Source organism: Dama dama, chromosome 1 (assembly GCF_033118175.1).
Source record: "Dama dama isolate Ldn47 chromosome 1, ASM3311817v1, whole genome shotgun sequence".
NCBI classification, from domain to species: Eukaryota; Metazoa; Chordata; class Mammalia; order Artiodactyla; family Cervidae; genus Dama; species Dama dama.
The window spans coordinates 78471913-78616091 of NC_083681.1; the positions used below are offsets into that span (position 1 = coordinate 78471913).

Consider the following 144179-nt stretch of genomic DNA (forward strand, 5'->3'; position numbering starts at 1 on the left):
AGATAGATGATAGATAAATAGATACATATATACATATATAGATGTATAGATACAGACAAGAAATACAATAGATAACAGACATAGATAGGACAAAAAAAAGTTAAGACATAAATTTGAGGGCTACATATATAAACTATTATTGTGCTGTTCTTATAAACTTTCTGTAATTTCTATCTAGTCATTTATATAATTGCAATTACATAGTGACATGTATGGAGAAGGCAATGGCACCCCACTCCAATACTCTTGCCTGGAAAATCCCATGGACAGAGGAGCCTGGTGGGCTGCAGTCCATGGGGTCGCTACCAGTCGGACACGACTGAGCGACTTCACTTTCCCTTTTCACTTTCATGCATTGGAGAAGGAAAGGGCAACCCACTCCAGTGTTCTTGCCTGGAGAATCCCTGGGACGGCGGGGCCTGGTGGGCTGCCGTCTATGGGGTCGCACAGAGTCGGACAGAACTGAAGCGACTTAGCAGCAGCAGCAGCAGTGACATGTATAAATTAAATTTAATAATATGACAATACATATGCCAATTATATAATAAATTATGATGCAATTAAATACTATCCATTGTAAAATTTTAAAACCAGAATTCAGAAAATCTATAGAACTTGCTACTCCAACACAGAGTTCCATACAGTTCTATGCACAGTTGATATAGGCTGAAACAGTTGACACGCTTGACACATTTTAGACAGCTGTATAAATAAGAAAACTATCATAGATTGCAGTGAGACATATTTGTATTTCTGTGAAGAAACATATAAGACATATAATAAGTAGGTAGAAAGATAGACGATAGATAGAATCTCTGTATTAAATTTCCTTATGGTATATAAAAAGGGCTAGTTTGGGCAAATAATTCAACTTATCTGAAAGTTTATTTTCATACACAAAACCAATACAATTACAGGATTGTTGGGTGGGAAAATGAGGATTAAATAATTAAATGCCTTTATGTTACCTGGAAATCAAGTACATATTGGTTTAAATATATATATATATATATTTATTAAATTATATATATATATTTATATATATAATGGAGTCAATATCTTAGCTCAAAGAGATCTTATTTATGTATGTAAATTCATCTGCACTGTGGCATACCTTATTTGTCAAGGCAATATGATTAACAGGTGAGGATTATATAATGTACAATGGAATACATACAATTTACTCCAAGTCTTGCCCTTTCTGCAGAAATAATATTGGGCCATCAGAGTGCTTGGATTTTTTTATCTTCTAAATTTTTTAGTTATTTTAGTAAAATATGAATAAAACTTTATTTTGATATATATTTTCTTAAAATATTAATTTGACCCAAGGGGCATATTCACTATAATGGACTTCTACTAATTTGTAAGAATTCAAATGTACTTTGTTATGCAAGAACCCAGCGTAAAATGAGGAAATTTGAGCAAATTGGAAGAAAGAGAAGTCATTAGCATTGTTTTCATATCTTGAATATCATAACTTGCTTTGAATAAAGAGATGCTATACTTTACAAGGGTGCCGGAAAAAAAAAAAAAAGGGTGCCGGGAGCCGGCACGCGAGATCCCACCCATGACAAGGTCATGAGGAAGAAAACCTGACGGGCAAGGCGGATCAGGTTTTCTGGGATTCCGAAAAGCTGCCCAAGGCGCTCACCTTAAAGATGATATCTGTCGTTCTGGTGCTTGCTTCATTAGACTACTCCCTAATTTCTGTGACACAGGCAGAAGGCCTTCCCCGATCTCTTCCCAAATAAGAATCAATTTAGAACTTTAACCAATAAGTTTCCCGGGTGGTGGTATTTTATGAGATTATCCAGGGTGAAAAGAGGGTTTTAATTTAAACTCCTTTGCTGGTATTTTAGTTTGTTTGGCAAATGCGTCTATGCCCTTGGTGCTAATATGCATGATTGCTTATAATACCCTAATCATAAAACAGCATCAAGAACCTGATCACATAAAGGCCCTAATAGGCACAGAGCCCTTCGGGGGTGAGGAAGCCCTATTAGAGAACATAAAAATATTATTCTAAAAGTGGTTATAATTAAAGATTTAGAAAAATAAGAGATTACAATTGTTAATTTTAACCAGGAATGCTAAACAGGGGCTGCCTCACTGGAGCTGCAGAGTCTTTGTGTGGTAAACCTTTTAGATAAATTTAACTGATAACTTCTGCAAAAGGACTGACCTTTGTGTTCATTAAAGAATAGATTACAGGAAACAGCTTTGCATTCACCTAGGTCATAAAATGTCAGTAGGCCCCAAGTCCAGAAGATAAAGCACAAGACCCTCATAAACAAAGAAGTATGCAGAAAACACCCTGGTTTGGTGAAGAACAAGCTGATGTAATGTTAAACTATCTTCCCCTTAGAAATGTACTCATTTAGGGTATAAATGTCACGGTAAAAAATAAAGCATTGCCAGACTCTGCCAGACCCTGCAAACACCCCCGTCTGGTCATTCTCTCTCTCTCTCTCTCTCTCTCTCTCTCTCCTCCTCGCAGACTTGGCCCTATCAAGGCTGGTCTCACGTGTCTTCTCTCTCTCTCTCTCGCCGATGCCATTCATTCTGAGGGTATCCCCTGGATCCTGCCGAGGCTGGACCCCGACAAGGGGACTTCCCCGGTGCCTCAGTGTTAAAGAATTTGCCTGCCAATGCAGGAGACATGAGTTCAATCCATGGGTCAGGAAGATCCCATGGAAAGGAAATGGCAACATACTCCAGTATTCTTGCCTGGAAAATCCCATGGACAGAGAAGCCTGGCAGGCTACAGTCCATGGGGTCACAGTCACCTGGAACTTAGCAACTGAGCACAATGCATCACAGTATGATAAAAAAATGTTCAAAGTCCCTATATTGCATAATAATGTACTAGAGTGATGGGATAAAATACACTATAGAATTGTTATACATGGATCCTTGCATATCATTGCAAAATTTACATCTTACGCCAAAGAAATTCCTTCAAACTATAATACAAAACATAATTATTTTTATATCATTAAATAAAAATATATCTGAAGGTCCCTAATAATAAACACATCAAGAATATACCAGTGTAAGAAGTGGATGGCAGATTAAGGTAGATAATTATTAAATTTAAAATATTGTGAGCCTGAATATTTCTTTAAAGAAATAGAAATGATACAGGTTGAAATAAAAATTACAGTGACAGTAATCTCTAAAGGATCTCTATAAGAAAAGGAATAAAAGCACAATTTTATAACATTACATGTAAAAATGATTACATGAAATCTGCATTTAATTCACTCAAAATACTGCTTACAATTTTATGACCTCCTAATCACCAATCTTACCTTGATGCATACACTTTTCTTATATCAGAAATACTGAAATGTGCATCACTAGAGAATAATTTTAGAAAAATATCTTCAATATATTTAATAAGAAGCACGCCAGGCCTCCCTGTCCATCACAAACTCCCAGACAGGACTGAGCGACTGAGCTAAACTGAACTGAATATGAAACTTGTTTTTGTTTCTTTGCTTTGTTTTGTAAATATGAAACAGTGAGAAAATACAAACTTAGCAAATTTCGATTTTCCTGTAAATATGAGAAAAGATAGAAGTGTTTTTGCTTTTCTCTCATGCTTTAGCATTTTACAAAAACCAAATAGTTTTCTCAGAGTTTAATATCTTTGTTGAATACCAATTTATTTTTTTAAAGCTATACCTCATGGGATAATTATATATTTTCTGTCAGATCTCACTTGAAATCAAAGAACATGTTGATCATTGTACCATTACCATAAAACTAGCTACTTGAAAGTCTCTTAATATGCAAATAATGTTTTCTATGTCTCAGTGTGAGGTGGGAATTCCGTTTTGCCTCATCAAGGGATCTGGAAAGAATTATACTTTTACATGTATTTAAATAATCATTAAGTATTAAATTATGTTGAGGGGAGGTCACAAAAAAGCACCTGGAGCACTAACTAACTAAGAATTCAGAAGGAGTTAAAAAAGAAAGACAAGACCCCAGTTTCTGAATTTTCCCAGTTTCTAAAAATTCACATCTCTTTTGTTATGTATCATTTGCTCTCTACTTTGCCCTCCATTAGAGATATCATTGTTTATACAAAACAAATATCATGGTAATGTTTCAAAGATGCTTTTCAGCATTTTGCCTGTCATCCTATGGACTAGCATTCAACAAATTATTATGAAGAGACAAGAAGAGAGGTCCTATTCCTGCTCAGGAATTATGGAGTAGAGAAAACAAAACGGTATCAGAAATGGTCTCATTTTGCTTGGGCTTTGCCATTGAGCTAAACTGTAACTTTGAATATGTCACTGAAACATTGTTGATATTGAAAATGAGGCATCACATGCGATATCCTGTCATTTTACCTGTAAAAGCATTTCTCATGATTCTCACCTGTATTTCTGACATGGCTAAATGAGAAGAATTTATGGATTTCTTTCACTTTTTGAGATTCTCCCTGAGGAGATGCCAAGCAATTTGTTGATTATCCCTAAAGTATTGAGAGCAAAACAGCATGTCTAGAGATTGTCTTTTAATTGTCTGGGACATTTTTCTTTCCTTCCTTACTTCCTGACTTCCTTCCTCCCACCCCCCCTTCCTTCTTTGCATATATATACATACATTTATATATCTTTTTAATCTTGGTTGACTTTCCTTTTGTAGCACACAAGACTCTTGATTAAATCTTGCATCTCTAGGGCATGCAAACCGAGAGTCAGTATTTCCACAGGTTCTTCTCAAATGTGTGACTGTGGAGAAATTTTCAACATTGTTTTATTACAGTATTTAATATATTTAGGAAATTAAAATAATACATTATGCTAATATGAGATGTTTCTTCCTTGATTTGTTGCCCATGTGATTGTTTTTACTTACCTCTCAGAGACAGAAATTAGTTACTTACTGTTACTTCTTATTTCTGGAGAAGGAAATGGCAACCCACTCCAGTATTCTTGCCTGGAGAATTCCATGGACAGAAGAACCTGGTTGTCTACAGTTTATGGGGTCACAAAGAGTTAGACACGACTGAGTGACTAAGCTCACCACAGCACTTCTTATTTCGTAGTGAGTGTCTGTCACAAGGCTGTTTACAACTTCTGTTTTTTTCTTTTTCTTCACTGCATAAACTACTGTTTTAGTTATTACAGTCTGTTACCCCATTCCAATAAACACCTGTGTCATCACAAGCTCCCTGTGCCTGCCTTTAATAACCACACCTCTTTCCTCCTCTGCCACCATTCCCAACCCTTGGCCATCACTAATCTTTTCCATTGCTACACTTTTTCATATAGAAAATCGGGATTGGAATTTTCTCTCAACATAAATCTCTTGAGATTCTTTGGCACTTTTGTGTGTATAGATCATCTGTTCCCTACATTGTTGAGTAGTATTCCATGATATTGATGATAATTTGTTTAAACATTCACTTATGGAAAGACTTATGGGTTCTTTCCACTTTTCTACTATGATAAATACAGCTACCATGAACTCTCACTTAAAAGTGATTGCATTTTTGGTGTTGAAAGTTCTCCTCTACTCTTATAGGTTCTTTTGACCTCAAATAGATGGACATTTCTGCTATTTCTGGGCTTTGACCACCACACAAAAATAAATAAATGAATCAATAGCTCAAGGGGAAGAAAAATGTCTTCTTTACACAGTGGCTTTTGCCTGGATTAATAATTAGATTGACAAAAGACTAACAGGACCAAATCAAATATATTTTATTTAGTACATTTAGATTGTACATGTAGATGGGAGTCATCACCAGACTAATTAAGATCCAAGAAATGGGTAGGCTTAATTGCTTATATGGGCTTCACAAGTGGCCTAGTGGTAAAGAATCTGCCTGCCAATGCAAAAGACAGAAGAGAATTGGGTTTGATTCCTGGGTTGGAGTAGGAAATGGCAACTTACTGCAGTATTCTTTCCTGGAAAATTCCATGGATAGAGGACCCTGGTGGGCTAGTCTATAGGGTCACAAAGAGTCAGACACAACTGAGCAAATGATCACACAAATGTTTATATAGCTAGGCTGAGCCAAAAGCAGCAATTGTATACAAGTCACTAAATATAAATGGGAAAACTAAAGACAAAGGAACTTAATTCTGAATATTCATTAAAAAGGACTGATGTTGAAGTTGAAGCTTCAATACTTTGGCCATCTGATACAAAAAGCCAACTCATTGGAAAAGATCTTAATGCTGGGAAAGATTAAGGGCAGGAGGAGAAGAGGGTGACAGAGGAGGAGATGGTTTGATGGCATCACTGACTCAGTGGACATGAACAAACTCCAAGAGACAGTGAAGGACAGGGAAGCCTGACGTGCTGCAGTTCATGGGTCATAAAGAGTCAAACATGACTTAGTGACTGAAGAACAACATTTAAAATGAAAAAAAAAAAAAAAATTTAGCAAACTTTGTAAATCTCTACATATTTTGTTCTCTTTCTGGTTCATCTTTTGAGGGACTATACAATGCACAGCAAGATTTATTTTAGAAATGGGATATTGGGATATATATAGTCATAGTTTATTTTTCTCAAATCCAGATATTAGATTCTTGTACTTTTTTCTGTTATAAAAGTCACACTTATTCACTGAAGATAATTTAGAAATGTACATATCCAAAAATATTAATTTAAACATTTTCATGTTCTCAGAAGCTATCAATATGTAATCATCATTTTACTGTATCTTTGTCCAACATACATTTTCCAAAAACCAAAATTTTTCCGCATTTATATTTGGAATATTTATATTCAGTACATATTTTTCTTAGTAATTAAAAAAAATCAACTATATAAATTCTTTACATTTTACCTCACTTGAAAAAGTACCTACAATTATTTCCTATTCCAATAAACTATTTAAATTTGAATTTGATTGACTACATAAAGAATTTAATCCATGATGGTGAAAAAAAATATTCAATCTATGATGCAAATAAAGTTTCATGAGTGTTAAAAATACTAAATATAACCAAAGAAAGTGGAAATTTAGAAGGATTAGGAGAGTTCACAAGACATAATATTTATATAGTGGTACTTATCTTACTACACTTTCACTAGAAACATACTATAGAACAAATCATGGAATTACCTTCTTTTGCTTCTTATAAGAAGAATTATCAAATTGATCTTAATAAAATATATCATAAGCTTTTATGAACCAATATTGAGGAAAGTCACCCCATGAAAGAGACAGTAAGCCTAATTCAGTATAGAATAGATCACTTATGTAAAGATGTACAAATATTAAACAAGAAATATTCTTGATCTTCCCAGAGGTCAGTAAGTGCAACAATCTTATGAAACAAAGGTCCATATAGTCAAAGCTATAGATTTTCCAGTAGTCATGTACAGATGTAAGAGTTGTACCATAAAGAAGGCTGAGAGCTGAAGAATTGATGCTTTCCTATTACAGTGCTGGAGAAGACTCTTGAGAGTCTCTTGGAGTGGAAGAATATCAGAGTCAATCCTAAAGGAAATCAACCCTAAATATTCATTGGAAGCACTGATGCTGAAGCTAAAGCTCCATAATTTGGCCCCTTAAAGGGAAGAGCAATCTCATTGGAAAAGACCCTGATGCTGGGAACGATTGAGGGCAAGAGGAGAAAAGGGTGGCAGAGAATGAGGTGGTTAGTTAATATCGATGACTCAAAGGGTATGAGTCTGCTCAAACTCAGGGAGATGGCAGAGGACAGGGAAGCTTGAAATGCAGCAGTCCATTGGATCCCAAAGAGTCGGACATGACTTACCAGCTGAACAACAACATTAAACAAAAAGAAGCAGTTAGGAATCAGAATCTCCAAAAGTTTTAAATACAAAGTCGAAAGTGTCCATGGGAGACCTCAAGAGATTTATTTTTTCTGCATCACTGAGATATAATTGGCTTACAGCATTGTGGAAGTTTGTGGTGTACAATATGTTATCTGATACGCTTACACACTGCAGCATGATTACAGCTTAGCATGAGGTAATACCTCCATCAGTGGAAGGAGAGGGGAGTGGCAGAGGATAAGATGATTACATAGCATCACTGACTGAATGGACATGAATTTGAGCAAACTCCAGGATTCCCTAGTGGCTCAGTGGGAAAGAATCTGCCTGCCAATGCAGGAGATGAGGGCTCAATCCCTGGGTCAGGAAGATCTCCTGGAGAAGGAAGTGGCAACCCACTCCAGTATTCTTGCCCGGGGAATCCCATGCAGTGGAGCCTGACTGGCTACAGTCCATGGGGTCTCAAATAGTCGGACATGACTTACCAACTAAACAACAAAGATGGGATATAGTGGCAAACAGAGAAGCCTAGAGTGCTGCGATTTATGGGGTTGCAAAGACTTGAACGTGACTTAGCGATTGAACACCACCAACAACAATACCTCCATCATATTACCGTTTCTTTTGTGATGAAAGCATTTAAATATTGCTCTCTTAACCTTCAGGCATACAGTAGAGATTGCTAACTATAATCAAGGAAATTGATCTTGATTGGAATGTCCACTGGTACAGAGAACGAACTGGTTGAAATAAAACATTGTGCTGATTTTGTGGGTTACTGAACTGCAAAATGTGCTGAGTTAATGGGCTTTCTAGGGCTCATGTATGAGAGTAACTTCATGGATGAGAACAGATCAGGACTCTAACCTCCTCCATGCAGTATGGAAACACCTGGGAAAGTTCAGATAATTCCTGAGGTCAAATCATTGCGCTACACTGAGCCTCCTTGAAACCACAGTAAGTTTAATTTTTGTGTTGTGTTCTCAGTCACGTCCAATTCTTTGTGACCCCATGGAGTGTAGCCCACCGGGCTCCTCTGTCCATGGAATTTTCCGGCAAGAATACTGGAGTGGGTTGCCATGTCCTTTTCCAGGGAAGTTTAATTTTTCATATGCCTTCGAAGTGTATGGGGGTTCAAACAGATAGATGTTCTTACACAAAAACATATGCACATGCCCAAATACACACATAGTCATGGGGAAGTTTATTCTAGTAGTTAAGAATGTATGGCAAAACCAATACAATATTGTAAAGTAATTAGCCTCCAATTAAAATAAATAAATTTATATTAAAGAAAAAGAAAAGCAATAATATTTAAAGTCACCTTTTATATCTACTATTCTTCCTTTCTCACACACAGCATACCCACTCTCCTTACCTGCTTGAATACTCTGTAGTGTCCTCATCAATTTTCCTGTATAATAACATTTATTTAATTATATTTATGATTAATCTCTCATATTCAAATAAGGCAGATATTTTCTTGCTTTGTGTGCTAGTGTAAGTACAGACCATTAGAGTGCTACTGACACATAAAAAGCAATCTCTAAAAGTACATTGAACTTTTTCTGTTTTGCATATAGGGTTATCGTTACCATATTTCTAAATTCCATATATATGTGTTAGTATGCTGCAATGTTCTTTATCTTTCTGGCTTACTTCACTCTGTATAATGGGCTCCAGTCATCCATCTCATTAGAACTGATTCAAATGAATTCTTTTTAACAGCTTAGTAATATTCCATGGTGTATATGTACCACAGCTTCCTTATCCATTCATCTGCTGATGGGCATCTAGGTTGCTTCCATGTCCTGGCTATTATAAACAGTGCTGCGATGAACATTGGGGTGCACGTGTCTCTTTCAGATCTGGTTTCCTCAGTGTGTATGCCCAGAAGTGGGATTGCTGGGTCATATGGCAGTTCTATTTCCAGTTTTTTAAGAAATCTCCACACTGTTTTCCATAGTGGCTGTACTAGTTTGCATTCCCACCAACAGTATAAGAGGGTTCTCTTTTCTCCACACCCTCTCCAGCATTTATTGCTTGTAGCCTTTTGGATAGCAGCCATCCTGACTGGCGTGTAATGGTACCTCATTGTGGTTTTGATTTGCATAGACTTTTGGACTCTGTGGGAGAAGACGAGGGTGGGATGTTTCGAGAGAACAGCATGTATATTATCTATAGTGAAACAGATCACCAGCCCAGGTGGGATACATGAGACAAGTGCTCAGGCCTGGTGCACTGGGAAGACCCAGAGGAATCGGGTGGAGAGGGAGGTGGGAAGGGGGATCGGGATGGGGAATACATGTAACTCCATGGCTGATTCATGTCAATGTATGACAAAACCCACTGAAATGTTGTGAAGTAATTAGCCTCCAACTAATAAAAATAAATGGAAAAAAAAAAAAAAGTACATTGAACTTCTTTGTGTTCACTATTCCATTTAAAGACACATAGAGAATCTAAAGGACAGGAATCTAAAGGAAGCCCAGAATCTAAAGGATAGTAATTGTACGTAGGCTTTAACAGGAACTGTTACAAAGCTTATTCCACACCTTTTGTAGTGCATATTTTACATCTTTGTTCCTCAAACTGTAGATCAAGGGATTTAACATGGGGATCACAAGGGTATAAAATATAGATGCCACTTTATCAGTATCAAAGGAGTGTCTAGACTCTGGTTGCGCATACATAAATATCAAAGCCCCAAAGAACACGGTGACCACTGTCAGGTGGGATCCACAGGTCGAAAAAGCCTTGTGCCTGCCTTCAGCAGAGCTCATCCTGAGAATGGCTACAAGGATGAGCAGGTAAGACATAAGAATCATTGGAAGGGAGAGGATCACATTAACACCTGCGAAGATCAGAATGATCAGTTCAATTTCTTGCGTATTTGAACAGAGCAAGGATATCAAGGGGAGACAGTCACAGTAGAAGTGTTTGATGACATTGTAGCCACAGAAGGATAAATTAAAAATCTTTACAGTGATTATAAGAGACACGAATGTGCTATAGAGGTAGGGGATTGCCACCAGCACCCGGCACACCCTTCGTGACATGATGACCGTGTAGAGCAGGGGGTGACAGATGGCCACATAGCGGTCACAGGACATTGCGGCCAGAATAAAAAGTTCACTAATCATGAACATGATGAAGAAAGCCAGCTGGGTGGCACACAAATAATAGGAGATTGAATTTTGACTCACAATAAAACTTGCCAACATTTTGGGTCCTACAGCTGTTGAATAGCCAAGATCAGTAAGAGCCAGGTGTCTGAGAAAGAAGTACATGGGTGTCTGCAGCCTGGGGTCCACCTTAGTGAGGATGACCATGCCCAAGTTGCCCACCACTGAGGTCACGTAGATGATGAGGAAGAGCCCAAACAGTGGAGCCTGCAGCTCAGGGCGGTCTGTGATTCCCGTGAGGATGAATTCATTTGGCACAGTAAGATTTTGTGTTTTCATGCAGTTTTATCAGGATATGTATTCTGGGTGGAGACATCAAGCATAGTAAGCAGATTTCATGTATTATCACCTGGCAGATTTTTCATATGTGAAGCTTGTATAGGTAAAATACATCCTAACTTCCCAAAACAGGATATTTTAAAAAATCCCATATCCTATGTATAATAATACGCATAAATAAAGATAGAGACAGAGTCTGAGATATTCATTAGTTCTCAAATAGGAGTTATTTTGCTAAGCAAATAACTGTCAACATCTGAAAGGCATATTGGTTATTGCAGCTGGAAGGTGAGTAGTACGTGCATATAATGGTCTGTGGTCAGTTATGTTTCTAAACATCTCATGACACCCCTTATCAGTCCAAAATCTCAGTAGTGCTAAAGCTGGAAAACAAGAAAGGTATAGATGGTATACGTAGACATAAATACAGAGATAGATAAATATCCTCTGTCCATGGATTTCTCCAGACAAGAATACAGGAGTGGATTGCCATGCCCTCTCCAGGGGATCTTCCTGACCCAGGGATTGAACCTGCGTCTCTTATGTCTCCTGCCTTGGCAGGCAGATTCTTTACCACTAGGGCCACCTGGGAAGCCCCATATAAATATATAGATACACATATAGGTGTGGATACCTATAGATACATACATAAAGATACAAAAATGTATGCATAGAAGTACATTAGAAATGAAATAAAATTAAAAGTGTGATTCATATATAAATTTATACATATATAAACTTATATGATACATATTTAAAGTTTTCTACTAGTCATTTATGTAATTGCAACCACATTGTGATATTTATAAATTATACTTGATAATATCACTTAATCATATCTCTTAATACATATAAGAATTGTATTATTCAATTATGTGAGAATTATGATAAAAATGTAAAGCCATAAATTCCAAAATGTAAAGAACACAGTGGGCTTCCCCAGTGGCTCAGATGGTAAAGATTCTGCCTGCTACGAGGGAGACCTGGGATTGATCCCTGGGTTGGGAGGATCCCCTGAAGAAAACGGCTACCCAATCCAGTATTCTCGCCTGGAGATTTCCATGGACAGAGGAGCCTGGTGGGCTACGGTCCATGGGGTCGCAAAGATTTGGACGTTTTCACTTCACTTTCATAGAACCTGTTACTTCAACGCATAGTCCTCAAAATCCTTTGTTCAGGTGATACAGACTGAAATAGTTAACAGACAACAAATATTGGACAGTTGTATAAATAAGAAAAATATAATAGATTACAGTGAGAATTACCCCTCTATAAAAGTATGTGAGGCATGTATGTATATAGATATGCTGCTGCTAAGTCACATCAGTCGGGTCCGACCCTGTGCGACCCCATAGACGGCAGCCCAGCAGGCCCCGCCATCCCTGGGATTCTCCAGGCAAGAACACTGGAGTGGGTTGCCATGTCCTTCTCTAATGCATGAAAGTGAAAAGTGAAAGTGAAGTCGTTCAGTCGTGTCCGACTCTTCACAACCTCATGGACTATAGCCTACTAGGCTCCTCCATCCATGGGATTTTCCAGGCAAGAGTACTGGAGTGGGTTGCCATTTCCTTCTCCAGTAAATATATATAATCTCTGCTATATTTTCTGTTATATACAAATGATTACTTTGGGCAAATAATTTATCTGAAAATATTTATTTTCTTATGCAAAACTGATATTTCTTTACAGGGTGGTTGGGAGAGAAAAATGAAGATTTAGGGATTCAATATGTCTAGGCTTACCTGGAAATCAGATAAAAAACAAATATATATATATATATATATATATATATATATGTATTACATGGTGGCAATAACTTAGCTCAAAGAGAGTTTCTTTATATATTTGTGTGTCAGTTCTTCTGTACTGTGACATTGTCTTATTTGTCAAGGCTGTGATGTAATGATCAATAGGTGAGGACTAGGTCAAGTAGAATGGAGCACATTTAACTTACTCCAAGCCCTTCACTATTCCCTTCTGCAGGACTAAAATTGGACCTCTGAAGTCCATAAAGTGGGTTCTTTATGTTCTAGTTTTATTTATTATGTTAGCAAAAATGAAAGTTCATTATGATGCAAATTTTCCTAAAACATAATCTTTCCCTAGGAACATTTTCACTACAATTGGCATATATTAATTTGTATGTAACAATTCAAATAAACATTGTCATGCAAGAACCCAGGAGAGTGCGAGGAGATCTAAGCAAATGGAAAGAAAGAGTAGCCATTGGCATTTTTTTTGCATAATGAAGACTCATTAAAAACTCCCTTTTGAAAAGAAGATGCTGTGCTTTAAAAAAAAAAAAAAGTGTAAGGTTGCTATGTCACACAATGCTACGCGTTGTTTAGTCACTAACTCCTTTCTGACTCTTTGTGACCCCATGGACTGTATTCTGCCAGGCTCCTCTGTCCCTGAGGTTTCCCAGGCAAGATTAGTGGAGTGGGTTGCCATTTACTGACCCAGGGATCGATCCTGCATTGACAGGTGCATTCTTTACCACTGAGCCTCCATGGAAGCCCCACACAATACTGCAGACGTGAATAAAATACATTAAATAGATATACATGGATTAAGGCTGTTACTTAACATTTTTTGTATTTTAAGGTCACAAAACTCCACCAAATGATAATGTAACACAAAACACAAATCAACATTTTATAAAATCAAATAAAAATGTATCTGAATATGATAACAATAAACATAATATGAATATACCAGAATAAGAGGTGGGCTTCCCTGGTGGTTCAGACAATAAACAAACTGTCTGCAATGCAGGAGACCTGCATTCAATCCCTGGGTTGGGACGATCCCTTGGAGAATGGAATGGATACCCACTCCAGTCTTTTTTCCTGGAGAATTTCATGGACAGAAGAACCAGCGGGCTATAGTCCATGGGGTCTCAAAGAGTCAGATACATCTAAAGAACCAACTCACAAGAGTAGGAGCTAAATGGCAGATCAAGGTAAGAGGATTATTAGGTGCAAAATATTGTCAACATAAACACCTCCTTTAAAAAATATAAATAACACTGGTTACAATAAATTATCAGTGACTGCAGTCTCTGAGTGGTCTGTAAGAAAATTAATTGAAAAATTTATAACATTAAATATAACAGTATTTACATGAAATTAGCATTTTGCTCACTTAAAATATTGTTTACAATTTTAAGACCTCCTGATAGCCTACCTGGACTTGATGCAAACAATTTTCTAATATCAGAAACATGAAACATATATCACTCAACAGTTACTGTAGAGGATTATCTTCAATAAATGTAATGAGAAGTAGTATAAAACTTATTTTCCTGTCTTTGTTTTGCAATTATGAAAAGCTAAAAAAAAATCAGACTTTGTAAATTCCAATTTTTCTGTAAAGGTAAGAAATGATAGAAGTTTTTTTGGTTGTTTTGTCACAAACTTTACCATTCTATGGATAGACCCAAATAGCTATCTCATAGTTTAACATTTTTTTTAAATCCCAATTGTCAATTTTTTAAAACTGTGCTCTGTGAGATAATTTTATCTAATTTGCGGTCAGATTCCACTTGAAATTGAAGGACACGCTGAAAATTGCACCATTGCCATAAAACTAGGTGCTTAAAAGCCTGCTAATAACCAAATAGCAATTTCCACATCTCATTGTAAGGAGGAAATGCTCTTTTGTCTCATCAAGGGATCCAGAAATAATTATATTTATATACTGATGTACATAATCATTAAATATTAAACGATATTGAAACAGTCACCAAAAAACACCCAGAGCACTAAATGAATAAGAATTTAGAAGAACATCATCACAATAAGAGACTGAATACATGGGGCTTCTTAATTTTGCCAGTTTCTAAATATTCATGTATTTTTGGCAGTGGTGGTGTTTCAGTTGCTAAAGCCTGTCTGACTCTTGTAACCCCTGGACTGCAGCCCGCCAGGCTTATCTGTCCACGGGGTTTCTCTGGCAAAAATGCTGCCATGCGTTGCCATTTCTTTCTCCAGGGGATCTTCCTGACCCAGGGAAGGAACCAGGGTTGTTGCAGGCAGATTCTTTACCAGCTGGGCCACCACGGAAGCCCTCAAGCATCTTTAGTTTTGCTTTATTTACTCTTGGTTTTGCCTTCCACTGGAGATACCGTTATTTATATAAATGGGCAGCGCGATGATGTTTCAGAAATGCTTTTCAGGGATTATTCTGTAAATATGTGAATATTTTCAAACAATTAATATGAAAAGACAGAAGAGGCGTCCTATTCCTGAGAGAACTGAATCAGAAATGGTTCATTTTGCTCAGGCTTTGCCAGTGAGTTAATGTGAAACCTTGAATTTGTCTCTGAAACGCTGTCAGCATATTGGAAACAAGGCATCACATGAAATACTCTGTCATTTTACCTGTAATGAAGTCTCTGTCCTGACTCCCTCATGTGGCTCTCACATGGCTAAGTGGAACAATTTATGGATCTCGTTCACCTTTTGATACTCTCCCTGAGGAGATGTCAAAGAATTTGCTGATCATCCCTAAAGTCCTGAGACCACAACAAAATATCTGGAGATTGTCTTTTCAGTTTTCTAGGGCAATTATTTCTTTCCTCTTTATTCTTTCCTACCTTTTTTTTTTTTTTTTTTTTAAACTCTTGGTTAACTTTCCTTTTGTAGTATACAAGTCTCTTAATTAAACCTATCTCTAGACCAGGCCCATTAAGTCTGCAAGTCCACAGTGGTCTTCTCAAATGAATGATGGTATAGAAATGTTTAAACATTGTCCTATTTCATTATTGAAAAATAGGGAATTAAAGATGGGCTTCTTAGGTGGTTCAGTGGTAAAGAATCCGCTTACCTAGCAGGAGACACAGGTTCTATTCCTGGGTCAGAAAGAGCCCCTGGAGAAGGAAATGATAACCCACTCCAGAATTCTTGCCTGCAAAATCTCATGGACAGAGGAACCTGGTGGGCTACAATCCATGGGGTCTGAAACAGTTGGACACAGCTGAGGGACTGAGCACATATGCATGCTATGAACTCTTCACCAGACCTAGATCCTAGATATAGATTTCCCCCTATTGTTTTATCTAAATATTTTATTTGTGGCTGTTATTTAGTTGCTAAGTCATGTCCAACTCTGTTGTGAACCCATGGACCGTAGCCTGCCAGTATCCTCTGTCCATGGGATTCTCCAGGCAAGAATACTGAGTGGATTGCCATTTTCTTCTCCAGGGGATCTTCCCAACCTGGTGTCTCCTTCACTACAGGCAGTTTCTTTACTACTGAGCCACCAGGGAAGCCCTAAATATTTCATAGTTTAGCATTCTACAGTTAAGTTGTTCTTCATTTTGAGCTAATTATTATACTAGGTCAATATTATTTATTTGTTTGCTTAGTTTTTCCTCTATATCCCTAATTACCTCTGCACAATGATTTTAAAAGGGTACACCCCTTCTTTTGAATTATCTTTGCAACTTTATGAAAAATTAGTTGGACTATTTATAAAAATCTATTTCTGTGTTGTCTATTATGTTCCATTAATTTATATGTTTGTGTTTCTACCAATATAAAAATCTTGATTATTTGGTTATATAATTAATCCTAACATGCAGGAGTGTTTTTTCCTAGTTATACTAAATTTTAAAATGTGTTTTCATTTATGTTCTGCCCTTAACCTTTCAATAAAATACAGTATAAAATCACCTCTGAACTAAATCTTGCTGAGATTTTATTTAGGTTTGCATTAAATCTATGGATCAATTTGGGAAGAATTTTATCTTAAGTATATGGATCTGAGCTAAATATAGCTACTAAATTATTCAAGTCTCCTTTGATTTTTAAAATTGAGATTTGTACTTTTCAGCATACAGATCCTGTGCAGACTTTGTTAGTTTCTATGTACATTTTCATTAGCTATGAAGTGATTATAATTGGTCTTATTTTATTAATACCTATATATATATAAATATTTTTATATAATGTTTGTTAATCATATATCTTGTCTTCTTTGTGAACTCATGTTTTCCAGATTGTTTTACTTTCCATAGTTTTGTGGAGATTATCTATTAGAAAGCCTATCTTTTGCAAATAGGGATGTTTTCATTTCTTTCTTTGAAATTTCTATAAATTTTATTAGTGTTCTTTTTCTTTTTCTTTTTTTTCTTACTCTTGGACACTACTGAAGCAGTTAACAGTTTCACTTTCACTTTCCTGGGAATATAAAAGCAATAATTTCAATGAGCCCAGTCTCTTGCACATTTCCATTCATAAAAAGATGCTAATTTATCAATTTGAGATGTCTGTTTTTTCTTTAATTTAACAATAATCTGGTAATCTGATGATGTTCCAACTACCCATGTTTTGGTTTAAGTGTCTAGGATAGGATTTTTTAGAACGTTGACTCTAAATTTGAATGTAATCCAATGAGGTATGTGATTTGTTTGAACCTTCACTGCTTTATCTCAGCAATCAATTTTGTACTGAAAGCTCATTGCAGGTCAAATGCAATATGAAAGTAACACCTAAAGACAAAGTTGAAATATTCAAACTCATGTTTTAAGAATATATATCCAATTTAGCATATAAGTGATTGCACTCATTGAGTATTTAAGAATCATACTTTATTTATTCACCCTTTTTTTTGCTTAGTCACCTAGTGGTTTCCCACTCTTTGCAACCTCATGGACTGTAGTCTGTCAGACTCCTCTGTCCATGAGATTTTCCAGGCAAGATTGTTGGAGTGGGTTGCCATTTTCTTCTCCAGGGGATCGTCTGGACCCAGAGATTGAACCCAGGTCTCCTGCATTGGCAGGAGGATTCTTTACCACTGAGGCACCTGGGAAGGCCCAAGCCTTTTTATTAACTCAAAAGTACTAATAATAGGCCTTTGTATGGCATTTGTATGGGTTTCTCTGATGACTCAGTGGTAAAGAACCCACCTGCTAATGCAAAGGTGCAGGTTCAATCCCTGGGTCGGGAAGATCTCCTAGAGAAAGAAATGGCAACCCACTCCAGTATTCTTGCCTGGGAAATCCCATTAACAGAAGGAGCTTGACAGGCTATAGTCTATGGGGTCATAAAGAGCCAACACACTTAGTGACTAAGCAATGATGACGTGGCTTATCTATGGAAGCAGGAGACATTCTAGAAGAAGGCAGAATGTGCAGCTTCCTCCCCCAAGGTCCAGAGCTCCTTCCAAAGATAGCCTAAGAAAGCAAAGTCCTTTGTGTGCCTCCAGCTGTGACAACAGGTAGGCAATACTGGGACTGGATTTTTCCAGAACTGGATATTTTCCAGCAATGAAGATAAAAGTGACAAAGTTCTCTTATGAATGGGAACTTGTTCTTAAGGTTAACTCCCCTGAGAACTGGTATGGCTGGACAAGGGAATGCTGCCTCTCACTTCATGACTCTGGCCCCAGTCAGCTGGCTTGCCTTGATACAAGTTTGATAACCATCATCTTCAGCCAGCAGAAACCAGAGGGAATGCCGCCACTGGCTACAAGGTCTCAGGACAGAAACAAGATGAAAGGAGAACTTGAAAGTCTATGCTTTCTCCACAAAATGGCTTTTTTTCTGTTTTTCTCTTTTGCTTATGGAACATTTATTGTTCATATACACATGAATCTATTTCTGATCTATCAGTATCTTTTCATTGATATATATTACCAATTTTTATATCAAGAGCAGACTTTAAAAAAATAACTGTAGCTTTGGAATAAGACTGGATATCATTACTATTTGTCTTAATGTTAATATTGCAAGTTTATTCCTCTTTTTAAAGTTAGTTCAGCTATTCTAGATCTTTTGCTCTGTATGGTTTGATTTTAGCTCCTTTATGTATTTTGGTTTCAGCTTCTCAATTCCTATCAAAAAAGAATTTCTGCTTAAATTTTAATTGTGTTTGATTTGAGAAATTGTGATATTTACCTAATATTGAATAAATCAGTAAATAAATATGGTAAGACCTCATTTGTTTATGCCTCCATTAATATCTTTCAGGAATATTTTTTAATTTTTACCATACAGGCTTGCATATTTTGTATATATCTTTAAGCATTTCATAATTATGATGAATTTATATCAGGTATTTAACAATTTAACAAGGCTTTCCAGTAGTCATTTATGGATGTGAGAGTTGGACCATAAAGAGCCTAAGAATTAAAAAAAAAAAAAAAAAGCCTAAGAATTGATGCCTCTGCACTGTGGTGTTAGAGAAGACTCCTGAGAATCCCTTGGACTGCAAGGAGATCAAACTAGTCCATCCTAAAGGAAATCAACCCTGAATATTCACTAGAAGGACTGATGCTGAAGATGAAACTCCAAAACTCTGGCCAGCTGATGTGAAGGGCCAACTCATTGGAAAAGACCCTGATGCTTGGAAAAATTGAAGGCAGAAGGAGAAGAGGGTTACAGAGGATAAGATGGTTGGATGGCATCACCAATTCAATGGACATGAGGTTGGCAAACTCCAGGAGATGATGAGGAGGAAATGGCCTGGCGTCCTGCGGTCCATAGGGTCGCGAAGAGTCAGACACGATTTGTCGACTGAACAAAAATAACATTTAACAATTCCATTTCTAATTTTTCATTTGTAGGATATAGAAATAAAAATTACTGTGTGTACTGATCTCTCTTTGAAACATCCTAAATTCACCTTTTAATTCAATGCTTTTTTTTATAGTTTATATTTCCACCTGTACAATCTCATCATGTACTAAAAAACACAGTTTAAATTCCTTCTTTCCAATATGGACTGTTTTTTTTTTTCTTTGCCATATTGAATACCACCTCCATTAAAATATCAATATCATGGGAAAGATAAGTCCTACTTGCCTTTTTCTTGATTTAGTGAAAATGTTTTTGAGTTTTTAAGGATAATGAACAAAGAACAGTGCAGTCTCTATATGATGTAAACACAATTTCATAAATGTTAAAAATAAAAAATTAAACAAAAAAGTGACAATTTAGAATACATGCAAATCCATGGCTGATTCATGTCAATGTATGACAAAAACCACTACAATATTGTAAAGCAATTAGCCTCCAACTAATAAAAATAAATGGAAAAAAAAAGAAGAAGATATTTGCACACATATTATATATATAACAAATTGTTAGATATCTTATTACATTCTTCTTAGAAATATTGACCAAATCATGGAATTTTGTCTTGTGTTTGCTACAAAGAGATGATCAAATCATGGCAGTCAAACAATAAAATAAAAATTATAGAATATAATAAAACATATTACAATACAATATATAATATAGTACACATATATGCATACATATATAGTAAAAGAGTTTTTACACACTCTTATGAACCAATACTGAAGAAGGTTATCCCATAACAGACGCACAAAGCTAGTTCAGCATAGAGTAGACCTCTTATGCAAAAGTACAAAAATAATTAAAACACAAATTTTAAATAAGCAATATTTTTGTTTTTCAGACAGATAAGGAAATGTAACTATCTTGTTTGATCAAAAAGCAGATAGGAATCAAGATCCCAATAAAATATAAAAATATAACTCAAAGCTTTGCAAACTCTCAAGAAATTTACCTTTTTTCCCTCTGGGTTTGTTGTGACATAATTGACAGTTAATATGGTGTAAATTTAAAGTCTACAACATGTTGATATGATGCATTTATATAGTTGAATATGGCCACAATTTAGCACTAGTTAACATTTTCATGTTACATGATTACCATTCCTTTTTCTGAGGTGAAAATACTTAAGGCCCACTCTCTTAGTGACTTTCAAGTATAGAATATTGTTAAACACAATTAAGAAAATTTATCTGGTTCAGAGAATACTTTGGCCACCTGATGCGAAGAACGGACTCATTGGAAAAGACCCTCTTGCTGGGAAAGATTGAAGGCGGGAGGAGCAGGGGACGACAGAGCATGAGGTTGTTGGATGGCATCACTGGCTTGATGGGCATGAGCTTGAGCAACCTCTGGGAGCTGGTGAGGGACAGGGAAGCCTGGTGTGGTGTAGCCCACGGGGTAGCGAAGAGTTGGACATGACTGAGCGACTGAACTTGAATTTACAGAGAAACGGTCTGATTTACATAAATAAGATGTTGTGAGTTACTGAATTGCTAAATGTGCTGAGTCTAAGGACTTTCTAGGGCTCATGTATAAAAGCAACTTCACTGATCAGAGCAGAGCAGGATCCTAATATCTTCCCTGTGATAAGGGAGCATCTGTATCAATTGAGATGAATGATGAATTCAAATCACTGTACTACACTGAGCCTCCTAGAAACCACCATAAGTTTAATTTTAATGCATGCCTTAGAAAAGTACAGCGAATAAAAAACAGAAGTGTGTGCATACATAAAACCACATGTACATGCACAAACACATGTAGACACTAGGAAATTTATTCTAATAGTTGTGAATAATAATAATTCTTTGAATTCTTTTGTATATGCTATTGTTCCTCATTTGACTCTCTTTACTTGCCCTTACAGAGTCCTAACTCATTCTAAGGTATGGTGCTATTTACTTAATTATATTTGTAATTCATCCCTTCCCCTCGGGAAATGCAGATATTTTCCCCCTCTGGGTGCTAATGTATATATAGCACATAGAAGTATGACTAGCCCTTAGAAGGCAATTTCTAAATATGTGTTGAACATTTCCATACTTTTTATTATTTTTAGAGACACACAGAGAACATCTTGAAGCCCATCACCTAGAGTATAGGATTTATATTGTACAAAAGCCTGAAGAGAAAGAATTGCGTAGTCTTTTCCACATCCTTTGTAGGGCATGTTTTACATCTTTGTTCCTAAAACTGTAAATCAAGGGATTTAGCATAGGGGTAATGAGAGTGTAAAATATAGATGCCATTTTATCTGTGTCAAATGAATGGTTGGACTCTGGCTGCACATACATGAATATTAAAGCCCCGTAGAACACTGTGACTACTGTCAGGTGAGACCCACAGGTAGAAAAAGCCTTGTGCCTGCCTTCAGCAGAGCTCATCTTGAGAATGGATGCAAGAATAAGAAGGTAAGACACAAGAACTATCAGAAGAGAGAAAATCAAATTAAAACCTGCTGAGATAAGAATAATCAGTCCAATTTCATTTGCATTTGAGCAGAGCAAAGATAACAAGGGGAGACTGTCACAGTAGAAGTGTCTGATGACATTATAGCCACAGAATGATGAGTCAAATATCTTTACAGCGATAAGAAGAGACTCAAACATGCTATAGAGATACGGCATTGCCACCAGCACCTGGCATACCCTTTGCGACATGACCACTGGGTAAAGCAGAGGGTTACAGATGGCCACATAGCGGTCATAGGACATTGCTGCCAGAATGAAAAGCTCACTAATAATGAACACAAGAAAGAAAGTGAGCTGTGTAGCACAAAAGTAATAGGAGATTTCATTTTGATCCACCACAAAATTTACTAACATTTTCGGGCCCACGGTTGTTGAATAACCAAGATCAGTGAAAGCCAGGTGCCTGAGAAAGAAGTACATGGGTGTCTGCAGCTGGGAGTCCACCTTAGTGAGGATGACCATGCCCAAGTTGCCCACCACGGAGATCACGTAGATGATGAGGAAGAGCCCAAAGAGTGGAGCCTGCAGCTCAGGGCTCTCTGTGATCCCCATGAGGATGAATTCACTCAGCACTGTTCCATTCTGTGTTTCCATCCAGGTTTATGAGGAAACCTGTTCTGGGTAGACACAGCAGCAGAGTCAATAGATTTTGTGTAAAATATCCTCTTAGATGGGCTAGTATGCAGAACTGGTAAGTAAGATAAATTTAAATTTCCAGTTTAGAATATTTAAAAGTAAGTCCACCTGCCACACATTAAAATATACATAAATAGAGACAGAAGGAAATACGAAGGTAGATCAGCTATTCTCTATTAGAGTGACTTTGCTCCCCCAAGAATATTTTTCCACTGTCTGGAGACATTTTGGCTCTCATAACTGACAGTTGAAATGCTATTGGATTCCAATGTTTATATGTCAGTTAAAGAGCTCAATATCTTAACATATCAAATATGCAAACTGTAACAATATTGAGCCAGTAGTCACAATAGTATCTGGGCTGACAAGCACTATAGTATAGGTATAGAAACATAGAAAACTAGACAAAATAATAATAATAATAATAATAAATAAAAAAAGAAACACAGAGAACTAGACAGAGATATGCAAATATAGATAACAAAGCAAAACAGAGAAGTTAAACAATCATAAAACTTTAGGTATTATGGATAATTATTGCACTATTCCTTAAAGTTCTATTTTTATTCTTTATAAGATATAACCACATGATGGCATTTTAAAAATTCATCAGTCTTAGGATATAGTTCAGTTCAGTTCAGTTGCTCAGTTGTGTCTGACTCTTTGTGACCCTATGGACTGCAACACTCCAGGCTTTCCTATCCATCACCAACTCCCAGAGTTTACTCAAACTCATGTCCATTGAGTCGGTGATGCCATCCAACCATCTCATCCTCTGTCGTCCCCTTCTCCTCCCGACTTCAGTCTTTCCCAGCATCAGGGTCTTTTCAAATGAGGCAGTTCTTTGCATCAGGTGGCCAAAGTATTGGCATTTCAGCTTCAACATCAGTCCTTCCAATGAATATTCAGGAGTGATTTCCTTTAGGATGGACTGGTTGGATCTCCTTGCAGTCCAAGGGACTCTCAAGGGTCTTCTCCAACATCACAGTTCAAAAGCATCAATTCTTTGGCACTCAGCTTTCTTTATAGTCCAATTCTCACATCCATACAAGACTACTGGACAAACCATAGCCTTGACCAGGTGGACCTTTGTTGGCAAAGTAGTGTCTCTGCTTTTTAATATGCTGTCTAGAATATAATGCATATACTAATGATACAATAAATTTTCAATCCAAAAATTCCCAACATTCATATAACACACTACTCAAAACATAGTCTGTGAAAGATATTTTTCCTTCAGATGGTACTGATTCAAATTTAGCACACCTGACAGGCATGAATAAGTGTATGAATAAGAAATGCATAATGGACCACAGTGGGAATTAAATTTGTTTACATGGTGAATCATACTAGGACATACCTGACTATTATAGGACATGTATGTCCATGTATAGGACATACATGCATGTAAATACAGTTTCTGCAATGCCTTCATTTATGGTGAGAAGAGGGCAGCAGAGGATGAGATGGCTAGATAGCATCACCAACTCAATGAACATGAATTTGAGCCAACTCCAAGAGACAGGGAAAGATAGGTAGGCATAGCATGCTGCAGTCCATGGGGTCACAAAGAGTCAGACAGGATTTAGCGACTGAACAACAACTACTAAGGGTTAATCTGGGGCAATAGTGTGGATTATCTAAAACTCTTTATGACCATGTGTAATGGAAAACAGTGTGCACAGTTTTGGGGAAAGATTCATGAAGAGTCAATAATTCAGTGAGTCTATCTTACCTGGAAATAGTTCTCGAATGTCAAATACATAGTTTTGTGGGGTTTTTTAATGTTTATGTGTTGCTAATAGTGATAGTAACTTACCTGAAAGAGATTTTCTTCCTCATATAAACATATTCTCTGGACTGTGGTTTTATGCCTCTGTCAGGGCTATAGTGATGGGTAAGTGAGGAGCGGGTCAAGTAGGATGTAATACATGTGATTTATTTCAGTTCCCACCTCACCCCCATCCCATAACTAAATGTAGATTCTATGTCATAGAATTAAGGTGGAACTTGGCAAATGTCGCTGAAATATTGTGGATATTGGTAGCATACTGTACCACATGAAATATTATTTTTACCTGTAATGAAGTTTCTGTGTTGACTCCTTCCTGTATTTCTTACACGGCTGTGAGAACAATATATGGATTCCCTCACCTTTGAGACTCTCCCTGAGGAGATGTCAAGCAATTTGTTGATTAGCCCTAATGCCTAGGAGAACACAACAAAATGTCTGGAGGTCTTTCAATAATCGCCGAGGACAATTTATGTTCACCAGTGAGTAAGTTTAGTACTTATTTAACTCCTATTTTTCACTCTTAGTTAACTTCCCACTTTTAGCACATGGGGCTCTTCATTCAAATGTTGTATTAATACATTTAGGAAAGGCCCATTTCCACAATGGTCTCCTCAAAGGGGCGACATGGTAGAGAAATGTCAAAATTCTTTTTTAATGTATCATTTTTTTAAAAAAATTAAAAGGAGTTAACATTACACATTAGGTAAATGTGGCCTGTTATTTCCTTGATTTAGTTGGTTTTGCTGCTTTTCTTCACTTCTGAGGCAGACATTACTTGCTCATTTTTCTCATTTCATAGTTAGTTGCCATCTTTGACTAGTTACAACTTCTTTGATTTTTTTCCCCTTAATGGCATATTGCAGCATTTCATTTACTTCATTCTGGCCAATTCCAGTTCCTATTCTAATTTTCTTTCCCATCTAGGAACATTTTATACTATGAGCTCAGTATGTCTTAGAATGTGTTCAGATCTTTGATTTCTTTAACCAGCATACTTTTCAACATACACATCCTGCACATTTTCTGAGTTTCTTACTATTTCATTACCCTTTGTATTGTAAATGGCATATGTATATGTATATGTATATATACACATGCATGTGTACATAATCAGTTGTTTCAGTTGTATCTGACAATTTTTGACCATATGGATTGTAGCCCACCTCTGTCCATGGGATTTTCCTGGTGAGAATACTGGAGTGGGTTGCTGTCTCCTCCAGGGGATCTTCCGAACCCAGTGATCAAACCCATGTTTCCTGTGTCTCCTACATTGCAGGCAAATTCTTTACCATTGCACCTGGGAAGTCACATATATGCATATTTTTGGTTCTTGCTTGTTATATATTATATCAATATATTCATATATATAATATATGCATTGACAAGATATTTGCTTGTTGAGTTTGCATCCTTTTATCTTGCTGAACTCACAGTTGTGAGGGGATTCCTGAACTCACATTTATAACAGGGTTCCTTGAGGTTTTCTGTGAGAAAACATGTCATTTGTAGTTATGAGAGAATCTAATTTCTTTGTTTTTCCCACATTGTATGCCTTGTATGACATCTTTTGTTAATTCCTGAGATTTCTTGTTTGATCTGCTTTGTGCAACTATACATGAATCTTCATTTTAGAATTTTTTTGCAACTAAATTTTAGATTATCTGATCTTTTGAGTCTGTCATCCTTTACTATGCTTAATAATTTTGAGAGTCATTGTATTTTTGTGTGTACCAATAATTTATTACTCTTTATAGCAGTATGGAATTCACTTGTCACGATTTACTTATTCATCCTCAGTGTAGAAACATTTAGATGGTTCCCAGGGTCTGGCTAATATAAATAAAGCTTCTATAGACATTTGCATACAAAGAAATCTGCTGTCCTTTTTCTTGGGTAAGTACAAGGCAGTGGAATGGATAAATATTATGTCAGAGGTGAGATATGTTTAAAGTTTTAAGACAATTTTTTTTTGGTATTTTTATTGGAGAATACTTTACTTACAATGCTGTGTTAGTTTTAGGTGTATAGCAAAGTGATTCAGTCATAGGTAAACATTTATATTTTTTTCATCTTCTTTTCCCTTAAAGGCTATTACAAAACATTGAGTATAGTTTTCTGTACTATGCAATAGGTACTTATGGCTGTCTATTTTATACATAGTCATGTGTTTATGTCAATCCCAGACTCCTAAACTACCCTCTTTTTCCCCACTCAGGTAGCCATTAGTTTATCTTCTATGTCCGAGGGCCTATCTCCATTCTTTATACAGTTTCATCCACATCACTTCTTTTCATATTCCACATATAAGTGATATCATACAACATTTGTCTTTCTCAGCCTGGCTTATTTTATTGAGTATGATTGTCTCTAGATCCATCCATGTTGTTTCAAATGCCATTATTTCATTCACTGATACTGATTTTTATGGCTGAGTACTATTCCATTCTGTAAATATACCACATTTTTTATCTGTCATGTCCAATAGTTTGTGACCCCATGGACTGCAGCACGCCAGGCCTCCCTGTCCATCACCAACTCCTGGAGCTTGCTCAAACTCATGTCCATCGAGTCAGTGGTGCCATCCAACCATCTCATCCTCTGTCGTCCCCTTCTCCTCCTGCTTTCCCAGCATCAGGGTCTTTTCCAATGAGTCAGCTCTTTTCATCAGGTGGCCAAAGCATTGGAGCTTCAGCTTCAGCATCAGTCCTTCCAGTCAATATTCAGGACTGATTTCCTTGGGCTTCCCGAGGAAACCAGCTCATGCTTCCCTTGTGGTTCACCTGATAAATAATCCACCTGCATTGCAAGAGACCTGGGTTTGATCCCCGGGTTGGGAAGATCCTCTGAAGAAGAGAAAGGCTACCCACCCTAGTATTCTGGCCTAGAGAATTCCATGGGCTATATAAAAGTATATCCCAATATAAATGAGCAGAAGATCTAAATAGACTTTTCTCTAAAAAGATATACAGATAGCCAATGGGCACATAAAATCATGCTCAACTTTGCTAATTATTATAGAAACACAAATCAAAATAGAATGAGATACCATCTTACATACAGTCATCATCAAAATCTCTACAAACAATAAATGCTGAAGAGGGTGTGGAGAAAAGGGAACCCTTCCACATTGTTGATAGAAATGAAATTGGTATGGCCAACATAACAAACAGTATGGAGGTTCCTCAAAAAACTAAAAATAGAGCTCCTGTATGTTGCTGAAGAAAAAAGTGAATCTTAAATGGATTTAAAATATTTATACCATTTTATTTTCTACTAACAATGTATAAGTTTAGGTTCCTCCAAATACTCACAAACTACTGTGTATTCTATTTGACATATAGTGTTATCTATTTGAAATCTAAATTAAAAGTATTCAATATGTAATGACACTGAGCTTCTTTTTATGGTATGTAGCACTTCCTGATTTTTACATTTTTATATTCTATGGAAAGTAGTATATTTTCTGATATATTATGTATCAACTTAATAATGTGATTAAGTTTTAAATGAATGAAAAATATAAAAATCTGTAACTCAGTATTTTTGTTTGTTTGTTTATAATCTGAAGGATAATCAAAGGTACTCAAACATGTATTCTAGGAGTGGGATATCAGGTTATGTTTATTCACAGTTTATCTTTTCAAATACATGTACTGTTTGCATTCCTGTGTATTTCTGCTCATTATACATAATCTCAGATGTACATATTTTTATGTTTATATATGAATAGATGAGATATACATATACATTTATTAATAATTTAAATGACCTATAAAGTATAAATAATAATTATTCTCACTTGATTATTCTTATAAATTATTTTTATTCAAATTTGATTTTTAGCATTGATTATTTTAAATCCTGATGATGTACATAGAAAACAGTCCAATATCTCTATGATGTAAATAAATCTATTGAATGTTAAAAAGTAATTGAAATAAGCAAAAAGGAAATTAGGAAAGTTAAAGAGAGTTATGTAATAAGTATGTTCAAAAGACATGGCAGATTTATAGATTACAGAATATTACACTACACTTTCACTAGAACTATCACCATTCAAATCATAGAATCATCTCATGCTGCTTTCTCCAAGCAGGATCACCAAATGCATAGAGTCAAACAATGTATCTTAATCAAAACATGATACACATTTTAACCAAATTTGTGGCAAGTGAGCCAAAGGAAAGAGAGGGGAGACTCCTATTTGTCATAGAGTAGACTTCATACTGCGGTCCATGGGGTCGCACAGAGTCGGCACGACTGAGCGACTTCACTTTCCCTTTTCACTTTCATACATTGGAGAAGAAAATGGAAACCCACTCCAGTGTTCTTCCCTGGAGAATCCCAGGGATGGTGGAGCCTGGTGGGCTGCCGTCCATGGGGTCGCACAGAGTCGGACACGACTGAAGTGACTTAGCAGCGGCAGCAGCAGCAACAGACTTCATTATAAGGAGACAAAAACAACTAGAATATTGCTCATTTATTAATATGTTCAGAGCACTCAGAAGTTTAACGGGTGCACAGAAGTCAATCTCTAAATGTATGTTGAAATCATTTATCCTTGCATTTCCCTCTGAGAAAACTTATAAAAAATTTCAATGTTCATAGCCTAATTCAAGGAGCCACACAGCAAAATGAACTTAAGAAAAGATATTACATAGTTTTTCCCATAGTCTATGAACAGCATATTTTACATCTTTGTTCCTCAAGCTGTAGATCAAGGGATTTAACATGGGGGTGATCAGCGTGTAAAATATAAATGCTCTTCACCAGCATCAAAGGAATGGCTGCACTCTGGTTGAACATACGTAAATATCAAAGTCCCATAGAACACTGTAACCGCAGTCAAGTGGGATCCACATGTAGAGAAAGCCCTGTGCCTTCCTTCATCAGAGTTCATCCTGAGAATAACTGTAAGAATAAGCAGGTCAGCCACAAGAACTATTAGCAGGGATGAAGTTAAATTAAAACCTGCAAGGATCAGAATAATCAGTTCAATTTCATGTGTATTTGAACAAAACAAAGATATCAAAAGGAGACAGTCACAGTAGAAATGTCTGATTACATTGTAGCCACAGAAGGATAAATTAAAATTTTTTATAGTGATTAGAAGAGACACAAATGTGCTATAGACATAGGCGATTGCCACCAGCATCCCGCACGCCCTTTTTGACCTGATAACTGTATAGAGAAGAGGGTGACAGATGGCCACATAGCGGTCATAGGACATTGCTGCCAGAATAAAAAGCTCACTAATAATGAACATAATGCAGAAAGCTCCCTGATGGCACAAAAGTTGTAGAAGGTTTTATTTTGATCCACAAGAAAATTTACCAACATTTTGGGTCCCACAGTTGTTGAATAACTGAGATCAGTAAGGGCCAGGTGTCTGAGAAGGAAGCACATGGGTGTCTGCAGCCTGGGGTCCACCTCAGGGAGGATGGCCATGCCCAAGCTGCCCACTGCTGAGGTCACGTAGATGACGAGGAAGAGCCCGAACAGTGGAGCCTGCAGCTCGGGGTGGTCTGTGAGTCCCATGAGGATGAATTTGCTCAGCACTGTTTGATTGAGCTTTTCCATCAAGGTTTACCAGAAAACCTATTCTGGATAAAGACATCAGCATAGTCAGTAGCTGTCATACAGTATCATCTGGTAGTGTTTAGCACACAAAACTAATATAAATATGATAAATTTGAATTTCTAGTTTGGGGTATTTTAAAATGATCCTAACTGCTACAGTAAATATATATAGAAATGATAGATACATGATAGATAATCAGTGATGATAGAAATAGGGTTGGCAATAGAAATAAATCAGTAGTTTTTCAACTGTTGAAGATCTGTTCTCCAAATAACTTTGATAGTCTTTTGAGAAATTTGTTTGCAGTAATTGCAGATATTGGAGGGAGGCTACTGCTGGCCTCCAATGGTTAGAGTCCAGTGATGCTACTGGACTCAGCATCCCAACACCAGAAACAAAAATTTACCAAACACAAAATATCAATAGGGTCAAGATTCACAAAGACTTCTATAGACAGATACAAATAGATACAAAGATATAGGAGGTAAAAATTAAAAAGAAAATAGTAACTATTTTATATGTTAATTTTGCAGATGATTATTAAAATTTTAGGATGTCATTTATATAATGATAACATAATTGGGGATTCCAGGTGGCTCAGTTAAAAAGAATCTTTCTGCTAATGCAAGAGACCTAGTTCGATCTTTGGGTTGGGAAGAACTCCTGGAGAAGAAAATGGTAACCGCCTCTAGTATTTTTGCCTGGTAAATCCTGAGGACAGAGGAGCCTGGTAGGGTGACAGCCCATGCAGTTGCAAAAGGTTCAGACATGACAGTGACTAAAAACCAGCAATAACATAATTACATTATCAAACTACAGCCCCTGATGGCTCAGACAGTAGAGAATCTACCTACAATGTGGAAGACCTAAGTTCAATCCCTGGGTCAGGAAGGTTCCAAGGAGAAGGAAATGGTTCCTCATTCTAGTATTCTTGCCTGGAGAATTCCATGGACAGAGGCTACAGTCTATGGGGCCGCAGAGTCAGACACAACTGAACGACTAACACTAACTAACTTAACATATGTTAGTCACATAATAAAAACTAAACCCAAATTTTAATAATCTATGGAAACATTCAAACAGTTTATAGTAAAAGTCTTGGGAGACCCTTTGTGAATGCAGATGGTGCAGGATGAAGCAATTAACACTTTTGATATAGGACTTAAGCCTTCAAAGGAAAACTCTAACAGATTGTAGTAGAAATTACTTGTATATATCCTGGGAAATACTCCAGGAAATAGATATATATAGATAGAGTCGGCTGTACATACAATTGTGGTATATGTAAAGGAATGCTTTGAAAAAAATTATATAACTAATCCTACTTTATGTTTCCATACTGGAAAAAATCAACTCTTCCTTTTTTTGCAGAATTTCTGGGAAGATAAATGAGAAATGTTTCAGCGTGTCAATAGTATTTGGAAATATGCCTCAAATATCATGTATTTAGTGTGTTCTTAGTGTGTTTATTTGGAGATCAATTATCTGATTATTATTTTTAAGACTATCCATTTTGAGAAAAAATATATGTATTTGTTTCAGATTCCCCTGGAAACTGAACATGTTATATATCATAATACCACCATAAACCTGAACACTTAAAAAATTCCTAAACACCAAAAAATTGTTTTTCATGTCAATGTAAGGTAGAAATACCCATTTTTGCTTTTAAAATATCAAAAAAATCAAATTTACAGATTTTTAAAATTTTGTATTAATTCCCTGGTAGCTCAGCTGGTAAAGAATCCACCTGCAATGCCGGAGACCCTGGTTTGATTCCTGGGTCAGGAAGATCCACTAGAGAAGGAATAGGCTACCCCCTCCAGTATTCTTGGGCTTCCCTAGGGGTTCAGCTGGTAAAGAATTCACCTGCAATGCAGGAGACTTGGGTTTGATCCCTGGGTTGGGAAGATACCCTGGAGAAGGGATAGGCTACCCACTCCAGTACTCTGGCCTCGAGAATTCCATGGACTGTATAGTCCATGGAGTTGCAAAGAGTCAGACATGACTGAGCGACTTTCATTATTAATATTTCTGAGAAGAAAATAAGGAAAACGTTAGAGGCCAAGACTGACGAAAATTTAGCTAGAAGCTAACCACTTGCAGCTTCATGATTCTGCCATGATTTTCATTTTTATTCTTAATCCTTTAGTTAGGCTTCTTGTGTTACACTTTTCATTTCTTATTTGCATAACTAAGCATTTATAAAAGCATAAATATTACAAAAACAACATGGCACTGATGTTTCAAAGATGCTCATTTGTGTTTGTGAAAATATTTGTATAATTAGTTTGAAGAAAAAGTTTTGAGGTCCTATTCTGCTTATATATTAACAATAGCAAGGTGTACACAGAATTAAATCAGAAATCCTTTTATTTTGCTGTGGTTTATCATAGAATAAAAGTATTTTCTTGTTAATATCTTCAGAATTATTAATAAAATATGACACTACATGAGCTATACTGCTTACCTGTCATGAAACCTCTGTCTTGGCTTCCTCATGTGCTTCACGACATGCATCGTAAGAACAATTTATGGATTCTTTTCCATCCTCTGAGACTCTCCCTGAGGAGATTCCAAGCAATTTCTTGATTGCCTCTGAAGCATTTGAAAGCTTAATAGAAACAAAGGAGTGGGTATTTTTATTAATGGTCCAGGACAATTTATGTGCAACAATGAGTTAGAATATTTACAGGTATTTTTGTGTTCCATTTTACTTTTTACTCTTGATTAATTTTCTTCTTCACATGATGCTAAAGTTTATTTTCTGTGTTTATGTAGCAAGACTATGCTACCCACTTGTTTAATAAAATATCGGTCAAGGTGTCACTTTTTTAGATGTGATAAACTGAGCAGCAGATTTTGAGTACAGCTGATTTCCTTTCAGAATATGGTGAGACTCTTTCAATCAAGAGTGAGGCAACCCAAAGGAAAAGGAAGTTTGTTTTCAGATTGCCACAAAAAAGTCTGCCTCAGTTTCCTGCATTTGTCCTCAGCATCAGCTAGTGCTGTCTGCCAGCCTGGCCCACAAATTTCTGCCTTACCAGCTCCCATTATAACATTGTACACTTTCTTAAATACATCTATTTATCTATCTATCATATATCTATATTATGTTCCCTGGAATACCCTAATACAACCATATAGGAATTTGGATTAATATATTTCATCCATGAGACAAACCTGTCGGTATTCCTTTAGCTCTGCAATAGTCTCTCTAGTTAGATGACAAAAAGCTGTGCTGAATTACTGTTCTATGGGATTTTTTTAAATGTTTAAATGAAATAAAAAGAATAAATTTTGTATATATATGAAGAATTTTATATATATAGTCTTTCCTTTTTTTAACTCTATGGAGGGAAATTAGTTGCTCTCATTTCTCACTCCCACTTCACACTGAGTCATCATCTATCTGTTTTGGACTTCTCTTGCACTGTATTTGTCTTTGTACTTGGTGACTGCAGTCATGTCCGACTCTTTGAAACCCTATGGACTGTAGCCAGACGCCTCTGTCCATGGGATTCTCCAGGCAAGAGTACTGGAGTGGACTTGCCTTTAGCACATTTCAATATTTCTTGCTTCTCCATCATGTCCAATATACTCTCCAGCTCTTCTTGTCTACCTTGACATATGTTTTGATGTGTCTCACGTAATCCATATATTCTATAAGAATGTAACCTGTTAATGAGCTGTAAATGTGCATTGTTGAATATAATTCAGTACTTATTTGTGGTTTATCTATGCTGTAACTTTTCGCTATTTATTAAGCTAAAATTCATGGATTTTTTCTTTATGGCCAATTAATCTACAACCAAGTAGGAAATAACTCTGTAATGGAGAAAAGATGGTCTCTTCAATAAATGATGGTGGGGAAAATGGGCAACTATGTGTAAAAGAATTAACTTAGAATATTCTCTATGGCTATACACAGTAGATTAAAGGTCAAAATGTAAGACCAGATACTATAAAACCCTTAGAAGAACATATAGGCAGAGCACTCTTTGATTTAAACCGCAGCAATATCTTTTTCAATCCATCTCCTAGAGTTATGGAAACATAGACTACTCTTTCTTATCCCACATTGTCCTAGGTAGCCTTAAACTTGATGTTTAAACATTTTTATGTTGAAGTAATTATAGGATCACAAGAAGGTTTCAAAAAGACAGCACAGAGTCTTCTGTCCATTTTAGTTCTAGTGGTAACAACTTGCATAAAACAGTACAATTTCGTAACCATGAAATTATCAATGTACAATCCACTGAATTTGTTCAGACTTCACCAGACTTGCACATGCTAATTTGTGTATCTTCATTTATATAATCACATGCCCTCCTCAATGTTGTCATATATGTATAGTTGTATAACCACACCATAGTCAGCACACAGACTTACTTCATCACATGAATATCGCTCATGTCATTTCTTCATAGCCACACCCATTCTCTCCTCTAATTCTTGTCTTTAACCTAAATGCTAAGCAGTTTTTCATCACTATAATTTTAAATTTAATTTTTTACACATGGTATTTTAATTTTAATTTTTACACATGGTAATCTTTACCAATAGGTTGTGTTCACTCAGCATAATTTTCTTGAAGTCTATTCAGGCTTTCAGTATATCAATGCCTGTTCCTTTATCAGGGCTGAATATTATTACATGATGATACACCTTATTCATTCATTGAAAGACATGTGGCTTGTTTTCAGTATTAAACTATGTGAAGTGAGTAAGTTTACCAATCATTCAGTTTGTCTTTGGTTTTGTTACTCGGCATTTTGTACTTTTCAGTATACTGATCTCGTTTATGTATTTATTTATTTGTTTGTGTTGCCAAAACATTTCCTTTTGCTTGGGTAATTTACATGTCTTCTTAGTTTCTACTCAATTATTTCATTATATTAATACTGGGGAGATTTAAATGCCATGTATGTAAGTTGATTTTTTAATGTGAAATATATTCTTTTCTCATTATGCATTATTGTTTCCATATTTTGCTAGAATCAGTTTGATACAATTTTGTTTAGAATTTTTGAATATATGTTAAGACTGATACTATTATTTTTTTCCTAAAATAACTTCTCTTTCACTTTTATAACAGGAAAGCTTTCCAAGTAGAGTTAGGAAATGTAGCTTCTCTTTAGTTTTCTGAAAGAATTAGAAGCTATTTGTTTACTTCTTTAGCCCTAAACAATATGTAGAATTTTGCAATCAAGGCACCTGAATCAGATTCTGGAGTGGAGTTATGTTAACAGAAATTTCTGCTTGAGATCATCTTAGTTCTTGACTTTTTAATAGTGTGTCTTAGTGTCCAAACACATCAATATATATATTTAAATTATATCCTTTCATATCGTTCTGGCCTTAAGCACAAATTGCTATTTCAAGAAATATTGGTGTTGGTAAAGTTTCCTTGTAATTTCCTTTTTATCTAATTTTATTTATTTTTAAAAATATTATTGTATTATGCATTAAATTATATTGACATCAAAAATGCCCATTCTAATTTTTCATTTGTGTACAAACTGCTATTTTTCAATGTTTGTATTCTATGAAAAATTAGCCAACTTCCTTAAATAACTGATATGTCTACTGAATATAACAAAGTAGCATAAAATAAACAAAATATATGGGATATTATGTATGCTTAGTCACAGTTGATTTTTAAAATTCAGATATTAGAGACTGTATCTTTCTTCATTATGAAAGTTATAGCGTTAGTTGCTCCATCCTGTCTGACTCTTTGTGACCCCATGAACCATAACCCGTCAGGCTCCTCTATCCATGGGATTCTCCAGGCAAGAATACTGGAGTGGATTACTGTTCCCTTCTCCAGAGGATTTTCCTGACCCAGGACTTGAACGCAGGTCTGCTGCATTGCAGGCAGATTCTTTACCATCTGAGCTACAGGGAAGATCATGAAAGTTATAACTATTCACTTAAGATGTTTTTGGGAGAATATATAAACAAAATATAAAATTAAGCATTTTAATAATCTCAATAGCCACCACTATCTCATGTTACTTTACTGTATTTCTGTCAACATAATTTCCTAGAAACAAATATTTTTATTTTACTTATATGTGTATTGTTCATACTTTTTTCCTAATTAAAAATCAACTGTAAAAACTTTTGGTAATATTTATTTTATATGTGTGTGTGTGTTAGTTGCTTAGTCATGTCCAACTCTTTGCAACCCCATAGACTCTAGCCCACCAGACCCCTCCATCCATGGAATTCTCCAGGCAAGAACACTGGAGTGGGTTGCCATTTCCTTCTCCAAAAGGAACTATAGAAAGAAAGAAAGTGAAGTCGCTCAGTCGTGTCCAACTCTTTGCGACTCCATGGACTGTAGCCTACCAGGTTCCTCCATCCACGGAATTTTAGAGGCAAGAGTACTGGAGTGGGTTGCCAAGTCCTTCTCCATATTTTTATATGACATTATACATATTTCCTTGATGCTAGGTATGATTGAAGGAAAAAAGGAAAAGAAGATGAGAAAGTGGTGGATGAGATGATTAGGTGGCATCTCTGACTCAATGGACATGAGTTCAAGCAAAATCTGGGAGATAGCAGAGGACGTAGGAGTCTGGTATTCTGCAGTCCACGGGGTTGCAAAGAGTTGGACATAACTTAGCAACTGAACAGCAAAAACAGCATACACATAATTATTTTATTTCAATGAATGTTGTTTATTGAAATTTAATTGACCACATAGAAAATTCTACTTCTTGGTTGGTGAATAAAGAAGTGAGTCTAGTCCTTCCTTGATGTAACGAAAAAGTCTTGAATGTTAAAAATACTAAAAGTAAACAAAAAATGGGGGATTTAGTGACAGTTTGAAGGAAGTTAGTCCAGATATCATAAGATATATATCAATTGCTACATTTCACATTACATATTCACCATAAGTGCAGCATAGACAAAATCATGAAACTGCCTCTTTTTTACTTCTTAAAAGAGGGACTGAGTTTGCTTTTAACACATCTTGTGGAAGAACATGAAGACCGAAATGAAGTGAATGTGCTAACACTAAACGCACACGTGTACACAAACACAAACAGATACTTTAGAGTTTACTCTGAAGACTGACTATCCTAAAAGTCGTTTCATTCTCCTTTTGTACCTACTGTTCTTCACCACTCCTGCATAGCTTACTCTCCTTGACTGCTCTTATGGTCTATTGTGTCCTAACTCATTCCACTGTACTCTAAAATTGATTTCATATTTTGCTTATGTTTCATCTCTTATCAAAGATGGCAAATATTTTTCCTGTTTTTTCTTATACTAATAAATTTATAACACATAGAAATGTGAATGGCACATAGAAGTTATTCTCTAAATATCTAAACTCTTGTGCTTGTTTTCCCCCTTTGCAAACACAAAAAATGAGGTATAAAGTCCTTAACCTAATTTGTAGAAATCACATTGACACTGATCATTACGAAAAGATGCTAAATAGTTTTCTCCACATCTTCTGTAGTGCATATTTTACATCTTTGTTTCTTAAGCTATAAATCAAAGGATTCAACATGGGAATAACAAGAGTGTAGAATATAGACGCCACTTTATCAGTGTCAAAGGAATGACTGGACTTGGGTTTCACATACATAAATGTCAAAGTGCCATAGAACACGGTGACCACTGTCAGGTGGGATCCACAGGTGGAAAAAGCCTTCCGCCTACCTTCCGCAGATTTCATCCTGAGAATAGCTGCAAGGATGAGCAGGTAAGACACAAGAACTATTGTAAGGGTGAAAATCAAATTAAAAGCTGAGAAAATCATTATCATGAGTTCAATCTCATGTGTGTCTGAGCAAAGCAAAGATAACAAGGGGAAATTGTCACAGTAGAAATGATTGATGATATTATAGCCACAGAAGAATGAACTAAAAAGCTTTATGGTGATCAACAGAGACACAAATGTGCTATAGACATAAGGAATTGCCACCAGCACTTTACACACCCTTTGTGACATGATGACTGTGTAGAGCAGAGGGTTACAAATGGCCACATAGCGATCATAAGACATTGTCGCCAGAATAAAAAGTTCATTAATAATGAACATGATGAAGAAACCCATCTGTGTAGCACACAAATAATAGGAGATTTTATTCTGATCCACAACAAAATTTAACAACATTTTGGGTCCTACGGCTGTTGAATAACCGAGATCAGTAAGAGCCAGGTGCCTAAGAAAGAAGTACATGGGTGTCTGTAGCCTGGAGTCCACCTTAGTGAGGATGACCATGCCCAAGTTGCCCACCACGGAGATCACGTAGATGATGAGGAAGAGCCCAAACAGTGGAGCCTGCAGCTCGGGGCAGTCTGTGATTCCCATGAGGATGAATTCACTCAGCACGGTTCTGTTGTGTTCTTCCATTTTATCAAAAAACATATGCTGGATAGAGACCTCAGAATAGTAAATAGTGTTATGTTTTAAATCCTGGTGATTTTTTTAGCATTCAAAGTTAATATAAATATAATAAATTGAATTTTAAATTCTATTAAAATGACTGCCTCCTGGAAGTAAAGCATACATTTATAGAAATGAAAATGGTTACAGAGATAGCAGTACCGTTGGAGAGAGGGCTAAGTTTGTCATTTTCCAATGGGAAAAATGAGTTCCCCAAAGAGCATTCAATAATATCTTGAGACATTTTGATTGTCACCAATGGAGGAAGCGTGCTGCTGGCTTCAAATGATTATAGTCCAGTGAGACTTGTAAATATGATACTGTATTATGGTAGCCCCCAACCAGAAACAATTATGATGCTTCCCTTGTGGCTCAGATGGTAAAGAATCTGCCAGCAATGCAGCAGGCCTGGGTTCAATCCCTGAGTCAGGAAGATCTCCTGGAGAAGGGAATGGCTACCCACTCCAGTATTCTTGTCTGGAGAATTCCATAAACGGAGGAGCCTGGTGGTTAGAGTCCATGGGATCACAAAGGGCCTACCGACAGATACTTTCACTTTTACAGGCTCTCCTGGTAGCTCAGATGATAAACAATCTGCCTGCAATGCAGGAGACCCTGGTTCAATTCCTGGATTGGAAAAATCCCTGGAGAAGGTATAGATGAACCACTCCACTTTTCTTGGGCTTCCCTGGTGGTTCAAATGGTAAAGAATCCGCTTGCAATTCAGGAGACCTGGGTTTGATCCCTGGGTTGGGAAGATTCCTTGGAGAAGGGAACAGCTACCCATTCCAGTATTTTGGCCTGGAGAATTCCATGAACAGAGGATCTTGGCAAGCTACAGTCCATGGGGTTGCAAAGAGTTGGACACAACTGTGCAACTTTCCCTTCACTCAAATGCCAAATGGCTATTTTTGGCAAACATTGACACATGTGTAGTTATATATAGATTGACATAAAAGTAGATAAAGGAAGCAGAAAGGAAAAGTACTGACATAACCTTTATTACTTGACAACTTTTTTTATTATATATTATATGCTCTCAATTCTGTAACTATAAAACTTAATTCGTAAGCTTTCTCAGATGCAAGCATGCTCTCATATGTACAATCGTGTCAGTTGGTTCAGGTGTCTGGCACACATTACAATGCCCCTGCATCCATGCAGCTGTGATTCTTTTGTACTTTACTGTACAGCAGTTTGTACTGTAAGACAGCATCTTTATTTCTATCCCAGGATATCCGGAAGCAAGTGTACAAACAATGGTGATGGGTGCTATAAACCTATTACAGCTCAGTACCAGATAGTCAATTGCATTAGTTGGGGACCTAGGGTAACTTTGCTGATGAAAAGAGAAAGTGTTAGCTCCTCAGTCCTGTCTGACTCTTTGTGACCCCGTGGACTGTGGTCCACAGTCTCCTCTGTTCATGGGATTCTCCAGGCAGGAACACTGGAATGAACTGCCATTCCCTTCTCCAGGGGATCTTCCAGACCCAGGGATCAAACCCCGGTCTCCTGCATTACAGGCAGGTTCTTTACCATCTGAGACACAAGGAACCCTGCAGACAAATCAAACGCGCAAACATGCTCTAGGAAGGAAACCCGTTATTATGTAGAGGATTTACTGTAATTATAATTATACTTGCATAATTACAATCATATAGTATAACATAGTTATGTATGAATTACATACATTTTTAAAATCCTATTTACAATTGTGTGTGGACACATTTAGTAGCCCTTGTATTCAAGCATATTTATGTGAAAGACCTTATGTCTACTGATAGTACAAGATGAAATGATTAATACTCGACTAATATTAGACAGAGGTGTAAATGTAAAGAAATTCTATCAGAACATATTAGACATTTGTTTTCATATAAGGAATTTTCTAAGAAATATACATAGGTTGATATAATCTCTGTTATTCCTATATTTTGGTATATACAAAGGAATAATTTGGCAAGTGTAAATTTTGTGAATACCTTTATATACATCAGCAAAATCAACTGTTTCTTGCAGGGTTGCTGTGAAGACAATCAAAAATAAAATATTTCAAGATATTCATGGTACCTGAAATATCCTCAAAATCAATTACATAGGAATTTTTGTTGTTTGTTTTCAACTTCTTAGTAGAGACAACAGTTTATCATGATTATCATGATGATGAATTGGCTGAATACCTGTGTTCAGGTAACAGGTCCCAGTGTACATCACTGTGACCCAACTCTCTGACCACAAGTGGACCATCACTTCTTTTGAATAATTTATGGACTACCTTACCTCATATATGCAATGTATACTTACCTGAAATTTAGCACATTTCTTCTATGTTTTCAATATAGCTAGTGAGAGGGTAACAGGAAGGAAGGCCAGGGGTCTCCAAATGGACGAAATAGGCTGCAAGTGTCAGACATTTTTCTCTCTTTTAAGTGGCAGGAGGAAAGAAACTATCGATATTTTTTTCCTTCTCTATATGAATTGAAAAGAAGGTTTCTCTTAAAATGTTGTGTTGCCAGGACACCTGGTTTCACCTGAAGCTAACTATTCTCAAACCTTGAGTTAACCGATACATTTTTTCTTATGGAAATGTTTGTCTTAAGCTATGTTAATGTGCCCCAGACTCTGACTTCAAGTTCCCCCAAATGGCTCAGAACCTACTTGACAAACCAGTATGTTATACTCAGGTATTGTTCCCCTAATCTATGTAAACAAAACTATTTGTATGGTAATCTGCCCTTCTATAAGATTCAAGTCAATCATTTTATGGCCTGGGATGAATTACCTGGTGCCATTCTGAGTTTTAAGACATTCCTTTCATTTCTTTAACAGACTGCTAGTGACTATATAACATCCAGCTGAAGACGATGCCTGCCCCCTTCTGATGCCTGTGTCAGAAGCTTCCTCTATCTCCTTTATATCTTAATAAAACTTTATTACACAAAAGCTCTGAGCGATCCTGCCTTTTCTCTGGCCCCGGGTTGAATTCATCTCCTCCGGAGGCCAAGAATCCTGGCGTCTTATCATTCAGCAAGAACCTTTCATCTTAGGGGCTCGTCCGGGATCCTTCAGGACAAGAGGGGAGCTAACAATTCCAGCCTCACTCCTTTGAACTGTGTCCTGAAAAACTGGGATAGATTTGATGCCCAGGACTTAAATAAGACACACCTGGTCTTCCTATGTGATACTGCATGGCCGCGGTACCCACTGGAAGAAGGTGAAAGGTGACCAGTTGGAGGGTCTCTTAAGTATAATACTGTTTTATAATTAGACCAGTTCTGTAGAAAACGAGGGAAAAGTGATCTTAAAAGATAGATTTCTCACTCAGTCTGCTCCAGATATTCGCCGTAAGTTATAAAAATGGGCATATGGATCAAATCTGTCTTTAGGTAATCTGTTACAACTGGCTCAGACAGTCTATTATGGTAGGGAATATGAGGAAAAGAAAGAAAGGCAGAGAAAGACAAAGGAACAGGCAGAAGCCTACTCAATGACTATGAAAACCGTCTTTAAGCAGCCTGAGAGAAATGCCCAGAGAGACCCAGGTGAAAAGGGATGGGCTTGCTATTGCTGTGGAAAGGAGGGGCACCTCAAGCGGGATTGCCCTCAGGCATCTAAGCCGCCCCCAGCTCCTTGTCGGGTCTGCAAAGGACCACACTGGAGGAGAGACTGCCCCCAGAGGCGTAGGTTTCAGGGGTCTGACTCTCAAGACAATCAGAACTGAAGGTGCCCAGGGGTCCCCACACAAGCCCCCGTCCTAATTACACGTGAGGAACCCCGGGTATTGATAACGGTGGGAGGCCAATCCGTCGATTTCCTTTTAGATACTGGGGCAACTTACTCCGTGCTTACTGAAGCCCCTGGCCCACTTTCTTCCCGATCCGCTTCCGTAATGGGACTGTCTGGATGAGCCAAAAGGTATTCTTTCAGTTATTCTCTATCTTGCAACTGGGATTCTGAGCTATTTTCACATGACTTTCTGATCCTGCCAGAATCCCCCTCACCCCTTTTGGGGAGGGATATACTGAGCAAGGTCCATGCCTCCGTTTTCATGAATATGGAGCCCTCCCTTTCTCTCCCTTTAGTTGAACAAAATGTGAATCCTAGAGTATGGGCTGATGGAAAATCCGTGGGTCGAGCACAAAATGCTATTCCTGTGGTTGTCAAGCTCAAAGACCCGCACTTATTTCCACATAAGAAGCAGTATCCACTGAAACCTGAGGCTAGGGAAGGGTTAAAACCCATCATTGAGAATTTAAAGGAGCAGAGACTATTAATTCCCTGTAACAGTCCATGCAACATTCCTGTTTTGGGTATAAAGAAATCAAATGGTAAATGGAGACTAGTCCAAGATTTACAAATAATAAATGAGGCTGTGGTTCCTTTACACCCCGTGGTGCCTAATCCTTATACTCTATTGTCTGAAATTCCTGAACGAGCCAAATATTTTTGAGTAATTGATTTAAAAGATGCCTTCTATTCAGTGCCTTTGGCAGAGAAAAATCAATTTCTATTTGCCTTTGAAGACCCCACGCAGCCAGCTTCTCAGTTAACCTGGACAGTTTTGCCCCAGGGATTTCGTGACAGTCCTCACTTATTTGGATAAAGTTTGTCACTGGATCTACAAAACTTTAATAGCTCTGAAGCGGTAGTGTTACAATATGTAGATGATATTTTGCTCTGTGCTGAGATAGAGGAAGCTTGTTCATGAGCCTCAGAAGATTTCTTAAACTTTCTGGCAGGCTGCGGTTACAAGGCATCAAGAGAGAAGGCTCAGCTTTGTCAACAAGCTGTTAGATATCTGGGCCTAATCATCTCAGAAGGGAATGGGGCCATAGGCCCTGAGAGAATTAAACCTATACTAAACCATCCCCTACCTATGACTTTAAGACAATTGAGAGGATTTTTGGGAATCACAGGCTACTGTCATATTTGGATTCCGTGTTATGGGGAACTTTCCCAGCCTTTATATAAACTTATAATTGAAACTCAGCAGGCCCAAACCAACAAACTGGTTTGGTCTCCACATAATCAAAAGGATTTAAGGTTCTTCAGACTGCTCTCCTGCAAGCTCCCACTTTGAGCTTTCCCACAGGGTCAAAATTTAATTTGTTTGTCACTGAAAGAAAAGGTATGGCCTTGGGAGTTTTGACACAACCAGCAACCTATTGCTTATATAAGCAAAGAATTAGATGTAATTTCATGCAATTTCACTGCCTAAGAGTAATTGAGGTAGCGGCTTTATTAGCACCTGAAGCTTTAAATGGCAGAGAGTGAAGAGGAACTGAAAAGCCTCTTGATGAAAGTGAAAGAGGAGAGTGAAAAAGTTGGCTTAAAGCTCAACATTCAGAAAACTAAGATCATGGCATCTGGTCCCATCACCGCATGGGAAATAGATGGGGAGACAGTGGAAACAGTGTCAGACTTTATTTTGGGGGGCTCCAAAATCACTGTGCATGGTGACTGCAGCCATGAAATTAAAAGACACTTACTCCTTGGAAGGAAAGTTATGATGAACCTAGACAGCATATTGAAGAGTAGAGATATTACTTTGCCAACATAGGTCCATCTGGTCAAGGCTATGGTTTTTCCAGTGGTCATGTATGGATGTGAGAGTTGGACTGTGAAGAAAGCTGAGCGCCGAAAAATTGATGGTTTTGAACTATGGTGTTGGAGAAGACTCTTGAGAGTCCCTTGGACTGCAAGGAGATCCAACCAGTCCTTCCTAAAGGAGATAAGTCCTAGGTGTTCACTGGAAGGATTGATGCTGAAGCTGAAACTCCAATACTTTGGCCACCTCATGCGAAGAGTTGACTCATTGGAAAAGACCCTGATGCTGGCAGGGATTGGGGGCAGGAGGGGAAGGGGATGACAGAGGATGAGATGGCTGGATGGCATCACCGACTCGATGGGCATGAGTTTGAGTAAACTCCAGGAGTTGGTGATGGCCAGGGAAACCTGGCGTGCTGCGATTCATGGGGTTGCAAAGAGTCGGACAGGACTGAGCGACTGAACTGAACTGAACTGAACTGAACTGAAGCTTTAAAAATAATTAATGGATGAAACCTTACTGTACTGACTTCTCATGATGTAAGTGGAATCTTAAATTCTAAGGTTCGTATTTGGGTGACAGACAGTAGACTTCTTAAATATCAGTCATTTTTGTTAAAAGGACCAGCAACTAAGCTTAAAGTTTTTGGAAATTTAAATCCTGCCACTTTCCTTTCTGAGAAGAAAAGTGATACACCTGATCACGATTGTTCCCAATTCCTAACTTTAATCTCTGCAGCTAGGGGAAGGTCTAATGGATACCCCATTAGATAATCTTGACACGGAAATATTTACAGATGGCAGTTCTTTTGTTCGGGATGGAAAGCGTAAAGCAGGTTATGCCATGGTGACTGCTGAACAGGTTTTAGACGCAAAATCTACCCCCCCAGGGAACCAGTGCCCAGTTGGCGGAGCTTGTGGCTCTGGCCCGAGCTCTAGAGTTAAGCAAAGGGCAGCGAGTAAATATCTACACTGATTCTAAGTATGCTTATTTGACTTTGCATGCTCATGCTGCAATACGGAAAGAAAGGAAGTTTAAAACAGCAACAGGAGGACCTATTAAGCACTTCAGAGAGATTGAGAGACTTGTAACTGCTAACCCTAGAGAATTAACTAGTTATGTAACTCAACTCTCAGCTTTTCAACAGGCGTTAACAGAACGCCGGGAGACGACTCCTGACCCAGCCTCTGAATCCAGCAAGCCTCTATTTGAGCCAGGAACCGAGGTCCTCATAAAAATATTGGGGTCTGGGGGCCCATCCCTCGAGCCCCTCTGGGAAGGCCCTTACCAGGATATTCTTTCTTCTCCCACAGCTGTCAAAGTCCCAGGAATTGATTCGTGGGTGCATCACACTCGAGTCAAGAGGTGGCACCCTGACCAGAATTAAGTGATGTCATTTTATGTCTTTACTTTCTGTGCTCTGACTTCGTACTTTTCAGATGGGCCTGATAATCTATGTGCGCCTACTTCTGTTGACTCCAGAAATCCTGAGTCTGCCGTTTGATCCTCAAGACAATGCCTTCCTGTCCTGAGCTCACTCCTATGCTGCATTCCACAACTGGTCTGACTGCAGGGTCTGCGGAGCACTCCCCTCTTCATCAGTGGAAAGCATTCCATGGTGGACATCTCCACTTCAAGAAAAGGACTTTCTCCAAGTCTGCGAATACCTTCGACAACAATCACATGTGATGCCTCTTCTTCGTCTGACGACATCTAACAACCCTAAAATGGACTGGTGTAACACTTTGTACCTTAACTATAGACATAACGTGACTTTTAATTTTGATTATACATTGTCTCGGTTTAATGACTATTTTGCTGCACATAAGACAAATAGGTCTAGATCTGACGGCTTTTTACCTGACGTTTATCAAATATGGGATGAGGTTATATGGTTAACTCCTGAAAAAGGACGTCTAATATCTACTGCCCCTATATGCTGGGAACAAACAGGGTCTTCCCCAAAAGTTAGCCAACAACTTAATTACAATGATTGGAAACAACTGGGATTTTTGCCTCAGGAAATATGTAACGTAATCATTCCCGTGTTTTCCAACCCCAGTTCAGGACCTCCCTTTGTCTGGCCAGGCACTAATTGGGACTGGATATCTCAGTCACGCTGGCTTGCTCCAAATGGGACTTATTGGATATGTGGCTCTTACCTATGGCTTGGCTTCCGCCTGGCTGGATAGGGAGATGCACCCTGGGTCTAGCCTTTACTCACGGCTTTATATTTTCAGAGCTTCCAGAGAAGCCTGCTAATTTACCCCACCTTAAACCTCGGTGGGCGAGGTCTGTATTTCACTGGTGTGATTATTTGGCTGCAGTGTTTGTCCCCTCTTTGGGAACTACAGATGTTATGCTACGAGTGGATGCTTGGACTAATTTTACTCAACAGGCATTACAAGATTCTCAAAAAGCTATTTAGCTCTTAATGCTGAACAAGCACAAATTAGAAAGGTGGTTTTACAAAACAGATTGGCTTTAGATATTCTGACAGCTATGCAAGAAGGAACTTGTGCCATCATTCATACTCAATGCTGCACATAGATACCTGATATGAGCACTAATGTTACTCATTTTACTAAACACATGAACAAGATGATTGGGGCCATGGATACTCCTGAAGCCTCAATCGCCTCACTTTGGGAGATGTTAACTAGTTCCCCATGGTGGAAAACTATCTTAACTACAATAATTCTGATTGTTTTGTTTTTGCTCTTTGCTCCCTGCATCTGTAACTGTGTAACTGGATTTGTTTCTAGTCGCATGAAAGCTTTTAAGTTACAAATGGTTGCTCAAACTCCTGCTATCACTGCAGCTTCTTCTGACTACTATTTGGGGCCCCTGGATCAGACATCCTCACTATGAGGATTAGGAGAATATGTTGCCTCGCCAATTTAGGGACAACACTCCTTGTCAGCTCGGAAGCAGTTATGGAATGAGAACGACGCCCCTTTTCCCTAGGCAACATAATTCTCCTAAAAGAAAAGGGGGGAATGAGAGGGTAGCAGGCAGGAAGGCCAGGGGTCTCCAAATGGAGGAAAGAGGCTGCAAGTGCTGGACATTTTTATCTCTCTTAAGCACAGGAGGAAACAAACTAGCGATATTTTTTCTTCTCTATACAAATTGAAAAGAAGGTTTCTCTTAAAATGCTGTGTTACCATGACACCTGGTTTCACCTGAAGCTAACTATTCTCAAACCTTGAGTTAACCAATACATTTTTTCTTATGGAAATGTTTGTCTTAAGCTATGTTAATGTGCCCCAGACTCTGTCTTCAAGTTCTGCCAAATGGCTTAGAACCTACTTGACAAACCAGGATGTTATACTCAGATATTGTTCCCCTAATCTATGTAAATAAAACTATTTGTATAGCAATCTGCCCTTCTACAAGATTCAAGTCAATTGTCTTACAGCCTGGGATGAATTACCTGGTGCCATTCTGAGTTTTAAGACATTCCTTTCTTTCATTAACAGACTGCGCATGACTGTATAACATCCAGCTGAAGACTAGCAGGGCGTGCTCTCTGCCCGCTTCTGATGCCTCTGTCAGAGGCTTTCTCTATCTCCTTTATACTTTAATGAAACTTTATTACACAAAAGCTCTGAGCGATCCAGCCTTGTCTCTGGCCCCGGATTGAATTCGTCTCTTCTGGAGGCCAAGAATCCTGGCGTCTTATCGTTCAGCAACAACCTTTCACTAGCATATTCCACGTTGTGTGTAACATGTAATATATATTTTGTCAAGAAGGAACCAAAGATATTGTAAGGAAATTGAGCAAATTGAGAGAAAATGATGTCACTGGAATTTGTTTTATATAATGAAATTTTATAAACATTATTTTGGATAAACACATTTTCTACCTTATATAAAAAATAAGTTTTAAATCACTATATTACACAATAGTATACTGGCAAAATAAAATGCATGTATGTGTTAGTTGCTCAGCCATGTCTGACTCTGCAACCCTGTGGACTGGAATCCACCAGGCTTTTCTGTCTGTGGGACTCAAGGCAAGGATCCTGGAGTGGTTTACCATGCCCTTCTCCAGGGTATCTTCCAGACGCAGGGGTCAAACCCAGGCCTCCCACATTGCTGGTAGATTCTCTATTATCTAAGCAACCAGGGTCTACCCTTTCATATATACTCCTTGCTGCCCCATGAACTGTAGCCCATCAGGCTCCTTCGTCATGTAATTTCCTAATTATAAACAAAATAGTGGTGTCAGGAGTTTCTGAATTTTAATAATTCAAAAAAATATTTTATTAAAAAATAAAAATATTTTATAATGTTAAATTATAAATATATTTATAGGAAATAAACACATCTCAAATAAATCTTGTGTACAAGGCTGTGAGCTTCTGATACCATGTCCTTGTGTACATTAATTTCTTATGTCAGAAATACTGAGCTACACTTAATTTTTTTATTTAATGAAAGAAGGCATATATATCTTGTTTAGGTGCAATTTTGAAAGGCTAAGGAATAAATAATTACACTGGCAAGTGCTGATTTTCCTTTAAGATAATTAAGGACTTATTCTTATAATAAGAAAAGCTTATTCTTAACAGCATCAGAATTGTATGAAAAGCATCACATTACTTTTTCACATTTGCTATCTGTGTTGATTATCTGATGATTCGTTTTTGAAATCATGGTCTGTGAAAATTATGTGTTTTCTGTCTGATTCCAGTGGAAACATGCTGTACATTATATCATCACCATAACATTAGGCAGTCAAAGTCCCCTAGGCTCCAAAATTAATTTTCACATCTCAATGCAAGGGGGAAATCCCCATTTTTCTCATCAAAAGATCAGGAAAAAAAATTATGTATTAATTTAAATGTTCATTAAATATACAATTTTTGAGAGGAGACTAAGAAACACTCAGAATCAATAACTAAAGATTTGGAAAGACAATAACCTGAAAATTGACTACTTGCCACTTAATAATTCCATATATATATATATATGTATATATAATTTCTTACTCTTTAGACTGTCTTATCTCTCAGTTTTGTTCTTTCTTATTTGAATTGTTGTGCTGAAAAGGCTTTTAAGAGTCCCTTGGACTGAATGGAAATCAAACCAATCAACCCTAAAGGAAACAAACCCTGAATATTCAATGGAAGGACTGATGCTGAATCTGAAACAACACCTTGGCCACCTGATGCAAAGAGCTGACTCATTGCAAAAGATGCTGATGCTGGGAAAGACTGAAGGCAAAAGAAGAGGGTGGCAGAGTATGAGATAGCTGACTAGTATCACCATCTCAATGGACATGAATGTGAGCAAACTCCAGGAGACAGTTAAGGACAGAGAAGCCTTACATGCTGCAGTCCATGGGATCGCAAACAGTTGGATACAACTTAGCAACTGAAGAACAAATACATATATTGAAGTCTTGATATAAAACATAAATATTACATAAACATTGTGGCACTGATGTTTCAAAGGTTGTCATCAGCACCGGTGAAAATATTTGTACATTAATCTAAATAAAAAGGGGAGCAGTCCTGTTCTTCTTGTGCATTATCAATAACAGGATGCACACAGAAGTCAACCAGAAATCTTGGTATTTTGATATGCTTGGTTATAGAATAAGTGCCCTACAGTGAATTACCAAACTACTTGGATATGGGTAAAATATGATACCACATGAAGTATACTATTTGCTTACCTGTCACAAAAGTTGTGTCTTGATTCCTCCATGTGTTTCAGAATATGCGTAGTGAGAGCAATTTACAGAAACTTTTTCACTCTCTGTGTCTCTCCCTGAGGAGATGCTAAGCAATTTTGTGATTGTCCCTGAGGCATTGGAAACCTTAATGGAAACTAGGGAGTAGATGTGTTTATTACTAGTCCAGAATAATTTGTATTCCCCCAAAATGAGAAAGATTTAGTTGTGTGTTTTTCATTCTATATTTACTCTTAGTTCACGTCCTATTGATTCTGTTTCTCTGGTGTACTCTGATCCCACCAGATAGGGATCAGGTATAATGCATTTTACCTATACAGCAAGCCTGTCAGTATTCCCTTCAATCTGTAATGGTCTCCTCAAGTGGGTGATGCAAAGGGGATCTTTTGTGTCTTGTTGTGTTACATAAAATATGTAAATAAACTAAAAATAATAGTACATTGTGCATGTGTAAAATATTTTCTTTCATATTTCTTTCATCTTATTTTTTAATACAGGGGATTCTTCTTTTAATTGGTGTGCTGTGCTTAGTCACTTCAGATATGCAGATGACACCACCCTTATGGCAGAAAGTAAAGAGGAACTAAAGAGCCTCTTGATGAAAGCAAGAGAGGAGAGTGAAAAAGTTGGCTTAAAACTTAGCATTCAGAAAACTAAGGTCATGACATCTGGTCCCATCACTTCATGGCAAATAGATGGGGAAACAATGGAAACAGTGAGAGACTTTCTTTATTGGGGCTCTAAAATCACTGCAGATGGTGACTTCAGTCATTAAATTAAAAGACACTTGCTCCTTGGAAGAAAAGTTATGATCAACCTAGACAGCTTATTAAAAAGCAGAGACATTCCTCTGCTGACAAATGTCCATCTAGTTAAAGCTACGGTTTTTCCATTAGTCATGTATGTATGTGAGAGTTGGACTATAAAGAAAGCTGAGCGCTGAAGAATTGATGCTTTTGAACTGTGGTGTTGGAGAAGTCTCTTGAGAGTCCCTTGAACTGCAAGGAGATCCAACCAATCCATCCTAAAGGAAACCAGTCCTGAATATTCATTGGAAAGACTGATGCTGAAAACTCCAATAGTTTGGCCCCCTGATGCGAAGAACTAACTCATTTGAAAGACCCTGATTCTGGGAAAGATTGAAAGCAGGAGGAAAAGGGGATGAAGAGGATGAGATGGATGGATGGCATCACGGATTCAATGCATATGAGTTTGAGTAAACCCAGGAGTTGCCGATGGACAGGGAGGCCTTGCTTGCTGCAGTGCATGGGGTCGCAAAGAGATGGAGATGACTGAACAACTGCTCTGAACTGTATCTATAGAATATCTGCTGAAACTTCATGGACTTTGCAGTAAATCTATAGATCACTTTAGAGAGAACTAGGAGTTTTAACACATTTAGTCTTCCAAGTCTAAACTAAATATGTTTAACATCTCATTTTGATCATCTTTCATTTTGCTAATCACTATAATGGGTGAATTTAATTCTGATGATCATTATATCTACTACTGTGGGCAGGAATCCCTTAGAAAAAATGGAGTAGCCATCATGGTCAACAAAAGTGTCCGAAATGCAGTACTTAGATGCAATCTCAAAAATGACAGAATGATCTCTGTTCGTTTCCAAGGCAAACCATTCAATATCATGGTAATCCAAACCTATGCCCCAACCAGTAACACTGAAAAAGGTGAAGTTGAATGGTTCTATGAAGACATACAAGAGCTTTTAGAACTAACACCCCAAAAATATGTCATTTTCATTATAGGGGACTGGAATGCAAAGGTCGGAAGTCAAGAAACACCTGGAGTAAAGTTGGCCGTGGAGTATGGAATGAAGCAGGGCAAAGGCTAATAGAGTTTTGCCAAGAGAACACACTGGTCATAACAAACACCCTCTTCCAATGAGGAGAGAAGACTCTACACATGGACATCACCAGATGGCCAACACCAAAATCAGACTGATTATATTCTTTGCAGCCAAAGATGGAGAAGCTCTATACAGTCAGCAAAAACAAGACCAGGAGCTGACTGTGGCTCAGATCATGAACTCATTATTGCCAAATTCAGACTTAAACTGAAGAGAGTAGATATAACCACTAGACCATTTAGGTATGACCTAAATCAAATCCCTTATGACTATACATTGGAAGTGAGAAATAGATTTAAGGGATTAGATCTGACAGACAGAATGCCTGATGAACTATGGACAGAGGTTCGTGACACTGTACAGGAGACAGGGATCAAGACCATCCCCATGGAAAAGAAATGCAAGGCATAAAGGTTGTCTGAGGAGGCCTTACAAATAGCTGTGAAAAGAAGAGAAGAGAAAAGCAAAGGAGAAAAGGAAAGATATTCTGATTTGAAAGCAGAGTTCCAAAGAATAGCCAGGAGAGATAAGAAAGACGTCCTCAGTGATCAATGCAAAGAAGAGGAAAACAACAGAATGGGAAAGACTAGAGATCTCTTCGAGAAAATTAGAGATACCAAAGGAACATTTCATGCAAAGATGGGCTCAATAAAAGACAGAAATGGTATGGACCTAACAGAAGCAGAAGAAGAGGTGGCATGAATACACAGAAGTGTACAAAAAAGATCTTCACGACCCAGACAATCACAGTGGTGTGATCACTCACCTAGAGCCAGACATCCTGGAACGTGAAGCCAAGTGGGTCTTAGAAACCATCACTATGAACAAAGCTAAGTGGATGTGATGGAATTCCAGTTGAGCTATTTCAAATCCTGAAAGATGATGCTGTGAAAGTGCTGCACTCAATATGCCAGCAAATTTGGAAAACTCAGCAGTGGCCACAAGACTGGAAAAGGTCAGTTTTCATTCCGATGCCTGAGAAAGACAATGCCAAAAAATGCTCAAACTACCGCACAATTGCACTCATCTCACACACTAGTAAAATAATACTCAAAATTCTCCTAGCCAGGCTTCAGCAATACATGAACTGTGAACTTCCAGATATTCAAACTGGCTTTAGAAAAGGCAGAGGAACCAGAAATCAAATTGCCAACATCCGCTGGATCATCGAAAAAGCAAGAGAGTTCCAGAGAAACATCTATTTCTGCTTTATTGACTATGCCAAAGCTTCTGACTGTGTGGATCACAATAAACTTTGGAAAATACTGAAAGAAATGGGAATACTAGACCACCTGGCCTGCCTCTTGAGGAAACTGTATGCAGGTCAGGAAGCAAGAGTTAGAACTGGACATGGAACAACAGACTGTTTCCAAATAGGAAAAGGAGTACATCAAGGCTGTATATGGTCACCCTGCTTATTTAACTTATATGCAAAGTACATCATGAGAAACGCTGGGCTGGAAGAAGCACAAGCTGGAATCAAGATTGCCGGGAGAAATATCAATAACCTCAGATATGCAGATGACACCACCCTTATGGCAGAAAGTAAAGAGGAACTAAAAAGCCTCTTGATGAAAGTGAAAGAAGAGAGCGAAAAAGTTGGCTTAAAGCTTAACGTTCAGAAAACTAAGATCATGGCATCTGGTCCCATCACTTCTTGGGGAATAGATGGGGAGACAGTGGAAACAGTGGCAGACTTTATATTTTTGGGCTCCAAAATCATTGCAGATGGTGATTGCAGCCATGAAATTAAAAGACGCTTAGTCTTTGGAAGGAAAGTTATGACCAACCTAGATAGCATATTAAAAAGCAGAGACATTACTTTGCCAACCAAGCTCTGTCTGGTCAAGGCTATGGTTTTTCCAGTGGTCATGTATGGATGTGAGAGTTGGCCTGTGAAGAAAGCTGAGCACCAAAAAATTGATGCTTTTGAACTGTGGTGTGGAGAAGACTCCTGAGAGTCCCTTGGACTGCCAGGAGACCCAGCCAGTTCATCCTAAGGGAAATCAGTCCTGGGTGTTTATTGGAAGGACTGATGTTGAAGCTGAAACTCCAATCCTTTGGCCACCTGATGAGAAGAGTTGACTCATTGGAAAAGACCCTGATGCTGCTAAAGATAGGGGACAGGAGGAGAAGGGGACGACAGAGGATGAGATGGCTGGATGTCATCACTGACTCGCTGGACTTGGGTTTGAGTAAATTCCGGGAGTTGGTGATGGACAGGGAGGCCTGGCGTGCTCCGATTCATGGGGTCGCAAAGCGTCAGAGATGGTTGAGTGACTGAACTGAACTGAAGTGAACTGATTTTGTACTTTTCAGTATACAGAACTTCTTAATTTTTTTCTTAGATTCACAAAAGTATTTCACTACACTTGGGTGATTTCCATATTTTCTTAGTTTTTACCTAAGTATTTCATTGTACTTGAGGTGAATTAAGTGGTATGTGTGTAAACATTTTTTAATATTAAATGTATGATACTTTTCAGGGATAAGCTAGTCACTGATGTATTATTATTTATATATTTTGCTAGATTAAATTTGTTAAATTTTTGTTTAGAATATTTGAATATCTATTAAGATTTTTTAAATTTTTTCCCTTAATACCTTTGCCTGCTTTTCATACCATTGGAAAGCTTTGCTGAAAAAGTTGGAAAATGCAATATTTTTTGTTTTCTGAAAGAAAAGAAGAAAATCAGTTACCTCTTTTCCTTCAATATCAAGCAGAACACCCTAGTCATTGCACATGAACCTGGTTTGGGATTTGAGGGAGTTATTTTTAATATAAATTTCTATTTGAGATAATCTTTTTCTGCAATTTGTTGTAAAGTGTTTCTTAGTGTACATAAATAAATACATACATACATTTATATATATGTTTAAATTACAGCTCATATTTCTGAATTAAAACTCAGATTGCTGTTTCAAATACAATAGTTCTCTTGTTAAATCTCATTTTTATTTATTATTTTAATATTGTAGTGATCTTTTAAAATCAATTTTGTATTATGTATTATATATTATTGATGTTCAAAATAGTCTAATTATTCATTCATGCACCAACTCCTGTTTTTTCAAGTATCCATATATTCTATTAAAAACTGGAAAACTTCCTTAAATAAATTGTGTGTGTGCTATGTCTCTTGTTCGAGTCTTTGCCACCTGTGGACCGCAGCCCGCCAGGCTCCTCTGTCCACGGGGTTTTCCAGGCAAGAATACAAAAGCGGTTTGCCATGCCCACCTCCAGGGGATCTTCCTGACTCAGGGATTGAACCCGTGTCTCTAACCTGCATTGATCGGTGGGTTCTTTACCGTTAGCACTACCTGGGAAGCCCAAATAAAGTATTCATTCATACAATAATGAAATAGAGAGTAATTTATAGGATGAATAAAATAGAAACATCTGTGAATCTGAATATATTTTTTGCCCTTTTGTACATCATTTCAAGGGGACTATCATGTGAAGCACACTAAGATTGATTTTAGAAAACGTATACAGCATTATGTTTACTCATGATTTTTTTCAATTCCTTATATTAGAAACTTCTCTTTATCATAAAAGTTGCAATTATTTGCTAAAGATATTTTGGGAAGAACATAAAAGCAAATTTATTAAATTAAGCATATTAGTAATCTCAGCAGCCATAAATAGCTAAAATTAACATTTCTCAGGATCACTAACATAATTTTCTAGGAAGATAGTTTATGTTTATAAATACATATTTCTTAGCTATATTATTTTTCATAATTAAAAAATCAACTATAAAAGCTTATTAGTAATATTTACTTTTACATGATAATATAATATAATTTTAATCCAAATGAATTTTGTTTATTCAAATTCATTTGACTTGATGAAAAAATTTTAATAGTTTTAAAAAAAAATTTAATATTTATTTACTTTTGGCTATCCTGGTTGTTTGTTGCTGCATGCAGGCTTTCCGTAGTTGCAGCAGGTGGGGCCTTCTGCTTTTGTGAAGCACAGGCTCTAGGTATGCTGGCTTCAGCAGTTGTGGCAAAAGGGCTTATTTCATCCAGAGTATAAGGGACCTTCCACGACCAGGGATTGAACCTGTGTCCCTAGCATTGGCAGGCAGGTTCTTAGTCACTGGACCATCAGAGAAGGCCTGATCACATGCAAAACTTTAGTCCTTGACAGTAGCTGAAGAAAAGAATCTAGATTCTCTCTGATGTAAATAAAGCACCATTAATGTTAAAAAATACTACAAGTAAACAGAAACATGGAGGAATTTATGGTAGTTTATAGTTAGTCCAGATATCATAGCATGTACATCAATTGTTACCTGTCACACTATACTTTCACTAGAAATGCAGCATAGACCAAGTCATGGGAGGGCCGCTGTTTATTTCTCAGAAGAGGAACCATCAAATCAATGCAGTGAGATCATGCATCCTTATCACATCTAATACACACTCAGTCAAATCCGAGGAAGCAGCAGCATGAAAGGGAAGCAGCAAATAATTTATCATACAGTGGGCCTCTTATACAAATATAGTTTGCATATGACCCTCATATGGTCAATTTGCAAAATGACCCTTAAACAAAAATTATTTAAAATCATTTTTGTCTTTAAGAAATCGGTCTTAACTGACATATTCACAAGTGTAGACAAAAAGACTGAATAAGACAAAAACAGATACTGTGCTGATCTTCTGAGCTGCTGAAATGCCATGATGGTTGAGTGAATAGGTTCTGTAGAACTCATATGTGATAATAATAGAACTGAGGAGAAAAAAACAGGACCCTGAGATCCCCGTGTGGAAGGAAGGTGTTTGAGCAAATTCACATGACTGTTGAGTTTGAGTCATCCCACTCCAAGGAGCTTGCTTGAAACCACAAATAAGTTTGCTATTAACATGAACCATGAAAATGTATGAACGATAAATCACAACAAATGTTAATAAACAAAACCCCACACACGTACACAAGCAAAGGTAAATAAGTAAAACAGAAAGGAAAAGAAATAATATACACTTTAGCTTCTTTATGGGTGGGGACATTTAGAAGCCCTCACTTTAAAACATACTTATGTGAAAGACTTTATGTCTACTGAATGCACAGGATGAAATGATGAATACACTTGCCTAATACTGGAAAGAGATCTGAAGTTAAAGAAATTAAAGAAATTCTATCAGATCATGTTAAACATAATTGGCTTTCATAACAGGAAACATTTTGAGAAGTGTGCATAGGTGGTATAATCTGTTATATGTGCATTTTTGGTACATACAAAGCATTACTTTGGCAAATATAAACGACCTTAATCTCTATGCATGCGTGCCTGCTCAGTCACTTGAGTTCTGTCTGACTCTTCCCGACCCCACGCGTCTTGGCTCACCAACCATCTCTGTCCACAGGGCTATCCAAGCAGGAATCCTGGAGTGGGTTGCCATGCCCTCCTCCAGGGGATTGAACGCTTGTCTCTTGCAGTGCAGGTGGAGTTTTTACCACTGAGCCATTGGTGAAGCCCCTAATCTCTTTATATCCATCAGTGAAATCAACTATTTCTTGCAAGTTTGTTGGGAAGATAATCAATAATGAAATCTTTCAGTATATTCATGGAACCTGGAAATGTCTTCATATGTCAGCTAAATTAGATTTTCCTGTTATTTATTCTTCATTTCTTAATACAGACAGCAAGTTACCTAAAACAGATTACTTTTACACATGTACATGCAAATTCTTTTAGGGTGACTAAATTTTTTTCAGGGGTATGATGATGAATAGATACCATGTTTCCAGGTAAGAGTCCTCCGGGCCCCCACCATGACCCAACTTGATGCCTACAAGGGGCGTAGAATCAGTGTTATATTGCAAATCATCAAACAATCTGGATATTGATAAAATACGGCACCACACAAAATATACTATGTTTACTTGTAATGAAAACTCTGTCTTGGCTTTCTCATGTGCTTCATAAAATACATATTGTGAATAATTTATGAATTATTTTCTGCCCTTTGAGACTCTCCTTAAGGAGATACCAAGCAATTTCTTGATCATCCCTGAAGCATTTGAAATCTTAACAGAAACAAGGGAGGAGATGTGGCTATTAGTAGTCTTGAGCAATTTGTGTTTCCCAATAGCCTGGTCAGATTTATTTGTGTGCATTTCATTTTCCTTTTCCTCATACTTGAATTTCATTTTCCTTTTCCTCATACTTGCTGCTGCTAAGTCGCGTCAGTTGTGTCCAACTCTGTGCGACCCCATAGACAGCAGCCCATACTTAGGTTCATATTAATTCTGTTCCTATGCTTCACCCTAATACAATCTCATAAGGATTTGGATTAAGATATATTTTATCCATAGTACAAGCCCTTCGGTGTTCCTGTAGCTCTGCAGTGATCTCCTTAAGTGGATGACATAATGGAGATGTATTAAATCATTGCCTTATTTAAAATGTTTAAATACATTAAACATAATAATATGATGTGTCTAGATAAGATAGTGTTTCCTTTTTTTCTTTTCTTTTTAAAACTCTAGGGAGAGGAATTAGCTACTTCTATTTTACATTCTCATTCCATACTGCATCATCATCATTTTATTACAGAATTGTCTTTCATTTGCTTTGTTTTCATTACATTTCAATGTAATAAAACATTCAATTCAACATTTTCACTATCACATGCAATACCCATTCTCATTTTTCTCTCTCAATTCACAGATTCTACTGTGCTTCACTTAAGCCTTGCATGATCAGTATGTTTTGCAATATTGCCATGTTTTGTGCACATATGTTTTACTATGTCTACATATTATTGAGCAGTAAAATTGCATTTTTGAATATAATTTGCTAATTATTTGTCATATACCATGATGTGACTTTTTTTTCTTCTTAATTCATTACAGTAAAAAATACATGGAGAAAGTCATGGATCTTTTCTTTATTAACACATATGTTGTTTTTCCTTATCCTCAGCTATCATGAATACTACTACAACATATAGGCCAATAAAAAGCCTCGTGTTTGACATGTTATTATGTTGTGAACAAATTCCACATGATACACACATCACATATCTGCCTCTGTGAGTGTTCCTGTGTAGACAGAGATAGAGACAGGACTTTTGAGTTTTTATGCCAGGCTGATTTGAGAGTCCATACCACAGATCATGGGAGAAGTGCTTGCATTTTTCAAATGCCTAATTTTTAACAAAATATCACAGGACATCACAAAGAAACACACAAAAAGATCACAAAGAAACAAGGAAAATAGATCAATTCAAACAAACATAACTCTCCAATATATAAACAAACTGAGGACATAAACAGTGGTAGAAAGTAATTTAAAAAGAATAAAATCAAAAACTCAAAAGCTGAAAACACAACAATTGAATTAAGATTTTACTGCCTGGTTTCACCAAGAGATTAGAACAATCAGAAGTTAATAATCAGGGAATTAAACTCAAGTCATTTTAAAGTATTGAGTATGAGGAGTAAATAATAATAATACTAATAGTAATAATAATAAGTGAACAGAGACTAAGGGACTTAAAAGAAACCACTAAAAAAGTTTATTTACAGAAATAATGGGCAAGAATTTCCCCAATTTGAAGAAAGTCTGATACAAAAGTACAAACGCAAGAAACTCACACATATAAGTGGGGTAAAAAATTTCAGAGCTTAAACAGAAACATATTATGATCAAGATGTGGTAATTAAGTCATTTGGCTCAGAGGTTAAAGCGTCTGCCTGGAAAGCGGGAGACTGGGGTTCAATCCCTGAGTTTGGAAGAACCCCTGGAGAAGGAAATGGCAACCCACTCCAGCACTCTTGCTCGGAGAATCCCATGGAGGGAGGCGCCTCATAGGCTACAGTCCATGGGGTCGCAAATAGTCGGACACGACTGAGCGACTTCATTTTCTTTCTTGCTTTCTTTCTTTCCTTTTCTGTACCTACTATTCTTCCTTACCCCCACAGAGCATGCGCACAGTCCTTGATTTCTCTTACGGTCTATTCTACTGTCCTCTAAAATATACTTAATTTTTATGCTTACATTTCATCACTTCTCAGAGATGGAAAAGGGTTTTGCCTTTTTCTTTTAGCCAATGTGTTTATACCACTTAGGAGTATGACTGTCAAATAGAATACTCTAAATTCATGATGATCTTTTATGTATTTGCTTTTCTCTCTGAATGCACCCACAGCAAGGTGGAAAGTACCTAACCTAATCTGCAGGAATGACATGGACAGTGACTTTTAAAAAAGTTTTGCAAAGATATTGCAAAGTTTTTTCCATGTCCTTTGTAGTGCATATTTTACATCTTTATTTCTTAAACTATAGATCAAGGGATTTAACATGGGAATAACAAGGGTGTAAAATATGGAAGCAACTTTATCAGTGTCAAAGGAATGACTGGACTCTGGTTGCACATACATAAATATTAAAGTCCCATAGAACACGGTGACCACTGTGAGGTGGGATCCACAGGTAGAAAGAGCCTTGTGCCTGCCTTCAGCAGAGCTCATCCTGACAATAGCTGCAAGGATGAGCAGGTAAGACACAAGAACTATTAGAAGAGAGAAAATCAAATTAAATCCTGATAAGACCAAGATAATTAATTCAATTTCATGTGTGTTTGAACAGAGCAGGGATAATATGGGGAGACTGTCACAGTAGAAATGACTGATGACATTATAGCCGCAGAAGGATGAATTAAAAATGTTTACAGTGACTAGAAGAGAAATGAATGTGCTATAGAGGTAGGGGATTGCCACCAGCACCCGGCACACCCTTTGTGACATGATGATCGTGTACAGCAGGGGGTGACAGACGGCCACATAGCGGTCATAGGACATTGCGGCCAGAATAAAAAGTTCACTAATCATGAACACAATGAAGAGAGCCAGCTGCGTGGCACACGTATAATAGGAGATTGTATTTTGATCCACAACAAAATTCATCAACATTTTGGGTCCTACAGCTGTGGAATAACCCAGATCAGTAAGAGCCAGGTGCCTGAGAAAGAAGTACATGGGTGTCTGCAGCCTGGGGTCCACCTTAGTGAGAATGACCATGCCCAAGTTGCCCACCACGGAGGTCACGTAGATGATGAGGAAGAGCCCAAACAGTGGAGCCTGCAGCTCAGGGCGGTCTGTGATTCCCGTGAGGGTGAATTCACTCAGCACTGTTTCATTCTCTGTTTCCATTTTATCAGAAAACCTACTTTAATAGAGACATTGTATAGTCAATGATATCATTAATGAAATATAGTGATTGCTTTTAGTTTACATACATGAAATAAATACATCTAAATTATATTTTAAACACAAAGAAGGACTTCTGTGTCCTTTAAATAAAACATACAAATAGAAATAGAAATAAAAAAGAGAGATAAATATACATCTGGAGAAAGAGAGAGACCTGTAGTTTTTCACTGGTGAAGATTAACCCCCCCAAAGAACATGTAACAATATTTTGAGGCCATTTGGTTGTAAGCATTGGAGGTAGTTAGAAACCAGTGAGACTGGTATTTACCCTAATATATTAGGGCTGCCGCCAAAACAACAAGGGGGCTTCTCCATGGCTTAGTGAGTAAAGAATCTGCTTGCAATGCAAGAGACTCAGGAGACATGCGTACAATCCCTGGGTTGGAAGATACCCTGGAGGAGGAAATGGCAATCCATTCCAGTATTCTTGCCAAGAAAATTCAGTGGATACAATCTGTGGGGTCACAAAATGTTGGACATAGCAATAAGGAATTATACAGACCAAAATGCCAAAGGGCCAAGAATGACCAGCAGTGGTATATGTGTGCATATAGATATCGATTGATATAAATATAGATGAGGGAAACGTATCTAAAAAAATTTTATAAATTTTAGGTGCTATTTTATAGGTGAAGGCAATCTTTTCTGTCATCTTTTGTGTAATGACCGTCACACCACTGCTTTCACAAAATTAAAGCCACATAATACTACATAGTATACATGCTAAACTTTACCTCATAAAAAATGAAGCCCAGATTGCAATATGCATGGAAACATTTAGAAGCCCTTACATTAAAATAGGTTTATCTGAAGCCCTTAAGTCTACAGGGGGTGCAAGATGATAAAATTAATACATTTGACCAATATTGAACAAAGGTGTAAACATAAGGAAATTCTAACATATGATACCACACTGTTTTGTTTTGTCTTTATTCTTTTTTTTTTTTCCCCCACAGGAAAACATTCCATATAACATACATGGGTTGATATAATCTCTGCTATAGCTATACTTTTGTATATGCAAATGAGTACCCTGGCAAATATGGTAGGTTATTTCAATCTCTTTCTTGCCAGGTTGTGGGAAGATATGTGAGATTTAAACATTTAATTGCATTGATGTTATCTGAAAATACCGTTCAAATATCTAATACATAGAATTTTTGTGTGCATTTGTTTTTAATTTCTTAGTGGAAAGAGCATGCTACCTGACTTGGATTCTCCTTACACACGCACGTATAAATTCTTTTGTGCGACTTCCTTCTTGGCTGTATGATGGTGAACAGACTGAGTGCTATGTTACCCAGGAAACAGCCCTCAATGTCCCCACTGCCCCCATGGCTGCAACTGGGACCATCCGTGAGCTCTTGCTCAAGTTTTTTAACCTTCTACATAACTTAAAATATGTAATATATATTTTCTTAAAATGTAACATTTTTCCTCCTCCCCAACTGCATTTTCATTAAAACTGACATATATTGAATTGTTTGTAACACGGATGGTATATTTAGCCAGGGAGAAACCAAGGTCACAATGAGGAAATTGAGCCACTGGAGAGACTGTGATGTAACTAAAATTTGTTTTAGATAACGAAGTTTCATAAATACTTCCTTTGGATAAAAGGATTCTCTATAGAAAAAGAAAAGTTTTAAAATTATTATATATTACACAATATCATACTGAAAAAAAATTTTAAAAAAGGATATACAAGCATACATCTATATCATCTATCTATATATATTTATATGTATCATATATTTCCAGAATATTATTTTGCCTGATTTCACATTAAGGCTTCAAATATCCTCCATACAACATTAAATGCAGAGGTATAAGTACAGTGAATTAAAGATATATATGAATACTCCTAAGAAAACATCATTCTTATCATGAATATTACTAAGAAAACAGGATACCAGAGTAGAATGTAGATTTTTTTTTTGAATGTAGATTTTTTTAACGTAAAAGAATTCGCTGAGGTTTGCAACACTATATAGTAGGTGGTGATCAAAACCATCCTCAAGAAAAAGAAATGCAAAAAAACAAAATGGTTGTCTGAAGAGGCCTTACAAATAGCTGAGAATAGACAAGAAGCTAAAGACAGAGGAGAAAAGGAAAGACATAGCACCTGAATGCAGAGTTCCAGAGAATAATAAGGACAGATATGAGAGCCTTCCTAAGTGATCAATGCAAAGAAATAGGGAAAACAATAGAATGGAAAAGACTAGAGATCTCTTCAAGAAAATTACAGATACCAAGGGAACATTTCATGCAAATATGGGTACAATAAAGGACAGAAATGGTATGTACCAAACAGAAGCAGATAATATTAAGAAGAGCTAGGAAGAATACACAGAAGAACCAAATAATAATAATAATAATAATGACCCAGATAACCAAAATGGTGCAATCACTCAATATGCCAGCAAATTTGCAAAACTCAGCAGTGGCCGCAAGACTGGAAAAGGTCAGTTTTGATTCCAGTACCAAAGAAAGGCAGTTCCAAAGAATGTTCAAACTGTGCACGATTGCACTCATCTCACAAGCAAGCAAAGAAATGCTCGAAATTCTCAAAGCTACGATTCAACATTACGTGAACCGAGAACTTCCAGAGAGAACTTCCAGAAGTTCAAACTGAATTTAGAAAGAGCAGAGGAATCAGAGATCAAATTGCCAACATCCATTGGATCATAAAAAAAGCAAGAGAATTACAGAAAAACAACTACTTCTGCTTCGACTGTGCCAAAGCTTTTGACTGTGGATCACCACAAACTGTGGAAAATTCTTAAAGAGATGGTAATACTAGACCACCTAACCTGCCTCCTGAGAAACCCGTATGCAGGTCAAGAAGTAACAGCTGGAACCAGACATGGAACAAAGACATGTATAGTCAAGGCTATGGTTTTCCAGTAGTGATGCATATATGTGAGATTTGGACCATAAAAAAGGCTGAGCACTGAAGAATTGATGCTTTTGAACTGTGGTGTTGGAGAAGACTCTCGAGAGTCCCTTGGACTGCAAGGAGATCCAACCAGTCAGTCTTAAAGGAAATCAATCCTGAATATTCATTGGAAGGACTGATGCTGAAGCTGAAGCTCAATACTTTGGCCACCTCATGAGAAGAGCTGATTCATTAGAGAAGACCCTGATGCTGGGAAAAATTGGCGGGAGGAGAAGAGAATGACAGAGGAGGAGTTGGTTGAATGGCATCACTGACTCAATGGACATAAGTTTGAACAGGCTCCAGTAGATGGCGAAGGACTGGGAGACTTGGCATGCTGCAGTCCATGGGGTCACAATGAGTCAGACACGATGGAGTGTCAACAATTAAAAGAAAAGCAATAGCAAAAAAAAAAAAAAAAAACTGATTTTTTTTTTAATATACTAATGCTTTACTAAAAAAAAAAAATAAGAAATAGAATTGATACTATTACAAGGAAAACAAGTGTCAGGATTCTCTGTGAACTCTAGGAAAGTAAATAAAAATATAATATTCATAAAATTAAATTATGTATGTGTTGATTGGAAATCCACATTTATCTCATCAAGTGCATTGCTTATAAGATTTTGAACCTCTGATATCCTAACCTATCCCCCTATACATGCTTTCTTATATCAGAAATATGGCACTACAAATAGGAAAACATGAAGTGACATAAATCTTTGTTTAGTTTGCTTCTGAAAGGCTACTGAAAGAAAAAAAACTCTACACTGGTAAATGCTGATTTTCCTGTAAAATAAGATATTGAAGAGAATTTTTTATTTGTTTCACCAGCTTTAGAATTGTATGAAATGTATGAAATTACTTTTCCAAAGTTTACTACCTGTGCTGATCTCCTGATTATTATTTTTAGAACTATACTCTAAAAAAGTTATGTGTTTTCTGTCCAATTCCACTGGAAACTGAACTTGCTGGATGGCAGATTTACCGAAACACTGGGTACTCAAAATTCCTAGCCTCCAAAAATTTCTCTTCACATCACAATGCAAGATGGAAAACCCTGCTTTTGCTCATCAGGAGATCAGAAATATTCCCATGAATACCTTGATTTAATTATTCATTAAAAACACAATATTTTGGGAAGGCAATAAGATCCCAGAGTCACTAAATGACTAAGAATTTCGAAGAATACCAAACAAGTTACAAGCAGCTTTGTAACTCTGACTTAATTTTTTTCTTTTAATTCCTGAATCTTCAGGTTTTCTTGTCCCACTCTTATCTGTTGCCATTGCTCAGTTCCCAAGTCATGTCAGACTCTTTGTGGCCCCATGGACTGCAGCACGCCAGGCCTCCAAATATTAAATAATATGACACTGACATTTCAAAGATGCTCCTTAGTGTTTGTGAAAATATTTGAATGGTTATCGGCAGGAAAAGGGATGCAGTTCCATTCTGGTCATACATTATCAACAGAAAGTTGTACATGGAAAAGAACCAAATATCCTCATGTTTTGCTGTGATTTGACATAGAATAAAACTGCTATCTTGCAAATGTCACCAAAGCTATCCATCTATTGTTAAAATAAGCCACCACATGAAGTATGCTATTTACCTGTAATGAAACCTCTGATGTTCTCATGTGCTTTGCAACACAAATAGGGCAATTTATGCATTTTTCTCTCCCTCTGTGACTCTCCTTGAGGAATTGCCAAGCAATTTTTTGACTGTCCCTGAAGCATTAAAATATAACAGAATGCAAGTAATGAGGTGTAGTTATTAATAACCCGGAGCAGTTTGTATGTACCTGTAAATAAGTTACATATATTGGTTTCCTATTTTTTTTTTTTTTACCATTTATTAATGTTCTCTTTTTTCCTGCTTTGATAGCTAATTTCTGTACCCATTTGGCTAAGCTGTGGTGCCCAATTGTTTAGTTAAATATCAGTCTAGTGTCACTGTGAAAATTATTCTTTTTTAAATTTTTATTAACACTTAAATGAATAGACTTTCAGTACAGCCAATTGCTCCTCAAAATATAGGTGGGCTTCATCTAACCAGTTGAAGGTCTTCAAAAGCAAATACTGAGGTCCTTTAAAGGAAAAAGTGTCTGTCTCTAGACATTATGTAAGTAATTAAATAAACTGAAAGTAACAATGCATCAAGTAGATTTTATATATGTATACAACTATATATAAAGGACAGGGAGCTATATTTAATATACTGTAATAAACTGTGAACTGAACTGAACTGAATAAACCATAAAGGATATATATATATATACATATATATATATATATATAGTCTTTATCTGCTATTTCCAAATTGATCCCTCCCCCCACTTTCCACTTTAACCATAAGTTTTTTTTTCCATGCCTCTAGTTTATTTCTGTTCTGTTGCTAAGTTAGTTTGTAGCATTGTTTTTAGATTGCACATGTAAGTGATATCATGCGGTATTTGTCTTTCTCTTTCTGACTTCACTTAGTATGATACGCTCTAAATTTATCAATATTGATACAAATGGCATTATTTCCTTCTATTTTTATGACTGAACAGTATTTCATCATGTGCATACACCACATCTTTGTCCATCCCTCAGTGGACAGGTGTCTTCCATGTCTTGGCTTTTGTTAGTAGTGCTTCTATGAACCTTGAGGTTCATGTATCTTTTTGAATTGCTCTTCTCCATATATGTGCTCAGAAGTGGGATTGCTGGATCACATGACAACTCTATTTTGTACTGTTTTCCATAGTGGTGATGGTGGTTCAGTTGCTAAGTCGTGCCCATCGAGGCAACACCAAATTATATTTCCACCAACAGTGTAGGAGAATTCCCTCTTCTTCACACCGTCTCTAGCATATACTCTTTGTCGACTTTTAAAATGATAGTCATTCCGAACAGTGGGAAGTGATAACTTACTGTAGTTTTGATTTGCATTTCTCTAATAATTATCAAAGTTGTGCATTTTTTATATGCCTACTGGCCATTTGTATGTCTTTTTGGATAAATGTCTATTTAGACCTTTTGCTCATTTTTTGACCGGGAGCAGTCTTCCCCTAAATATACACATATTCCATTCACTCAACTTCTCAAGTGTTTATTTAACCAATATTCTTACAGAGTCAAAATTTAAGTTCCATCCTGGCTACTTCCTCTTTTTCATTTTCATATTGCTCAACAACACCAACCATACTATAGAGCTCACTTTTCATTCTTCAAATTTTCTGTATTTTCTCTAAGCCTCATGAAGAAAGAGTCTTGGTTGTTAAAACAGCAATGCGTGTTTATTTTCCTGAATGAATCGTTTATGTAATATTTATTAGCCATTCTTTTTGTACCTTTTACTCTGCTAGTACTACAGAAAAACTGTGAATGTACTATACATTATCTGGTTTATAAAAATAAGTGCTTTAAGAAAGAGACACGTTAATAGGTCACACATGAGAACACGTGGGAATGGCAGTTAGATGAGGGCCTGAAACTAGGTATGGGTGAATATCTGAGCAGGGATTAGTCGTCTGTTAATGATATATTTTGTTTCAAAGTAATGAAGAGTTTTCTTTATTTCTGTGCTTCTCATACATCAATTCTTTTTCATCCAATAGAGGCAAATTTACAAGGCTTAAACACACCAATAATAATATACATTCACTAATACATCACCCATTGTTAGCATATCCTAGAGTGAATTTTAAATAGTATATTTGCACATATTTCCCAGTTTCTAGAGAGGGCATTTTTCACCTCTTTGTTCCTCAAACTGTAGATCATCGGATTCAGCATGGGTATTACTAAAGTATAAAATAAAGATGCCATTTTATCAGTATCAAAGGAATCACTGGATTTGGGCTGCACGTACATAAAGAAGAGAGTGCCATAGAATATGATTATCACTGTCAAATGAGATCCACAGGTGGAGAAAGCCTTGTGTCTGCTTTCTCCTGAATTCATCCTGAAGATGGTGACAAGGATCAAGATATAGGACACGAGAACCATCAGAAGAGATGAAACCAAATTAAAAATTGAAAAGATCAGAATAATCCATCTAATCTCATGTGTGTCTGAACAAAGCAAAGATATCAAGAGCAGACTATCACAATAGAAATGCTTAATGACATTATGACCACAAAACGATGAAATAAAAATTTTTCTGACGGTCAGCAGAGACAAAAAGAGGCCGTACAGCTAGGGAATGGCCGCTGGTCCGTGACGTAACCTTTGTGACACGATCCTGTGTAGAGCAGAGGGTTACAGACGGCCACGCGGCGGCCACAGGCCATCGCAGACGGCGTGAAAACTGCACTGTGATAAACGCGCTGAACAAAGTGAGCCGGGTGGCGCACCGGTGGTAGAGATTGTACGCCGGTCTGCGGCAGCATTCACCAGCGTTCTGGGCCCTACAGGGGCTGACTAACCAAGGCCAGTGAGGGCCGGGCGTCTGAGCAAAAAGCACATGGGTGTTTGCAGCCTGCAGTCTGTGCCGTGAGGATAGCCCAGCCCAGGTTACCCCCACTGAGCCCAAGTGAACAGTGAGGAAGAGTCCAAACAAAGGCCTAGCCTGGAGCTCAGGGGGACCCGTGACTCCTGCGAGGATGAACTCAGTCAGCAGCTCAGGCTGTGTTTGTCCAGCCAGGCCATTCGGGAAACACAAACTGGGAATAAACATAAAAATAACTATAACCTTCATGAGCTATGATGGGACTGTCATTGTAACAAGTGGCTAAAATCTTAAATCTTATGCTTATGGTTTGCTAATTTAATTGGCAGCTCAGTTCTCTCTCTCCCAAATCACTTAGTTCCTGACAGGTGTCTTAGATATGACACATAAACAGTAAAAAACTAAAATAAAATAAACAAAAATAAACAAATTGACTTCAATCTAAATGAAAATTAACAAAGTTTTGTCTGTCAAAGGACAGTCTCAAAGATTTAAAAATGTGACCCTCACAATGGAAAGAGTTGGGAATCATATGCCTGATGTGTCTAATGTATTGAATAATGTTTTGTATAAACACTTTTACAATTCAACAACAGAAAAACACCCAAATTAAAAACAGACAAAGGATGTGAACAGAAATTTCTCACAGGAGATATACAAATGACCAGTAATCACCTGAAAATATGTACAAAATACAGTGGACAAGGGTGAACATTGGACCTTCACTGTAAAACCACACTAAGTACAGAGGTTAGAGAAGCTAAATCATCCCCATCCTCCCCCCACCCCCCCTCTGCCGGGGCCACCAATTACACCTTTCAACAATAAATGCAAGACAGTAAGTGCAATCTACAAAGAGAGATAAAATATATATATTTAAATGCATACATTTAAACGTCAAAGCAATTTTTTGAGAGACAATAAAGTGAGTCTTGGTAAGAGCAACTAAATAAATAAAGAATGGAAAATAATCTAAATTTTAAGCAAAAGATACATCCCCACTTCATAATTTTGAAGGGACAGTCCTGTGCATAAATTTGTATTTGTACAGGTTTTCTTTTTCTTTCCAGTCTGCAACAGATGTCCAGTCAGTCGTTTAAGGGATGATTTGACAGCCTCAAAGATTTGTAGGTGGGAGGGAGTGAGAGTCCTCCATAATCAGATATCACGGGGTGGTGAGGCCACAGTGTCGTGAAACGGACGCTTTAATATTTCATTCTGACCTCCCCTCTAGCGAAAAATAAAAAATGATGACTTTCAAATGGCATTGGTCCTTGCAATGATATGGAGACCTCTGGGAAACTCATGTTATATCAGAAGCAGATAAATTACAAGGACTATAAACACATGGATATAATGCCTTTAATTCAGACATAATTGGAAAACACTGTGGGAATCTGCCATTATCTGGTGTTAAAATTTTGAAGTAAATTCAATTTATATCAAATCTGCCGTCAATCTTTTCCAGCACCCGGGACTTTTCCATTGAGTCATGTATGCATCAGATGACTGAAATACTGGAGCTTCAGCTTCAGCATCAGTCCTTACAATGAGTATTCAGTTGATTTCCCTTAAGATTGAGTGGTTTGATCTCCTTGCTGTCCAAGGGACTCTCAGGAGTCTTCTCCAGCACCACAGTTCTAAGGCATCAATTCTTTGGTGTTCTGTCTTCTTTATGGTCCAGCTCTTGCAACCATACATGACCAGTGGGAAGACCATAGCCTTGACCATATGGAACTTTGTTGGCAGAGTTAAGTCTCTGCTTCTCAACACACTGTCTAGGTTTCTCATAGCTTTCCTGCCAAGAAGCAATCATCTTCTGATTTCATGGCTTCAGTCACCACCCACAGTGATCTTAGAGCCCAAGAAGAGGAAATCTTTCACTACGTCCACCTTTTCCCCCTCTATTTGCTATGTACAATATTATGGACCTCTGCCCATAGTTCTTCAGGCACATTGTTTACTAGATCTAATGCCTTGAATCTATTCATTATCTCCACTGCATATTCACAGAGGATTTAAGTCCTACCTTAAAAATGAACATTCAGAAAACTAAGATAATGGCATCCTGTCCCATCACTTCATGGCAAATAGATAAGGAAACAATGGAAACAGTGAGAGACTTAATTTTGGTGGGCTCCAAAATCACTGCAGATGGTGACTGTGGCCATGAAATTAAAAGATGTTTGCTCCTTGGAAGAAAAGTTGTGGCCAACCTAGGCAGCATATTAAAAAGCAGAGACATCACTTTGCCAACAAAGGTCCATCTAGTCAAAGCTATGGTTTTTCCAGTAGTCATGTATGGATATGAGTTGGTCTATAAAGAATCCTGAGCACCAAAGAATTGATGCTTTTGAACTGTAGTGTTGGAGAAGACTCTTGAGAGTCCCTTGGACTGCAAGGAGATCGAACCAGTCCATCCTAAAGGAAATCAGTCCTGAATATTCATTGGAAGGACTGATGCTGAAGCTGAAACTCCAATACTTTGGCCACCTGATGCAAATAACTGACTCATTTGAAAAGATTCTGACGCTGGAAAGATTGAAGGCAGGAGGAGAAGGGAATGGCAGAGGATGAGATGGTTGGACGGCATCACCGACTCAATGGACATGAGCTTGAGCAAACTCCAGGAATTGATGATGGTGTGCTGCAGTCCATGGGGTCGCAAAGAGTCGGACATGACTTAAGGACTGAACTGAACTGATACCTGGCTGGCCTAGTGGTTTTCCCCAGTTTCTTTAGTTTAAGCCTGTATTTTGCTATGAGAAGCTGATGAGCTGAGTCACGGTTGGTTCCAGGTCTTGTTTTTGCTAACTGTAAACAGCTTCTCCATCTTTGGCTACAAAGAATGTAATCGATTCTAACACCAGAAAAAAAAAAAAAATGCTCTATTCAAAAGAACCTGGAGTAACAGCAATTTTGGCTTCACAATTCCATTTTGTGAATAAATCACAAATTAGTTAAACTTCATTGCATTGTTAAATATAAGGATTGCTTATAAGGAGGTTTATAATTAGTGACTCATTGGAAAAGACCATGATGTTGGGAAAGATTGAAGGCAGGAGAAGGGGATGACAGAGGATGAGATGATTGGATGGCATCGCCGACTCAGTGGATATGAGCTTGGGTAAACTCCGGGAGTTGGTAATGGACAGGGAGACCTGGCATGCTGCAGTCCATGGGGTCGCAGAGAGTCGGACACAATTGAGCATCTGAAGTGAACTGAACTGAACTGAATTAGTGATACTGTGAACATTCTATTTCATTCATATTTCAATAAAAATAAAACTTTTTTTTCCATATGTCTGAGTCTTTATAAAATAATGAAAATTGGATTTTTGCCCTATATTTGTTAAAGGTAATCATTTATAGTTTATAAAAATGATGTACTAATGTCATGCAAAAGTTTTTTGATAATGCTGATTAAAAAGTTACTCTCATACTCCTTGTGTCCCTACTATTGTTCAATCTAGAATGGCTTAATGTTGAATGCATTTCTATTTGGGTACATTCCTTATACTGAAATTGCTGAGTCATAGGAGAGTCATATTCAGTATTATTAAATACTGCAAAATGAATTTCCAAAGTGGTTATAATCAATATGAATTCTCACTAGCAAGTAGTTATGATTGCTCAGTATCTTAGTCAAGACTCAATATTTTCCATTATTTTCTTTCTAGTCATTCTGGATGATGCATACAGGTAACATTAATTTTAGTTTATTTTAATACTGAATGAAATTGGAAACATTTTCATGTGTTGAAATGTTACTTAGGTTTTTTTTTTCCAAAAAGTGCTTTTTCATGTCCTTTGTTAACTTTGTATTGTAATTCATGTCAATTATTTATTGATTTGTAGGAGTTATTTTTGTATTCTACATTGAATCCTCTCTCAGATGCACTCAATGTAAATAACACATGTGTGATTATGTATGTATGAGGTAAATATTCGTTCACACTATGAGAGTTTCTTGTTCATACCGTCAATTTTGATGTACAGAATTTCTTTAAATAGTCCAGTTAATCTTTTTAAATCTTATGGAGTTGCTTCTTTGTGTGTTCTGCTTAACAATCTGTACCTATTTCAATATCGCAAAGATTTCCTACTATGCTTTCCTCTAAAGTGTTTATTGTTTGCATTTTCACATTTGGATTTTTAATCAAGGTAGAATTGATTCTGCATAGCATATGTGCCAGAGAAGGAAATGGCAACCCACTCCAGTACTCTTGCAGGAAAATCCCATGGAGGGAGGAGCCTGGTGGGTTGCCGTCTATGGGGTCGCACAGAGTCGGACACGACTGAAGTGACTTAGCAGCAGCAGCAGCATATGTGTAGGTATCTGAGTTCTATTTTTTCCCTAAAATAAATATGCAAATGACTTAATAGCATTTATTGAAAAGATATTTCTTTCTCCTTTAGAAAGCAGTGATTTCCCTAAGTCAGATAAGTGTAGATGACTGGATCTGTTTCATTCATCAGTCTTATTTCATTGATCAGTCTGTGCTCAGCAAAATGTTTTCTAAATTTCTAAAGCTTTATAACAGGCCTCAGTGTCTGATAATGTACCTTCTGCTACTTTACTGTCTTTAAGATTATCTTTGCTATTTTTGGTGTTTTCACTTTCTGAATAAATTTTAATATACAAAGTGTCAGTATCTTATAAGTACAGATCAGTATCTTTTATGTTTGTATCTACTGGTATAATTTTTGGAGAGTCCGTCACTTAATGTTATATCCATTCATGTTTCATTTAATGTTATTTATACCCATTTATTTTTCTCCTCATTTGTTCCTTTCCCTTCCCCTCCCTTCCCTTCCCTTTCCCATTCTTCTTGAATTGCTGTGTATAATATATTGCATTAACAGCATAGAAAGTGCCCTTATATAATGACCCATAACATCAGATTGTTTTTATTTAACACCTATAATGAACATATTTGCTCAAAACATGCTATAGCTTACCTTCCAGTACCCACTGTTACTTAGGAAAGGAACTGCTGCATCAGAGAGAATACACATTCTAAAATTTAGTGTTTGCTTATTTTCCCAGTCTTTATAGCAACATACACTTACTCAGGCAACTAAAAGGGGTTTAGTTTCTTCACATTCTCATCAAAATCTCTAACTGTTCAAAGAAAATTGAGTTTTGGCCATCTTGCCGGATATGTAGTGATATGGCTGTATAGACTTGACTTCCGTTTAGCTAATGATCAGTGATGTTTCTGAACACATTTATATGTTTTTTGATATTTTGATGTACTCTTTTGTGAAGCAGTTCTTCGGATATCTTGCTCTCTTTTCCCCAATAGTCTGTCTAGCTCGTACTGATTTTAGGAATTAGGATATCTGTTCTATTTTTACTTTTTTTTTTTTACAAATTACTGATACCAGTACTTTGTAGGATGTACTTGTTTCAAATGTTCTCTCAAGATTTCCTTTTCACTCTCCTATGCTGTATTTTCATAATTTTGTACAGAGTGTTATTTTTCTATCATTTAGAGTTATTACTTTTTGTCGCTTGCTTAAGTAGTCTTTGTTTATCACAAATCATGAATGTATCTGTTTATTTTTTGTCAAGAAACTTTGTGATTATAACATTTCTATTATTTTTTTACTAAGCAAGTAAATGACTTAAATGTCCATGGTTTACATAGGAAGCCTAATTGTACTAAGTTAATTTACTAAAAATATCTTCTTTCCTCATTACATTTCAGTTGAGTTTTTGCTTAAAATCAGGTGAAATTGTACATGTGAGTTCATTTTTGGACTCTATTTTCATTTAGTTTATTGGTCTTTCTATTCAAAGTTTCATTGATGGCATACTCTTTAAAAATAATCTGGCTTTTAAAAAGGCATTGAATACAAGCAACTCCTGCAGCTCAATTCCAGAAAAATAAATGACCCAAGCAAAAAATGGTCCAAAGAACTAAACAGACATTTCTCCAAAGAAGACATACAGGTGGCTAACAAACACATGAAAAGATGCTCAACAGCACTCATTATCAGAGAAATGCAAATCAAAACCACAATGAGGTACCATTACAAGCCAGTCAGAATGGCTGCTATCCAAAAGGCTACAAGCAATAAATGCTGGAGAGTGTGTAGAGAAAAGGAAATCCTCTTACACTGTTGGTGGGAATGCAAACTAGTACAGCCGCTATGGAGAATAGCATGGAGATTCCTTAAAAAACTGGAAATAGAACTGCCATATGACCCAACAATCCCACTCCTGGGTATACACACCAAGGAAACCAGATCTGAAAGAGACACATGCACCCCAATGTTCATTGCAGCACTGTTTATAATTGCCAGGACATGGAAGCAACCTAGGTGCCCATCAGCAGACACGGATAAGGAAGCTGTGGTACATATATACCATGGAATATTACTCAGCCATTAAAAAGAATTCGTTTGAATCAGTTCTAATGAGATGGATGAAACTGGAGCCCATTATACAGAGTGAAGTAAGCCAGAAAGATAAACACCAATACAGTATGCTATCACATATATATGGAATTTAAAAAGATGGTAACAATAACCCTATATGCAAAATAGAAAAAGAGACACAGATGTACAGAAGAGACTTTTGGACTCTATGGGAGAAGGCGAGGGTGGGATGTTCTGAGAGAATAGCATTGAAACAAGTATACTATCAAGGGTGAAACAGATCACCAGCCCAGGTTGGATGCATGAGACAAGTGCTCAGGGCTGGTGCACTGGGAAGACCCAGAGGGATGGGATGGCGAGGGAGGCGGGAGGGGGGATCGGGATGGGGAACACATGTAAATCCATGGCTGATTCATGTCAACGTATGGCAAAAACCACTACAATGTTGTAATTAGCCTCCAAGTAATAAAAATAAATGGAAAAAAATTAAAAAATAAATAAAATAAAATGCCACTTAAAAAAAAAATAAGAAAGGCATTGATATCTGTTATTGGCACTCCTCTGGATTCTTTCTTCACATAACATACTCTCCTGACTACTCCAGATCTTGTGCATTTCTGTATAAATTCTGATGCCAACTTAAGTCTTAAAAATGGAATTTTGATTGCTCTTGCTTTAAATATATAGGAAAATTTAGGGAGAACTGATTTCATCATATTCAGTTCTTTCAGCCATTGAACATGGCACATTGCTGCTTTTATGTTTACTTTAATATTTCAGTAATGTATTTGTAGTTCCTAGCAATGAACTCACTCAAATCATTCATTAGTTTTCCCTGAGTATTTTACAGACTTTTTCTGGTGTAATGAATTGTTGAAAATTTTGCTTTAGCTTGTTTTATGCTAGCATATAGCAAAATGACTATTTTTGTATGCTGACATTATAGCCATCAACCTGGTAAAATTCACTTCTTATTTCTAATATTGTAGCTTGAATTTTATTTTTGGATTTTTTATTAACACATATCCACTTGAGAATAACTTCCCTTTTGTTTTTGTTTCCCCAAGCTTAAAAATGTTTTTTTCATAATTTGACAGAAATTTGAGATGGCAGCAACCATAAAGGGGATATGGCTAATGTTTTATTAAGGCAAATATTTTTGATGTATTGCTCATTGTTGTACTCGCCAGCAAAAGAACACTAACTGCCATCTTCTACTTGTCAGGATGCCAGTGTAATGGGCACTAGTATTTAAATGTTGTATAATCAGGTTCAGTTCAGTTCAGTCGCTCAGTCGTGTCCGACTCTTTGCGACCCCATGAGTTGCAGCACGCCAGGTTTCCCTGGCCATCACCAACTCCCAGAGTTTACTCAAACTCATGCCCATCGAGTTGGTGATACCATCCAGCCATCTCATCCTCTATAGTCCCCTTCTCCCCATGCCGTCAATCTTTCCCAGAATCACGGTCTTTTCCAATGAATCAACTCTTTGCATGAGGTGGCCAAAGTATTGGAGCTTCAGCTTCAGCATCAGTCCTTCCAGTGAACACCCAGGACTGATCTCCTTCAGGATGGACTAGTTGGATCTCCTTGCAGTCCAAGGGACTCTCAAGAGTCTTCTCCAACACCACAGTTCTAAAGCATCAATTTTTTGGCGCTCAGCTTTCTTCACTGTCCAACTCTCACAACCATAAATAACCACTGGAAAAACCATAGCCTTGACCAGATGGACCTTGGTTGGCAAAGTAATGTGTCTGCTTTTTAATATGCTATCCAGGTTGGTCATAACTTTCCTTCCAAGAGTAAGTGTCTTTTAATTTCATGGCTGCAATCACCATCTGCAATGATTTTGGAGCCCAAAAAAATAAAGTCTGACACTGTTTCCACTGTCTCCACATCTATTTCCCATGAGGTGATGGGACCAGATTCCATGATCTTAGTTTTCTGAATGTTGAGCTTTAAGCCAACTTTTTCACTCTCCTCTTTCACTTTCATCAAGAGGCTTTTTAGTTCCTCTTCACTCTGCCATAAGGGTGGTGTCATCTGCATATCTGATGTTATTGATATTTCTCCCAGCAATCTTGATTCCAGCTTGTGCTTCTTCCAGCCTAGCGTTTCTCATGATGTACTCTGCATATAAGTTAAATAAGTAGGGTGACAATATACAGCCTTGACATAGTCCTTTTCCTATTTGGAACCAGTCTGTTGGTCCATGTCCAGTTCTAACTCTTGCTTCCTGACCTGCATACTGGTTTCTCAAGAGGCAGGTCAAGTGGTCTGGTATTCACATCTCTTTCAGAATTTTCCACAGTTTATTGTGATCCACAGAGTCTAAGCCTTTAGTGTAGTCAATACAACAGAAATGGATGTTTTTCTGGAACTCTCTTGCTTCTTCGATGATCCAGAGGATATTGGCAATTTGATCTCTGGTTTCTCTGTCTTTTCTAAAACCAGCTTGAACATCTGGAAGTTCTCGGTTCACGTATTGCGAATACATACACACAAATACATTTTATTAAAAGACACAAGAATGTCTTTAAAAAATATCTAATGATAGATATAGTTTAAAAAAAAAAAAAGGTTTCCCTTCAATTGAAACATAAACACTTGGCAAAGTGAGAACAGTGATCTGGACTTGAGTCTCTTGCACTGAAACTTGAGGTTAAGCCAAAGTTGACACCAGAAGAATGATCACAACTTGAACATCTACCGTTGACACAAGAAAAACCATTTTTAGTTTGCATGGTTTTCATACATTACTCCTTTTGAGTAATTTGTCACACAAAATAAACAGTTGTCTATAATCTAATTTATCATGCATGCCTTGTATATTTACTTTTATATGGGGATTTTACAGAGATTTTTCCACACCCTGCGCAGAGCACCTTTTACTTCCTTGTTCCTCAAGCTGTAGATCATAGGGTTCAGCATGGGTATGACCAAAGTGAAAAATACAGAGGCCATTTTGTCAGTATCAAAAGAGTGGCTGGCCTTGGGCTGCATGTACATAAAGGCTAGCGTGACGTACAGTACAACTACCACTGCCAGGTGAGAGCCGCAGGTGGAGAAAGCCTTCTGCCTGCCCTGTGCAGTGTTCATTTTTAGGATGGCCTTAAGGATCAGTATGTAAGACACAAGGACTATCAGGAGAGATGAAACCAAATTAAACGCGGAACAGACCAGTATGAACAGCTCGATTTCCCATGTGCCTGAGCACAGCAAAGTTAGCAAGGGGAGACTGTCACAGTAGAAATGACTGATGATGTTATGGCCACAGAAAGATGAAAGAAATATCTTGATGGTAGTTATCAGAGAAACGGAGGCGCTGTAAACATAGGGGACGGCGACCAGCACCCAGCATACTCTCGGTGACATCACTACTGTGTAGAGCAGAGGGTTGCAGATGGCCACGTAACGGTCATAGGCCATTGCCGACAGGATGAAGAGTTCACTGATGATGAACAAGATGAAGAAAGTCAGCTGCGTAGCACACCAATGGTAAGAGATTGTGTTTTGATCAGCTACGAAATTTACCAGCATTTTGGGTCCCACAGATGTGGAATAGCCCAGATCGATGAAAGCCAGGTTTCTGAGAAAGAAGTACATGGGTGTCTGTAGGTTGGAGTCCACCTTGGTGAGAACGATCATGCCCAAGTTTCCCACCACCGACACTGCATAGATGGTGAGGAACAGCACAAAGAAGGGAGCCTGCAGCTCCGGCCGGTCTGTGATTCCTGTGAGGATGAATTCAGCAGGCATCGTTTGATTGTGTTTGTCCATCCAGGCCATCAACAATAGTAACTGTGGGAAGAACCATAAGAATAGACAGTGGGGTTCAGAAGATACCATCTGATAAAAGTTTAGTACGCAAAGCCATTATGTGTAAGACGAATCTAATTATTTTTGATGGAATAATATCAAACAAGACTCAGCTCCATCACTGAACCTGGAACCAAATTTAGAAACCATTATGAGGTAAGATGGACTTCCTGGTGGCTCAACAATACAGAATCTGCCTGCAATGCAGGAGAGGCGGTTTGGTCCTGGAAGATCCCCTGGAGAAGGAAATGGCAATCCACTCCACTCTCCTTGCCTGGGAAATCCCATGGACAGAGGAGCCTCGCAGACTAGAGTCTATGTAGTTGCAAAGAGTCAGACACAACTAAACCACCAGCACCAGCATCATAACCTAAGATATATAGTAGTCATTTAATTGTTTGTCTCATGTACTGGTTCTCATTACAAAATACACACAGTTCCTTTATGGCTCTGTTACCAAAATGTCATCATAAACATTTGGGCAGAGAGGGAAACCTGATTTTTTTTTTCAAAAATATTTTTCAGTTGAAATACATAAAATTGTTAAAAATGTATCAAATTTTAGAAAGAATCATAATACAATGTAACAGTCCTTTCTTTCCTTTGGAACTTCAGTTCCAGTCTCTGAAGAAAACTATTAGTAACTTATTTGATAGACTTTGACTTACTTCTCTTCAGTGTAACTCCACATATTCAAAGGTTATTTTCATTCCAATATCCATTTTGTAAGAAATTGTACTAAATTGATTATCTCCATAGAAAATGGTGAAATTGAATCTTCAGCTCATCCATATAAAAATCAGTCATAGACTGATCAAGAACTTTGTATTAAAAGAAAAATTTAGACTCACAGTGCTGAAACTGAAGCTCCAATATTTTGGCCACCTGATGCGAAGAGCCGACTCATCAGGAAAGACCCTGATGCTGGGAAGGATTGAAGGCCAAAGAGAAGGGGCAGCAACAGACGAGATGGTGAGATGGCGTCACCTACTCAACGTACGCGGATCTGAGCAAACCATGGGAGGCGGTGAAGGACAGAGGTGCCTGGCTGCAGCCCTTGGGGTTGCGGAAAGTAGAGCATGACTTAGGGGCTGAGCGGCAGCAAGTTAAACGCTAGAACTTCCGGCTGTCACTAAGCAAATATAAACATCAAGAAAACCAGAACATAAATTTTCTTAATTTGGAAGATGAAATCTGCCTCATACAATTCATTCTTTCTAAAAATCTATTCACAATATTAACAAACTATTTACAAAAAAGGTGAAAAGCAAACATTCATTAGCAGCAACCAGACAAGAAAGAGGGGGAAATCTAGGGCTTTTAGCTACAACAGTTTTACTCAAGGAAAAGAATTTTTCCACAGAAGCTTGTGTATTGTGGCAAACCTTTTCATCCAAATTATGTTGTATTTTACAAATCCTTGGAGTTCTGAAACTCAACTGAGTTGATTTTTTTTTTTTTTTTCATTTAAAAATTATCTTTATTAAAGCAGTTTGAGATAAAGTCCTATGGTATTGAAAACAAGACAAGCTTTCAATTCATGGGCATATTTATGACTTGGAGGAGTTTGACTACCTAACTATGAATTTGCCATTCAACCTTATGTGTCTGGGTCTTCATGTGATGAATTAAAGAGCAGGATGGTTTATTTGTGGTTAGAGGCTCCTCAGGTGTAATCAGAGGAATATTCACTTCTCTATGTAACAACAAGCTCTCACCTCATTATTATTATTATATACTTTCATCTGATTCTCCCCACATCACCCCCACCCAAGAATCAAAGCACCAACTGGAAAAAGAAACAGGAAATCTGAGCAATAAGACTGACCTTTCTCTGAGAGAAGCACAAACTTCAGAGTTTCACCAGGACTTGGGGAATGAATGGATGTAAAACCCATTAATTATTATCTTATGCAAACTCAAACACCCAGTCTTAGCTATGTATTCTAAAACTTTGCAAACAGTCTCAACTGAGATACTTGGGTTGGTCAGATTGAGAATATTCTCTTTCAAAGGGCAGACAGAAAAAACTAAGGAGGATAAAAAAGAAGAATCTTGAATGGGTCTTACAGTAGGTCAGGGTCAGCAGTCTTTAGGTGAGTTAACATCAGCAGAAATATTTATACCATTATTTTAAAAGTATGAAAGGACAACAATACCTTCTCATTCAATACAGCTAATAAGGCCAAAAGTCCTTATCTTCCCTTTCCTTATTTTGTAAAATACACCATATTTTCTCAATCAGGGAGCACCAACTCTGCAATTATGTAGCACTAGTGAAGGTCATAAAATCAGTCTGAATCTTTTCCAATTACATCTTTGGAATTTGACAAATAGTGCATATGGCAAATCCTCCTTAGCAAACACCAAAATTTTATAACTTAAGATGTCCAGTATTATACTCACCAAATGTGGGATTCAGTGTCAATTGCTAAACCACTATTATGTGGCCTTTTATAATCCATGAAGATTATTTAAAACTGTACCACTTCACTATAATGATATCTCATGATGCTAGATTCTCAAACACGCAGAAATTCTATCAGCTGAGTAACACAGTTTGTGTTTTACTTGTGCTATGTATCTGGGAGCTGTGGAGAGATGTAGGGAGGTCTTCTGCCCTCTTCTTCTCATCCTTCAAAAAATAATTCTTCGTATTCAATTCCGATGTGTGCAGTTTGCAACACGAAACACAAGAGATCAAAAAGAAAGCTTCTCTTAAGGCATTTAGATTAATGAGAGTGAAAAGGCAATACCCTAGGCTAGATTATGAAGTGTTTAAGGTGTGGCAAATTCACAAACACTAAAACTATAATGAATGCACTAGATTAAGAAATCTTCCAAGGATTGATATTTCTTGACTCTTATTGGTATTGATTTTAGACTCAGTTTTGCTCCACTATATATATAATGCTTCCAAGCCTTCAGCCTCATTATCCATATAAAGTTAAATTTGATACAAAGGTGATAGGGTCAAAAACCTCCTATCATGGTGGTGTGGAGGACATAGTACCCTAAGTAAAAAAGTCTATTTTGGAAACCAGGGACAAGCGAAAGTCTCCTTCCTGTTGCATGGGTTTAAAAGGGCCAAGTCAGTGTAGCCCACACTCCATGTTAGTAGAATTTTCTGACATCTGTGAAAGGAGAGAATACCTGCAAACAGGAAAGAATAAATTAACAGCTTCATCTCTGTATAGGAGCTGATTTTTCCTGAATGCCTCTTGAGACAAAGGGCAGAAGAGGTTGGCCTTTTTGGCATCCCAAGGTCCTTCTGCCTGTGGGTGTGGTGGGAGCTGGTGAAGGAACTGTGACTTTGAAGGCAAATTCTAAAGATGTCAATGTGATTCCTCAGCATAATATTGATGAAGAATGACCCAGAGAAGGAGTAAAAGAGGAACCAATGGCAGCTTCTCGGCAAATGTTTTTAAAAGTGTCTTCTGTATTATTTTGCCTTTTCCATCGACTTACTCCTGCAAATATCACAGTAGCAGACACAGCTGTCTTCCATGCTGTGTGTTTGAGGTCAGCTCTGAATTGACCCGGGCTTCTCTCCTGGCTCAGACCATAAAGAATATGCCTGCAATGTGGGAGACCCTGGGGCGATCCCTGGATGGGGAGGTGCCCTGGAGAAGGGAATGGCAGTGCACTCCAGTATTCACACCTGGAGAATGCCATGGAGAGAGGAGCCTGGTGAGTTACAATCCATGGGATTGCAAAGAGTCAGACGTGATTGCTTGACTGACACTGTCTTTTTCTTTCTGACTTGACCTACAGCCAAGATAGATTGTTTTCTGACATGCTGGTTGCTTTCCCATCTCTAGTGTTTGACTTCATTTCCTGAGGGCAAAGGGATCTTGCTTGGACCCCACCCACAGCAGTTTGTAAGGTCCTCAGATCTAATGTGTTAAGAGAAATATTAAACTAATAAGTGACAGGACTCAATGGATAAAAACTCAAAGTTTTCTAGCCCTCTTTTATGCAGGAAGCTAAAATGTCTTAAGTAATTGAAATTCAGTTGCATGCAGCAGTAACTTTTCTTTATTGCACACTTTGTTAGCTTTCTCTCTAATCAGGGGAGTCCCTTGTTCCTCATCCCTCATTTTTGCTTCCTAAAATACTCTACCAAATAAACATTAAAAGTCCAGCTCTTTGCCTCAGAGTCTTCTCTTGAAACTTACACTCTGACCATCACTTCCTCTTATATGATGTTAACAGAAAGAGGCAACAAATATGTATATAGCACACATAAAACTCTATGGAGCCATAATAATAGTAATAATATTGTCTTACTGTATAACTGAAAGTTCTATCAGAAATTGTTACCATCTGAGGCATAGACAGTTCTTTAGTATCAGAAAGTCTGGCCTGCAATCAGCGTCTTTGCATAAACTACATTTTAGGTGGAGCTTTCAAAAAATACCTACATCCCCTTCAGAATGTTTATGGTTTTAGAATCCCAGTATAGAGTTAATAACAAATAGAAAAAAGGATTGTTTACTATTTCCAAAGAATATAATAAGAGTAGTAAAATATATCACTTCTCCATAAATCAGTTATGACAAGACTATTAATATTCATGGACTAATGTATTGGGTCTGGCATCAGTGATTAAATTCATCTATAATTTTAAACTGAAGATAGAAATCAAGAATTGTCACTGGAGCTAACCTAGTAGTCAGCCATCCACTCACCTAAAACAAGGAATGCTTTCTTGTTCCGCCATGTGGTTAGTAGTCTGACTGCAGTCAGAACAATTTATGAATGTCCCTTCCCTTTGAGACAGTCCCCCAGAAACTTGAATGCAATTTCTTGATTATTCCCAAAGCATCTAAGAACATGAAATGAAGCCAGTAGTCTTCGTTAATTATTTTTGATTTCCCTATTGAGGAAACACTCTTTTAAATGCAATTCACATGCTTTTCTATTCTTAATTTTATTGCACTCACTCAAATATCTAGATTTCAGTTTATCATTCATTGGGCAAACCCTTTAATCACCCAAAAATTATTTCAACAGTCACCATTTTCCACCATGACTTCTGCCCAAGTTTATGACTGAGGATAAAGACAAAACTCTTTAAACATGTCCTAGAGTGGTTCTAAAGACTCAGAAGGAATACAAATTATGAATATGCATGTAACCCATTTTTCATTTTTAAGGGACTAAATTGAGTTAATCATACCCTAATTCTGTATCCTATAATCGTCTTCAATCCTCATTTGCCATCCCCACTCCAGTTTTCCTTCCTCATACAGGCACCTTCTCAATAAGAGCTGATATACACTCTTAAAAAGAAATACAGTTGTATAATGTAAATACAGTATACACTTTAGTGCACTCATATTGTCATTTAACTTGCTTTGATGCTTAAAGAGTCTCATCCAACTCTACATTTTTGAAACACATTCATTCTACTGTGTGTGTGTATGTGTGTTAGTTACTCAGTCATGTCCAGCTCTTTGCAACTCCATAGACTATAGCCCACCAGGCTCCTCTGTCTGTAGAATTTTCTAGGTAAGACTACTAGAGTGGGTATCCATTCCCTTCTCCAGGGGATTTTCATAATGCAGGGCCTGAACCTGGGCCTCCTGCATTGCAGGCAGATTCTTTATCATCTGAGTCACCAGGGAAGCCCCGTTTTAGTACAAACACACCATTATTTATCTCTATTCTGTTTTATAAAATTACTATAATCTGGGTCTCCTTTAATTTAAAGTGTTTGCTTCCATAGTAGTGGGATTCAGCTAGTTACCAACTCTGGGATTTTATCTGTGTCACCACAGTTAATGACTTTGTGTGTGGCCCCCACAGATCCATGAATGAACTTTTCTGTGATATATTGGGTTAGTCAAAAAGTTTGTTTTTTAGCATAAGATGATGCTAATTCCACCTATTTAACGTTAATTTCATTTGAAAGAATTTGGTTAGATCCTCAGTACCCTCAGTTCAATTCAGTTGCTCAGTCCTGTCCGACTCGTTGTGACCCCATGGACTGCAGCACGCCAGGCCTCCCTGTCCATCACCAACTCTCAGGGTTTACTCAAACTCTTGCCCATTGAGTCAGATATGACATCCAACCATCACATCCTCTGTCATGCCCTTCTCCTCCTGCCTTCAAACTTTCCCAGCATAAGGGTCTTTTCAAATGAGTCAGTTCTTCACATCAGGTGGCCAAAGTAATGGAGTTTCAGCTTCAGCATCAGTCCTTCCAATGAACATTCAGGACTGATTTCCTTTAGGATGGACTGGTTGGATCTCCTTGCAGTCCAAGGGACTCTCAAGAGTCTTCTCCAACACCACAGTTCAAAAGCATCAATTCTTCACCACTTAGCTTTCTTTATAGTCCAACTCTCACATGCAAAATGACTACTGGAAAAACCATAGCCTTGACTAGATGGACCTTTGTTGGCAAAGTAATGTCTCTGCTTTTTAACATGCTGTCTAGGTTAGTCATAACTTTTCTTCCAAGGAGTAAGCGTCTTTTTATATCATGGCTGCAGTCAGCATCTGTAGTGATTTTGGAGCCCAGGAAATAAAGTCAGGCACTGTTTCCACTGTTTCTCCATCTATTTGCCAGGAAGTGATGGGACCGCATACCATGATCTTTGTTTTCTGAATGTTGAGCTTTAAAGCAGCTTTTTCACTCTCGACTTTCACTTTCATCAAGAGGTTCTTTAGTTCTTCTTCACTTTCTGCAATAAGGGTGGTGTCATCTGCATATCTGAGGTTATTGATATTTCTCCTGGAAATCTTGATACCAGCTTGTGCTTCTTCCAGCCCAGCGTTTCTCATGGTGCACTCTGCATAGAAGTTAAATAAGCAGGGTAACAATTTAAAACCTTGACGTACTCCTTTTCCTATTCCGATCCGGTCTGTTGTTCCATGTCCAGTTCTAACTGTTGCTTCCTGACCTGCACACAGATTTCTCAAGAGGCAGCTCAGGTGTTCTGGTATTCTCGTCTCTTCAGAATTTCCCACAGTTTATTGTGATCCACACAGTCAAAGGCTTTGGCATAGTCAATAAAGCAGAAATAGATGTTTTTCTGGAACTCTCTGGCTTTTTGATGATTCAGCAGATGTTGGTAATTTGATCTCTGGTTCCTCTGCCTTTTCTATATCCAGCTTGAACATCTGAAAATTCACCGTTCACACATTGCTGAAAACTGGCTTGGAGAATTTTGAGCATTACTTTGCTAGCATGTGAGATGAGTGCAATTTTGCGGTAGTTTGAGCATTCTTTGGCATTGTTTTTCTTAGGGATCGGAATGAAAACTGACCTTTTCCAGTCCTGTGGCCACTGCTGAGTTTTCCAAATTTGCTGGCATATTGAGTGCAGCACTTTCACAGCATCATCATTTAGGATTTGAAATAGCTCAACTGGAATTCCATCAAGTCCACTAGCTTTGTTCGTAGTGCTGCTTCCTAAGGCCCATTTGACTTCACATTCCAGGATGTCTGGCTCTAGGTGAATGATCACACCATTGTGGTTATCTTGGTCATGAAGACCTTTTTTTGTACAGTTCTTCTGTGTATTCTTGCCACTTCTTCTTTATATCTCCTGCTTTTGTTAGCTCCATACCATTTCTGTCCTTTATCGAGCCCATCTTTGCATGAAATGTTACCTTGGTATTTCTAATCTTCTTGAAAAAAAATTTTTTTGACAAAATGTGGTTCACTGGAGAAGGAAATGGCAAACCAGTTCAGTATTCTTGTCTTGAGAACCCCATGAACAGGATGAAAAGGCAAGAAGATAGGACACTGAAAGATGAACTCCTCAGGTCAGTAGGTGCCCAATATGCTACTGGAGATCAGTGGAGAAATAACTCCAGAAAGAATGAAGGGATGGAGCCAAAGCAAAAAGAACACCCAGTTGTGGATGTAATTGGTGACGGAAGCAAGGTCTGATGATGTAAGAGCAATGTCACATAAGAATCTGGAATGTTAGGTCCATGAATCCAGGCAAATTGGAAGCGGTCAAACAGGAGATGGCAAGAATGAACATTGACATTTTAGGAATCAGTGAACTGAAATGTACTAGAATGGGTAAATTTAACTCAGGTGACCATTGTATCTACTACCATGGGCAAGAATCCCTTAGAAGAAATGGAGTAGCCATCATGGTCAACAAAAGAATTCAAAATGAAGTACTTGAATGCAGCCTCAAAAATGACAGAACTGATCTCTGTTTGTTTCCAAGGCAAACCAAGTCTATGCCCCGACCCGTAATGCTGAGGAAACTGAAGTTGAATGGTTCTATGAAGATCTGTAAGACCTTCTAGAACTAACACCTAAAAAAGGTGTCCTTTTCATTATAGGGGTCTGGAATGCAAAAGTAGGAAGTCAAGAAACACCTGGAGTAACAGGCAAATTTGGCCTTGGAGTAGAGAATGAAGCAGGGAAAAGGCTAACAGAGTTCTGCCAGGAGAATGCACTGGTCATAGCAAACACCCTCTTCCAACAACACAAGAGAAGACTACACATGGACATCACCAGATGGCCGACACCGAAATCAGATTGATTATGTTCTTTGCAGCCAAAGATTGAGAAGCTCTATACAGTCAGCAAAAACAAGACTGGGAGCTGATTATGGCTCAGATCATGATTGAAGAAAGTGGGGAAAATCACTAGACCATTCAGGTATGACCTAAATCAAATTCCTAACGATTATACAGTGGAAGTGAGAAATAGATTTAAGGGGCTAGATCTGATAGGCAGAGTGCCAGAGGAACTATGGATGTGAGTTCATGCCATTGTACAGGAGACAGGGATCAAGACCATCCCCAAGAAAAAGAAATGCAAAAAAGCAAAGTGGTTGTCTGAGGAGGCCTTACAAATGCTGACAAAAGAAGAGATGCCAAAAGCAAAGGAGAAAAGGAAAGATATATCCATTGGAATGCAGTGTTTCAAAGAATAGCAAGGAGACGTAAGAAAGCCTTCCTCAGTGATCAGCACAAAGAAACAGAGGAAAACAATAGAGTGGAAAAGACTAAAGATCTCTTCAAGAAAATTAGAGATACCAAGGGAACATTTCATGCAAAGATAGGCTCAATAAAGGATTGTATCCTAACAGCTGTCATATCAACATGCATTTAAAAATTATCAAAATTGGTGAATTTTTGTATAGCCATTTTAATATTGAAGATGGAAGCAAAAAGCAACATTTTGGCATATTACACTCTACTATTTCAAGAAAAATAAAAACACAACTGAAACCCCAAAAAGCATTTTTACAGTGTATGGAGAAGGTGCTGTGACTGATCAAATGTTTCAAAAATGATTTGCTGTGTTTTGTGCTGGAGGTTTCTTGATGGACAATGCTCCACAGTCAGGTAGACCAGTTGAAGTTGATAGAAATCAAATAGAGACATTGAGAATAATCAACATTATACTATGTGGGAGATAGCTGACATACTGAAATATCCAAATCACGCACTGAACATCTTTTGCACCAGCCTGGTTATATTAATCATTTGATGTTTAGGTTCCACATAATTTAAGTGAAAAAAACCTTCATGATCATATTTTTGCAAGCTATTCCCTACTTAAACATAATAAAAACGTTCTTTTTAAAAACAATTTGTGGTGGGTGATGAAAAATGGATACTGTACACTAATGAGGAATGGAAAAATCACAGTGCAAATGAAAAGAGCCACCATCAACCACACCAAAGGCAACTCTTCATTCAAAGATGATGTTGTTTGTATGGTGGGATTAGAAGGGAGTCCTCTATTATGAGTTTCTTCTGAAAAACCAAATGATTAATTCTACCAAGTACTGGTCTCAATTAGACCAGCTAAAAGCAACACTCAATGAGATGCATCCAGAATTAATTAATGGAAAATATTTAATCTTCCATCAGGAAAACATAAGGCCACATGTTTCTTTGATGATCAGGCAAAAACAGTTACAGCTTGGCTGAGAAATTCTGATTTATCTGTTGTATTTACCAGATATTGTACCTTCAGTTTTCTATTTATTCTGCTCTTTATAAACTTCTCTTAATGGAAAAAATCTCAATTCCCTGGAAGACTATAAAAGGCACCTGGAATCGTTCCTTCTCAAAAAAGACAAAAACTTTTGCGAAGATGGAAATATGAAGTTATCTAAGAAGTGGTAGAAGGTAATTAAACGAAATGGTGAATATATTGTTCAATAATGTTATTGGACAAAATTAAAAATATATCTTGTATCCTCGCTTGAAAACTGAGGGAACTTTTGACCAACTCAATATCTCCTGGAGTGGATCCCTGATAAGAGAAATATAAGCAAAATTAGTTTATTTAAATTAATGTGAATTGATGCCAAGAAATATCAATATACATTCTATCATCACTACATAAGATTCTATACTTTGGACATCCAACTTATGAATATATATACTTTGTTCATATGATAAGGGACTGTAAAAAAAATAATTAAGCCATATTCAAATTTTTAGAGCTAAAATTGTTTTCTTATCTTAATATATTATTTTTTAAAATAATCATCCAAATTGGGTCTGAATTTGGAATAGAATGATATCTATCCAGAGTAGTATCCAGGTCAACTGATACAGATAACACATATTTTAAAATAGTTTTAATATTCAAATGTCTATAATAATGATAAGACTGACAGTTTTGGATAATGCTGAGGAAACAATCATTGAACTGACACAAAATGAATGACACAAAATCTGCCACATATCCTGTAGCAGAGACTGACCAACAAATCTTTTTTGTTTTCATTTGACCACTTCTACCTATATATCCAATTTTCAGTTCAGCCTACTTATCTTTTGAGTGATTTCTTTGAATGGACTTACTATTTCATTTCCATAGAAGTGGCTTGTGGAAACCGCCCCTTGGAAAGTAGAGATGCAGGTATGCCAGTGCAGACAGATGGCCTCAATGCTTGTGGACTTCCAGGGTGGGAGGAGTTCACACTAAACTTATCCATAAACAGCTCATGAAGTATTCTGTTTCAGTCATTAGTAGACTCTTCTGACCAAGAGACAAGAAAATCACTGAAAACCATAAAACTCAAGTTTGCTTTTAAATGAAAAAAAAAAAAGAAAGAAAGAAAGAGAAAAAGAAAGGGAGAAAAAAAGAAAGAAAGAAAGGAAAAAAAAAAAAAAAAAAAAAAACCTAAATGGGAACAGTTTCTATTATCTTTTTAGTTATTGAACTAGAAACATCTTTTAAACCTGAGTGTTTTGAGACACAGGTAAAATAATGGAGATACATGATCACAGTCCTTCAAAACAAAAGGGATTACTGAGAAAATTTCAGGCCCTTTTAGTAGATTTTTGGATTTAAATTTATAAAATGGCATTTGCTATTCTAAATTTGGAAAATTTGAATGGCTTTTCTTATTTTCATGATCTTGAAAGGATTTATTTAAGACCTCCACCTCCAAGATTAACACACTTGCAGTGCTTTCTGCCTAGGGTATCCTTATATTACAGAGCTGGGCTCAAGTTATATACTTACTGTCTCCATTGTAGCTATAGAATGAGAGGTCCTTCTGGTTGCTCTTTCAAGTCTTTCCTAACTTCCAACAGTATTCCCAAACCTTGCTTCATGACTGTGCCCTGAGTTTCCTGTCTCCCCCTAATGACTAGAAAGATTTTGTTGTCACTGTTTAGACACAAAGAACATGGAAACTCGTGAGCACTCAGGTAGGCATAAGATGGAAGTACAGGTGACTTAATGTCAACAGGGTAAACTTTGAAAAATCAGAGATGAGAGCTGGCAGATTTATTTATTTATTTATTTTTTCTATCTGACTTCATTGAAAACCAGTGCTTGGCTGATGTACCTGTATGGTTAATTGATTGAGTTGATTCATCATTTTTGATAAATGGGAAATAAGTGGCATGCGAGTATATGTGTATCTGTGTAACACATTTGGAAATTGAACAAAATACCTTTGTTTATCTTTCATTCAAAGAAGGCTTATGTACGGTTTTTTTGGAACAGATTTTGGAGCTAAGTAATATAGGAAGGAAAGTTATGACCAACCTAGATAGCATATTAAAAAGCAGAGACATTACTTTGCCAACAAAGGTCCATCTGGTCAAGGCTATGGTTTTTCCAGTGGTCATGTGTGGATGTGAGATTTGGACTGTGAAGAAAGCTGAGTGCCAAAAAGTTGATGTTTTTGAACTGTGGTGTTGGAGAAGATTCTTGAGAGTCCCTTGGACTGCAAGGAGATCCAATCAGTCCCTCCTAAAGTCCTGGGTGTTCACTGGAAGGACTGATGCTGAAGCTGAAACTCCAATACTTTGGCCACCTCATGCGAAGAGTTGACTCATTGAAAAAGACCCCGATGCTGGGAGGGATTGGGGGCAGGAGGAGAAGGGGACGACAGAGGATGAGATGGCTGGATGGCATCACCAACTCGATGGGCATGAGTTTGAGTAAACTCCAGGAGTTGGTGATGGACAAGGAGGCCTGGCGTGCTGCGATTCATGGGGTCGCAAAGAGTCGGACACGACTGAGAGACTGAATTGAACTGAACTGAATATAGAAAGAGTGCATAGTGTAAGCTTTCATGAGACTATCTTATTGAACACTACTGAATAAGAGGCGAAAAATTTTAAATTGTGCTATTTCACAAACTATGTCAATATAGCTACAGATATTTTGACAGCTATGTCAACAAACAGTGATGCACCCCTCCCTTCACCCTGACAAAGATGCCTGTGTCTGAATCCTCAAAACCTGTGACCACGTTGCCATGGTACATGCAATAAAGAGATTTGTCACAAGTCTTTTTTTCTATGTCTGCATCTTCATTGACTGAAGCAGAGGACGGGATGAGTTGAGAGAGTAGCATGGAAACATAAACATTATCATGTGTAAAATAGATAGCCAGTTAGGAGTTCACTGATTAATGATGCAAGGAGATCAATCCAGTGCTCTGCAACAACCTAGAGGGGTGGGACAGGGTGGGAGATGGGAGAGAGGTTCAGGAGTGAGGGGCCTTATGTATACCTGTGGCTGATTCATGTGACATACGGCAGGAACCAACATAAGAATGTAAAGCAATTATCCTCCAATGGAAATTTTAAAGCAAAAAAGAGATTTGCCAACGTGATTAAGTAAAGGGCCTTATGTGAGTGAGTCCAAAGTAGTCACAGGGAGAGAAAGATGCAAAAGTAGGAATCAGAGGAGATGTGTCAGTGAAAGCAGCAGTTAGAATGATGGCTTTGTTGGATGGAAGGCAAACGCCAGGCAAGGTATATGGAACCTACAGGAGCTGGGAGAGGCAAGGAGACGGACTGAACCCTATGTGGGTCATGAAAGGAATAAAATCTTCTGATATCTTGATTTTGGGTCTGGATGGCTCATTGTGAACTCCTGACCTCCAAAACCGTGGGACAAGAAGTTCACATTGCTTCAGGTGATCAAATTGGTGTTGATTTGTTATAGCAGCATTAGGAAGCTAATACAAGTGACAACATAATTATTTTAGAAAATACATATATGTCAACCAAATTAAGAAGTAGGAAACACTACAGTTTTCATTCTTAACTTCACTTCAGTTCAGCTGCTCAGTCATGCCCAACACTCTGACCCCATGCACCGTAGCACTCCAGGCATCTCTGTCTGTCACCAGCTTCTGGGCCTTGTTCAAACTCATGTCCATCGAGTCGGTGATGCCATCCAACCCTCTCATCCTCTGCCGTCCCCTACTCCTCCCACCTTCAATCTTTCCCAACATCCCTTTCCCATGAGTCAACTCTGCATCAGGTGGCCAAAGTATTGGAGTTTCGGCTTCAACATCAGTTCTTCCAACGAATACTTAGGACTGATCCCCTTAACTTAAATTTCTAACTTAAATTAATTGAATAGATTGCAGATAACTGGTAGAAATACAAGTGTGAGTTTAGTCCTGTTGCTCTATTTCTGTTGACCTAACCAGACTCAAAGACAATTGTTTTCTGCTAGAAAGTAAACTTCTCTGATTGCAAGTACCTAGGTTGATGAAGCTAAATAAAACTGTAATAAAAGAAAACAAACATTCCCTATGGACTTTTATATATTTATAAATAATAAAGTATAAAATTCTAAAGGCTAATGGTACCAAGTTATTACTGGCTTTGTCCCTGAAAACCAGAAACGAACATTACATACTACAATTTTTCTGTTTTCAAATAAGCTACTTATTTGTGAGTAAAGTTGAAAATTAACTCATGAACTTGATTATCCCTAAAAGAAGTGTTTGCTGTTATGATTTTATAACAAAAACTTTTTAATATGAGACTATGTTAGGAAAAAAATTATATACTTTTTGTTTGAATGAACATTGATATTTTGCTTTATGTATATGTACAAAACATAAAGGATGAAAAAATAGAATAAACTTTCACATGTATTTTTAGTCAGTTTTGCCGAAAGTCCTATTTTCATGTATATCTAAGCATCCTGTATTCAACCTTTATTTTCCTGTACAAGCTTATATTTTTTCTGTGACACAAGTTTATTTTAAATGCAAAATAACAATTGGTTGAAAAGCTTGATAAACTGATGGATAAACACTACAAAAAAATTTGAAACTTTTAGTAGTTGAAGAAAAGATATTTCTGACAAGGAAGATAATCTAATTCATAGCAAACATCCAAAAAAAATTTCCTATAGGCATTCATTTTTATCTTCCATATTTAGAAATTCTGAAAATCTTTTATTTACTTATATTTTATTTTTTTAAAGTACTTATTTTCAAATTATTTTATATTATTTATATTAGTATATTTTTTAGTCACAATGCATTTTGTATGGAAAATTTAGTATTTAATGATAAGATTAAAAGGATTAAGACTTTTCCTTAAAATTAGCAGGATTGTATTTATTGCTTCATCACTTAGCAAAATTTTCAGGAACAAGTAAAACCTTTAACTAGAGATAGTTGCAGTTTTAAATTTGCATTAATCTGAATGACTGACATGGGTTATCCAGGAATCTCTTCAATGCATCCTTCACGTCCTTGTTCCTTAGGCTGTAAATGAGGGGGTTCAGCATTGGAATCACCAGGGTGTAGAAGACCGAGGCCATCTTATCAGTATCTAATGAGTGGTTGGTCCTTGGTTGCAAATACATGAAGAGAAGAGTCCCATAGAACACAGCGACAGCCACCATGTGAGAAGCACAGGTGGAAAAGGCTTTTTGTCGCCCTTCTGAAGAGCGTATCCTCAAAATGGCAAGGATGATGTTGAAGTAGGATGTCAGAACAATAATCATGGAGAAAAACAAATTGGTCCCCGAAAAGGTAAATACTGCTGTTTCTGGAATGTAGGTATCAGAACAGGACAACGCTAACAAAGGGACACTGTCACAGTAAAAGTGGTTGATCACATTGGACGAACAGTAAGACACAGAAAACACACAGGAGGAGACCGTCAGTGCTGTGGTCAGACTGTAGACGTAAATAAGGGCCACCAGGAGGAGGCAGAGCCGTGGACAAACCACCACCAGATAGAGCAGGGGGTTGCAAACAGCCACATAGCGGTCATAGGCCATGGCAGCCAGCAGGAAAATCTCAGCCACAATAAAAACTAGGAATCCACCTAGCTGGGCTGCACATGCATAGTAAGATATGGTTTTCTTTGTAACCAAGAAGTTAACCAACATTTTGGGGGCAATGACAGAAGAATTGCCCAAATTGATGATAGCCAAGTGCTTGAGGAAAAAGTACATGGGGGTTTGAAGCTGAGAGTCCACGCTGGTGAGGATGATTCCCAGGTTCCCTGCCAGGGTCAGTCCATAGATGACCAGGAACACACACAAAAAAGGAATCTGGAGTTCTGCAAGATCTTAGATTCCCATTAGAATGAATTCAGTCACTTGAGTGTGATTCCCTGCAGCCATATGTTTTGCTGATTTCTGCTTAGTGGGGAAAATGGAAAGTGATTAAGAGACTGTAAAATGGTTTCTATTTTTGTTACTTGCCATATTGTTAAGTGTTTCACTTAAAATCAGTTCACTTCTGTTGACAAACACTTAAAAGTTTCAGAACTTTCTTAATCGTCTTTTCTCTCCATCTTTTCATCAAATTCAGCAATACAAATTCTCCAGAGTTCCATTTCAGGATCTTAGAACTGTTTGACCAAGTAATTAATGTGTTTATGTACTATAGAATATTGTTTATATTGGATAAACATACATAAATTGCATGATGAGATGCATTTATATTTACATGCATATGTACATTATATTAATATCTCATGCAAATATGCTGCATGTATATGTATGTTGGAGAAGCAAATGGCACTCCAGTAATCTCACCTGAGAATCTGTGGACAGAGGAGCCTGGCAGTTTACAGTCCATAGAGTTGCAGAGAGTCAGACATGACTGAAGTGACTTAGCACACGTGAAAATATACTGCATCTATATATGTGTAGGTATTTATTTATGTACACATCATGCCTCTCTGTGTGTTTGTGTTTCTTGGAATAAAAGAGAGGTACCTATAAGAAGTTGATGAGCTTGAGTGACATCTAGTTATTTTTTTCTTAGCTGCTACAGGCCCTCACGCCCTCTCATACATCGTCATCATACTGGTTATTTTAGTATTTCTGTGGAAAACGTGTTCAATAGCCTGTTTTTTCCTTAACAATAATTACAATACGCCTCAGATTCAGCTGCCCACAAGCAAATTTACACTGTGCTACTGTTCATTCTTAGTATCATTCAGACGTTCTGAATCTGCTTTTTGAAAATCCCATTTCCTTTCTTTTGTAAAGTAAATTGCTCTTGTCTAGTCTGTCTTTTAACAGCTCAGACTTTTTATTTTGTTCTGGCAACCCTTTCTTTCTTTTCCTATTTAAAGAAAAGCTGTATGCTTTTCCTTTAGATAACTTAAGGCCTGCTATTATTTTTTAAGTACATAATGTATAGTTTTGATTTGTTAAAGGTTGATTGGTTTATTTGCTTCTATACAGAAATCATAGAGTCTAACATTATTTAATAGTACTGTAGTCCACACCCAGCACATACAGAGGCACTTTGAATAATGATTTCTTTGTTCGGCAGGAGTGTCCCAGAATGTGTATATCAGTAGTTATTTCTATGTCTGATGAGATAATTTAGGCTCAGTGAGATTCAGTTACTCAAAGAGCCTCGTGTGTGTGTGTGTGTGTGTGTGTGTGTGTGTGTGTGTGTGCACGCATGCGTGCACGCGTGTATATTCAGCTTCTCAGTTGTGCCCAGATCTTTGTGACTCTGTGGACTGCAGCCCCCCAGGCTTCTCTGTCTGTGGAACTTTCCTGGTGTGAATCCTAGAGTAGGTTGCCATTCCCGCCTCCAGGGGATCTTCCCAACCGGGGCGCAGAACCTGCGTATCCTGAGTCTCCTGCATTGCAGGTGGATTCTTCTCCAGCGAGCCACCGGAGAAGCCCAAGAGCCTTTAGGGGATATTTATCAGCAGTATGCCCTTATGATGTTTTGGGTGTGGTTTTTTTGTTTGTTTAGTTGGTGGTTAGCAGTTAGTGCACTATCTAATGAAAAAGTAGAAGTCACTCCGTCATGACCAACTCTTTGCAGCCCCATGGACTGTAGCCCGCCAGGATCGTCTCTCCAAGTGATTCTCCAGGCAAGAATACTGGAGTGAGTAGCCTTTCCCTTCTCCGCTGTGTCGGCAGGCAGATTCATTACCACTGCGCCACTTGGGAAGTGCCCAAGATATCTATTCCATACATCAACCTGCACCCAGATCTCCTGCATTGCAGGTGGATTCTTCACCATCTGAGCTACCAGGGGAACACTTTGCTAATAGCCATATGATTTTTCCAAGTATTTATAGTCTGGTGTGGGATGGATTAAATGAGACAGTATACATATGTGTGTTATTTAGCACAAAGCCTTGTGACAATGAAAGCAAAATAATTTGTACCATAAATTTATATGAACATGTTTTGAATGATTTTTTAAATGCAGTTTTTTATTTCAGTTCCAGTAACTCATTCTACCTTACTGAGAGTTTTCGTAGTTGAGCTAGAAATAGCAAGTGAATTATAATTTTGCATATATAAAACACTGGGACACATGATATCTAACTATATATGTAGCAACAACAACAACAACAAAAGCCCAATGTACTCTCCCTCAACCTGATTCTGTCTTAAATCTGTGATGTTTTTGTTGTTGTCGATCGTTTCTCTTATGAATACCTAGCCTGCATCCTCTGTGTTGGCAGGCAGATTCATCACCACTGCACCACTTGGGCAGTGCCTAAGGATATCTATTCCATGCATCAACTCTGTGTTTGATGAGCTGATCCAATGGTGTTGCAACAACTGTCTCTTATTTCTTGCCTTCTAACACTGCATCTAAAATAGATGCATAAGTAAATTCTTGATGGAAAACATAGTGGCAACACTCATTCTAATCAAAGTATTTGTTTGCTATACATATAGCAACTCAGTGCATGTTTCCCTGAGAGATAACATATATAATAAGTCTATTCTTAATTTAACAACAACAACAACAAAAAAAACATTAACAACAATTATTGTCTATTCTGAATGTGTGTAATCAGCTTTTTAAAAGGAGAACATTTTTATGTAGGAGAGAATTGTATAAGGAGAGAATCTTATATTTCGAATACATGTAAGTTTCTTATCTAGTGTAATGTGTCCTCTAAAATATTCACTAATTTCACCAGTTCTATGGCAGAAAACATTCCCTTATAGTTAAAAGTAAAATATACTTATTTAAAGGACTATTCATTATTCTGTGCAAATGCTCAGAGTTTAATGTATCAATAGGGGTTGGTTATTCAGTTGTGTCCAACTCTCTGATCCCAGGGACTGTAGAGCACCAGGCTTCTCTGTCCATGGGGTTCTCCAGACAAGAATATTGGAGTAGGTTGCCATTTCCTTCTCCATAATCTATCAATAGGGTTTTAAAAATCATTGTATTTGCATGTATCACCAGCACTTCCACTTAGCAATCAGTGGGCAGAGAGATGAGCAACTCAGCAAGAGAATGGACCAGATATCATCAGTTCTGAGTTTAATTTGAACTAATGAAGTTTCTAGTATCCTTGCTCTCCTTTTCTGGAATTTGAAATAAATAAGGTATTTGATTTTACCTACCTGAGCAGAGTGATCTGCCTAGACCTGCTCGTGAGGCTTTTGCATGAAGTGTGCTAACTGGTTTATACACGTGCTTGAAGTCTCTGAAGACCTTCACACTGAGATCTGTGCCATGGCCCTAGTCCTTAGACAGGAGAATCACAATTCCCAGTATAGATCAGGTCCCCCAGGGAAGTAAAGAAAAACGAACTTTTATTAGTCAAGCCTCTATGCAAAAATGTCACGCAAGATGCAAATCTGTAGAAAGCCAGGGAGTACTCTTGAAAACCATTGATTAACTATTGCATCCATTGAGTCCACCCTTTTTGTTTTGAATTTTACCCCTACATTGTTTGGAAGTGTTGTGTCTAGCTCTTGAATGGAGAAAAGCACAAGATTCTGGCTCCAATGTTGAATTTTAATGTACATATTGGAAATAGAACCAAATATAAAGCCTCCATTCTTGTGTCAAGATAAACCCTGGTGTATTTACAAGAACCAGATGATGTACAACATAAAGGCAAAAGTCTTGCTATGTGTGCTTACTTGCTTCCATTTTTACAATTGTGAATGTAAAAAGGCACTTTAAGTACCTCGTAACAAAGCTAGTATGTAGTTGTATACTTTCCACAATAACATTTCAGTACTGAAAGAGCTACATTTATTCATATCTGTGGATTTTAAAATATGAAAACATGATAAAGAATGTAACAAAAAATAAACTGTAAAATAAACCACTTTAGTTGACATGGTATTTTAACATGATTAATTTAGCCAACAACTGAATGTAATAACTTGTAATGTAATCTCATTTTAGGGAAAGCTTTTTACCTTAGACTCTGTATATAAGGAGTCTTAAAACTAAATCCGGTGACCAAAGTATTGGAGCTTCAGCTTCAGAATCAGTCCTTCCAATGAATATTCAGGGCTGCTTTCCTTTAGGATTGACTGGTTTAATCTCCTTGATGTCCAAGGGGCTCTCAAGAGTCTTCTACAACTTATTTAAATGCATATAAGCATTTAATTCTTACACAGTAAATTGGTAGATTTCAGTGTCATAGTTCATGTCAATACCTTCCTTTTCTTTTCTTTTTTTTTTTTTTCATTTATTTTTATTAGTTGGAGGCTAATTACTTCACAGCATTGCAGTGGGTTTTGTCATACACTGACATGAATCAGCCATGGAGTTACATGTATTCCCCATCCCGATCCTCCCTCCCACCTCCCTCTCCACCCAATTCCTCTGTGCGGGGAGCGGTTTGAAAGAGCTGACTCTGGGAGCTGCCTTGATTGATTCTCAAGGGTCTGTTCGCGGACATAGGTCTCTGTCCCGCCACCCCTCTGGAATTTATTATCCACGTTAAATCTTAACAGAACATTAGTAAGCCTTGAATGCACACATGATGCAGACAGATAGCTTTGCACGACTGCCCTTAAGATAAATAGGATACCTTTCTTATCCCTTGGCGTTATCAGAGAGCTCTGGCGATTGTTATCTTGAAGATGATGTACATGGGGAAGAATTTTCTTTGGGATGCCTCTCTTCTTGGTTTAGTATAAATGTAACCCTGAGAAATAAAGAATTATCGCTGACTGCAGTGATCCTCTCAACCCCATCGGTTCTGTGTCTTTATCTCTTAGCCTAAAGGAACGCGCCGTGCTGCTCGTTGAAATCTTCCGGCTGGCCCGGCACCTCTGGGTCTTCCCAGTGCACCAGGCCCGAGCACTTGTCTCATGCATCCCACCTGGGCTGGTGATCTGTTACATTATAGATAATATACATGCTGTTCTCTCAAAACATCCCACCCTTGCCTTCTCCCCCAGAGTCCAAAAGTCTGTTCTGTACATCTCTGTCTCTTTTTCTGTTTTGCATATAGGGTTATTGTTACCATCTTTCTAAATTCCATATATATGTGTTAGTATGCTGTAATGTTCTTTATCTTTCTGGCTTACTTTCTGTATAATGGGCTCCAGTTTCATCCATCTCATTAGAACTGATTCAAATGAATTCTTTTTAACAGCTTAGTAATATTCCATGGTGTATATGTACCACAGCTTCCTTATCCATTCATCTGCTGATGGGCATCTAGGTTGCTTCCATGTCCTGGCTATTATAAACAGTGCTGCGATGAACATTGGGGTGCACGTGTCTCTTTCAGATCTGGTTTCCTCAGTGTGTATGCCCAGAAGTGGGATTGCTGGGTCATATGGCAGTTCTATTTCCAGTTTTTTAAGAAATCTCCACACTGTTTTCCATAGTGGCTGTACTAGTTTGCATTCCCACCAACAGTATAAGAGGATTCCCTTTTCTCCACACCCTCTCCAGCATTTATTGCTTGTAGCCTTTTGGATAGCAGCCATCCTGACTGACATGTAATGGTACCTCATTGTGGTTTTGATTTGAATTTCTCTGACAATGAGTGATGTTGAGCATCTTTTCATGTGTTTGTTAGCCATCTGTATGTCTTCTTTGGAGAAATGTCTGTTTAGTTTTTTGGCCCATTTTTTGATTGGGTCATTTATTTTTCTGGAATTGAGCTTCAGGAGCTGCTTGTATATTTTTGAGATTAATCCTTTGTTGCTTCATTTGCTATTATTTTCTCCCAATCTGAGGGCTGTCTTTTCACCTTGCTTATAGTTTCCTTTGTTGTGCAAAAGCTTTTAAGTTTCATTAGGTCCCATTTGTTTATTTTTGCTTTTATTTCCAATATTCTGGGAGGTGGGTCATAGAGGATCCTGCTGTGATTCATGTTGGAGAGTGTTTTGCCTATGTTCTCCTCTAGGAGTTTTATAGTTTCTGTTCTTACATTTAGATCTTTAATCCATTTTGAGTTTATTTTTGTGTATGGTGTTAGAAAGTTTTCTAGTTTCATTCTTTTACAAGTGGTTGACCAGTTTTCCCAGCACCACTTGTTAAAGAGGTTGTCTTTTTTCCATTGTATATTCTTGCCTCCTTGTCAAAGATAAGGTGTCCATAGGTTCATGGATTTATCTCTGGGCTTTCTATTCTGTTCCATTGATCTATATTTCTGTCTTTGTGCCAGTACCACACTCTCTTGATGACTGTGGCTTTGTAGTAGAGTCTGAAGTCAGGCGGATTGATTCCTTCAGTTCCATTCTTCTTTCTCAAGATTACTTTGGCCATTCGAGGTTTTTTGTATTTCCATACAAATTGTGAAATTATTTGTTCTAGTTCTGTTCCTTTTCATGTGACCCTTGTGCTTGGAGAAAAAGCGCTGATTCCAATAATATGACAATGTTTTAAAGTGTCCTAACATTTCAGAGATACTTATTGTGGGATTAATAGAGTAATTTTGTGATATTATTTTGTCAAATTATCACCTATTCATCTTTCACTACTTTCTATATTGTAGCTTGTTTACTGCTGTTTCTATGCCGTATTTCAGGAAGTATTTTGGAGGATATTCTGGCTTATTAGTGAGAATTTTCTTCTGCCTGATGTATAATTTCCATTCAATTTTTTACTGACTTTATAAAAAGAAGTAATCGGTTCACAGCAAAGTTAAGAGGGAGGTATAGATATTTTACATGCATGCCCCTTATTAATATTCTCCATCAAAGTGGTATTTTTTTTACATATGATAAGCCCACATTGACACATCATAATCACTCAAAGTCTATTATTTACATTAGACTTCATTCTTGGGGCTGTATGGCATATGAGTTTCAAGAATACATATAATGGCATGAATCCATAATTATATTCTTATATAGAATTGTTTTCAATGCCCTAAAAGTCCTCTGTGCTCTGTCTCTTTATCCTCCTGCTCCCAAACTTCTGGCAACCATTGATCATCTTATTCTTTGTGTTCTCTGATTGTCATGTTTATAGGTTTTCTCTTCTTTAATAATAACCTAACAGGTGTGAGGTGATATGCAATTGCATTTGATTTGCATTTGATAAAATTTCTGTGCTACCCAAGGCAATAAAAAATGTAATGCAATGCTTATCAAATAAAATTGGTATTTTTTAAAATAGAAAAAAAATTCTAAATTTTATGTGATGCCAAAGAAGATTTCAAATATCCAAAGAAATCTTGTGCAAAGGTACAAAGCTGGTGTCATCACGCATCTTGGTTTCAAAAACGTATTACAAAGCTACAGTACTTGAACCGTACAGTAAGGGCATAAAAACAGACATGTAGATAATGGGGCAGAATAAAGAGCCCGCAGATCAATTCATGTATATTTAATCAGCTGATCTTCAACAAGGGTGTCAACAGAAGACAGTGGGAAAAGGACAATCACTTCAACAAGCTGCGTTGGCAAAACGGGATATCCACATGCAAAACAACAAAACTCAACCCTCATCTTAAACCAAGAACAAAAGTCAACCTAAAGATTAAACATAATACATGACACCATAAAACTCTCAGAAGAAATATAAAGGAAAATCCTCATGACATTAGATTAGTGATCATTTAATAGATATCACATCACAAGCACAGGCACAAAAGAAAAATTGGATAAGTGTGAATATGTCGCACTAAAAGTATATACAGCAAAGAAAACAATCAACAGAGTAAGGAGGCCTCCTACAGAGTGGGAGAAAATGTTTGCAAACCACTTGAACAGAATCTTCTCCAAGGAAGACACACAAATGGACAACAGGTTAGTATGAAAAAGTACATAAAACCACTAGTTATTAGGGAAATGCAAATATAAAGCATTATTATAAATCAGGGGCTGAAAGAATTTATTTATTCAACAAATATTACTAGGCTGTGAATTATTCCAAGACTATTCTCTTTTTCATTGATTGAATCGTCATGTTGCTATTTTGAACCAAATCATAATTGGAGTGTATTCCCCTTGTGGACTCTCCTGTGGTTTGATCAGCAGTTGAGTAGGTAGATATAAGCAGTTTGAGTTAATTCCATCCGGAGTAAATCAAAACCTGCTTTTGCCAATCCACAGGTAGGAGAAAGTTTCAGGCATTTGCTGAGTACTTTAGGAGTTTGGACCTAACAATATCAGATATGTTGTGTAATCCTTTCATTAATAGCTGTTGTCTCTCATATAAATGAATAAATATAGCAAAGAAAATAAAGTATTAAATTTCTGTTGGTTAATCATTGTCATAGTTTAGTTACAAAGTTTTACAAGTGACTTCAATTGTGACTCAGCTTGTCTAGTTGACAATTCACTGGATCCACAGTAAACAATATCTAAACAAGTATAATAATTTGGGAAAAACAGTTTTGTTTTGTATTTTATTCAGAAAAATTCTTTACATTTTCAACACAGGCCTTAAGACAGTTGAAAATCAAAGACTTTAGATATCCAAAAGTAATAAATATGACTGATTATTTAGTAAAAGAAAAAAACACAATGTAATGCAAAATAATGGAAAAATACATTTAAATGAAATATGTTGTCATATAATAATTTAATCATGGCCCATCACCTTAAAAAAAAATCTGCATTATTCTTTTGGATACACCTAAGAAGGGCTAAAAGAGTTAGAAAATTTGGGAATAGCTCATAAAATATTACAGTCTGAGAGGCTGCTACTCTGTAGGACCAGCCTAATTTAGCATTATCTATTTAACATCATTTTGAATATTCATTTTTATTAGTGTACTTTATGTTACAATTTTTGTAAATCAATTTTGATTTACTCCACTTTTGAAAATCAATTTTAATGATTTCATTCTATAGATAAATTATAGCAAATCATTTTACACAGTTACTGAAAGTAACTAGAAAGCTCATATCCTATTCCAGGTATCTGCACATGGATACACTAGGCCATGTTACTGTATGGGAGAAGGAAACTGACTTTAGCCAATGATTTGGAGTTTTAAGCTAGTTTAATATGGAAACAACTAATAGGATTCGGTGGTAAACTAGCTGGTTTATCTAGTGGACGTAGACGTGTGGATCTGCCCGTGAGTGAGGAACACACGATTTTCCCCTTCGAGTCTTCAGTGAGCGGCATGAACGCGTGACCCGCTGTCTTGTCACCATGTTCTGATCCAGACTGGGAAATCACACTCTGGCAAAAAATAAATATGAGGACCCAAATCACATTCTGTTGAGTCACAAAGTTATTTATTCACTCTTTTGGTAGGAAATGAACTGCAAGTTTTGAAAAATCTTCGCGTTTGTTCCATGAGGTATCAAGATGAAGAATGTCACTGAAGTAACATCCTTTTTACCGAAAGGCTTCACAGACAATCTTGAACTGCAAATCATCTTATTCTTCTTGTTTCTAGCAATTTACCTCTTCACGCTGATTGGAAATTTAGGACTGATTGTGCTAGTCATTGGGGATTGCCGACTCCACAGCCCCATGTATTATTTTCTGAGTGTGCTTTCATCTGTGGATGCCTGCTATTCTTCAGTAATTACCCCCAAAATGTTAGTAGATCTTACGTCAAGAACAAAGCCATTTCCTCCCTTGAATGTGCAGCACAGATGTTTCTTGCTGTTACTTTTGGGACCACAGAGTGCTTCCTCTTGGCTGCAATGGCGTATGATCGCTCTGTGGCCGTCTACACCCCCTCCGGTATTCAGTCAGCATGGGACCCAGGGTCTATGTGCCACTCACCATTGCTTCCTATGTTGGTGGCGTCTAGCATGCTTCTGTACACACCGTGGCTACTTTCAGCCTCTCCTTCTGTGCCTCCAGTGAAATCAGACATGTCTTCTGTGACATCCCTCCCCTCCTCGCTATTTCTTGCTCTGACACTCACACAAAAGAGCTTCTGCTCTTCTACTTTGCAGGCTCTATTGAGATAGTCACTGTCCTGAGTGTCCTGATCTCCTATGGTTTCATTCTGTTGGCCATTCTGAGGATGCCATCTGCTGTAGGGAGAAGGAAAGTGTTTTCTACATGTGGTTCTCAGTTAACTGGAGTGTCCATTTGTCATGGTACAGTTCTCTTCATGTATGTGAGGCCAAGTTCCAATTATGCCACAGATCATGATATGATTGTGTCTATAATTTATAGCATTGTGATTCCAATGCTGAATCCCATCATCTATAGTTTAAGGAACAAAGATGTAAAAGAGGCGATGAAGAGAGTGTTTGCAAAAAAAATGGTTTATCAGTAAAGTACATTTTCACAGTAAAAATTAACTAAAAATATCGAGAGTGATGTTATGTACCAGAATACCAAGAAGATATGATGAAATTGTTTTGTTTTACCTTATTAATGCATTTCTCTTCTTCCTGGATATTTTAATATAAACATCATAGGTAACCTTCTATCTATGTTATTTTTATATGCAGAAAAATTATATCATCCATTTGCACCTTAGTATTATCCTATTGATAGAGGTGTCCACATACACACTCACACACACACACACACACACACACACACATGCACACACACCTATACATGTTTGTATGTAAAAACATACTGATTGATATAACACAAACACACACAGGCATATGTAGATGTAACTTTTCTTTAGCATATTATGCATTCTTTTCTTCTTTCATCTTGATATAACTTGAATGTATAGTCCCTGTTGCAGTCCTTTAATGGACTGGAACCTGGTGGTCTGGAATCACCGATAAGAAAGTGAAAGAGAGAAAGAGGCTAATATTCCCTGGGTTATGCAGAAAACCAATAAAGCCCTAGGAGAGGGCTTGTACCACTCACGTAGGCACAGGACGTCCTCTAGAAGAGGTCTTGAAAGCCCGGGCAGGAAAGTGAGCTCGGCAGGCTTCCATGCTCCAGAGAATTAGCCAGAGGGTGACAGAGAAAGAGATAAAGAGAGAAAGAGATAAAGAATGACACGGGGACCCAAGTCTCTGATGGAGCAAGGGTGCTTTATTCAACTCTGTGTGAGTATATATACTGTCTACAAGGTAACTTCTTCAGCAAAGATAAAGATCAAAAGACCAGACTTACAAGTTACCAAGGAAACAAGCAGTAATAGAGGTCATAAAGCCAGAAGACAATCCATATCAAAAGGAAGAGGGTCGTGAATAACTGCTTTCACCGTATGGAAAAGCTAATGAAGGAGATCCATGCATGCATTCCATCTCGTGACCTCAGTCTTGGGAGCAGTGCGCAGCTCAACTCCTTTCTGTTACCAGGAACGATTAGGAGCAGAGGGCCCCTGAGAGAGGGAAAACAGCACACAGGAATCCTACTGTTAAACATTCCCTGACAAGTCCCCAGTATTCACAATTGTTATTAACATTATATCTAACGAGCTTGATCAAATGCCAACTAATAGCAAACCCATAGTTCATATGATCCCATACCATGGAGTCATTGGTATCTGAATTCATTTCAAAGCATTCTGATCTATCCTTAGGTTTATTCATTGGCAGCTATCTAATCCTGGTCTGTGGTTTGGGGACCATAGAAAGCGTGTTCAAATCCCTGGTGTTAACTACCATGCTTATTTGTAAGGATGCATTTCTTCCATTTTTTGTTATTCCATTCAGAGCTTGAGTGCTAAATAAATCTTTAATTTCTCACAGAAAATAAAGTCCAGGCATTGACATTTATCAAGATCACACATAAATTAAAAAATGAGAAAAGACAAACACAATTCAGAGAGTAATGTATAACTGGCCTGTGTATTCAGCTCTTTCCACAACTGAGTCCCAAACCACTTTTATGGATTTGATTACAGGTCTGGTGCTGACTCAGATTTTAGCTCTCTTTTCCTTGGACCATTTCAATTCTGGTATGCCCCTGCATAAACCCCCACTCCTCTTGCTCAGGCCCAAGAACCTCATTATAGAAGGGTCTCTCCTACATGCATGTTTAATCCTTGTTTCCAATAGACCTCATTTTCATTGTGAGGACATGTGTCCTTCAGAGATAACTTTAAAATACTGTGTTCTCCTTTTCAGCTTTCTCTCATTTGAATTTATTAATTTAATCACAACTTTGCAAAAAGTCATTCTCTGATTAAAGGAACATCCTTATTTTTAAATCCAAGACAATCTTTTGAGATTTAGAGTCCAACCTAATGATACTTTTCTGAATTGGGATTAAGTTTAAATTATAATTCAACAGTTCTTGTGCAGAACCCTCCTACCTATATTACCTGTATTTGAAAGTGCTAGTAGCTCAGTCGTCTCCATCTCTTTGCAACCACGTGGACTATAGCCTGCCAGGCTCCTCTGTCCATGGAATTCTCTACGCAAGAATTCTGGAATGGGTTGCCATTTCCTACTTCAGGGGATCTTCCTGACCCAAGAATCGAACCTGGCTCTCCTGCATTGCAGGCAGGTTCTTCACCGTTTGAGCCATCAGGTAAGCTGTTATTATATTTATTCCTATGCAATACCTCTGCTCTTATTTCTCCTGTTTGGGATACTCTCCTCGCTGCTGTTCATATGGTTTCTTCTACTAAATATCAAAACTAAACCATGTTCACTAATATTAGTTATAGTTGCATATCCAAACTATGCCGATATGTTGTTGATAGTGTGTGTGTATGTGTGTGTGTGTATCATTTGGCATTGAAGAGATTCTTAAACATAATTCACTATGACAAAAATAAATTTTATGCTTTAAAATTTTAGTTTTTTAAAAAAATAAGCACAAATGTAGGGGAAAACACAAGCCATAAACAAGACAAAATAGATACAGTTATGCATCTGTTAAATTTATAAATAATGGACTACATATAGAAGTATGTACATAGTATGTACATATAGAAGAAGTACATAGAGTTATGGTTTCTCACATCATGCTATGGTAAAGAATTAGCCTGCCAATGCAGGAGACACTAGAGATGTGGGTTTGATCCCTGGGTCAGGAAGATTCCCTAGAGAAGGCAATGGCAACCCACTCCAGTACTCTTGCCTGGACACTCCAATGGATGGAGGAGCCTGGTAGCCTGCAGTCCATTGGGTCACAAAGAGTCGGACACGACTGAGCAACTTCGCTTTCACTTTTCACTTTCATGCATTGGAGAAGGAAATGGCAACCCACTCCGGCGTTCTTGCCTAGAGAATCCCAGGGACGGGGAAGCCTGGTGAGCTGCCATCTATGGGGTTGCACAGAGTCAGACATGACTGAAGTGACTTGGCAGCAGCAGCAGCAAAAACGGGACATAATCACAATGAAATTGGTTGAGCACATGGATGAACAATATGACACGGTAAACACACAGGAAAAATTGTCAGTGCTGTGGTCAGACTGCAGACATGTATAAGGGACACCAGGAGAAGGCAGATCCCTGGAGAAACCTCCGACAGATAGAGCAGACGGTCATAGGTCATGGCAGCCAGCAGGAAAATCTCAGCCACAACAAAATCTATGAATCCACTTAACTGGGCTGCACATGCATAGTAAGATATGGTTTTCTTTGTAACCAAGAATTTAACCAACATTTTAGGGGCAATTGACAGAAGAACTTCCAAAACTGATGATAGCCAAGTGCCAGAGGAAAAAGTACATGGGAGTTTGAAGCTGAGAGTCCACAGCTGGTGAGGATGACAATTCCCAGGTTCCCTGCATGATCGTTCCATAGATGACCAGAAACACCCAGAAAAGAGGAATCTGGAGCACTGGACGGTCTGAGATCATCATTAGAATGAATTTAATAACTTGAATGCAGTTCCCTGGAGCTATTTATATTGCTGATTTCTGCTTAGTGAGGAAAAAAAGCAAGAGAGCTTCAGAAAAAATATCTATTTCTGCTTTATTGAATATGCCAAAACCTTTGATAGTGTGGATAACATCAACTGTGGAAATTTCATAAAAAGATGGGAATACGAGACCACCTGACCTGCCTCTTGAGAAACCTGTATGCAGGTCAGGAAGCAACAGTTAGAACTGGGCATGGAACAGACTGGTTCCAAATAGGAAAAGGAGTACATCAAGTCAGTATATTGTCACCCTGCTTATTTAACTTATATGCAGAGTACATCATGAGAAATGCTGGGCTGGAAGAAGCACAAGCTGGAATCAAGATTGCCGGGAGAAATATCAATAACCTCAGATATGCAGATGACAACACCCTATGACAGAAAGTGAAGAGGAACTGAAAAGCCTCTTGATGAAAGTGAAAGAGGAGAGTGAAAAAGTTGGCTTAAAACTCAATATTCAGAAAACTAAGATCATGACATCTAGTCTCATCACTTCATGGCAAGTAGATGGGAAAACAGTGAAAACAGTGACAGACATTATTTTGGGGGGGCTCCAAAATCACTGCAGATGGTGACTTCAGCCATGAAATTAAAAGACGTTTATTCCTTGGAAGAAAAGTTATGACTGACCTAGACAGAATATTACAAAGCAGAGACATTACTTTGTTAACAAAGGTTCATCTAATCAAGGCTATGGTTTTTCCGGTGGTCATCTATGGATGTGAGAGATGAACTATAAAGAAAGCTGAGGGCCGAAGAAGTGATGCTTTTAAACTGTGGTGTTGGAGAAGACTCTTGAGAATTCCTTGGACTGCAAGGAGATCCAACCAGTCCATCCTAAAGGAAATCAGTCCTGAATATTCATTGGAAGGACTGATGCTAAAGCCGAAACTCCCATACTTTGGCCACCTGATGCTAAGAACCGACTCATTTGAAAAGACCCTGATGCTAGGAAAGATTGAAGGTGGGAGGAGTAGGGGTCAACAGAGGATGAGATGGTTGGATGGCATCACTGACTCAAGGGACATGAGTTTGAGTAAAATCCGGGAGTTTGTGATGGACAGGGAGGCCTGGCATGCTGCAGTCCGTGGGGTCGCAGAGTCAGACACAACTGAGCGACTAAACTGATGGGACCAGATGCTATCAACTTAGTTTTTTGAATGTTGCATTTTAAGGCAGCTTTTTCACTCTCCTCTTTCAACCTCTTTAGTTCCTGCTGTTTTTTTTTTTTTTGAATGGTATCATCTGCAAATCTGAGGTTGTTGATATTACTCCCTGCCATCTTGATTCCAGCTTGTGAGTTATCCAGCCCTGCATTTAGAAGGATGTACTCTATATGTAAGTTAAATAAGCAGAGTGACAATATACAACCTTAATACTCCTTTCTCATATTTGAACTAGTCCAGTGTTCCATGTCCATGTCTAAACGCTTCTTGGCTGCATACAGATTTCTCAGGCGGAAAGTAAGATGGACTGGTATTTCCACCTCTTTAAGAATTATCCTGATGGCTCAGAGGGTAAAGAGTCTGCCTGCAGTGTAGGAGACCCGGGTTTGATCCCTGGGTTGGGAAGATCCCCTGGAGAAGGAAATAGCAACTCTTACCAGTATTCTTACCTGGAAAATCTCATGGAGAGATGAGTCTTGCAGGGTACAGTCCATAGGGGGCAAAGAGTCCGACACAACTGAGCAATTCACTTTTGAGAGGGTAACAGGCAGGAAGGCCAGGGGTCTCCAAACAGAGGAAATAGGCTGCAAGTGCCAGACATTTTTATCTCTCTTAAGCGGCAGGAGGAAACAAACCAGCAATATTTTTTTCTTCTCTATACAAATTTAAAAGGAGGTTTCTCTTTGTGTATGGTGTTAGAAAGTGTTCTAGTTTCATTCTTTTACAAGTGGTTGACCAGTTTTCCCAGCACCACTTGTTAAAGAGGTTGTCTTTTTTCCATTGTATATCCTTGCCTCCTTTGTCAAAGATAAGGTGTCCCTAGGTTCGTGGATTTATCTCTGGGCTTTCTATTCTGTTCCATTGGTCTATATTTCTGTCTTTGTGCCAGTACTATACTGTCTTGATGACTGTGGCTTTGTAGTAGAGTCTGAAGTCAGGCAGGTTGATTCCTCCAGTTCCATTCTTCTTTCTCAAGATTACTTTGGCTATTCGAGGTTTTTTGTATTTCCATACAAATTGTGAAATTCTTTGGTCTAGTTCTGTGAAAAATACCGTTGGTAGCTTGATAAGGATTGCATTGAATCTATAGACTGCTTTGGGTAGAATAGCCATTTTGACAATATTGATTCTTCCAATCCATGAACACGGTATGTTTCTCCATCTGTTTGTGTCCTCTTTGATTTCTTTCATCAGTGTTTTATAGTTTTCTATGTATAGGTCTTTTGTTTCTTTAGGAAGATATACAAAACCCACAAAACCCACTGAAATGTTGTGAAGTGATTGGCCTCCAACTAATAAAAAAAAAAAAAAAAAGTTGTACAATTTTAAAAGAAAGGGAAATGGTTTAGGAGACCCTAGGCTTGCAAGAACAAATTCCTCTATTAGTGTGTGAGTAGAAAAATGACTTTCCAAATGTATTACCTATAAACATTCTATAAAGGGGTTTACTCTACCAATTTAATGACTTTTATGTGTATTTATATTTGTGTTACAAAGAGAAAGTTTAATAAAATTTTTGCATTTAAAAAAAAATAATAATAAAAGGAGGTTTCTCTTAAAATGCTGTGTTGCCATGACACCTGGTTTCACCTGAAGCTAACTGTTCTCAAACCTTGAGTTAACCAATACATTTTTTTATGGAAATGTTTGTCTTAAGATATGTTAATTTACCCCAGACTCTGTAAGTTCCGCCAAATGATCCAACCTACTTACTCAGATATTGTTCCCTTAATCTATGTAACTATTTGTGTGGTAATCTGCCCTTCTACAAGATTCAAGTCAATCATTTTATGGCCTGGGATGAACTACCTGGCGCCATTCTGAGTTTTAAGACATTCCTTTCTTTCATTAACAGACTGCTAGTGACTATATAACATCCAGCTGAAGACTAGCAGGGGGTGCTCTTTCTGTCCCCTTCTGATGCCTGTGTCAGAAGCTTCCTTTATCTCCTTTATACTTTAATAAAACTTTATTACACAAAATCTCTGAGTGATCCAGCCTCGTCTCTGGGGCCAGATTGAATTTGTCTCCTCCGGAGGCCAAGAATCCCGGCATCTTATCGTTCAGCAACAATCTTTCATTTTTTTAAAGAATTTTCCAGTTTGTTGTAATCCATATAGTCAAAGACTTTAGCAAAGTCAATGAAACAGAAGTAGATTTGTCTTTAATTCTCTTGCTTTTTCTATAATCCAACAGATGTTTGACAAGTTGACTTCTGGTTCCTCTGCCTTCTCCATATCCAGGTTGTATATCTGAAAGTTTTTATTCACACACTGCTGAAACCTAACTTGAAGGATTTTGAACATTACCTTGGTAGCATCTTTCAGGATTTGAAATAGCTCAACTGGAATTCCATCACATCCACTAGCTTTGTTTGTAGTGATGCTTTCTAAGGCCCACTTGACTTCGCATTCCAGGATGTCTGGCTCTAGGTGAGTGATCACACCATTGTGATTATCTGGGTCATAAAGATCTTTTTGTACAGTTCTTCTGTGTATTCTTGCCACCTCTTCTTAACATCTTCTGCTTCTATTAGGTCCATACCATTTCTGTCCTTTATTGAGCCCACATTCTGCTTTATTGACTACGCCAAAGCCTTCGACTGTGTGGATCACAATAAACTGTGGAAAATTCTGAAGGAGATGGGAATACCAGACCACCTGATCTGCCTCTTGAGAAACCTGTATGCAGGTCAGGAAGCAACAGTTAGAACTGGGCATGGAACAACAGACTGGTTCCAAATTGGAAAAGGAGTACGTCAAGGCTGTATATTGTCACCCTGCTTATTTAACTTATAGGCAGACTACATCATGAGAAGCACTGGGCTGGAAGAAGCACAAGCTGGAATCAAGATTGCCGGGAGAAATATCAATAACCTCAGATATGCAGATGACACCACCCTTATGGCAGAAAGTGAAGAGGAACTAAAAATCCTCTTGATTAAAGTGAAAGAGGAGAGTGAAAAAGTTGGCTTAAAGCTCAACATTCAGAAAACCAAGATCATGGCATCTGGTCCCATCACCTCATGGGAAATAGATGGGGAGACAGTGGAAATAGTGTCACACTTTATTTTTTGGGTTCCAAAATCACTGCAGATGGTGATTGCAACCATGAAATTAAAAGATGCTTACTCCTTGGAAGGAAAGTTATGACCAACCTGGATAGCATATTAAAAAGCAGACACATTACTTTGCCAACAAAGGTCCGTCTGGTTAAGGCGATGGTTTTTCCAGTGGTTACGTATGGATGTGAGAGTTGGACTGTGAAGAAAGCTGAGCACTGAAAAATTGATTCTTTTGAACTGTGGTGTTGGAGAAGACTCTTGAGAGTCCCTTGAACTGTAAGGAGATCCAACCAGTCCATCCTGAAGGAGATCAGTCCCGGGTGTTCATTGGAAGGACTGATGCTGAAGCTGAAACTCCAGTACTTTGGCCACCTCATGCGAAGAGTTGACTCATTGGAAAAGACCCTGATGCTGGGAGGGATTGAGGGCAGGAGGAGAAGGGGACGACAGAGGATGAGATGGCTGGATGGCATCACCAACTCGATGGACATGAGTTTGAGTAAACTCCGGGAGTTTGTGATGGACAAGGAGGCCTGGCATGCTGTGATTCATGGGTTTGCAAACAGTCGGACATGACTGAGCGACTGAACTGAACTTAACTGAACTTGGTAGCATGTGAAATGAGAGCAAATGTCTTGTAGCTTGAGCATTTTTTTGGCATTGCCTTTCTTTGGTATTGGAATGAAAACTGACCTTTTCCAGTCCTGTGATCACAGCCGAGTATTCCAAATTTGCAGGCATGTTGAGTTCAGCACTTTAACAGTATCAATTTTTAGGGTTTGAATTAGCTCATCTGGAATCCCATCACCTCCACTAGGTTTGTTTGTAGTAATGCTACCTAAAGCCCACTTGACTTCATATTCCAGGGTGTCTAGCTCTAGGTGAATGAGCACACTGTTGTGGTCATCTGGCTCATTAAGAACTTTTTTGTATAACATTCTGTGTATTCTTGCCACCTCTTCTTGATCTCTTCTACTTCTGTTAGGCCCTTGACGTTTCTGTCCTTTGCTGTGTCCATCTTTGCATGAAATATTCCATTAGTATCTCATTTTCTCGAAGAGATCTCAAGTCTTTCCTATTCTATTATTTTCCTATATTTCTTTATATTGCTCTCTTAAGAAGGTTTTCTTACCTTGCTATTCTCTGGAAATCTGCATTCATTTGGGTATATTTTTCCCTTTCTCCTTTGCCCTTTCTCCTTTTGCAAGTTCCTGGCCCATAAGTATTGTGGGGTACACAGTATGTCTAAATAAATTGCCTTTGTATTAATAGCTTCTAAAATAGGCCCCAAATCTACTTTTGAACAGTAGATGTTCAAAAGTTACTTGCTAACTGACTGACTGAAAGAGATGAATGGTGAGTAAGTGAGGGAATGAATGTACATAATACCAATCCTGAAATTCTGAAATAAAGTATGGGATTTTTGTTCCAAGGCCCATAGTTTTATGGTAATATGATTATTAAAATGATTTTGACATTGATAAAGAGACAGAGACAACCTACATATCATTTTCTAGAATATTCACTACTTTAGTGCAGGGCACAACTGTTCTTTCTTTATTGACTTAATCCTAAATTTAATAAAGTTATGGTATATTCTTGGCTCTAAAATTAATAAAATAACAGATAAATTGTGGACCATAGAAAGGGAGTTCCAAAGATTTTTTCCATAAAGTCACATTTTTTACCATGAAGTCACCATGAAGTTGCAATGATATAAATTCTTGAATATTATATTGTTGCTTCCTCTGGTGTCCTTTGAATCTTTTCTGTCACATGACCAATGACACTGTCTGCACCATGCAGAGTTAACAATACTTTCATTTGTTCATAGCTCTGCCAACCTCCCCATTGATTCAGTATTCCTAGAAAAATGTTGGGTTTCCCAGGTGATTCAGTGGTAAAGAATATGTCTGCCAGTGCAGGAGATACAGGAAATGTGGGTTTCATTCCTGGGTCTGGAAGATCCCCAAGAGTAGGAAATGGCAATTCACTCCGGAATTCTTGCTGGGAAATCCCATGGACAGAGGAGCCTGATTGGCTAGAGTCCTTGTTGTCACGAAAAGTCAGAAACAACTAACTACACACACACATAACATTGTTAAGATTCTTTAATTCTTTTTTATTTTCTTTCAAAATTTCCATTGTGTTATTTTGCAACTTGATATCTCATTTGAAGCTTATTATTTATTGTACAAGAGGGTTTCCTTTTATTTCCTAAATCTTCTGTATGTTACATAATAAACATATCTTGGTCAAACAGACAAAACTGTAAGACAGCGCCATCACTGGATCACAGAATCTCACCTTTCAAAAATATTTGTAAGAAATATGCACACATATATAAATATACAGAAAAATCATGAAAGACACTACATTTCCATTATTCATGTTAAACAGTGTCTTTATCTTATAGGATGCACTAATTTAAGGTAAAATTTAACAACGTATAAGCTAAATTTCCTTTGAATCAACCTCTTATATTCTCACTCACGTGTTTTCTTTTGTCATTTTTGAATGTAAGTATGATCTCTGTAAGTGTTAATGAATAGACTTTATTATCTGTGAGAAATCAAAGGTGGATATAATGCTTGTGCTTTGAAAGAATTTAAAATAAGGAGGAACTGCTTCTTCAAATCAGCATAGCAGTAGTAACACCAGGAATTTGAACATGTTATCTATGGTTCCCAAACCACAGACTGGGATTAGATGACTGACAATGTATAAATCTAAGAATGGAGGCCAAGGCAGATACCAGTGACTCCAGGTTATGAGGTCATTTGAGCTATGGTTTTACTATTGATCAATTAGTATTTGATAAAGCTAGTCATTTATAACTGTACTATTTATAATTGCAAATTGGAGTCTATATACCCAAGTTATATGGAGATAAAATAATAAACATTATAAAATAAAGATTATATATACATATGTCCTTGTCCGTGCTAGCGTTCTGTCAGTCAGCACAGCTTCTACATACATATATACACATATTGGTAGGAACATACTGAGAAGCACAAGGATGATAACAAATGGGTTTTTTTTTTAATATAAATATATATATATGTAGAAGATTATTTGCAATTTTTGTTTTAAAACATCCAGGGAGAAAAGAAATGCATTCATAATGTAAAAATATTTTCAGCATATCTTCTTGATATTGAGGCATAGAAGAACCTTACCTCAATTTTTTTAACTTTAATTTTTACTGTGAAAATATGCTTTACAGCTAAATCAAATTTTCCAGAACATTCTCTTCATTGCCTCTTTTACATCTTTGTTCCTTAAACTATAGATGATGGGATTCAGCATGGGAATCACAATGCTGTAAAACAGTGACACTACCATGTCATGGTCCAAGGCGTAGCTGGAACTTGGTCTCAGGTACATGAAGAGGATGGTTCCGTGGTAAATGGACACTCCAGTTAGATGAGAGCCACATGTAGAAAAGACTTTCCTTCTCCCTTCAGCAGAACACATCCTTAGAATGGCCAACAGGATGAAACCATAGGAGACCAGGACACTCAGGACAGTGACTATCTCAGTGGAGCCCACGAAGTAGAAGAGCAGAAGCTGGTTTGTGTGAGTGTCAGAGCAAGAAATAGCGAGGAGGGGAGGGATGTCACAGAAGGCATGTCTGATTTCACTGGAGGCACAGAAGGAGAGGCTGAAAGTAGCCACAGTGTGTACAGAAGCATGCAAGACGGCACCAACATAGGAAGCAATGATGAGTGGCACATAGACTCTGGGTCCCATGCTGCCTGAATACCGGAGGGGGGTGTGGATGACCACATAGCGATCATACGCCATTGCAGCCAAGAGGAAGCATTCTGTGGTCCCAAAAGTAGTGCAGAGAAACATCTGTGCTGCACACTCAGGCAACAAAGTGGTTTTGTTTTTTGACATAAAATCTGCTAACATTTTTGGTGTAATTACTGAAGAATAGCAGGCATCGATAGATGATAGCACACTCAGAAAATAGTACATGGGGTTGTGGAGACGGGAATGCCCAATGACCAATACAACCAGTCCTAAATTTCCTATCAAAGTAAAGAGATAAATTGCTAGAAACAGGAAGAATGAGATAACTTGTATTTCAGGATTATCTGTGAGACCTTTCAGTACAAACATAGTAACTTCAGTGGTATTCTTCATGGTGACACCTCATAGAACAAAGTTAAACATAAAATTACAATTCATTTACTATGAAATAATAAAAACATTGTGAGTCAATAGTGTGGCTTAAAGGAGAGTGACACATGCTCTCACGTTTATTCTGGGGGTGCTTCATTTCCTAGTAGCTGATCAGGAGACTGTGACAAAGCAGTGAGTGAAGTGTCCCTGCTGCTCACTGGAGAATCAGCTGGCAGTGTGTGTGTTCACTTACTGCTCGAATCCACGTAGTTCACAAAGCCATCAGGCTAACTGGGTAATGTGTCCCTGCATTCTACTAGCTGCTCTCATACTAAATCACATTAAAACACACCAAGTGATTGAAGAAAGAATAGTTTCTTTCTGACATCCAAACACATAAGATAGCGTATCAGTGTACAGATCATTGGAATAGAAGAGTAACACTCCAGAACTTTCAGTAAAAGTGCAAAATGGCTTGTAATTACTGTCTAGTCAATTGTAGAATGAGAACATTAGTATGTTTGACAACATTAGAATTATTATTTTTAAATGGGAGTTTGATTCACAAGATTAGCCCCATTATGATTGTTAACATCAGTTCAATGATATAGTTTGTTCAAGACAAACAACTTAGGATTTAGAAACTGAAAATATTTGTTCATAGGCCAGGTTCATGATTAAAAGCCCTGTGCAATGCTAATGTTGCTGTCTAAAGTTTTCCCTCTTCAAGTACTAATACATGTAAATGATCAAGCAGATAAAATAATACACAGCCACACAGACTAATTAAACATGCAAAGCAACAAATATAAATATGTAAAACAATTTCCTTTAAATATGTCTTGTTTGGTTACAAATTTAGGATGACCATATAATTGAACTTTGATCACCAGATGTATTTTTAAAATATTAGCAAATACTGGATTACAAAATTAATACTATAACTAATAAGTTAAAAATATATGTGATTAGATCCTTGATCCAGATATTCTATTCCTTATCTACTTGTCATATATTTGTTTTGTGATTTTTAATACACACCAAAACATTATTCTACTAGGAAGAAATGCAATATATCATAATTTGATGATGATTTTTATTCCCTATTCACTCTTCATGACTCTGGCTTATTCTTTAGAGAGTAAAGAAGCTTTGTAAATTTTGTATTCTGGTAATACCAAAGATACACACACACATCACATAATTCCATTTTTTATGTTATAGGGAGTTTAAGTTTAGATAGTGAAAGACTTATGATGTTAAATGTGTGTGTGTGTGTGTGTGTGTGTGTGTGTGTGTGCTCATTCCTATCCAACTCTTTGGGTCCCAGTGGACTTCACTCTCCCAGGATCCTCTGTACATGGAATTTTCCAGGCAAGAATACTGGAGTGGGTTGCCATTTCCAAATTTCTCTGAAACAGGCTTTTCTGCTGGATGCCAAAATGAAAGCTATACTGGATATAATTGAGTCAATATTAGAATATATTGAAAGGAGTCAGAATTTTAAAGAGAAAATGACTGATTCTCAAAGGATTTAATAATACAGGATCGACTTCTAAAATAACATAAAGCTTCTTCTAAAAATACAATGTTAATAGAAGGCAAATACTCCAAATATCTTGATCCAACCTTGAAACTAAATTTGCAAAGAAGAGGAAAAATAATAACAGCTATACACTGAGCACATGCTACACTACGGGTTTTGTACATGTTACTTTCTATCCCCTTTATAGAAGCTCTCATAGCTAGTAAGTGTCAGAGCCAAGATCCAATCCCAGGTCTCCCTCACGATGCATCTGCTTTTCATCATTTTTCACTGCCTCCTGTAATACCACGGCTTCATTCTGAAGCTGATTTCCCACTTGCTACTCTCAGTGAAATAAAACATTCCATTTTTGAGACTTTTTATTTATTTTATTATTTAACTTCTTATTTTTTGTCGGCATATAACCTTAACATTGTTGTGATAGTCTCAGGTGGGCAGCAGAGGGATTCAGCCATACACGCACATGTATCCCTTCTCCTCCAAACCCCGCTCCCCTCCAGGCTGCCACATAACCTTGAGCTGAATCCCATCTGCTCCACAGGAGGTCCTTGTTGGTTATCCATTTTAATACTGGTGTGTGTACATGTCCACTCTAAATTCCCTAACTCACCTTTCCCCTCATTCTTCCCCCGTCTGGCAAAAACAAAACAAACAACAACAACAACAAAAAAAAAACATGCTTTTTGATGTTCATTTTTCAAAGTTAAATACATTCTTATTTAACCAAAACCATATAATCTCTTCTATTTTCTCTGTTGTATTTATTCACCTATGTGATAGGCAACAACTAACAGGAATGCATGCCATATCTGATATTGATATGATGTCTTATTATTATTTTTCAAATATTAAATTATTCTCCAAATGACCTGAAGTTAGTTTCCTCTTACCTGTGAATCAGCAAAGGCAGGTTTAGATACAGTAGCTCAAAAGGCTTATATCCACTTACTCAATTATTGATGAAACCACAAGAGATTCTCCAAGGGGAATATGTCCTAATTACCTCCTGGATCAAAATAACAACATGATAATTTACTCAATAAAGAAGAAAACAGTCCTGGAATGATTGAGTGCATGTTAATATTTGTTGAATAGAGTCCTTTGGTCCCTGATTTATAATAAAACTTTAGATTAGCATGTCCATGATAATTATTGGTGTTACTTATTTTTTCATACTAACCTGTTGTCTGTGTATCTACTTTGAAGAAAACATCTGTTCAAGGGGAGTTTGCAAATATTTTCTCTCATTGTGAAGGTCCTTCTTACTCTGCTGACTCTTTCCTTTGCTGTATGTATTTTTAGTTTGATGTATTGTCAGTTATCTAATTTTGCTTTTGTTTCCTGTGCTTATGGTGTCATATTCATGAAATTATGAATAAGCACAGTGTCATGAAGTTTTACCCTTCTATGTTCTTCTGCGAGTTTTTTAAATTCAGGTCTTAGGCTTAAGTCTTTTGATTTTCATTCATGTTGATGATGTGAGATGATGGTTGACTTTCATTCCTTTCTATGTGAATACCCAGCTTTCCCAACACAATTTGTTAAGGCGACTATCATTTTCCCTTGGTGTGTTGTTGACACCCTTGTTGAATATCAACACTAAATATATGTACATTAATATGTAGGCTCTTTGTTCTATTGCTCTATATGTCTGTCTTTATACCAATACTATATTGTTCACATACTGTAGCCTTGCAACATATTTTGGAACCAGGATGTATGATGACTCCAATTTTGTACTTCTTGCACCTGATTTCTTTAGATATTTGAAGTCTTGCTACCATATAAAATTTAGTATTTTTTTCTTTTTAATAAATACCAATGTTATTTTGATAAGCATTGCCTTGAATCTTTCATTGAACTGGGTAGTGTGGATATTTTATCAAATTCACATCAAAAAATACAATTGCATATAACCTCAGAACTGTTAGGATAGCTGTTATTGAAAAATAAAAAAAACAACAAGTGTTGGCAAAGATATGGAGAAAGAACCTCTTGGGCACTGATGATATAAAGGAAACTGGTACAGCCACTGTGGAAAATGTTGTAGAGTTTCACCAAAAAATTAAATATACTATGTAATTTACCAGTAATTTTTGGGTATTTATACAAAGAAACTGGAATTAGAATCTTGGAAAGCTATTGCACTCCCCTGTTTACTGCAGCATTATTCACAATAACTAAGATATAAAAACCACTTAATTATCTATTTATGAAAATATGGATTTAAAAAAGTGGGCATATACAAAGAGTGAAACACTACTCAACTGTAATAAAGGAGGAAATCCTGACACTGTTAAGCAAAATAATTCAGACACAGAAAGATCTCACTTATATGAGTTATCCATAATAGTCAAACTCATAGGAGCAAAGAGGAGAATGGTGGTTTCTAGGGACTGGGGCAAGGCAGAAATGGAAAAGTGATCATCAGAAGACACAAACTTTCAGTTATTCTAGTCAGATTGAGTTCAGGAGATCTTCTACACAGTGCAGTCCCTATAGTTAATAATTCTGTTGTGATACTCAAAGCTGCCAACAAGGTAGATCTTAAGTGTTTTTATTATAAAATTATAATAAAAATAAAAGAGACAGAGGAAACTTTGAGAAATAAGGATATCTTGATGGCCTTGATAGTGGTCATGCTTTCATGGATGTACCCTCCCCAAAATCTTCAAGTGGAGTGCCTTAAATACACATATACATTTACATATGTTGTACCTCAATGGTAGGCTTCCCTGGTTGCTCAGTGGTAATGAATCAGCCTGCAATGTAGGATACGCAGGTTAGTATCCTTGGGTCAGGAAGATCCCCTGGAGAAGAGAATGGTTACTCAGTCCGGTATTTTCTCCTGAGAATTCCATGGACAGAGGACCCTTGTTGGCTACAGTCCATGGGGTTGGACAGTAGCTAAACCTCATACTTTTCTCTATCATGAATCCAGTGCTCTATAGTGAAATAGATAAATTCTCTAATGGGACATAAATTGAATAAAACATACTTTCATTCATAAACTCATCTTCTTGCTATACAGGCAAGAACAGACATCAAGGATTACTAGAAGTTTATGCTGACCAGACATTCTGGTAACTTATGTAAATATACCAGCATTTTATTAGCATGTCCACAAATTTTTACTTATCATTCTATATTTTTATTTAAAAAATCGGTACTAATTCTTAAAATTTTCCTTTGTGAAGCTTAAAAAACTTACCAGTAAAGGTTTTTTGGTTTTGGTATTCTGAATCACAGAATACACGCTATAAATTCTGATTTTACAGACACTATTAATTTAGAAAGGATGTTCGTGCTTGGGCTAATTTTCAGAAAAGATGATTAGCTATTCTAATTTAGGGACAGGCATAATGAAGTGACAGAAAGACATTTTAAGGTTTCTTATAGCATAGAATACTGGGACTCACCCAGTTTAATATCAATAAAATAGTGTTTATTATATGTTTTATCTCTTGTAAATGCATGCATAGCTTAAAAAATTATTTGTTTCTATTTGGGACCTATTAATTGCTCAGTGCTTTTATTTTTACACTTTGATTTTAAATTCTCTATTTATTTTATTGGATTTGAGTAAAATTTAGAAGTTATATTCCATGTATATGTATCCTTCACAGACACATAATATTTTAGCATATGAAACATATTTTAATCAGTTGATAAAAGATGCTCTGAAATTACACCATATCCGTGTAGTCGAACAAAATATACCTGAACATTTTGGTAAATTAATTAGTTTTTTCTGTGTGTGTGTGGTTCAGAAGTAACTTTTCCAAGTTAATGCTGTCACTAAGTGCTAAATCTGAGATTTCAATGGTTTTTAACTCCAAATAAGGTTCTTAATTTCCCATAATTGTTTTATTTCAAGCACATTAATTAAGCAAAGGTTAGAATTGTAATGTCACTGAAATGTCTCCTGTATCTAGCAGTTGAATTATATTTTGTGATGGAGTCCTTGCTAGACTCCCTACTGGTCCATTTTTCAAAATTTGTTTGCATATTTGTATTTATTTTCTCTACCTAATTCCTGTTTTTTTATCTTACTCTCTAGGGTAAATATCTTTGTATATGTTTCATGGATTTGAGAGAGAAAGAGAAAGAAACAGGAAGAGAAGGAAAGTAGGAGAGAGGTTTGGAGAGAAAAAGAAAAGAGAATTTTTAAAGATTAAGGTAATATTGATGATGCTCCAAATTTATTAATACACATTTATGTTTTATATACTAATGCAAATTAATTAATACTAATAAAATTAATACAAATTGATGCTTTATGGACTATTTTATTAATACAACAGTTCAAACCTAATGATACATTATTATTTTTGTCTCTGTGTTCTCATGATTATTACATAAGTTGTATGCATTTATACAGAAATCAAAATTAATTGTGTTATTTTTTCACACTAGTCTTTTGTGAGAATTAAATGAACATTTTTTGGTGTGGTAAACTCACGCCTGTATTGTTGTTTTTTAATCCCTAAGCCATATCCGAGCCTTTGTAACTCCATGGACTGCAGCCTGCCAGGCCCCTCTGTCCTTGGGATTTCCCAGGCAAGAATACTGGAGTGAGTTGCCATTTTCCTCTCCAGGGGATCTTCCCAACCCAGGAATAGAACCCGGGTCTCCTGCATTGGCATGCAGATTTTTTACCACTGACCAACCAGGGAAGCCCTTAAACTCACATCTATCAATCTATTTATTTTATGCATTAGAAATGTCTTCTACATGGATTTATGGAAACATTTCTGGGAAAATAAAGACATGACTTTCTTCTAACGGCAAACTGAAGCTTTTTATTTATTATTCCTGAGCTATGGACAACTAAATTCAGTAAAAATGTAGCATGTTTAACATTATAAATATAAATTATATAAATTATTGAATTCAACCTGATCCTGTATATGGCAGATTTCTCACTACTTTTAAATACTTTTTTAATTTTGACAAGCTGAAGGAAAAACAAAAGTTAACATGCCAAAAATTTGCCCCTTAATGTGATGAATCCAGTAATTAATTTTGTTTCAATAACTAAGATTTCAGTTCAGATACAAGAATGTCTTTAACTTTAAAAAAAAAAAGTCATAAACTTCCCTTTGTCCAATCCCACCAAGTAAGAAACAGTGTAATGACCTTGGGGGGAAGAAGGAAACCCCATAAGCAACTATAACGTAACAAAAGAACATCCACTATTTGTTTTTGACTGAAATATATTTCAAAAATATTTCCAAGGACGTGCAAAGATAAGAACATGAATTGAGAAGCTCCTCACTTGTTACTAATAAAATTTGAAAGTCAATACCAGTATGAGAAGCTGCAGAGGTCAAAATGAACAATTTAATAATATGTATTTTTAGAAAAAAAATCATAAAATCATATTGCTATTGTTTGCAAAAAGAGTACATCTCCAAAATACAGTATGTTGTTCAGTTCAACACTGGTTTTGAATGGAAGCTAATGGAATAGGAAAATTGCCAGAAAAATGATATTAAATTATTTTACTTAAACAGGCAGCTCTGTACAATAAGTTGAAATATGTTTCATTGGTGACATCTATTTATCTGGAAGATTTAAGTAATTTTTATATTATTTTCTTATTTAAAGAAAATCCATATCTTGCTATGTGTGCTTACTTACTTCCATTTTTACAACTGTGAATGTAAAAAGGCACGTCAAGCACCTTGTAGCAAAGCTGGTATGTAGTTATATACTTCCCACAATAACATTTCTATATTGAAAGAATTACATTTCTATATTGAAAGAATTACATTTATTCATATCAGTGGATTTTAAAATATGAAAACATATGGTAAAGAATGTAACAAAAAATAAACTGGAAGATAAACCACTTTAATTGACATGGTATTTTAACATGATTAATTTAGTCAACAACTGAATGTAATACCTTGTAATGTAATCCCATTTTAGGGAAAAAATTTAGCTTAGACTTTATTTTAATGAGGTAACACTATTAAAACTAAAACCATTTTACACCCCGAAAATACTAATGATAATGGAAGGATTGATAGAAGGAAGGAAAAATACATATAATATTGATACAGCTAACTTTGAAAGACATGCCCTTGCAATGAAAATGAAGTCTATCAGAATCAGGGCTCAATATGAGCACGGTAGGGATGCTGTTTGTACTTTGTTCACGGTCCCGGACACTGAGGAATAGTGGCATCTACCAGGGCTCACAGAGCGGAAAGAGTCAAAAAAATCAGGCAAAGCTGAGTCAGGACCAGGCCTGCAGGGAAAGCCAGGAAGATGTGGTGGAGCTTAGCTTGGGACGAGTTCCATATGCCAGTCAGTCCTACCTAACTCTCTGAGTTGTGCTTGTCTTTTGTCATCCTTGAGAATTAAGTGCAATCCTGGTAAATGCTAATGCCTAGTCTCTGCATTCTGCAATGAATTATTGAATGAATTTACTATCCATAAGTTCAGTTCAGTTCAATTGCTCAGTCATGTCCAACACTGTGCGACCCCATGGACTGCAACACGCCAGGCCTCCCTGTCCATCACCTGGAGTTTACTCAAACTCATGTCTATTAACTCTGTGATACTATCCAACCATCTCATCCCCTGTCATCCCCTTCTCCTCCTGCCTTCAATCTTTCCCAGCAACAGGGTCTTTTCAAATGAGTCAGTTCTTAAAAATCAGGTGGCCAAATATTGGAGTTTCCGTTTCAACATCAGTCTTTCCAATGAATATTCATGACGGATTTCCATTAGGATGGACTGGTTGGATCTCCCTGCATCCAAAGGACTCTAAAGAGGCTTCTCCAACACCACAATTCAAAAGCATCAATTCTTCAGTGCTCAGTTTTCTCTATAGTTCAACTCTCACATCCATACATGACTCCTGGGAAAAACATAGCCTTGACGGGATGGACCTTTGTTGACAAACTAATGTCTCTGCTTTTAATACACTGTCTAGGTTGGTCATAACTTTCCCTCCAAGGAGTAAGCATCTTTTAATTTCATGGCTGCAATCACCATCTGCAGTGATTTTGGAGTCCCCCAAAAATGAAGTCAGCCACTGTTTCCACTGTTTTCCCATCTATTTGCCATGAAGTGATGGGACCGGATGCCATGATCTTAGTTTTCTGACTGTTGAGCTTTAAGCCAACTTTTTCACTGTCCTCTTTCACTTTCATCAAGAGGCTCTTTAGTTCTTCTTTAGTTCTTTCTGCCATAAGGGTGGTGTCATCTGCATATCTGAGGTTATTGATATTCAATCCAGCTTGTGCTTCCTCCAGCCCAGCATTTCTCATGATGTACTCTGCATATAAGTTAAATAAGCAGGGTAACAACATACAGCCTTGACATACTCCTTTTCCTATTTGGAACCAGCCTGTTGTTCCATGCCCAGTTTTAACTGTTGCTTCCTGGCCTGCATACCAATGTCTCAAGAGGCAGGTCAGGTGGTCTGGTATTCCCACCTCTTTCAGAATTTTCCAGGTTGTGGTGATCCACACAGTCAAAGGCTTTGGCATAGTCAATAAAGTAGAAATAGATGTTTTTTTCTGGAACTCTTGTGCTTTTTTGATGATCCAATAGATGTTGGCAATTTGATCTCTGGTTCCTCTGCCTTTTCTATATCCAGCTTGAACAACTGGAAGTTCATGGTTCACGTATTGCTGAAGCCTGGCTTGGAGAATTTTGAGCATTACTTTGCTAGCATGTGAGATGAGTGCAATTATGTGGTAGTTTGAGCACTCTTTGGCGTTGCCTTTCTTAGGGATCGGAATGAAAACTGACCTTTTCCAGTCCTGTGGCCACTGCTGAGTTTTCCAAATTTGCTTGCATATTCAGTACAGCACTTTCACAGTATCTTATTTTTAATATTTGAAACAGTTCAACTGAAATTCCATCACCTCCATTAGCTTTGTTCGTAGTGATGCTCCTAAGGCCCCCTTGACTTCACATTCCAGGATGTCTGGCTCTAGGTGAGTGAGCACACCATCGTGATTATCTGGGTTGTGAAAAATTTTTTTGTACGGTTCTTCTGTGTATTCTTGCCAACTCTTCTTAATATCTTCTGCTTCTTTTAGGTCCATACCATTGAGCTCATCTTTGCATGAAATGTTCCCTCAGTATCTTTAATTTTCTAGAAGCGATCTCTAGTCTTTCCTATTCCATTGTTTTCCTCTATTTCTTTGCACGGATAGCTGAGGAACGCTTTCTTATCTCTCCTTGGTATTCTTTGAACTCTGCACTTAAATTGGTATTTCTTTCCCATATGATCTGTATACTTCTTCATATATAAGATAAAATGATAAGAGGGAGAGAAATGCACTGGCACAAAGAACGTAAGAATAGCAACACACATTTGAACACATGCGTGAGGTCTCTGAACCACAGACTGGCAGTAGACTGCTGCCCGTGCAGAGATCTGAGGTTGGAGCAGAGTGCTTAGCCCTGGAGTCCGAACCAGTGATCCCATGGAACATGATACGGGGGCAGGTGAGCTGTGGTTTTCCTGTTGATCAGATTGTGCTTGCTTAAGCTAGTCAGATATATAATTATCATACTACTAGTGATTGCAACTACAGTAACATAGCCACTTTCAATTATATGATAAAAAAGTTGATACCACATATTTTAAGGTAAAGATCCCACGCCTATGAGACTGTGTGTGTGTAAATATATGTAGAGTATGTACCAATATACATAAATTAAAATCTTAACCCTCTGTATTTCAGAATGTGACTGTTATAGCAATGGATTTTTCATGGATATAATTAACTTGAAGTCTTTAGTTGTTGTTGCTAAATCACTAAATCACTTTAGTTGTTCTTGCTAAAGTCACTAAATCACTTCTGACTCTTGCAACTCCATGAACAGAGAAGCTTGATGGACCCCATTGACTGTAGCCCACCAGATTTCTCTGTTCATGGGCTTTCCAGGCAAAAATACTGGACTGTGTTGCCATTTTCTTCTCTAGGAAATCTTCCTGACTCAGGGATCAAACCCACATCTCTAGTGTCTCCTGCATTGGCAAGCTGATTTTTTATCATTGCACCATGTGAGAAACCATAATTCTATGTACTTCTCGTCAATGATTTGTGAATTTATAAGATGCATAATTGTATTGTTTTCTCTTGTTTACAGCTAGTTTATTTTTCCTATATTTGTGTTTCTTTTTCTTTAAAACTTAAAAATTTAAAGCTTAACATTTATTTTTGTGATGTTGATGTCTGTTTAAGAATCTCTTCAATGCTGAATCATACACACGCACACATACACACACACTATTCAACAACATATTTGCATAGTTTGGATATGCAACTATAACTAATATCAGTGAACATGGTTTAGTTTTGATATTTAGTAGAAGAAACTGTATGAATAGCACAGAGGAGAGTATCCCAAACAGGAGAAATAAGAGCAGAGTCTTTATATAGGAATAAATATAATAAGGGCTTCCCTGATGGCTCAAATGGTGAAGAAGAACCAGCCTGCAATGCAGGAGACCCAGGTATGATCCCTGGTTCGGGAAGATCCCCTGAAGTAGGAAATGGCAACCCATTCCAGTATTTTTGCCTAGAGAATTCCATGGACAGAGGAGCCTGGTGGGCTACAGTCCATAGGGTTGCAAAGAGATGGAGACAACTGAGCTGCTAGCACTTTCAAATACAGGTAATATAGGTAGGAGGGTTCTGCACAAGAACTTTAGAATTATACTTAACCCCAATTCAGACAAGTATCGTTAGGTTGGACTCTAAATCTCAGAAGGTTGTCTTGGATTTAAAAATAAGGATGCTCCTTTAAGAAGAGAATGAGTTTGTGCAAAACTGTGATTAAAAGTTAATAAATACAAATGAGTGAAAGCAGGAAAGGAGAACACTACATCTTAAAGTTATTTCTGAAGGACACATATTCTTGCAATGAACATGAGGTCTATTGGAAACAAGGATTAAACTTGCATGTAGGAGAGACCCCTCTGTAATGAGGTTCTTGGGCCTGAGCATGAGGAGTGGGGGTTTATGCAGGGGCATATTGGAGTTGAAAGGGCCCAAGGGAAAGAGAGCTAAAATCTGAGTCAGCACCAGACCTGTAATCAAATCGATAAAGGTGGTTTGGGGCTCAGTTGTGGAAAGAGCTGAATACACAGGCCAGTTATACATTACTCTCTGAATTGTGTTTGTCTTTTTTTAATGTGTGATCTTGATAAATGTCAACACCTAGACTTTATTTTCTGTGAGAGGTTAAAGATTTGTTTAGCACTCCAGCTCTGAATGAAATAACAAGAACGGAAGAAATGCATCCTTACAAATAAGCATGCTAGTTAGCACCAGGGATCTGAACGTGTTGTCTATGGTCCCCAGACCACAGACTGGGATTAGATAGCTGCCAGTGAATGAATCTAAGGACAGATCAGAGTGCTTTGAGATGAATTCAGATACCAATGGCTCCATGGTATGGGATCATATGAACTATGGGTTTGCTATTGATTATTGGCATTTGATCAAGCTCCTCAGATGTAATGTTAATTACAGTTGTGAATATTGGGAATTATACATTCAAATTATACCAAGATGAAAGAAGAAAAGAATACATACTATGCTAAAGTTACATCTGCATATGCCTGTGTGTGTTTGTGTTATGTCAATCAGCATGCTTTTACATACAAACGTGTATAGGTGTGTGTGCATGTGTGTATGAGTGTCTGTGTGGACACCTCTATCAATAGGAGAATATTAAGGTGCAAATGCATGATACAATTTTTCTGCATATAAAAATAACATAGAAGGTCAGCTATGATGTTTATATTAAAATATCCAGGAAGAAGAGACATATATTAATAAACAAAAAAGAAATTTTCATCATGTCTTCTTGATATTATGTACATAACCTCACTCTAAATTTTTTTAATATTTACTCTGAAAATATACTTTATTGATAAACCAATTTTTCCCAAACACTTTTTTCATTGCCTCTTTTACATCTTTGTTCCTTAAACTATAGATGATGGGATTCAGCATTGGAATCACGACACTGTAAAACAGTGACACGATCATATCATGGTTCAAGGCATAGCTGGAACTTGGTCTCACATACATGAAGAGAACTGTACCATGAAAAATGGACACTCCAGTTAACTGAGAACCACATGTAGAAAACACTTTCCTTCTCCCTACAGCAGATGGCATCCTCAGAATGGCCAACAGAATGAAACCATAGGAGATCAGGACACTCAGGACAGTGACTATCTCAATAGAGCCTGCAAAGTAGAAGAGCAGAAGCTGGTTTGTGTGAGTGTCAGAGCAAGAAATAGCGAGGAGGGGAGGGATGTCACAGAAGACATGTCTGATTTCATTGGAGGCACAGAAGGAGAGGCTGAAAGTAGCCACGGTGTGTACAGAAGCATGCAAGATGCCACCAACCTAGGAAGCAATGATGAGTGGCACATAGACCCTGGGTCCCATGCTGACTGAATACCGGAGGGGGTGTAGACGGCCACAGAGCGATCATACGCCATTGCAGCCAAGAGGAAGCACTCTGTGGTCCCAAAAGTAACAGCAAGAAACATCTGTGCTGCACATTCAAGGGAGGAAATGGCTTTGTTCTTTGACATAAGATCTACTAACATTTTGGGGGTAACTACTGAGGAATAGCAGGCATCCACAGATGAAAGCACACTCAGAAAATAGTACATGGGGCTGTGGAGCCGGCAATCCCCAATGACTAGCACAATCAGTCCTAAATTTCCAATCAGTGTGAAGAGGTAAATTGCTAGAAACAAGAAGAATAAGATGATTTGCAGTTCAAGATTGTCTGTGAAGCCTTTCAGTAAAAAGGATGTTACTTCGGTGACATTCTTCATCTTGATACCTCATGGAACAAACGCAAAGATTTTTCAAAACTTGCAATTCATTTCCTACCAAAAGAGTGAATAAATAACATTGTGACTCAACGGAATGTGATTTGGGTCCTCATATTTATTTTTTGCCAGAGTGTGATTTCCCAGTCTGGATCAGAACATGGTGACAAGACAGCGGGTCAGGCGTTCATGCCGCTCACTGAAGACTCGAAGGGGAAAATCGTGTGTTCCTCACTCACGGGCTGAATTCATGCCGTCTAGGTCCACTAGATAAACCAGCTAGTTTACCACTGATTCTATTAGTTGTTTCCATATTAAACTAGCTTAAAACTCCAAATCATTGGTTAAAATCAATTTCCTTCTCCCATACAGTAACATGACGTAGTATATCCGTGTGCAGATACCTGGAAAGGATATCAGCAATCTAGTTACTTTCAGTAAGTGTGTAAAATGATTTCTTATAATTTGCTTATCTGTAGAATGAAACATTAATATTGATTTTACAAAGTGGAACAAATACAGTAATATAAAATACATGAATAAAGCTGAATCTTCAAAATATTGTTAAATAGATAATGCTAAATTAGGTTGGTCTTGCAGAGTAGCAACCTCTCAGACTGTAACATTTTATGTGCTATTTCCAAATTCTTTCTAACTCTATTGACCCTTATTAGGTGTATCCAAACAAAATAATCAAGATTTTTAAGGTGATGGGCCATGATGGAATTAAACAATGATATTGCAACTTATATTCATTTAAAGGTATTTCTGAGATACTTAGCATTATATTGTGTTTTTTCATTTACTAAATACTCAGTCATATTTATTATTTTCAGATATCTAAAATCTTTGATTTTCAACAGTCTCAAGATCTGTGGTGAAAATGTGAAGAAATTTTCTGAAAACAAAAACAATTTTTAAAAAACTATTATACTTGTTTAGATAGTTTACTGTGGTTCCAGTGAATTATCAACTAGACAATGTGAGTCACAATTAAAGTCACTTATAAAAATTGTAGCTAAATATGGCAACAATAACAAATATAAACCTAAATTTAATCCTTTGTATTTTCTTTGTTGTATTTATTCACCTATGTGATAGGAAACAACTGTTAATAAAAGGATTGCACAGCATCTCTGATCTTGTTAGGTCCAAACTCCTAAAATACTCAGCAAATGCCCTGAAGATCTCTCTTACCTCAGCAGAAGCAGTTTTGATGTCTTATGAGTATAATTAATTCAAACTGCTTATATCTACCTCCTCAACTGTTGCTGAAACCAAAGGAGAGTTCCCAAGGGGAATATGTTCCAATTATGATCTAGTTCAAAATAGCAACATGATGACTCACTCAATAAAAAAGAAAATGGTCCTGGGATAATTCATGACCCACTAATATTTGCTGAAAAATAAAGTCAGTCAGCCTCCAACTTATAATAATGCTTTATATTTGTGTTTCCCTAATAACTAGTGGTGTTAAGTATTTTTTCACACTAACCTGTTGTCCGTTTGTGTCTTCTTTGGGGAAAGTCTGTTTAAGTGATCTGCAGACATGTTCTCCTACTCTGCTGGAGGCCTTCTTACCCTGTGGATTCCGTCACTTGCTGCACGTAACTTTAGTGTGATGTGCTCACCTTACCCAGCTGTGCTCTTGCTGCCTGTCCTTATGGTGCATATCCATGAAATCATCACTAAACTTAATGCCATGAGGCTTTTCCCTTTTATTTCTTCTGAGAGTTTTATAGTTTCATGGCTTATGTTTAAGCATAAGTTGACTTTTATTCATGGTTTAAGATGAGGGTTGATTTTCATTCTTTTGCATGTGAATATCCAGTTTTTCCAACAGTATACTTTTCCCACTATGTACTGTTAACACCCTTGTTGAAGATTCAGTTGACTAAATATGTGTGAATTGATTTGTGAGCTCCTTATTCTGCTTCATTGGCCTAGATGTCTGTCTTTATACCAAAACTGTTTTGTTCAAGTACTGTAGCTTTGTAATACATTTTTGAAACCAGGATGTATGATGACTCCAGCTTTGTACTTTTGCATTCTGTTTCTTTGGATGTTTGATATTGTCTGTGGTGTCACACAAAATCTATGCTTTTTATACTTCAAAAAATACCAAAGTTATTTTATAAACATTGCATTGGATCTTTTATTGCCCTGGATAGCAAATAAATTTTATTAAATGAAAATCTAAAGTGCAATTGCATATCACCTCATATCTGTTAGGCTATTATTAAAGAAGAAAAAAAAACAACAACAAGTGTTGACAAAGATATAAAAAAAGAACACCTCAAGCACTGATGATACAAATGTAAATTGGTATAGCCATTGTAAAAGTATAGAGGTTCCTCAAAACATTAAAAAAAAAAAAAACAAACCTACTTTGTAAGCTACCAATTATTTCTGGGTATTTACACAAATTAATTGATATTAGAATCTTGGTGAGATATTGCACTCATGTTCTTTGTAGCATCACTCCCAACAGTCAAGATATGAGAACCACTAAAGTATCTTTCATGAAAAAATGTATTTTAAAAATCTGGTGCATATGTATACAATGAAATGTTATTCAGTCTTAATAAGTGAGAAAATATTGTCATTGCGATAATATGGATGGATGTAGAGGACTTTTGCTAAATAAAATAAGTCAGACACAGAAAGACGAACACTGGGTGATCTCATTTATATGAATTATCTAAAATAGACAATCTCATAGAAGCAAAGAGTAGAATGGTGGTTTCCAGGGACTGGGGGAAGGGGGGCATTGGAAGTTGATGGTCAAACATAAAAAGTTTGAACTGTTTGACTTAAATAAGTTCAGGTAATCTATTACATAGTTTACTGCCTATAATTAACAAAACTTTTGCATACTCAAAATTGCTAAGAATGCAGATCTTACATTAAAATTATAACAGCAATAAAAGAAAAAAAAAAAGAAACTTTAGGAGGTAAGGATTTCCTTATGACCTTGATAGTGGTGATGTTTTCATGGGTGCACTCATCCCCAAACACTTTAAGTGAAGTGTATTAAATATATATGTAACTTTATACTTCAGTTAGTCCCCAAATGTGGTCTTCTCCAGTGGCTCACTGGTAAAATTCCCCCTGAAATACAGGAGATTCAGGAGATGCCGGTTTGATTCCTGGGTCAGGAAGATCCCCTGGAGGAGGAAAATGCAGCTCACTCCAGCATTCTTCTCATGAAAATTCCATAGAACAAGGAGTCTGGTGGGCCACAGTTCTTGGGATCACAAAGTCATGCTCAGGCATGACTGAGCACAAGAACTATATGTCAAGAAGTTGATTGTATTCAGATATATAAATATATTGTATACAGATATATATATATGTTGTATATATACATATAATCTTTTAACATTAGATAAAACTCTAATAAAGAACCAAAATGAAATCCTAGAAGTCAAAAATGCTATACTTAAAATGAATAATACCTTTAATGAATTTACCATTAAACTAGATATGCCAGAAGAAAGAATCTGTGAACTTGAGGATACATTCATTGAAACCTAGAACAATGGCAACCAGAGAACACATGGAATAAAATGATTAATGGTTGCCAGAGGTTTGGAAGTAGGATGATAAAGAGATAGAGCACAGAGGACTTTTAGGGCATTGAAAACAATTCTATATAAGACTATAATGATGGATTCATGTCATTATATATATTTTTCAAACTCATTGAACACACAACACCAAGATTGAATCCAAAGATAAATAATGGACTTTGAGTGGTTGTGATGTGTCAGTGTGAGCTTATAAAATGTAAAAAATTACCGCTTTGATGGAGAATATTTATAATGGGCATATATGTAAAATATCTGTACATTGGGGAGGGAAAGTTGAAATGAGGGAGGAGTTTCTGTAAGAAGTAGGTCTCAGAAAGTACTATTATAACAACATACAATGTTGAAAGTGTAGACACCAGTGTGTAAGGTAAGATCTATCTAGCTATGGGGCTCAAGAAACTCTAGGTAGAAGCTATAATGAATTAGGCTTGAGTTTAATTGCTCTGTCGTGTCTGACACTTTGAGACCCCTACTGAAAGTTAAAGTAGTTAGAAAATGACAGTATTATAAGGTTATAGAAACATATGAGACATCATCTGGGCATGAAATTTAAAATGCTAACTCCACCAATTCAACATAAATGTGTGTGTATATGTGTGTATATATATATATATATGTATGTATGTATATATATATATATGCTTCACTATGTGTATACATATATATATGTATATATATAGGCTTCACCAGTGGCTCAGTGGTAAATAATCTCTGCAGTGCAGGAGATGCAGGAGATGTGAGTTTTAAATCAACGTTGAGAAGATTCCCAGAGAAGAAAATGAAAACCTACTCCAGTGTTCTTGCCAAGAAAGTCCCACAGACCTGGTGGACCCATAGAGTCACAAAGAGTTGAACATGACTGAGTGACTGAGCAGTATCTATATATATGTGTGTGTGGGGGTGGGGGTGGGGGTGTGTATATATATGTATATAATATTAATGTAGTATATATTTATATTATAATATAATATATATTATAAAATATATATATATTTCCTTAGGATATTCAAAATGTCCAACTCATTTAAACATAGAGGGAGGAGTAGTTAGAAAAAGTGTATATTATATTAATAGTATATATAATAATATACTTTTTCTGACTACTAATTACTAATTAAGGATCAACCTAATCAATATAATAGTATATAACTTACATATGAATAAAAAGAAAGTTTTTGTTCCACTTTTCTAGGTTTTTTTTAACGACTGACATCTCACTATTTCTACTTTACTTTCTCAGAATTCTTTGCTTTTTCATGTAAATTGTAGAGTCAGAAGATCTATTTCTCCAAAAGACTTGTTTAATTTTACTTGGAGTTGTATTAAATCTGTATACAGATCAATTTAGAGTTGCATTTGATTAATGGGTCCTCTCTTCACAGTTGGGCTACCTGTCAGTATTTTTTTTTTTTTTTTCTTTCTTCTATTTACATTCAGATTTTAAAACCAACATTCCTTTTTACTAGCTTGTAATCTCTTAATTTAGAACTTTGGTATCTGTGTATTTGCCACAAATTACTTATGCACAAAGTGTCACTAGTCTGTTTTAGGAAGTGGGATCTTTGCATTCCACAGATATGAAACCCTATACACAAAATGTTTGACCTTCCTCGCTTCCGTTTCTCTCACGTTCTAATGCTCTATCACACAGAATGTTATAGTTACCTGTGTGCTGTCGCATCTCTCCTTCAGCCCTTCCTATCTATGTGTTCACGTCTTGTCATTCTTATTAAACTTTTTTGTAGAACTGTGCTTGTTAGTTCTCGCTGTGCCGGATCGGCGTCGCTGCAGGGGCTTCGCCCTAACCAGCTGAGCGGCGGCCGCCCTCCAGGCGCGGTGCGCGGGCTTCTCTCGTCGCGGCAGAAAGTGAGCGTGCAAGTGGCTCTTTGTGACCCCGTGGACCAGCCTCCTCTGCTCATGGAGTTCTCCAAGACGAGGACTGGGGTGGGCAGCCGGTCCCTTCTCCTCGGGGTCGTCCCACCCCCGGGGCTGAGCCCAGGTTGAGGAGCAGAGCACAGGCTCGGGAGCTGCGGACGCGGACGCGGGCGTAGGTCCTCTGAGGCGAGTGCAATCTTCCCAGATCGGGGAGCAAGCCCGTGTCCCCCGCATTGGCGGGGGGGTTCTTTACCACTGAGGCACCAGGGAAGTCTACTCTTATCAAACTGATAATGAACTCTATCTCGTATCACTTTGAAGTGTGGTATTTTAAAATTTACCTAAAAAATATAGTTATCCTTCTTTAAGAAGAGACACGACTCTGTTGACAAAGGTCTGTATAGTCAAGGGTATGGTCTTCCTAGTGGCCACATACAGTTGTGAGAGTTGGGTCTTAAAAAAGGCAGAATGCCAAAGACTTGATGCCCTTAAACCGTGCTGCTGAGAATTCTCCTGAGGGAGATCAAACCAGTCAGTCTTAAGGGAAATCAACTCTGAGTACTCGTTGGAAGGACTGATACTGAAGTTGATGCTCCAGTATTTTGGTTCAGCCAACTCATTGGAAAAGTCCCTGACGTGGGAAAGATTGAAGGCAGAAGAGAGTGTCAGAATGAGATGTTTGGATGGCATCACCAGTGCAGTGGGCATGAACTTGGGAAAACTTTGGGAGATGTTGAGGGACGGGGAGGCCTGACGTGCTGCAGTCCACGTGGTCACAAAGAATCTCGGACATGACCTGGCCACTGAACAACAACGGAGAATTATAAATTTTGTCATATGTTATGATTTCATTATCTTCATGTTTTAGAGAAGGGATTAGAGAAAATTAGAAAGGCTTTATTTCCAGAAAGAGACAAGTGGATTTTGCAGAATTGTGATTATCAGCCTCGTTTGTTATTGTCATTTAGTCTTAAGTGTTGTCCAATTCTTTTGTGACTCCATGGATGGTAGCATGTCAGGCTCCTCTGTCCATGGGATTTCCCAGGCGAGAATTCTGCAGTGGGTTACCATTTCCTTCTCCAGGGGATCAGCTTAATAGCATATAGCTATTTAGGATCAAAGCTTAGAATAGTCCTATAGTAGTAGGTTTTTTTTCCACTGAGGGATTTTTTAAATTAAAGTATGCTGATGTAATCACTCTCATCAGGTAGTTCATTATCCAGAAACATCCACTTGTTTATAAGAAAAAAGTTCATCTTGAAACTTCTGTACCAGAAAATAGAGGACCTCTAGAGACTTCACTGTAGACTTTAAGAAGAACTTGAGACGATGGTGGAGTATAAGAATATAAATACATAATATTCACAGAGTATCTTGAGTGAAGAGTTCATTTCCACAGGTAAGAGGAAAGTGTTTTCGTAACTTGCAATACATTTTAGAAAATATACCTTTGAATTTGAGACTGGAATAAGTGTCTTAATATTTGTATTCAAGACAGAAGATTTGAGTTAAATCAAAGTTTTATTAAAAATCTAATATACTCCTTTCAGGAAACATAGCAAAGAAAATAAAAAGGATTCCATATATATTTTGGTCAATAGAATTGTAAATTAGAAATTTTCATTAATTTCCTTGATGAAAAATAATGTTCTGTATAGGGGCAGAACAATTAAGGGGTTACATTTAAATTTTAAGAAAATTATTAAATGAAGAAAAATTAACTATTAAGCAACCATTTGGTATATGACACTTTGGAATCACAAATTTTGGACAGAAGAATACAAACTAATTTTAAATGTTATTTTATAGCTAGTTAATTGATCTAGAAGTCACTTGTATGTGTGTGTGTGTGTTTTAACTTCTTGGCTTAATAAACTTAATTGCTTAAAAAAAGAGAATTAAACTATTCAAAGTTTCTATCTCATACAGTTTCTAGGTTGTAAAATGTCTTGAATTATGCCAAGTCATAATGAAATTTCAATGCAATCATGTAGAAATAGTATAGATTCTGAAGTCAGAGAAATCTAGGCTTCAGTCCTGGTTCTCCTAGGAACTGCATGAGCCTGGTCAAGTTATATGTCTAGTGGAGCCTTGGTGTTCTCATCTATTAATATAAGATGATGCTGAATTATATAGCTTGCAGGTTGCTATGTAGATTATATTACGTAATATGCAGACAGTTCCTAACCCCCTAGTAGCCACTCAGTCCTACAAAGTAGCCGCCCTCCTCACTCTCCTTCCTGCTGAGCTTACTGTCAGTAACACTGCTTCCATGGACACCTAGTACTTTACATTTTTTATCATGAGTGTTGGGAAACATTTTGTTTTCATCTTTTAGATTCATTATATTTTGCTAAAAAATTACAATTTCTAGTCCTCATCCATTAAAGTGAAATAGTAAGACATAAACACAACCAGTTCTAATTTTTTCCAATATCACTTAACAAAAAAGCCTGTTTGAAAAACTGGACATAGTAGTTAAACATCATACTTTTTCTCTGTCACAACTCCAGTGCCCTTTAATGAAATAAATAAATTCTCTAATGGGACATAATTTTGAATAAAGCATACCTTCTTTAATAAACTCATCTTTTAGCTCTGCAGGTAAGAACAGAGACATCAAAGATTGTTATAAATTTATACTGGCCAGAGGAACAGGCGAATTTAAATAAATACATCATTATTTTAAATTGACATGCCACATTTTCTTTTTAACATTCTATGTTTTTTATTTTGAAAAGCAATACTAATTCTTACCTTTTCTTTTTCTGAGCTTAAAAAGTTCATAAGCCAAGCTTTTTATATGCTTTTGTTTTTTTAGACTGGCTCACAGAATGCCATTTATAAATTCTAATTTTAAGCACACCGGTAATTTTCAAAGGACATTTATGGAAGGGCTAGTTTTTAGAGGAGATGATTCACCATTCTAATTTCAGAACAGACAGATTTCAGTGAGTGAAATGCAGTTTAATGCATTTAATGCAGTTTCTTATAACATAGAATATTGGTAGGTACTGGGTTTAATTTGAATAGAATAGTATTTTGATATCTATCTAGTGCCATATAGCAAATATGTGTATTATTTTTAAAATAAGCTTTTTGTTTCTGTCTGGGACCTAGCTAAATGCTGTTATTTTTCAATTTGATTTAAACTTTTTCACTTTATTGGAGTTAAATAAAGCTTGGAAGTTATGTTTAGTTTATATGCATCATTCACAAATGCTTAATATTTTACCTAATAAAACATATTTTAATGCAGCTGATTAAAAAATGTTCCCTCCTATGACACCATATTCAGGTAGTAGAACAAGATATTCCTGAAAATTATGGTCAATTAGTTTTTCTTTCTGTCTTTTTTTTTTTTTTCTGGTGGTTCAGAAATAACTCCCAAGTTTATGATGTCAGTAAGCACTAAATCTGAGATTTTAGTATAGGGTTTTAACTCCCAATAAAGTTCTCAATTTCTCATGATTGTCTTATTATAAGCATATCAGTTAAGCAAATCTTGAATTGCAGTGTCACTGAAATTTCTCCTGTACATATCCATGAACATATATCTTGTGATGGCTTCATTAGAGGACCACATGCTGGTGCAGTCTTCAAAATTTGCTTGCATATCTGTACCTGTTTTCTCTGTGCTTATTCTATCTGCTTTATTCCTGTTTTTTTTTTTTTTTAATCTTACTCTCTATAGTAAATATTTCTATATATAGTTCATGGATTTGAGAGAGAAAGAAATAGGAAAAGAAAGAAAGAAGGAGATATGTTTGGAGAGAAAAAGAGAACACAAATTTTAAAAAGTAATGTAATTTTGATGAGGCACCCAAATTTATTAATACATATTTGTATATTAATTGATGTTCTATAAACAGTTTTATTATGATGGCTTAAAACTCCACATTAAAAAAAATTAGATCATGGCATCCAGTCCCATCACTTCATGGCAAATAGAAGGGGAAAAAATGGAAGCAGTGACAGATTTTCTCTTCTTGGGCTCCAAAATCATTGTGGATGGTGACTGCAGCCATGAAATTAGAAGACGTCTGCTTCTTGGAACAAAGGCAATGACAAACTCAGACAGCGTATTAAAAAGCAGAGACATCACTTTGCGGAGAAAGCTTCATAGAGTCAAAGCTGCGGTCTTTCCAGTAGTTATGTAGGGATGAAAGATTTAGTCCATAAAGAAGGCTATTACTGTTAGTCGCTCAGTCACGCCTGACTCTTTCCGACTCCCTGGACTGCAGCCCACCAGGTTCCTCTGTCCATGGGATTTTCCAGGCAGGGATAGTGGAGTGGGTTGCCATATTCTTCTGCAGGGGATCTTCCTGACCCAGGGATCAAACCCGGGTCTCCTGCACTGCAGGCAGATTCTTTACCATCTGAGCTAGGAAGGAAACCCTGAGGGCTGAGTTGATGCTTTTGAACTGTGGCAGGGAGGCCTGCCATGCTGCAGTCCATGGGGTAGTAGAGTCAGATAACACTCAGTGACTGAAGAGCAACAATTTTCTTAATATAACAATTCAAACTTAATGATACTTTATTATTTTTGTCTCTTTGTGTTCTTATAATTATTATGTAAGTTGTATGGGTTTATACAGAAATCAGAACTTATTATAATTTTTTTTTACTCTAGACTTTTCTAAGAATCAAATGAACATTTTTTGGTGTTGTAAACTCACACGTCTTTGTTGTTTAGTTCCTAATTCGTGTCCAGCTCTTTTGCAACCCCATGAACTGTAGTCTGCCAGGCTTTTCTGTCCATGGAATATCCCAGGCAAGAATATGGAAATGGGTTGCTATTTTCTTCTCCAGGGGATCTTGCAGACCCAGGGATCAAACTTGTGTCTCCTGCATTGGTTGGCAGATTATTTACCACTGAGCCACCAGGCAAGTCTTTAAACTTAAACTTATCAATCTATTTATTCTTTGCATTAGAAATAGCCTCTAAATGGATCCATGGAAACGTTTCTGGGAAAATAAAGATGTGGTTTTCTTCTAACAGCAAGTTAAAGATTTTTATTTATTCTCTTCTTGATGTGTGGCATCTAAATGCAATTAAAATGTAGTATGTTTAACATCATAAGTATAATTTTCTTATAAGTCATTGAATTCAGCCTTACCCTGTATATGGCAGATTTTCCATTACTTTATGATGCTTCTTAATTACAACATGCTGAAGGAAAAATAAAAGAGGGAGGTGGGAGGGGGGATCGGGATGGGGAATACATGTAACTCCATGGCTGATTCATGTCATTGTATGACAAAACCTACTGAAATGTTGTGAAGTAATTAGCCTCCAACTAATTAAAAAAAAAAAAAAAAAAAGTTAACTTGCCAAAAATCTGCCCTTTAATGTGATGAACAGGGAGGCCTAGCATGCTGCAGTCCATGCAGACACAAAGAGTCAGACATGACTGAGCAACTGAACTGAACTGATTGAATGTGATGAATCCAGTAATTAATTGTGTTTCAGTAATTAACTGAAATTTCAGTTCAAATGTGATTGACTCTTTAACTTTAGAAATATATATATATGTATATTTTTGTACATATGTATACAAAGTGTACACATATATATGTATTTCCCTCTATTTGTATATGTACTTCCCTCTATTCATATACAACCAAATGAGAAACAGTGTGATACAGGGGGAAAAAATAAATCAAACACAATTTTGTGGCAAATAGAGTGATTTTATTATCTTAGCAAAAAATTTCTAAAAAGCTATTTTTTGTCTATGATCAGGTGACATTAATTTCACAAATATTTTAGAAACCCCATAAATAACTATAATATATTAAAAGATTTGTTTTTGACAGAAATATATCTCAAAAATATATCCAAGAACTTTGCAGAGATGATAGTATATGACTATAGAAATACCTCACATTGCCACTAAAATAAAATTTGAAAATCAGTAGCAGTATGATAAGCTGCAGAGGCCAACATGAACACCTTAATGACACCTATTTTTAGAAAAAAAATTAGCATTCATATTGTTATTCTTTGCAAAATGGCTATATAATCTCCAAAATACTGTCCGCTGTTCAGTTTACCACTATTCTTGAATGGAAACGAATGGGACAATATAATTGCCAGAAAAAAAGGATATAAAATGATTTTGTTTAAACAAACAGCTCTGCACAAAAGTTTCATTTATGTCATTTCTTACTTATCTGGGAACATTTAATATTAAATAATTTTATATTGTTTTCTTATTGAAATCAAACTCAACCTTGTGTGATTACTTCCATTTTTACATTTGTGATCATAAAAAGACACTTCATGCACCTTATAGCAAAGCTAGTATTTAATTGTGTGCTTTCCACTATAATATTTCATGATTGGAATAGTCCTATAGTTATTTATACTTGTTTATTTTAAAGCTATGTAATATGAACACAGGTAGTAAAGAATATAACAAAAAATAGACTGGAAAATAAACCGCTTAAATTGACATGATATTTTTAACATGATGAATCTAGTCAACAATTGAATGTAATAACTTCTTTTATTAACTGCAAAATGTATCCATTTGAATCCAAGATCTTCATCACTGACCATTCCATGACTACAAAGGAAATCATTAGATCCTGATAAGAAACACATAGGAAGATATAGTCAGGTGGACTCTATTTTCACAAAATACTGCCTTTAGAACCTGTAGAGAAAAGCTAAAATGGTACAGCTCCCATCAGATTTAAATTCATACCGAATCCAGATGAAAAATGTGACTGAATTAAACATGTTTATACTGATAGGCTTTACGGATGATTTAGAGGTGCAAGTCTACCTATTTTTACTTTTTCTGGCAATCTATCTCTTTACACTGGTAGGAAATTTAGGACTGGTTATGTTGGTCGTTGTGGATTCCCGGATCCAAAACCCAATGTACTATTTTCTCAGTGTCTTATCATTCCTGGATGCCTGCTATTCTTCAGTGGTCACTCCAAAAATGTTGATTAATTTCCTGTCAGAGAATAAAACCATTTCCTACCTTGGATGTGCAGTACAAATGCTTCTCTTTGTTACTTTTGGGACCACAGAATGCTTTCTCTTGGCTGCAATGGCGTATGATCGCTCTGTGGCCGTCTACACCCCCCTCCGGTATTCAGTCAGCATGGCGCCCAGGGTCTATGTGCCACTCATCATTGCTTCCTATGTTGGTGGCGTCTTGCATGCTTCTGTACACACCGTGGCTACTTTCAGCCTCTCCTTCTGTGCCTCCAATGAAATCAGACATGTCTTCTGTGACATCCCTCCCCTCCTCGCTACTTCTTGCTCTGACACTCACACAAACCAGCTTCTGCTCTTCTATTTAGTGGGCTCCATTGAGATAGTCACTGTCCTGAGTGTCCTGATCTCCTATGGTTTCATTCTGTTGGCCATTCTAAGGATGCGTTCTGCTGAAGGGAGAAGGAAAGTGTTTTCTACATGTGGCTCTCACCTAACTGGAGTGAGTATTTATCATGGAACTATCCTCTTCACATATATGAGGCCAACTTCCAGCTATGATTCAAACCATGACATGATCGTGTCAACATTTTACACCACTATCATTCCCATGCTGAATCCTATCATCTACAGTTTAAGGAATAAAGATGTAAAAGAGGCAATGAAAAAATTGTTGAGAGAAGTTGGTGTATAACCATAGTGCATTTTTAGTACTGAATAAAGCTACAAAGATTAAATGTCGATATCTTGATGCTAAGCAACTAAAGAAGAAAATGCTCCATTTCGGTTACTAGTGTCTGTGTATCCTAGAATAAAACATTACTAGTCCATCAAGAACAAGACTGGGAGTTGACTGTGGCTCAGATCATGAACTACTTATTGTCAAATTCAGACTTAAATTTAAGAAAGTAGGGTAAACCACTGGACTATTCAGGTATGACCTAAATCAAATCCCTTATGACTATAAAATGGAAGTGAGAAATAGATTTAAGGGACTAGATCTGATAGACAGAGAGCCTGATGAACTATGGACAGAGGTTCATGACATGGTATAGGAGACAGGGATTAAGACCATCCTCATGGAAAAGAAATGCAAAAAAGCAAAAGGCTATCTGAGGAGGCCTTACAATAGCTGTGAAAAGAGGAGGAGTGAAAAGAAAAGGAGAAAATGAAAGATATACCCATTTGAATGCAGAGTTCCAAAGAATAGCAAGGAGAGATAAGAAAGCCTTTCTCTGTGATCAGTGCAAAGAGATGGAGGAAAATAATAGAATGGGAAAGACTAGAGATCTCTTCAAGAAAATTAGATATACCAAGGGGACATTTCATGCAAAGATGGGCTTGACAAAGGGCAGAAATGGTATGGATCGAACAGAAGCAGAAGATATTAAGAAAAGGTGGCAAGAATACACAGAAGAACTGTACAAAAAAGATCTTCATGACCCAGATAATCACAATGGTGTGATCACTCACCTAGAGCCAGACTTCCTGGAATTTGAAGTCAAGTGGGCATTAGGAAGCAGCACTACAACCAAAGCTAGTGAAGGTGACAGAAATCCAGTTGAGCTATTTCAAATCCTGAAAAATGATGCTGTGAAAGTGCTGCACTCAATATGTCAGCAAATTTGGAAAACTCAGCAGTGGCCACAGGACTGGAAAAGGTCAGTTTTCATTCCAATCCCAAAGAAAGGCAATGCCAAAGA

At 37.2% G+C, this 144179-nt stretch overlaps 9 protein-coding genes and 3 pseudogenes across 9 annotated transcripts in view; 2 read left to right on the forward strand and 10 right to left on the reverse strand.

Moving 5' to 3' along the window:
- Positions 1 to 10304: 10304 nt before the first annotated feature.
- Positions 10305 to 11246, reverse strand: LOC133068247 (olfactory receptor 8K3-like). Its single transcript, XM_061159484.1, has one exon. It carries the CDS (start codon positions 11244 to 11246, stop codon positions 10305 to 10307), a length of 942 nt encoding a protein of 313 aa, XP_061015467.1.
- A 10689-nt stretch (positions 11247 to 21935) lies between these two features.
- Positions 21936 to 22895, reverse strand: LOC133068303 (olfactory receptor 8K3-like). The gene has a single exon (XM_061159588.1). The coding sequence runs from the start codon at positions 22893 to 22895 to the stop codon at positions 21936 to 21938; it is 960 nt and encodes a 319-aa protein (XP_061015571.1).
- A 6477-nt stretch (positions 22896 to 29372) lies between these two features.
- LOC133056133 (olfactory receptor 8K3-like) lies at positions 29373 to 30312 on the reverse strand (annotated as a pseudogene).
- Positions 30313 to 37751: 7439 nt separating this feature from the next.
- Positions 37752 to 38693, reverse strand: LOC133056143 (olfactory receptor 8K3-like). The gene has a single exon (XM_061141248.1). The coding sequence runs from the start codon at positions 38691 to 38693 to the stop codon at positions 37752 to 37754; it is 942 nt and encodes a 313-aa protein (XP_060997231.1).
- A 15925-nt stretch (positions 38694 to 54618) lies between these two features.
- LOC133068396 (olfactory receptor 8K3-like) lies at positions 54619 to 61011 on the reverse strand. The gene is made up of 2 exons (XM_061159663.1): positions 60110 to 61011; positions 54619 to 54652 (listed from the first exon to the last, which is right to left on the reverse strand). Exons 1-2 carry the CDS (start codon positions 61009 to 61011, stop codon positions 54619 to 54621), a joined length of 936 nt encoding a protein of 311 aa, XP_061015646.1.
- Positions 61012 to 67677: 6666 nt separating this feature from the next.
- Positions 67678 to 68695, reverse strand: LOC133068498 (olfactory receptor 8K3-like; annotated as a pseudogene).
- Positions 68696 to 77671: 8976 nt separating this feature from the next.
- LOC133056151 (olfactory receptor 8K3-like) lies at positions 77672 to 78613 on the reverse strand. Its single transcript, XM_061141259.1, has one exon. The coding sequence runs from the start codon at positions 78611 to 78613 to the stop codon at positions 77672 to 77674; it is 942 nt and encodes a 313-aa protein (XP_060997242.1).
- A 14940-nt stretch (positions 78614 to 93553) lies between these two features.
- On the reverse strand, positions 93554 to 99968 carry LOC133068630 (olfactory receptor 8J2-like). Its single transcript, XM_061159756.1, is given in 2 exon segments — positions 93554 to 94494; positions 99959 to 99968. Coding segments are annotated over 2 exon segments (951 nt in total).
- Positions 99969 to 103859: 3891 nt separating this feature from the next.
- On the forward strand, positions 103860 to 104790 carry LOC133056161 (olfactory receptor 5T2-like; annotated as a pseudogene).
- Positions 104791 to 115771: 10981 nt separating this feature from the next.
- Positions 115772 to 116737, reverse strand: LOC133068791 (olfactory receptor 5T2-like). Its single transcript, XM_061159773.1, has one exon. The coding sequence runs from the start codon at positions 116690 to 116692 to the stop codon at positions 115772 to 115774; it is 921 nt and encodes a 306-aa protein (XP_061015756.1). The 5' UTR covers positions 116693 to 116737.
- A 12363-nt stretch (positions 116738 to 129100) lies between these two features.
- LOC133068907 (olfactory receptor 5T2-like) lies at positions 129101 to 130179 on the reverse strand. Its single transcript, XM_061159861.1, is given in 2 exon segments — positions 129101 to 129681; positions 129684 to 130179. Coding segments are annotated over 2 exon segments (954 nt in total). The 5' UTR covers positions 130057 to 130179.
- An 11974-nt stretch (positions 130180 to 142153) lies between these two features.
- The window catches only part of LOC133056172 (olfactory receptor 5T17-like), a gene marked incomplete at its 3' end in the record, with an annotated part of 3062 nt that continues 1036 nt past the window's right edge, over positions 142154 to 144179 (forward strand). The window contains exon 1 of the mRNA XM_061141276.1: positions 142154 to 143162. Within this exon, the coding sequence (XP_060997259.1) occupies positions 142202 to 143162 (961 nt within the window). The remainder of the gene's footprint in view (positions 143163 to 144179) is intronic.

Coding starts and splice junctions, on each gene's coding strand:
- LOC133056143 (XM_061141248.1), bottom strand. CDS start 38,693: ATGGAAGAACACAACAGAACCGTGCTGAGTGAATTCATCCTCATGGGA.
- LOC133068303 (XM_061159588.1), bottom strand. CDS start 22,895: ATGGAAACACAGAATGGAACAGTGCTGAGTGAATTCATCCTCATGGGG.
- LOC133068247 (XM_061159484.1), bottom strand. CDS start 11,246: ATGAAAACACAAAATCTTACTGTGCCAAATGAATTCATCCTCACGGGA.
- LOC133068791 (XM_061159773.1), bottom strand. CDS start 116,692: ATGAAGAATACCACTGAAGTTACTATGTTTGTACTGAAAGGTCTCACA.
- LOC133068396 (XM_061159663.1), bottom strand. CDS start 61,011: ATGGAAACAGAGAATGAAACAGTGCTGAGTGAATTCACCCTCACGGGA. Junction 54,653..60,109: donor AAAGATGTAAAATATGCACT/ACAAAGGACATG, acceptor CAACAAATTGCA/GAAAAAGATTATCTCAAATA.
- LOC133056151 (XM_061141259.1), bottom strand. CDS start 78,613: ATGGACAAACACAATCAAACGATGCCTGCTGAATTCATCCTCACAGGA.